This window comes from Xenopus tropicalis, chromosome 5 (genome assembly GCF_000004195.4).
Source record: "Xenopus tropicalis strain Nigerian chromosome 5, UCB_Xtro_10.0, whole genome shotgun sequence".
Taxonomy (NCBI): Eukaryota; Metazoa; Chordata; class Amphibia; order Anura; family Pipidae; genus Xenopus; species Xenopus tropicalis.
In genome coordinates this window covers 49233413-49348954 of record NC_030681.2, presented here as the reverse complement: position 1 = coordinate 49348954, position 115542 = coordinate 49233413, and the positions used below count along the sequence as shown (strand labels likewise).

The 115542-nt window shown below is 37.1% G+C and overlaps 1 protein-coding gene across 1 annotated transcript; it reads left to right on the top strand.

Moving 5' to 3' along the window:
- Positions 1 to 4680: 4680 nt before the first annotated feature.
- On the top strand, positions 4681 to 106245 carry adgb (androglobin). The gene is made up of 35 exons (XM_002936374.5): positions 4681 to 4850; positions 13248 to 13410; positions 14418 to 14510; positions 17572 to 17643; positions 18446 to 18649; positions 20958 to 21097; positions 23569 to 23655; positions 25203 to 25396; positions 29056 to 29169; positions 37512 to 37606; positions 39207 to 39381; positions 44463 to 44553; positions 44822 to 44960; positions 47337 to 47382; positions 48069 to 48228; positions 49914 to 49977; positions 56691 to 56793; positions 56902 to 57037; positions 59318 to 59432; positions 60418 to 60591; positions 63465 to 63588; positions 64946 to 65077; positions 65483 to 65576; positions 67499 to 67630; positions 68722 to 68875; positions 77690 to 77877; positions 80667 to 80851; positions 83072 to 83244; positions 87302 to 87413; positions 96540 to 96712; positions 102600 to 102764; positions 102845 to 102956; positions 104291 to 104384; positions 104471 to 104654; positions 105982 to 106245. Exons 1-35 carry the CDS (start codon positions 4777 to 4779, stop codon positions 106171 to 106173), a joined length of 4653 nt encoding a protein of 1550 aa, XP_002936420.4. The 5' UTR covers positions 4681 to 4776; the 3' UTR covers positions 106174 to 106245.
- Positions 106246 to 115542: the final 9297 nt, after the last annotated feature.

Sequence of the window (115542 nt, the reverse complement as noted above, 5' to 3'; positions counted from 1 at the left end):
GGACATTTCTTATTCTTTCTATAGTGGATGGTACGTGGATTCTCTGGCAAGAGAAGGGACTTCAAGTGCCAGAAACTGTTTACAGTGGGAGGGTTTGGATGACTGTGAGATTGTGTCTTTGCTGCACACTGCCTTCCTATTTGTATATGTATTTTAATAATATTTAAGTGAATGTTAACATTAGAATGCACCAATGATCTTTGCACATTAACCATTCTATTGTTTGTGTGCATTGTGGGACAGGATACTGCAGCTGCTGTGAGGAGGTAAGAGATCTCACAGAGATAGCACTAGCTGTGACCTTGGGTGCTTTAATACCTTATATGTTTGAAATGTCTTGTCACTTATCTGCTAACTGTAATTATGCTGCTGAAGTTTGTATGCATCATATTGCTTTCCTGGTGTTTGATTAGCGATGTTTCCTAGTTTTTTCTATTCATCATTTGCTTTTTATCATTTGCTTCTAGCTATGGCTGGTGTTCTTCTGCTCCTTCACCTCCTCTCTCTCAGTAAAGGCTTGGCACCCTGCTAGTATAAAAAGCTGATTTCCTTGATAACCTCATTAGTGACAATGTTACTGAAGCCTGCAACCGCTTTAATATTTTCTTTTATTCTACAGTATGTCAAACCACTGTCTACTCTCAAAGCATATATCAACTTTTAATTGCCATCACATATCTCCTGTAAGTAGAGTCACTGTGAGGTTCTCTGTTTCTATGTCTCCAACCCGGGGGGGGGGGGGGGGGGTTGGGACCCACAAACTGAGAACCTCACAGTGAGTCTTCTTGCTGGAGATTTGTGATGGAGCAGAAGGACACCAGCCACAGCTAGAAGCAAATGATGAATAGAAGCATTGGAAACATTGCTCATCAAACACCAGGAAAGCAATATGATGTATACAAACTTCAGCAGCATGATAATGTTAATATATAGAACAGCAAAAGTGTGTGTGTGGGACACACACATACTTTTGCTGTACTAAATATTCCTAGAACTATACTAGGGTAGAGTGTTCTCTCTGTAAAACATAGAATTATACAAAACATCCTTGGGAGTCTGCAGCAAATTTTCCAGGGGGTCTAAATGAGCAACCAAAAGCAACATTTCAGAGATGCCAATTTTCTAATAATAATGGTCACCGCCAAAAAGGTGGGCACGGCCTATATGGTATGGGGCATGGCCTATTTGGAGGGGCCTTCTCATGTCATTGAATGCTTACTGTTCATGCACACATCTTACTCAAAGGGGGTAATTGTAAAAACCAGGGTAATGGGATATAATGTCAGAAGTGAGGTGGTGGGGCCCTAAACTGGGTAACTCCAGACAGCTAGAGCTGAGTTTCTATAGGAACCAGCAATGCCATCTCTTCACTGGCTGCTAGACTGGAGGGCATGTTTAGTAATCTGAGCTTAGAACCACTGAGCATGCCCACAAGCCAACAGCCAAAGCAAATTCCTGAGAAAAGGGGCTGTGTGGGTTACAGGAGAAGGAAATCTAAGTGATTAAGGAGATGTTTCAGCCTTACCTTACTATTAACCTCTGAACAACCAGAGTGGCAGGTACTGAAAGATTTCAAAGAGGCTGTTCACTAATTTTTGTGTGTGGGGTTTACATGTCCTTTAAAGTTACATTAAAATAGTCAATATCTTCATCTGCCCTTTTATTTTTTATGGGTTTTGTGTCCTATGGACATTGAATTATGGGAGTCCAAATAAAAGGGGAAGTCAAACCTGTCATTAATTTTTAGTGTTTATGAAGCTGTTTAATCATAACAACTTATCATGGTAAGATCTCTTTACCTTCACCTAGATGTCCATAGAATCTATATTGGTCCTCTTCTTTCTTTGCATTTAAAGGAGAACTACACCCCCAGCTATAAAAGCCCCCTTAACTGGCCTGCCTTGACCCCCCTCACTTCTCCCTTATCGCATACTCTGTACTGCCCCTATTGCAAACCACAACCTAAAAGAGCAGTGCAGCAGCACACCTGGGCGCCATCTTCCGTTCAAACATAGAAGCTTTAGGTCTCACCACCGACACAGACACTGAGCATGCACAGATTCCTGATAGCCCCAACTGCTCATGCGCAAGCAGGGTCCTTGTCGGTGGTGAGACCCAAAGTTTCTACGATTGAACAATACATGGCGCCCAGGTGCACTGCTCTGCTCTTTTAGGTTGATAAGGGAGAGGTCAGGGGGGGTCGAGCCAGGAGACAATGATGAACTGAATTTCTGTATATATGTTCTGTTTATACTTCAGGTATCGGACCTCTTATCCGGAAACCCATTATCCAGAAATTTCTGAATTACGGAAAGGCCATCTCCCATAGACTCCATTGTAATCAAGTAATTCACGTTTTTAGTAATGATTTCCTTTTTCTCTGTAATAATAAAACAGTAAATTGTACTTGATCCCAACTAAGATATAATTAATCCTTTTTGGACGCAAAACAATCTTATTGGGTTTAATTACTGTTTAAATAATTTTTTAAGTAGACTTAAGGTAGGAGATCCGAATTACAGAAAGACCCCTTATCCGGAGAACCCCAGGTCCCAAGCATTCTGGTCCCATACCTGTATAGATTTATTCTAGTAGTCTTCATCTCAGAGGGGAGGCACACACTTCCAATAAAATATTTCTATAAAGGGATTGTTTAACAGCACAACATAAAGGCAACATCATTGTGGTAAATGTGTTTTACATGGCAGGTGAATTATTTTATATTATTAATAATTAGCAAGCATTACAATTTTATGCAGCACTGTAGTACAGAAAGGTGTATACAGCAAACATGTAGAGTACAAACACTGACTGAACCAGAAGGGGAAGCGGGCCCTAATCACAAAAACTTACAATCTAAAAAAAGGAGAGGTCATGAGACACAGAGTATGGGGTTAGACCCAGGGTCGGACTGGGCCGCCGGGACACCGGGAAAAAACCCGGTGGGCCCCAGCAACCCAGATCTGTTGCCACTCCCCGGCCGCCCCAGACGCTTTTCACTTATGCGCGCTCAGGGTAGGACATCAGGAGGGGGCCCCTCTGGGGGGTGCATCAGGGGACGTGGCCGGCGGGGCCCTGCACCCCCCAGTCCAACCTTGGTTAGGCCAGATTAGGAGTCAGTAAGGTGAGATATATGGCACTGAGTATTTCATTGAGCACTTGGCAGGGTCACTGAATGTATTTTCAGATTTGTCCAGCTGGAAGGAGCTGCATTGGGAGTGCCCAGAATGATCAAGCCAAGGAATCATGGATTAATACATGGTTTAGTGCAATACAGAACCCTTAATAAAAGGATGACCTACCTGTGGCCCTCCAAGCCTTGATAAGATAACATCTTTTGACGCATGACATTTTTACGCAGCAAAATTTAACAGAAGTTTCGCAAAACAATTCACCAATGGTGAAATGCAGAATTCGCTGCTAATCCATGCCAGAAAATCAGTGTTAAAAGCTGTGTAAAGTAAATCGTGAATTTATCAAGATGTGTGTGTTTTATTTGATGCCATTATTTTACACCACTTCAGACTTCACGCAATCCATTAAAATGAAAGGGAAAAATTTAAAGTGATACTAACACGAAAAAACAACTTTTTAAAATATGAATCTACATAAAAAGTTATCTATAGGTCATGTTGACCATACTTGAAGTTCCTAAACCTGTTTTGCCAACCTAAGTGTCCCTTTTCAGCCTGTCAGTTACAGCTTCTAATTCTAACGGACTCCTGCTGCACAAATATGGCCGCGCCCTCATAGAGGAACATGGGGGATCCGATAGGTAATGTAAAAGCATTGGACAAATACTTATAAGGCAAAATTATAAATAGCATTGAAAGACATTGTTATGATAGATGTAAAAAAGGTTTCATTTCTGGTGTCAGTATCTCTTTAAGCACCAAGTAAGTTGGTAGAAAAAAAAACATGAAAAAAGCTACAATGGATAAATGACATATTTACCCATAGCATTTTCAGATTGCTGCTTCCATTTACACCAGGTTTTTACACAGAGGAACACCATCACTGAAAATCATTGCACAGCTTTTGTCACAGTGTTGCCTGGTAATGCACGGATTTTCACTGGTTAAAAGCACGATTGGAAAAGATTCGGAGTAACCATAATTTCTGATGTGCGAAAAAAATTTTCACGGTCATACGAAAATATCGTGGTTACAATCAGAAAGTCACAAAATTTTCTGGCATTGAAACTTCAATGCATGATTTTGGAAGCCTCCCATAGGACTCAATAGCATTCTACAGACCCAGCCTGGCCAAAAAGATAGTCATGATACCAAAGCTTGAATAAATGGGAAAAATATGTGAACGCAAACCGCAAAAAAGTTGCGTAATTTTAACAATATTATCATGGTCATTACTAAAAGTTCTATAAACTAGAAAAAAAATCGTGCTTTCACGAAAGGGGCCCATGGTGTATTTTTGCACCTTTTTTAACAGGAAGAAAAATAGGCCCCTAAAGTGTTTACATGCTGCTACAATTTCTATACTTTGCTATACCCTATCTCACACCTGTGTGTCAGGTGCCATGCCTGGGGCAGATAGGCAGTGTTGCCTTAAGTGTAAAGCAATGTAATATAATTGTTCCAGTTACGACTTTGCTGCACTTCACTGATGCCTAAACCATTCTATAGCCAATGGCGCGCCCTGAACTGTGACCATTCCTCGTCTCTTAGCAACCGACAGACGCGCCGCTGGCCTCTCAGCACGGACGCTGTGCCTAAACAGAGCCAAGAGAGCCTGCTCGGGATCTCCTACACCGCCACCATGTCCTCCAAACTTAGTAAAAAGAGAGAATCTGGCCACCGACTGTCATCGGCTCTGGGACAAACCCCCCGCGAGTGAGTGCGACTTTAGCGATGGTTACGGGACAAGTTGTATACAAGTGGGGGGGGAAAGCTGAGGAGAGGTTCCATTCATTTCCGGGTGGTTCTGTACTGCGGGGAAGCCTATTGCTGTATTTGTAATAGGAAATAATTACTTTCATTTGATCCGTTCTTTCTGGCTTTCTGTTCCTCGCTGAGATCCAATAACCGCATTAGTGTGTTTGTGAGCGCCTCTAACTTTTAACCATCAGTAACCCTTAGTGCTGTTACAGCTCCTGCTACATAGTAACATTGCACAGGACTTCAACATATCCAGGTCCAGCCCTAGTTTTCTCTTTTGCTTATTGTGCCCAACACAAACATTTGCAAAAAGCATTGCAGTACAATGAAGTTGAAGTCAATCCTTTTTTTTTACAGCGCAAAAATACATAAAATTCATTGGGCCCTGTTGCACTTAACCAATTCATTATTTAACATGGAATTTAATAACAAATTTTAATAAGTGTATATGGCCCATAAAGACCTGTACAGCTGACCATGCTTATGGATGGCCACACAGGGCCGCTGCTGGCCAAATGAGTGCCCTAAGCAGAAATTTACTTTTGTGCCCCCTCCCCCAAATATTATGGAAGTAAAAATAAAATAATAAAAAAAACACCTACTATAGGGGCCCCACACACAGTGCCCCCAATTGCCCCCATAGACAATGCCCCACTAGTAAGTGCCCCCAATAGCCCCCATAGACAATGCCCCCATAGTAAGTGCCCCCAATAGCCCCCATAGACAATGCCCCCATAGTAAGTGTCCCCAATTGCCCCCATAGATTGATTGAACTATCCGGGACAGCGGGATGCGCTATAACAACCAGCGAGACAGTGTTGGGGGGTATGTTATAATATATAAAAATGGGGTTTTTTTGGAGCAGCTGGGATGGTGCCCCCCTGGGAGTTGGTGCCCTATGCAGACTGAGTACTCTGCTTATAGGGAGCGGCGGCCCTGTGGCCACAGTCTGCTGTTCCATATATTTGGGCCCATATGATTGGAAAACTAAGAAGTTTAAGTAAAAAGTAAAATAATTGAAGCTCCTGTACACCTGTTGTGTGGATGTAATCTGCCTTAAATAGTTCATCAGAAGGTGAACATTTTGACAGATTAATTGTGATCTGACAGGATTAAAGGAGAAGGAAAGGTAAAAACTAAGTAAGCTTTATCAGAAAGGTCTATGTAAATACAACCATAAGCACTTACAGAAATGCTGCATTGAGTCCTCTGTCAAAAGAAACACAGGATTTCTTGTCTCTTTTTTTTGTAAACATGATGTTCCAGTGTCTGACTTTCTCTCTCAGAAACATCCTTATTCCTGTGGCCAGAGTCTGCGCAGTTCTCTCCTTTCTCCCCTCTCCTGCTCCCCCTCCCATTAGATTGCTAAGAACTTCCTTCCCCCCTCTGAGCTATAACAGCTTGACTGCAGGCAGGAAGCTACTTAAAATGGCAGCTGCTATATGAAAAGGAGAAAGGAAGGTAAAAACTAAGTAAGCTTTATCAGAAAGGGCTATGTAAATACAGCCATAAGCACTCACAGAAATGCTGCACTGACGTCTCTGTCAAAAGATTTCTTGTGTCTGTAACTCATGTGCCAGAGACACACAGCTGTCTCCTCTCTCCTGCTCCCCCTCCCTCAAGAATGCTAAGAACTCACTCCCCTCCTTAGGAATGTGGATCTGAGCCAATCAGCAGGAAGCTGACTCATAGGGGCACATTTACTAATCCTCGAATCCAAATCCCGAATGGGAAAAAAACGGATTGGAAACGAAAATTTTGCGATTTTTTTCGTCGCGTCGCGATTGTTTTGTATTTGTCATGACTTTTTCGGCGCCGTCACGACTTTATCGTATTTTGCGCGATTATTTAGTCGCTGTCGCGATTTTTTCGTATTGCGATATTGTAAACGGCGGAAAAACCAATCCAAATTTTTCGTGACGCCGACGAAAAAGTCGCGGAAAATATACGATAAAGTCGTAATGGCAACGAAAAAGTTGCGCAAAATACAAAACAATCGCGATCATTACGGAAAAAAACGCATTCGGACGCTTTCGGACGTTCGTGGATTAGTAAATGTGCCCCATAGTCTAACTAACTGAGTGCAGCGTTTCTGTGAGTGCTTATGGCTGTATTTACATAGACCTTTCTGATAAAGCTTACTTAGTGTTTACCTTTCTTTCTCCTTTAAAGCGGACCTGTCACCCAGACATGAAAATCTGTATAATAAAAGTCCTGTTCAAATTAAGCATGAAACCCAAATTCATTTTTATATTAACACATCCAAACCCATTATAAAGGCATTTAAGAATCACAGCTGTCAATCATATATTGCTTGCCCCGCCTCTATGCCTTAGGCATAGAGGCGGGGCAGACAATAACTTTAGCTTCCCATTCAGCACTTCCTAGATGTCACTGCACATCTCACTTTTCCCCTCCCTCCTCACCATCTAATTGTGTAGCCAGTGCATGGGCCTGGGCAGGTCCCCCATTCTATCACATAAACAAGATTTTGGCATGATACAAAGCTTGCCTTAATAACAGTGTCCACAAAATGGTGCCTGCCTGCTTGCTTTGATTGAGTAATTCCAAGACGGAAGGAAACAAGATTTATATTATTTATATAGAGTAAGTAAAGTTTAATTTGCTCAACTAACAATATAGAAAATAATTTGGACTTATTTCTTAGGGTGGCAGGTCCGCTTTAAGCAAACAGAGAAAGCTTCTAAAGCTGTTTACTCAGGTATGGCAATAGTTTCTGCAAAATAAATATAGCATTCAAGGTGGCACTAATGTGGCAAATCTATTGGCAGTAAAATGCCAAAATGACTTTCCTTCTCCTTTAAGCAGTATGGCCATAAATGTGAAAATAGAACTATCTAAATAAGTATAGAATAAAAACATATTCAGTATCAAGTAGAAATGGTATATGCAGGATGAACAGATACAAAATATTTTTAATTTATGGTGTTGGTACTTATTATTGCTTTAATAATGCTCTATCACCTCCATTATTGATTCCATGCTAGCACCACATGATAATATAACAAGTAGCCATCATGTCTGTTTTGCCTTTTCTTATCTATATAAAAAAAGGTTTGTGAAACCATAGGCTGAACTCAAAATGGATTGTAATTATATGTTGGCAATTCTTTGATAGGGGTTGTGAAAGAGTGCATGTACTGCATATAATGTGTGACGAAAAAAACACGTATTAAATAAGATCACAGCCTATAAGAATGAGGAGATAAGTAATAATATTAGCTCAAGACACTTTGCTATTTAAACCACTTGCAATGCCCATAAATGATTTGTCTATGAAGCTTTTCATTCAGGTCATGATAAACATTATTTAGTAGAATTAAGTCTAAAGCAACTGGACATTTTGAGTTTTCTTGAAAATGTTTCACCACTCATCCACCCATAAATGATAATTGGACTCAAATAGGGTTTGAGTCCAATTATCATTTATGGGTGGATGAGTGGTGAAACATTTTCAAGAAAACTCAAAATGTCCAGTTGCTTTAGACTTAATTCTACTAAATAATGTTTATCATGACCTGAATGAAAAGCTTCATAGACAAATCATTTATGGGCATTGCAAGTGGTTTAAATAGCAAAGTGCCTTGAGCTAATATTATTACTTATCTCCTCATTCTTATAGGCTGTGATCTTATTTAATAAGTGTTTTTTTCATCATCCATTTCAACCTTGTACATTATACATCAAACATATTGTTGTTTACTGCAAACACATATTTTTGTCACATGCCTTTGTGCTTTATATAATGTTTATAGTTGTGATAATTCCAGTTGTTATGCCTATGCACTTACACTAGGTACACTGCCCCTTAGTATAGTACTCTTAAGATGTTTCTACAGTTTGCATTCTCATTTGCTAACATATATTGCTTAGGTTACCTATGCTTTGCTCCGCATCTCACTCTGGATTCTTGGATGGGGGAACTCCATCCAAGCACAGCTTTCTGAAAAGTAAACATAATTTCAAGCAACTTTGCAATATAAATCAGTTAAAAATATGTAGCCTTTTCATGATTTTTAATATAATAATATGGGTTGGAACAGTTATGCCTAGCCTCCTGTTCTCCTGCTGATCTGGCTGACTACTTTGAGACTCTAATTCGCCTTCAGTAAATAACCCCTTTAAAAACCAATGGGGAAATGTAATAAACTTACCACTTGTCTAGTAACCAATAGCAACTAATATGTAAGTAGCATTTACTGATCAGCTACTTAAAAGCAAATATGTGTTTGGCTGCTTTGTGCAATTATGCCCTATACATTATGGGTGGATTAATGCAATCGCTGGCCCTGGGCCTTTCACTACCCCATCTTTCTCCTGCTCAACTCCTCTTCCACCCTCTCTCCACTGTGCTGGGCCTCCTGGAAATTATGGTCAACGGCAACTACCTGGGTTGCCCTCATGGTAGCCCCTCACTGAGTTTTTTGCACTGTAAACGCTCCTCTATGTGTGATTTTTTTTTTTTTTTTTACTGTTGACTTTGTCTGTATTGAGAAAAACTTTAACTGAGATTCACATAATTATAATGGTTTAACTTATGGGTACAATTGTCCATAGTTACATCCATACAACTTTATGAACCCATTTTAACTGTATTAGTAAACAATTTTACTAGATAAGCAATGTGAACTCATACTAATTAGCACAAAACTGTTGATGGATGCTTGTAGCCATTAATTAGCAACAGTTACATTGCTAAAAGTTGATTATGGGGAAAATGAAATAAAAGGTACACATTCTGCCGTTCTAGTAAACTATAGTAACTAATAAGCATTTAGCAACTGATGGTCATCTGTTTTAAAGGAACAGTAACACCAAAACATGAAAGCGTTTTAAAGTAATTAAAATATAATGTACTGTTGCCCTGCACTGGTAACACTGATCTACTATAGTTTATATAAATACCCTGCTGTGTAGCCACGGGGGCAGCCATTCAAGCTGGAAAAAAGGAGAAAAGGCACGGGTTACATTTTAGATAACAGATATGTCCTGTTGAATGGTGTTTTATATGTTATCTGCTATGTAATCTGTGCCTTTTCTCCTGTTTTCCAGCTTGAATGGCTGTCCCCATGGCTACACAGCAGGGTATTTATATAAACTATAGTAGGGTTATTTTAAACAAGCATGCAACTTTTACCAGTGCAGGGCAATGGTACATTATATTTAAATTACTTTGATACCTTTTCATTTCTTGCTGTTACTGTTTCTTTAATATAAGAATCTAATTAGCCACTAGACTTGGGCAAATGCTTGCACTGAATTAAAATTACTCTCCATGTTACTTTTCACTTAGTAGCTGTCAGCATTTTGAGATTTAAAAGTAATTGTACTGGTATATCTATTTATTAGCATGCTTCATGCATCCTTTCTGTTCATGAGACCTGGAAATCTATTGGCTTTAATAGCTTGTGGGACTGAAATACCCTGTATTCTGCATGGCATCTAATGGAGCAGGGTTCCCAGTTGATATTAAGTCTTCTGAATATGTATTAAGAACAGAGAATGTAGGCTGAGCGTCCCAAAGGATCAATCTCTGTTGGGTCATGTATTTTTAGCTGCCCTGCCTCTAAGTCCAGTTTAAAAATAATTCCCATGCCTGATTAATACATATTAATATGTCTTTATATCAAGGATAGCCATCAGCTATTTTTTGGTCAAAAATTTACTTTTCAGTGGTCAAATATATTTTAATTGTTTTTAAACAACTTACTTCAGTATGGCTTAGATTCCAACCAAAGTTCAATTACTATTTAATCAGCAAAAAGAATGCATTGTTGCAATAAAGGGTACCAGTCAGTTGTTCCTCTGTGAATCAGTTCCTGCAACAAAAAGCCCTGTACCACTATTACTATAGATTTATGATATCTTAGTTATCATCAATTTAAAGGTATTGTGTCATTATTACAGAGAAAAGGCAAAATAATCCAAAATGTTTCAAAAAATCCCCACTATACTGCAACTATATGTCTAATAAACATATAATACACAATATTGTATGCATACCAGATGAAAAACCATCTCAAAAAACAATTTTAAAAGAAATTGACATGTTTTAGCCAATATTATGACAAATACTGACACCACTGCATCAGTCATTTTACAAATACATGTGTGCTGTGTCTGCAAAATACTCTTCAGCCATATCTCCTCTTTTTAGAATATAAAAAAAAATACTTTAATGTGTGAAAAATTCTGCCATTTTTAACAGGATTTTGATACAGTAGTCCTGGGTCACCAATATTACATATGTTTGGTAAAAGAGAATTTTACACGAAAGCCTACTTGGGGAGGCCGATTCATCAACAGTCTCATTTTCATGGTTTCATTATCAGGTTTTTTTTCTGCCAAAAAAAAGAAAAAGTTATAGTGCAAAAACACAAATTATGAAAAAAAATTTAGTGAAAACTCATTGATGTAACAATAAATATTCAAAAATAGTGACCCACACACAGCAGGCTGAAAGTAATTTTCTTTAGATAATAATAGTATGCACAAAATATCACATATTTAGTTTTTAAGGGTAATATTTGTAAGAGCTTTTTTTTTAAAAACACTGGTTCATTATATACCTCTTGCTTTCGGCCCAGGAGCAAAATAATGCTGTTGGATTTATCTAATGTTGAAATTGTTTTTAGTAGAGTTAAAAAAAAAGTATAATAAAAAAGTATAATCACTAGGGGGTACTGAGCCAGATATCACCACTTCATCCCTATACAGATTGCAAACAATATATATATTTAAGACTGCTTAACCACATTTGCTTAAATACTCATACATTTGCAATTGACTTATGAATGTTGTGCCAAAAATTATCTAACTTGCTATTTTTGACTGATAATGTTTAACCTCCGGAGAACAGTACGAAGTCCACATGCTAATCATTCAAACATTATTTTTCCTGACCTCACTCTTACAACCCTCCAAAGCATTTTGATTTTTCTGCCAATTTAATCTGTATCTCGACGGGGATAAGATTTTAAAAAGGAAGGCAATAAAGGATATAAAGAGAGTGCCGGCTTGACAGACTGCGGTGAAGCTGGTTTCTTTGCAATTCGTCTGCAACAGATGGGTTTACAAAGTTCTCGCAATTGAGATAAAATTAATTTATTTTAGAATTAATCAAAGTCTTCTGCCGAGGCAAACTTAGTTCTGTAGTTCTCCTGGGGTAGATGCTGGATAAAAAAAAATTAGCAATCTGCACTGTCAATTGCATCCATTAAATGATCTCATACTCATCTGCAATATAGAGTATGTAAAGGGAAAACAAAAATAAAAAGTTACATTGCTAAATATGGTAATATTATGTACAAGCAATAAAAGCAAAAAAGTATATATAACTGTAAAATATTATCAATTCAAACTTGTGCATAGGTCTGTAGTTTCATCAAGGCAATGGCCTAGAACTAGGATGAATTATTATAAAGCACTATATGTCTTGCTGGTGCTATTTAATTCAGTAGATTATGATGAAGATTATGATGGTGAATATGTAAGGTCAAATGCATCTTAAATGAAAAAATATTACAAAATGTTATGTACTGTATTGTCAAAAACAAAAAGCTTGGAAAATGGGGTTTTCCAGATAAGCAGACTTTCTGTAATGTAGATCTCCATTCCTTTTGTCCCAATAGGTTTGTTTTTCCACCAGTATATCTTTATGTACCTGTAGTTTAGTTAGGATCAAGTACAAGTTAATTTATTATACAAAGAAAAAGGATCAAGTACAAGTTAATTTATTATACAAAGAAAAAGCTAAGTAAATTGGAGTCTATAGAAAACTAGCAAAATAATCCTTCCACCATCACTCTTTTTTAGACACAACACACACAAGATACTCAGTAACACTTACTGTATAAGCCAGCAATAGAACCTTTGTAAATGGGTCTAGAGGAACACTCAGGGACACAATTATCAAATACTGAATTGGGATACCCAAAAGGATTCCAAGCAGTACAATATTTTCCTATTTGTTAAACATTTTCCAACTGTCAGGAACATATTTTTAAGTAGGGGGTAGGAGACATAGGATTCGCAAAGAAAGGTTTCAGGCAATGCATTTTAAATTAAATTGTTGAATTCAACTCTAAGAAATTAGCCATCACTTGACAAATATCCCCTCCCCCCAATTTCACTTTTTACTATATCACCCTCTAAGGGCATGGCTGCTTTAGGCCTAGTGTGCTTTGAAACACCTGACCAGAAATTGCTACCTGCTGATTCATTATCAGCTATCAGATATTAGAACTGTAGTAAACTTGTGTTTTTTATTTATCGTGTGAACAGTACCTGCCTTTTAATTCTTTCATGGTAATGCCATATTGCTTTATTTAGCATAATGTCACTGGTTGCCAGTTCCTTGACATCATCAATTGAAGTGAAAAAAGGAAAGGTCGCAATATGGCCTGAATGGAATGATTCAGATATAAACTCGGAAAAATGGGACTCTGGAAAAGGCGCCAAAGATAAAGATAAAACAGGAAAAATTCCCGCCCTAGTAAGTAAAAGCCTTGGTTAAATGCATTATGGGCGCATAATGTGCACTCTACAAAATGACTTTTATTGTTATACCAGATGTCTGATATATTCAGTTGGATGGACAGAGCAAGACTGAGGAAAAAGATATATTAATGTATCTTTCAGTAAGTGAGCATGTTCTAACATTCAGTAATAGATGTTCCATGCTTCACTAAGGTCGTGGCCAATCACCTTAGCTAAGAAATTTTTCTTCAACTTTACAGACCGGTCTAGTAATAGAATTATGAGAATTGAAGAATACTTTTTGACTGTAAATCATTGGTGGAAGGGGATAAATGATTGGTAAGGGGTCTTCAGAATATAAGAAAAAAAGCTAATGATGTTATAAAATTCACACAGCTTGGAAAGTGACAGGAATCTTAATTTAACCTTTGTTCAGTCGCCTCCTGGTTCATCTGTGTATTTCTATTTGCTTGTATAAATGAGAGCAATTTAACCTCATAACTACATTATAGTGCAACAAGGTCAAATTGCCATGAGACATAGTAGAATGTTTACGTGGTTATATGTGGATATACATAATCCAAAATTAATCCTTTAAAAATGCAATCAATACTTTATATTAAAGAGATATATGCTGCTTCTTAGTTCTTGGTTGTACTGCTGTACAACAACTAATCTGATGCATATCCCTTCTCCCCCACCATAGCAATGCCCACATTTATCACTCTCTATTTAGTTTGCATTTGTCATATATTTGCTTGACTCTCTCACTACCAAAGTTTAATCCTGTTCCCCCACATTTTATCCTTCAAATCTACCCATAGAATTTAGATTTCATATCTCGTGCTGCTCCTGTGTTCATTATTATTTGACCAGGTCATCCTCATCTTTGTGGTTAATTTTCTGACTCTCCTAGTAGCTAAGCCTTCCTCTCCAGTAATAGTTCATTTTCTGTTCCATCTACAGTCTTAAAAAATACAGTTCATTATTCTTCCCTTTATCTTTTCTTTTTTTTTTTTGCAGCACTTTTTTGATGATCCAGAAGGGAAAATAGAACTACCATCCAATCTAAAGGTTCACTCATGGAAGCGTCCACATGAATTTATAGCAAACATGGTTAGTTTATTAACCAAACATATTGAACCCATATATATTGTAATTGCACTGTAATCATTTCAAAATCCTATCTTAGGCTGTCACTACAGAATTCACCTAGTAGAGTTGTAATCCAGTGTTCCAAGGTGCAAAGCTGGGATTTCTGACCACTTCAGAATGCACCCCAATAGCAGTTTTCCATCAGCTCTTAACATAAAAGTCACAGTGATTAATCTCAGTGTATGGTAGTATAAAAGACTTGCTGTAATACCTGTAATTCTTTAAAAGTAAAGTCTCTGCAAGTGACAAGGTATCACTTTTTCAGTGATATATGATGAAAAATCTGTGTTTTTTTTGGACACTAAAATGTCTTTGCCAAATAGTGGTTAGTTCACTAATTTATATGTAAGGGAAACTGTTTGCAACTCTACAGACTCCACTAGTAAAGAAATCTTTACCTTGATCACAATTGATTAGAGCATAAAGAATAGTAGCAGAAGAAGATAAAATAGAAGATAGGTTAGATGAAATATCTGGATTTTGGTTTTATTACAGTAGGTATCCATTTTAGCAAAATTCATTCACCCAGGTCACAATATACATTATGTAGTGGAGATAATCCTTTTCTTAAATACACTTCACCACTCATCCAAGTAGGATGGATTCTATAGAAGCCACTTGGTTGAGTGTTGAAATGTTTTCAAGAAAACTTAGAAAGCTCATTTGCTTCAGATTTAATTATACAGGTATAGGACCCATTATCCAGAATGTTCGGGACCAAGGGTATTCCAGATAAGGGGTCTTTCCATAATTTGGATCTCCATACCTTAAGTCTACTGAAAAATCAAGTAGATATTAATTAAACCCAATAGGATTGTTTTGCATGCAATACGAATGAATTATATCTTAACTGGGATCAAATAAAAGGTACTGTTTTATTATTGCAGAGAAAAAGGAAATCAATTTTAAAAATCTGAATTATTTGACTAAAATAGAGTCTATGGGAGAAAAGATTTCGGTAATTCGAAGATTTCTGGAAAATGGGTTTCCGGATAATGGATCCTATACCTGTACAAGATTCTGCATATCCAGCATTCCAATGCAATACACAGGATACTTATAGGCTCCGCTCTCTATCAGACACACACACACATATTAGATATATAAATCTTTAAGGACTACCAAAACACAGCGAGATACTTATTATATTGTCACAAAGCTCAGACACCTCACATACACAATAAGATGTCACTTTAGCCCAAAACATGAATGATATGAGCAGAACAACTAGGAGCAGACAGCTATTGCCAATGTAGGAGAATCACGATTGTAGTAACCTTCTCCTTTATGTCTAAATGGTAGGTTAGAAGTCTAATGTAAATATTTTTCTGACTACTAAATGGTAATGTGTTAAACCTGTTTCAAGAACACATATAGACAATTAGTAGATTGTGCAATGTTCATAAAGTGGTTATTAAAAGTGAGATAATACAATCTGTTTTTTTCCCAATTTATGGCATTCCTTTAAATATATTAACATGTTTTTATTATTTTCTGCATCATTGCCCAGAAGGAAAATACAGTAATGATTTCCATCAGATTCCAAAGATTGCATTTGATAATGTAGCTGTGATGAGACCAGCAAGTGTGGGTGGACCCACTCGTTTGCGCTTTGGTTCTATTACTTTTGATAGAAAACAAAAGATATATATTTTTTTTTCAGTACATGAATTTTATATAACTTTTACAGTTGTGGCATTCCTGGAAATCACTTTACCTTTTTGATATAATAAAAATACATGCTGAAATATACAGGAAAAATTCCAACAACATGCATTCGTTTTAACATGACCTCATTGCGTAAAAAGAGAATGGAAAGTGTACAAAAATCTGTAAGAAAGATTAGCAGTGTAATAAAAATTAAAATCCACAAAAGTGAGTGTTTTTAAAGGTCTGAAAGCTGAAAAGCACAATTACACATTATATAGCTATGTTTGATTTAAATAATTGTATACAGATAAAATATTGTATACAGATAAAATAATGGATAGTTAGGGACAGAATGTGAGTTTAGAGCTTAATACATAAAAACTCACCCACATTTTAATAATTCCTATGGAATTTTTAGATGTGTATTTATCTAAAAGCTAGCAGTCACCATTTGAAAAATATGCATCTAAAACTCCCATAGGAATAAAGGGGAGTGGAAGTTAGTTTTTATGTATTAAGCTCTAAACTCACATTTTGATAAATCTGCCCCTAAATATTTGTTTGATGACCTTTACTTTCATATCATTGCTAAGTTGATATATCAAGTGGAAGGTGCTGTTTTATTATTGCAAAGAAATGAATACTACAAAGAAGGAATTAATTTAAAAAATTAGAATCAATCCATATCTATGCACACAATACTTTTAGTTTTTCTTTTTTTTTAAATTCTAAATAATTTTTAGTAGACAATGAATAGTCCTCAACATTAAAAAAAAATTCAGATTCAATCTAATTTACTTAATTTAAGTAACAATTTCCACCAATTTTTACAAACCTAAGTCCCTGCCTCCATGGATCCTTTACAAAAGTGCAAAGGTGAAAGTGCGTACCCCTCAGTGCTAACTTACAGAGCACTTGGATACCAGAGTTGCTGCTCTTTGCACTGATGAAAAATCTGACAGCGTCAAGAGGCGCAGGTAACTTTATCCCTCTCACTGCCCAAACCTTACTAATAATTTTCAATTCATTCCATTATGTGTGTTTACCTTGTATTAGCTTTTTGCTGAATTCTGATTTATATACATTGGCATATTTTGCATAAATTAGTAAAACAGTGTCATGTACAGACTTAAGTAGTGGAGGAGCTGGAAAGAATTTTAAAGTTTACAAAACCAAGAAAAAATGACTGATGATTCCATTTTTTCTAATTTATTTGTACAAGAATTTGACATGTATTAGTTGCTTACTGTGTAATTAAGAATATGCTCACTGAGTGTAAAAATAGACTAAAGCAGTTGTGCTTTGGTTGTTGTGCTTTGTGTACGATTTGACCTTGAGCGTCAACTCTATTTTCTTTTTTTTCTTTTTTAAGCCTCCTGTAGTTGTGAAAGATGAAACTTCATTTGACTTGTTTTCAGCAAATGAACATTTAACTGGAAGCGAGGTAGGTAGAAAGATTTTGCTTTATCCTCTGCTACAGGGTCAAAATAGAAAAAATATAACTTTGAAAGAATTGTTCTATAACTGATTTTATTTCGTCTTATTTAATTTTAATCCCCCAAAAATTCCTATTTCCTTGATTTTTTTGTGTTTAAACCATTTGGGTAACTACATCAAATTTATAAAGAATTCTGAAAGACATCAAAAACCTTATTCTACACCAGACCTGGTAAAAGAACTTTTAGGGGCAGGTTTATGAAAACGTTTGTTTAGAGTTTAATACATAAAAACTCATGTTCTATTCATTATGGGATTTTTAGAAGCATATGTATGAATGGGTGAAAGGAATAACTCACTTTTTTAATAAATACCCTTCTAAAAAAAACTTTTATAAACCATCAAAAAAGTAATTGATATCAAAATGGTAATTGAAAGTAAAGTAATTGATATCAAAATGGCATTAGAATGGAAGCAGCATCCAGATAATGAAATGTTAGTGAAAGTCCAATACCTTGCCATCATTTTTCAATGCACTGGTACATTTCAGTGGGTTTTCACCTATTTTTACAAAATTAATACGTCATAATATTTAATGTGGGTTGAGATAAAATGACCAAATGTATTCTCTTAATAATGAATTTAATATAAATTAGTTTCTGCAAAATAATGTTTTTTTTAAACATATTGGTAAAATTAGATAATTTTTCCTATTTTGACCGCTTATATAAAGGGCCTGCAATTCTTTAACATCTATAATAACGATGCATATATTATATAATAATATATTTATTTATATTTTGTTTTAGCTTATTAGGTGGATAATTAGTGAGATTTGTGCAGTCTGGAAAATATATAATACAACCCTCATAAACAATAAGGCCTCAACGCTGGATCCACCTTCTTTGTTGTGGAAACCATGGGAACACATTTATTCCCTTTGCAAAGCTGTTAAAGGGCATATACCTCTCTATAACAGTTATGGAAAATATATTGTAAAGCTCTTCTGGATGGTAAGTACAAAAAAATGAAATCTTTTTTGTTTGCATGTATGATTTATTGTATTAACATTTATCCAAAATACATAATAAAGAACTGCATAAAGAGATATCAAAGAAACATATTGTGGAATATGTAATAAGTTATCTTATAAGTTATCTTATACTGCTGTGGGATCGGGACCTGGGGTTTTCCATATAAGGGTTTTTTCCCATAATTTGGATCTTCATACATGGGAAGTCCACTAAATAATATTTAAACATTAAATAAACCCATAAGGATGTTTGCCACCTATATGGGTTCATATAGCTTAACTAGGATCAAGTAAAAGGTACTGATTTGTTATTAAAGATAAAAAGGAAATCATTTTTTTAAAAAAATCATTATTTGCTTAAAGTAAACTCTATGGGAAATAGATTTTCTTTAATTTGGAGTTTTCAGGATAACAGGTCTCTGGATTAGGCATCCCATTGTGTTTTAAATAATGGAAAACACACCCTATATGTAAATAAGGTTTATTTCCTTGATTTTTCTTTACCAAAAAAAATAAAATAAATAGGCCTAGGTTACTCTCACTGAGGGCTCACTGAGCATGGACATGATTTTTATTAATTTTCCTTTGTGTCAGTATCACTAGTAAAGGATATAAAATTTGTTTGAGCAGTTACTTCTTATGCTTTAAGCAGTTTCTTCCTGAGCATGCCTAAACATTTATTAGATTAATGCAGGAATGATGAAGTAATATCTGAATTCTGTAGAGTTAAAGATACAACATTCCAGATTTTTAAATTATTGTTTTATTCTTGCATAGCAATGTCATGGTTCAAGGTGAAGCATTATGCCATGATGTACCCATACTGTCTGCCAGCACTGATTCTACTACTGCCCCTCATTATACCCACAGATTACTCCTCTATTGCAGAGAGCACTCACCACTCAATGTATTGGAGAAATGGAAGTTTGCAAAAACACTAACTTTAGGACACAGTTTCACCTGTCATGAAAACTTGAAAGGGTTCTTTAATCGGCCCCTTAGTGTTGTAAAGTCTTTAACTGTGAGAGAACTCTGCCCCACAGCTCTGGTAACACAATTTGCCGTTTCCCTTTCTTATTATATTCAGTTAGAAGTTCTTAAAAGTGTGGCTGTTTGGGCTAACTTGCCTCTTAGGTGATGTGAAAATGTGTGTAGGGGAGTTCTTTTGTATGGTGTGTTACATGTTGTAGCGAAGATAGTTGTAGAAAGGTTCCCCAGTAAAAGAAAAACCTGGCTTGTAAAATTCTTGGTAAATCCCCAGCACCATGAAATAGATGTCAGGAATTAACCTGGCTCATGTTTGCTGTCAGGTACACCTGTGGTCTGATTGTGTTCATTTGTTCAGGCGAGGTGTATACATTCACTTAGGTAGCAACTGGAATGCTTACACAATCTATAAGCAAATTTAAGTCAAGGGAATGATAAGGTGGCATGTAATATTGTTTATGCACAAGCATTTATACTCAGTTACTAATATAAATCCTCCATTTATTATAATTCTAGCCCCTCCTTAAATGAGCCCCAGGATACACTATATTACTTTTTTTTTATTGTAGCTATATGAAATAATGGCTGAGGGTAGTGGGTGGCTGTGACTTGCATGAAGGAATTTATGTAAGAGAAACAGAAGAGGAAAGAAACAAATGTAGAGTCAAGACAAAATTATATATTTGGTGCATTGGAGTGATGGTACAATTATTCTATAAAAGCGTGGAGATGAGATGGAAGTGAAACCTTTGAATGTGTTAGAATTAATTTACTAATGTTTACATTACTGGTGTTAACCTATGAAATGTGGGTAAGAAAATACATAAACTACATTTTTTATTTCATTTTTTGAGTGGGATTTTCATACCTTATTTTTCTTATTTGCCTCTTTTCTTTCAGCTGTATTTGTCTATATTGTGGTTTAATTTGGGAATACACCATTTAATAATATATTTTTGCAGATGTTCTATACGATCTCCAGTGTAACTATGTAGAATAAATGGTATGTTTAGGGATCACATGGCAATGGATATTTATAACTGAAAGGAACAAAGTCAGATGTAAAGTGCATTGGTTACCAAATTAGTACAGAATTTTAGAACCTGTCACACAAAACGCTTCTGCATGCGTTATAAGCTGCAATCTTGGTGACTGCTCTTCATTTAAGTACTCAAAGATTTCATTTGGCCCACAGCAGGAATACAAAGGGAGTATTTTGTGTAGGAGAGATGTAAAGCTTATACTGAATCACTCTCTGTTCTATTGCTAGAACTCAATGACTTTGAATTTTTCTTTCTCAGGGATCCTGGCGCAAAATTGTTGTGGATGACACTTTTCCCTTCAGTGAAGACAACAAGTTGCTTCTACCAACATCTACATGTGAGACTGAGCTGTGGCCTTTGCTATTGTCCAAAGCTATAATTAAGCTGGCGAGCGTTAAGTATGTTACCATTCTTTGTTTCCCTTTCTTGCATAGTTCATGGAATTTTTACATGGAAAACAAAAGGTGTAATATCTCTGGAGGGCAATTCAGTTATACTGATGAAATTAAGTATACAAAGGCTTTGCCTGGTATGGGTGTGTAGTTCTTGTGCTCACTTCCCCTCTAATCAGATGTTTTAAGAATCTGACCTTAACCTGATTTCTGGATTTGTGCATATTCTGCTTCCTCTAATCTCTTAGCCTAGAATATGACTACAATTACTGCTAATAATCAGATGGCAAAATTAGCCACATTTGCCCATTTATTAAGAGTTTCAAATGCAACTAGGGTGGCATACAGTAACCTAACCACCCTTGTACTCATGTAGGTTCTAGGTGGGGTGGAGAGAACTAAATAAGACCAGGGCATTCTTTCTGTTTCACTTCTAACCTGAAATGATTGTTCCATTGCCACCCATTCTCTAACTGTTTTGTGTGCAATGCGGTAAGCATTAATAAGCCAAGAATTCTTACCCATGTATTGTGGTGTTTACACACTGTTGTCCTTGACCTCTTTCTCCTACCCACAATAGGGAGGCATAGAGTAGTTTAAGTAAAATTATGGTAGGGTTGATGACTGATCCTTTAACTTGCACTTGTAAAAGCTGTTAGAATCTCCTCTTTTTTCCCTTTTTCTGCTTCTCTCTGGTGTTTTATACAATTGCTCCTTGAAGGTTTATATTGTAGTTTCTTTTCTTTTAGTTTTAAAACATTTAACTTGCCTTCATGAAGCTTTGTACTTTAAACATGATGTTGTTAATGTGCTGATTGGTAATACAGATAAATACAACAATGTTTATTGCTCATGTGTTTATACAAAGCTCATGTGGAAATCAGGGATTATTCTAATGCTCAATTTTAAATTACAGAAGCTGAACTGAACACATTAAACATAGTTAGAACCTAATTACAGTTTTTATTAATAATAGTGAAAAGGAAAAAAGCCCTAAGAGTATTCCTTTTAATGGTCTTAGTGCCATTATGTTTACCACCTTGTAAAACTGAAACTAGATGCCAGTGTTACGAATAAGGGAAAAATATAGAAAATTTGTATTTGCATTTTTTTGTTATTATTTATCGAGCCTGCTATTAATACACTTATAAATTTGCAAGTAACAAGCACTTGAGGGCAACTGAGGGTTTACTGCTTAATACAGTATGTGGAGAGCATTGGCAAACAGTTAAATACAGTAATAGTGAAGAAACAAATGGTTCTGAGCAGGAACAAATGCTTCTGAAAATGATCATAAAACAAATATTGACAATGAATACACATATTTGTTTATCTTTTAGTGTTTGTATAGTTGTGGAGATAAAAAATCATGTTCTGCATTTAATATAGTTTAATAGTAGTGCAGAGGTAAAATTCCAGTCTTTGCTGGTTCCTTACTCCTTCTTTACAGCAACAAATTACAAACCTGGCGCACAACTTCACTAGGATGAGCACATTCTTATGTATTCTTCTGTCTTCTTTCAATGAACATTAATTCTAAAACTAACATTTAGATTGAAATTGTAGGATTAAAGTCCTACAAGTAACAAATCGGAGGATGTTCTGACCATAATAATTGCCAGACAACAATTGTACGAAAGTGATGTCCCTGAAATGCATTGTAGGCCACCCTAGTATAGCGTCAGATACACAATACATGCACATATAGCAACATTCTGTAATCTGTCAAAAATGTTCTAACCTGTCCAATCGCCTAAAAAACCTCCATGGTACAAAAATTATCAGGATCATTTGGAGCCCACATACAGTCCAAAAATTGTGCGACTACACTTCACATGATTATATTTGGTGTGTGTATGGCCAGCATAAAGCTGCCCCTCTGCTTTCACCACCCACTATGGAAAGCAGGGGGGATGATCCCTGCAAGCAGAGGCAGACCATCATAGTTCCTTTTAATCTGTGAAATCATGCAAGTGTGTATTAAAAATATATATTTTATGATGTTCAGACTTACATAGCTTTTCTACATATCTTTTTCATCTCATGTCCCCCTTTTTCCTTTCTGTCTTTGTCTCCTTCCATGTTTTTCCTCTCTTTTTTTAAATGATTTTAAAAGGTAACGTTCTTAGTTTGTAAAGTCCTACCACTCTGGTAAAGGCAAAGGTGAACATTTCATTTAAATTCTTCCACAGTCATTCCCTTCTATCTCCCCTTAAGACAGACTGCACACTGCATTAATGTGCTCCTGTCATTATGGCTGACTACTCATTGGGAAGCAATTTGAATAACACCTATTTGAATTTCTCTCCATTTAAATAGTCAAGGTCCAGCTTCTTTCTGTGGCTTTAATTTAATAATTATCTCAAATTATAAATAATTATAGCAAGTAATAAATGACAGAGAGCAGTAAGAAATTATGTTTATATATTTTACATCTCAATTACAACATGCAATGTGTTTATATTTCTCTTGTACAGTACTAATGGGTTTGCTAAAAGAGAACTGGGAGAATTTACTGTCCTGCATTCACTGACTGGTTGGTTACCAGAGGTTATACCACTTAAGTAAGTGTAGTTCACTTTTTCTCATAACAACACTGTTTTGCCTTGTTATTTCCATGATAGTAAAATATTGCATCAAAATCTATTTTTTTCTGGGTTTTTTTTTTATTGCTTATTTTTAAGTATTTGCAGTTTGCTTCTCTGGTAATAAATCACTGATTTGCTGGATGTTATTCCAGGCAGCCTCTGGGTCTATTTATGTACTGTATATATATGTGGATTTTTATTAATATAATGCTACTTATTTATGTTGTACAGCAGAACAATAAACTAATACACCAAAAGTGCGATTGTGACCACTTGATATATCGGTAAATATTTTAGGTGTGTGAGAATAAACCTTTAATGATACATAAAATTACAATCCAAAACTTTAGGTAAATCTCACTTCAACATCCCTGAAAGTAACTTTTAAGGAAAAAATTGGGTTCTGGTTCAGAGGTAGGTTGAATAATGGCCCAGCCACAGGATGTTTCTTTATACAGTTTCTGTCAATTATGAAGAATTATGAAGAAAGTTAAAGTAACAGCAAAAAACAAATTCTTTAAGGTGAGGTTACGTATTATACAAATTTTCTGGTACTAAAAATAATATGGCTAGTCAGTTCAGATGCTAGAAGAATGGGGTCACTGTAGACATTAACATATTTTCACCTTAAGCACTTAGAATCTATGTCACTGACATAAAAGTATCAGGATGCCATCACCCCAGATTTCATGGTTCTTATGTCCCTGTAGTGCTGAGCTAAAAGCTTAATTTAATATAATTTTGGGTCTCCACAACCCTTTAGACATAAAGATCTGTGCTTCAAAATACACCCCCAGTTGCTTCCTATATTCTTTGTATTTATAGAATATAAATGTCACAATACAAGGCTGGTTAATAATTCATTCGGATTCTCATTACAAGGTAGCTCTGAGGGACCAATTCACTATATACTGTATAGTAGTGGGCCACCTGAATAGTTCAACATTTAGGGGGCTATTTATCAGTGCTCACATTTTTCTCTTTTTCTGTGATTCAAGTAGTTTTGCATCACAAATCATGAATTTGAATAATGGTTTTTAAAAAAACACAACATTTGATATTTATTAAGCAAAAACAGCACAAGCACAAAAAACTCAAATGTAAAACTTCGGGCATCTAGATGCTTGCAAGGTCATGTAGAAGTCAACAGGAGATGTCCTAGGCAAAATGTAAACTATTTAGTCAATAACAGTTTTCGACATTTTTTTTGAGCTTGTCGACCCTTTAAAAATGATGAGAAAATACAAAAACTCAAGGTATTCCAGTTTTTTTTTTTTTTTTTAATGAATGTATCCAACAGCAGGGTTTTCTTTTTAATTCCTTAATAAAAAAGGTAACATTTCCAGTTTGTTTGTTTTTTAATTCTGAGGTTATTCAAAACACAAATACAATAAGTGACAAAAAAAACCCCCATAAACTTAATAGAAATATTATATTGAAGTATATATATGCTTATAAATGATATGTATTTTAAAACTCTTTATGGCATATTTAATCATATTTTCAATATTTTACTTTTCTAGGAACAGCTATTTAAATAAAGTCTGGGATCTATTAAAAGGAATAGTTCCTGAATACAGGTTACCTGATGAAGAAAATCCCGACACTAAATCTCCTACCGCTGATGACAAATCAAAGGAAATAAAGGCAGCTGAAGTTAAAATAGATGGACCTGTTATCCCAGTCATTATAAAGCCACCCGAGAAGTCCAACAAAGGTTTAATTTATAATCGTATTTCAAGCACCTCTTTTGGCATTACTGAAGTTACTGAGACTAGTAGGAGTCCTGATTATAAAAATGCTAATGAAAAAAGCAACTACTTCTGGCGTGAATTTTATTCCTCTTTGTGCAGTTTTGGTACCTTTTACATAGCAATTTAAGCAGCCCCATTGTGAATAACAGTGTCTGTGTCTGATTGACGTTGAAACTGACTGTTGCGGCTACATGCAATGCTAAAAGGTATTTCCTGCCAGAATAACATAGTGTGTGCAGGATTAGGGTGACCTTAATGGAAAATAAGCACATGATTACTCTGTACAAGAACATTAGAGGGGATTATAGGCAGATAGGGGATGTTCTTTTTTCCCATAAAAACAACCAGCGCACCAAAGGCTACCCCTTTAGATTGTAAGAACAGAACTTTCATTTGAAGCAGCGTAAGTGGTTTTTCACAGTGAGAGCAGTGAGGTTGTGGAATGCCCTTCCTAGAGATGTGGTAATGGCAGATTCTGTTAATGCCTTTAAGAGGGGCCTGGATGAGTTCTTGAACAAGCATTGCATTGTGATACTAAAATCTACAGTTAGTGATATTGGTATACTGTATATGGTTTATGTATGTGAGTGTATAGATAGGTTAGTATAGGTTTGTGTGTGCTGGGTTTACTTGGAAGGGTTGAACTTGATGGACTCTGGTCTTTTTTCAACCCAATGTTACTACAGTATGTAACAGCTGTCTTTTTGTATTTTTGTATTTTTGTATTTTGTTCCATTCATGGAATATCTTTAAAAGATCTTTATAGACTGTCTAGTGTCTAAGTTTCCACCCTCTGTGATGTTCCTACAAATCCCTTCAAGCACTAGTAGATACAAAAAGGATACAATATATGCAGCATAGGTATTGTTTTATACCATTAGTTGCATATACTGCAATTATGGAATATTTAAAAGTTGGTTCCTTTTGCCAGTCTTGTGCATATTTCAGTTGGCTATGCATTGTAGTTATAGTGTAGTAGTATAATAGTAGTATAATATAATATATCACTCCCAACTCACCTGCCACCACTGCTACCAGTGCAGGATTTAGGGTGAAGACAAAGGAGCTAAAGTAGCAGCTACGTGGCTACTAAAATAAACAATGCTGATCATTTACTGATAATTGTTTTTATGTGTGTTTTAGCAGGGGTATTTTATTTAGTTTAGTAGCCGTGAAAAAGTAGCTGCTACTTCTAGCTGCATGTGTCTTCACCCTTAGGGCAGTGGCAGACTGGGAGATTAGAATCCCCACAATGCCATCCCACCAACAAGAATGTAAATCACCGGTGGAATGGCATACGTGATGCTACGATTTGCCGAAGTTACCCGAAATTGCCTTGAGAGGAAACTTCGGGCGACTTCAGCAAATCGTAGTGACGCATATGCCATCCCACCGGCGATTTACATTCTTTCGGTGGCATGGCATTGTGTGGAAATGGATTGGCGCCCACTTTTTCTAACACTGAATATATGGTCTGCCAGTGACTGACTGTGCAAAGTTTGGGAACCCTGACATAAAAAGTGTGAGAAAGGCAGCATTTTAGACTAATTTAAACCAAAACAAGTTCAATAGGTGAAGTCTGATGGGCTGTTGGTGGCTCCACCCACTTTTTAAAACCTAAAAATGCAGTCCCCTAGTGACCCTGGTGTTAATACTGTGAGAATGGAAGCAGGTTGAATTTCCCCATTGAAAATCAATAGGTAAAATCTGATTGGCTGTTGTTGGCCCAGCCCACTTCTAAACTTGGAACGTAGTCATGCAGTGACAAACTTTGTAAAGTTTGGAGACCCTGACATTAAACATGTGAGAATAGCAGCAGTTAAAATTTCCCCACTGAAAACAATGAAAGAAATGTGATTGGCTTTTGGCGACACTGCCCACTCTTTCTAACTTTGAGTACGTAGTCATCCAGTGACTGACTGTGTAAAGTTGGGAACCCGGGGCATCAAACCAATAAAATTCAAGAGATGAAATCTGATTGGCTGTTGGTGGCTCCGCCCACTTTTTCTAACCTTAAAACGCAGTTACCTGGTGCATAACTCTGCAAAGTTTGGGGACCCTGGTGTTATTACTGTGAGAATGGCAGCAGTTTTAATTTCCGCCAAGTCAATAGGTAAAATCTGCTTGGCATTTTTGGGCATCCAACAATCATCATATTTTCATTCAAGCTGACCCTATGACTATGTGATTCAAGTTTGGGGAGTGTAGCCTCAAAACTGTAAGATTGGCAGCAGTTTCAGTTTCCCCATTAAAGTCAATAGATGAAATTGGATTGGCTGTTGGTGGCCCCTTCACACTTTGGGTCATCCAACAAATGTTGCTGTTTAATTCGGGGTGATGCCATTATTATGTTATTCAAATTTGGGGGGTGTAGCTTCAAAGCTGTAAGAGTGGCAGCAGTTTGAAAATCTTCCCTGTCAAAGTCAAAGGGAAAATTGGGGGGTTCGGAGCGGCGCCACAAAAAGACAGGGGGCGGGATCGCTTAGAAAAGCACAAGCAACCTGCTCCACTATAGGACGAAGAAGTGTGGAGAGTTTGAGTGTTGTACCCCTAAAATTGTAGGAGGAGTAGCGTTTACAATTTAACCACAAACAATGTGTTCCCTTTGTTGTCCACACCAAAAGGCGTTATGTAAATTTTAAATGAACACTCACTTATGATGCAGTTTAATGACTGGCTGCAAAATATGTTCCCAGGTGCTCCCCTGGTGGCATATGGAGAGCTTGTGTGAAGCTCCACAAATAACCCAGCAGAAAGTGGCACAACTGCTTGCCATCTGCAAGCAAAATGTAAAACGCGCACCCACATTTACACTACATGCAAAGCAATTCTGTCACATTACCAGCAGGAACACATAATAAAGTAATCATTCTTACGTGCGTTATCCTACATGGTCTGCCTTATTCTGTGTGAAATGCCCAACTACAGGCTATATGTATGTGGGTGAAACGGAACAAAAAGTACACCCCACAGATTCAGCATCAGTTGTGGAAAAGCAGTAGTAGTGACCACAGCATTGACCTTCAAATCACAATACTAATGGGCAGTTTTAAAACACAACAGGAATGAAAGTGAGAATATAAATTAATGCATAAATTCTATACCTGCCTTGGAAAGGACAGCTTTATGTCCAGATATAAATATTGCTAAAGATGATTAAAACATTATTTAATGTTTATATCTGGTTCATTGGCATTCAGTTGGTTAGGCCTTTTGTCACAGAATATGTTTAATTTCAGTATAACCTATTAACAAAATTTGTTAGCAATCCTAAACTAAGGTATAGGAAAGATAAATGATCTTTTTACTTGTTTAAATCTGAGTTTAAAAATGACAGGGTTAAGGCTGGTGGCTAAACCATGTCTGTTCTCCCACCCACTAACTCTACCACCTTCCTAGATTTCTTCTGATTTATCATCTGATAAACACACAGAATTGAACACTATCTTAACTGTACAATATATAACTCAGTAAAAAGCTTAAAAATTACTTCTATTATACTTTTCTACTTATTGTCTTCTCTTGTAAATAGCACAATGGAATTTTCAGATTTTTTTTTGGTTTCACAAATGAGAGACTGGTTTGGCCTACATATAGTGTCTAACTCATTTTTGTTTTCCAGAACAAAGAGATACTGGAAAAAAGAAAGGAGACAAAGAAAAAATTAGATCTGCTTCTCATTCTGCACGCCCATCTTCAGAATTATCTAACCCACTTCTTCAGTCCACCCAAGACTGTAAGTAGATATTTTGTGAGAACATGTTATGTGTTCAAAAAAATGCTGTAACTCATGGAAACAATGCCTAAAAAAATGGGCACTGATCCGTTCATTTGCAAGATATGGTACAAAAAATTTTAACGGAGAAGGAAAGTCATTTTGGCATTTTACTGCCAATAGATTTGCCACATTAGTGCCACCTAGAACAATATATTTATTCTGCAGAAACCATTGCCATACCTGAGTAAACAGCTTTAGAAGCTTTCTCCATTTGCTTAAGCTAGCAGCTGCCATTTTAAGTAGCTTCCTGCCTGCAGTCTAGCCATTATAGCTGAGATCACACAGAGGAAGCACGGGTCTTTACACTCCATTTTAAAACACAAAGACTGTTGTCCATGGTTCCACTTGTGGTTGTCTGCATGTTGTAAATGACCTCTACTGTGTCCTTCCTTCTGCCATTAATTCACCATCACTGCACATATAAAAGTGTTAGAAAAGGACAAAGAGGGTAAGGCTCCACCATCTATCTCATCAAATGAAGAAATCTGTTATTTTAATGAGCACGTTCTTTATAACTGCAAGAGTTACAAGTTTCACTTTCTTGAAGCAGATCTAAAACCATGTGTTTTACTTTTTTCTTCATATGTGAACCTTCTAATTATTTAAATGAAAGGTACCACCTGTTGTGTTGATTCCACACAGTTATGTGCTCAGATGAATCAGTATTACTTGCAGCATTTTGGAGAGAATTAAGTTGCATTGCTAAAAACATAAACACATTTGAAGTGTCCTACTATCAAGCCCAAAGGACATATTCCTTTCAAAGAATACCACACAGCTGTTCTTCATGGAAAAGTTATGTATGTGCGTAAGGAGAAGGACAAATATAACAAAGCAGCTGTGTATTTCTAATTTGTGTGTGCCACCTTCGCTAAAAGTAATAATATAGCTGGATTGACAAATATTCAAACATATGAGTAAGACAGTGTTCTATTTTGATCAAAACTAAGCACAGACAGTTAGATGTCTGAAATTAAGTTGTGTATTTTATAGCTTTTTAAATGGCCTGTATTTCTAGTCCTAATTCATTCGTTCCTGTCTGATGACAGCAAATTCTCATCTCCTTATATTATTTCTGTTGATTAGTTAATGAACCAACAGATAATAAGTAATGAGAATGCTGCATAATGTGTTTGTTTATTTTTAAATGTTACAGTATATTAGTATATCACTATTCATTAGCCAGAATAGTTTGCATGCTATACAGTTTGTGCATGTACTGTGTTTACATTTACAGTAGGTGCTATTTTGACCAATTAATACTATATTAGCAATGCCTGGGAATAATTAATTGGCGTTACATTGAATGGTACTTAATGGATTCGTATTGTACTGTGCTGTCTGCACCTCAAGGGCAACAAATGTCTTTTGTATAAAATACCCCTATAGCTTCTGCCCATATTATAGGGCTCAGCAATGGGGGGGTGTCATCTTTTGACACTAAAGATTCCTGCACTCAATAATGCACCCATATCTCATGGGCATTTGATTAGCCCCCAACATTTATTCCCTCTTAATAAAAGAGATCATTCCTCATGGACTTGGGTGCCCCGTAAGATGCAAAATTTGGTCTGGAGACCCCTTATTTCATACCAAGTATGTTATATAATGTTCGATTACAGGTATAGGACCTATTATCCAGAATGCTCGGGACCAAGGGTATTCCGGATAAGGGGTCTTTCCGTAATTTGGATCTCCATACCTTAAGTCTACTAAAAAATCAATAAAACATTAATTAAACCCAATAGAATTGTTTTGCATCCAATAAGGATTAATTATATCTTAGTTAGGATCAGTTACAAGGTACTGTTTTATTATTACAGAGAAAAAGGTAATCAGTTTTAAAATTCTGAATGATTTGCTTAAAATGGAGTCTATGGGAGATGGGCTTTCCGTAATTCGGAGCTTTCTGGATAATGGGTTTCCGGATAAGGGATCCTATACCTGTACTAGCAACACAGCAATAGGTCTTCATTGTTTATTTTTTATAGTTTTTGAATTATTTTCCTTCCTCTGCTACATCTTCTCAACTTTCAAATGGGGGTAAATAACCACGGCAATCCTAAACTATTACTCTGTGAGGTTGCAATTTTATTGTAACTTTTTGTTACTTATCTTTCTACTCAGTCACTATTCATATTTAAATCTATCATTTAGCTTACTGCCTGGTTGCTAAGAAAAACAAGACCCTAGCAACCAGATAGGTGCTACAATTCCAAACTGGAGAGTTTCGGAACAAAAAGCTAAATGACTGAAAAACCACAACAAATAAAAAATGAAAAACAATTGCAGCTTGTCTCAAAATATCTATGTCATACCTAACAGTTAATTTAAAGATGAACAATCCCTTTAAAGAGCTTCAAGAAGTATTTAGGGTAAGATCCGTTAAAAAATCAGGGATTCTAAAAAAATTGCTTGCACTGATCAAAATCCTGCACTGGTTAAAATGTAATTTAAATGCAATCAATGCAGCTCTGTAACATGCATTTATTATTAGAAGTTTTTCTGAATTTTCAAGTAATCTGAAAATGTAACCTTCATTTAAGAGTGCTTATAAAATTATACCAAAATGCTTTCCCAAATGGCCTTCACACTTGTCTCCACCACCCCATAAATTATGAACTGCTGGTTTGTAGTAGCACCAAAGTCATTCTAGACTACTCTGCACATGAATGACTGATTAATATGTGGGAGAGGTAAACAAAGGATTAGGGCAATGAATCAATCGTAATGCATGGGAACAAGGAAACCCAGGAATTACTAACCAGAACCTGGAGGTTATTCCTAGGGTTCATGTATAAGGGCCATTGCCCACAGGGCGCAACATTTCGGGGGGAGATAATTCTCCAAGATTTAACCACAGGCAACTAATCTCCCCATGGGAGATTAGTGCTCCAGAAAACAAGCTATTAAAACAGAAATGCAAAAAAAAAAATGTGTGCCATAACTTGTGTGTGATTTGTCAAAGCAGATGCAAATTTGCATCCATGTTGGTGCATCACGTGCAATTTGCTTAGTGTGCTCTTGCTGTTGTGCTGAAATTGTAGGAAAAAAACTATAGGGGTCATTTACTACCTGCAGGGCAAATTGCAAAAAATGGGAGCATTCTTGCACTTTGCCCTGCAGTTAGCAAAATGGCAGCATTGTATTCATAAGGGGTAGGCAGAAGGAAGCACATAGCCATACCCTATCCCACCCATTGCCCATCCCCTTATTTGCACATCTTTTGAATGGCAGGCGATAAGGCAGGGCTGCCTTGTGCCTGCCAACATTGAGTGCTGCGCTTGATTGGAATGCTTTCTGAACAAGCACTAGGGGGGCGCTCCATTGCACTCTTTAGTGCAACTTAGTAAATGACACCTTATGCATTATTGTTAAAAAATATGCTGATATGCATCTGAATTTTACTCTTTGCACTGTACTACTGAATTCCCTAATGTGTTTCTAGATGTTTATCCGTATGAGATGATGGCATTATGTTAAACATTAGCAACTGCATATTTGAAGAGAAATAATATGCAAATGTATCCATCTGTAATACAACAAGCTTTTCAAAACAGCACAAACAGTATTGTTAGATGTTTCTTGAGCAACTGGCAAAACACAGATTGTCACAATGCCAGTGGCAGTACACTGTGCCTGTATCAAAGAGACAGGCAGATGGCATGATTGTAACCACAGCAGAAAATGAGTTAGCAAGATGCTATGTGTTGTATATACAGAAAATGTATAAAGAAAAATATCAAGATGGGTATTTACAGATCTCCATTTCTCAAGCACAATATACTTTCTTACCATTATCTATTCTTATAAAAAACAGAATATATAAAACACAACTGAGCAGATGGATTATGTAGCTGTAGAGATTATGGTGTTACTGTATAATGAAGAGACAGATGGGGAGAAAGGGATGGAATTCATCTTATTTTGGGGTGCAATACAGTGGTGACAACGTGGGTAAAATTTGTGGTCTGGAGCATTGACACCCCTGAAGCCACACAAAGCTTGTCAGTGAAGAGTCATTTCATTTCTCACCTACCCCCTACTCCTGTTGAACTGCTCAAGATCGGAGCTGTAATTCTGCCAGCAGCAGTGGGTAGTGTGGAATTAATAAAAGTGCATTATTGTGTACCTGTGTATTGTGAAAAATCCATCTTAGAATGAATTTAGAAGTAACAGTTTGTGCTTTTTTTACTTGCCATCTGCTATTCATCTTCTAGCCTGTCATTCAGAACACTGCCTTGTTACTAGGGTAAATGACGATGCGTATGTCCAGCTTCAGTTGGGCAATTTTTTTTATTTCTACTACTGCATGAATATGCCTCATGCTAGAGGCTTTGGCACACTATTCTAAAAGTCTGTTCCTTCTCAGATTCCTCTCACTTCTACTTAAAGCTACAAGCCTGTTCCTTCTCAGATTCCTCTCACGTGTGCTTAAAGTGATACTGACACAAAAAACTACTTTTCAAAATATGAATCTATGTAAAAAGTTCCCTATAGGACATATTGATGGTTTTTCACTGACAGGGCTGCTTTTGTAAGTGATTGTTACTTGAAGTTCCTAAACCTGACTGTTTTGCCAGCCTGACTGTCCCTTTTCAAACTGTCAGTTATAGCTTCTAATGCTAACGGCCTCCTGCTGCACAAATATGGAAGCCCCCTCATAGAGGAACATGGGGGATCAGATAGGGAATGTAAAAGCATCAGGCAAATACATTTATGGCAAAATTATAAAGCTCATGCAAAGACAGTGTAATGATATATTTAAAAAACAGTTTAATTCCAGGTGTCAGTATCCCTTTAAAGCTACAAGCCTCATTTACATACACAGCCTCAAGTGCAAAGCTCAAATGCATGTACAAAAAATGAATCTTAATTTATTGTGTTATAATTTTTAGTTTAGCAGATTATTAGGGATCTAAAATACACAAATGCTTTGTGCCATTGGCACATTAGTATGGAACATCTTAAATGTAGCACCTACAATGACTGTCAGTATAATCTTTTGTTAGAGACAAGGATTTGAGAACATAGAAAATATTTTATCATGCAAATTGTCAATATTTTTTGCCAAAAAGTAAGTTATATTAATATTAGTAGTTTTAAGAGTTTGAAGAGCTTCAGTTGGATTATTGTAGTGTATAGAGCTGACCTCAAATCCCTGTTAGATTGTGGGTGCCCTTGACATGTAGCCTTTCTTCTTTAACTCTAAGGGGCCCATTTACTTACTCACGAACCGGCCGAATGCGTCCGTTTGCGTTTTTTTCGTAATGATCGTTATTTGCCGATTTTTTCGGAAAATTATCGCGACTTTTTCTTTGCCATCCGAATGTTGCGCAAAATCTGCCGATTTTTTAGTAGCGTTCGGATTCATTCAAGCTTCAGTATGGTGACTTTTCTTGGGCCAGGTTGGAGCTGCAGGGTGCCATTGAGTCCTATGGGAGGCTTCCAAAATCATGCTGTCTGAAAGTTTCGGAAAGTCGCGACAAGAAACTGTTGTGTTTCTTATGTTGCTAAGAAGGCATAATTTTGTCCTGGTATCAAATGTTTCATCCTATATTATTCTTAAATTATACTTGATGAACTAGAACATCACTATGAGACAGATGATCCAAATAATTTTATCCCAGGGTAAAGTGTAAATGTTTCATATTTTAAATGGGAGTGGATCCTGAACAAAAATTGGCAGGCTGGTTAATGTTTTGCATAATGTGATGTATAAATTGTCTTCACTGACATAATGTACCTTGTAAAAGCATTTTCAGCAGTATAATAGTAAAAGCAACACAGAGTGCTGAGTAGAAATGAAAAGAATGCTCCTGTTCTGAGAAGGCACAGTATTATTCATAAATCTAGAAAATATCAATTTGACTAAATACATGAAATAGGCATCATCAATACAATATAAGAAATGTAATTTATTGCCCAGTATATGCCTGTAATCCCATTTGGTTAATAATATGCCTAAGTATTTTAAAAAATTCTGTGCAGAGTTCTTTTTTCTGCCATTTTACCTTGTGTTACCTTCAAAGTAATAGGAAAGCTGCTTTTTGCTGTTGTTTAATGATTGTTTTGAGTCTAAAACGTTATCAGTAATCTACGTTACTCAGTGCCAACATGTTCTACAGTGCTTTAAAGAGATTTTTGTCAGTCCATGCCTCAGTGTTGATTATAATCGAAGGTCCTAATTACATTCACATGCATTATGGTTAATATTATCAAAAGTCAATTAACCCTCCTAGATTTTTTGAGTGGGGGAGGAAACTCCATGTTTGCAGTGCTAACCATTGCCAAGTTGCATCCCATCTGGAATACAGTAAATAGTCATGTGCAGATATATTTTTGCTATAGGGTGTCTTCCTTTTTTCTTACCTCAATGGCTTGACCATAGGTCTTGCAGCAAACAGGTAATGATTCAGAAGAGTACATTACCTAGAGACCTCCGAAACTGCCACCATAAGCTTTTCAAGGGCATTAAGCCCCCACTGGGGCTTGAAAAGGTGACATCTTGAATGCCATCACTAGCCTGTGGCAAGCACAAAGCATTTGGGGACAGTGAGGGAGTGATGCTGTAGGAAGGATTTTCAGCCCTTTCCAACAAAGCAAAATGAGGTGAGACTAAGGGATACAATGAAAAGTGGGGCACACTCCCATAGTGTAGAATCATAACATAAGATTTATTAATTACACATATTGTACTTCCTGTAAGATGTTTTAAAAAAAACCCGGCCAATTGTATACTCCTAAAGAAGTCGCACTGTAAGATGAAATGGGTTGAGATATTGACAGATAAGCTGTTTTTACATCAAAACAATTGTGTAAAGTGCAATGTGCAATGTGTTTTAAATATTATATTATCATTTTACACTATGGGAGCACACTCCTCTTTTCTTTTATATGATCTGCATAGTGTGACCGACTATCTGAAGAGGTTGCACCCATTATCAGATATTTATGGTAATCGTTATATGGACATTTGCCTACAGAGACTATAGGGTAATGTAATAAAAGGCACTAAGCGTGCCCAGGAACAGTAACCCCTAGCAACCAATCAGCAGATAGTATTTACATGTTTACATGTTATTGGTTGCTATGGGTTACTGTGCCTGGCAGACTTAGTGTTTTTATTACATATGGGGGTATAAGTTATTTTTTTAATTTTTAATTCACTTGTCCACTTTTACCGCCTACAGAGACTACACCGCTCCTTACAATTTGTTATTGTTCTAAACCTAAGGCATTCTTCTCATTGCCTAAACAGGTTACCCTCAACTGGTTGTCTGTGCGGCCTTTAAACACCTCAGAGTCTGGTTCTTTGAACCCAAGTGCCCAGAACAAACTTACTACCCCCAGCATCAAGTTGCATACCAGTTTGAAATTAAAATTTAATTAAATTTTCGTTTTTGTAAATAAAAATGTAAAAGACAATCCACCAGTGTTGCTTTACCTAAGGGAGTTATCAGTATTTGCACACAAAAATCATGAATCTGAATAATGGTTTAAAAACAGGATTTTTTGCTTTATTATGCAAAAAGATGATAAAAACGTAAATGTAAAACTTCGGAATCTGAAAGTTTGTGAGGTCATGCAGAAGTCACAGTTTATTCCATAACTTTTTTTTTATTAAGATTTTTTTCGTTAATAAGTAACTTTCACATTTTTTTTTAATTCAGGGTTACTCAAAGTAGAAAAAAAATAAAAAAATTACACCAATTTTTATAAATAACCCCCTTCCAGTCTGCAGAATTCTGCATACCTTTTGATTAATTTTGTTTACTGTTCTGTTTTAGGCCTTAACAGCTTTAAAAATATTAATACTGTTTGCCTTAGGCATTTTTTATAATGAGTTTATAGTAAGTTTGCAGGTTTTCATAATTACAGTTACACATTGTTAAAGGATGAGCCTTCCATTGTTCCTTTAGATCACTTAAATACTTTGTATTAGGGTTTTAAAATCCAATTTTATACGTTGAAGTAAAACTAAGGAATTGCTTTATTAACTTGGCACATCATTCCTCTGAGAATTGACTCTGGGAGCTGGTAATTATCTTTCTCACATATTCCTAAATTACATCGGCCTTAACTATTAAGTCTGTGGGGCATGCAGTTTATTGATCTCCAGAAAATAATGTTGCTCTCATTTGCATGATAAAATTGTGTCGTAATTAAGAAGAAAACTTGAGATAAGCACAATTATATTTTTTTTGCAAGCCTGTCTAGTGTGTAACAGCTCATATTCTTATATTTTTCTTTAAATTGAATATGTATGTCCAGAATAAAGGAATGTAACACTCTTACAGGCAGTATGGTGCAAATGACTCCGCAGATGGTTGTGTATGCTAGCTACTCACCGCTCCAACTGAGTGAACATAAGACTTCTTTGCTGGGGCAGATGGTAAGAACTTTATCCTTTCAACAGCAGCAGACCGTTATATTTCATCTAAAAATTGTCTACGTAATGTATCACCTATTTTTGTCTTTTATCATTAAAGCATAAACTGCTACTGTATGAAAGAGGATTGAGTAGCATTCTCAAATATTTTCATTATCTATATAAAATATTATAAGAATAAGAAGATAACTGGGATTATATGAGCAATGCTCTTAGGAGATGATTGTGACCTCCTTTTGGAAAGCTATTATAGAGTACAGCAAATATTACTCAGAGATAATATAGCTACCAGTGCCTAGGGAGATTGTTTCTACACAGTTAAATATATAACTGAAAAGCTTGCTAGAGCACATATTTGGAGGTTATGTAATAAACAGTGAAAAATGTTCTAATGGTCTTATCACCCATTGGGAATAATAAGCAGGTAGAATTTCCTGGTCAGCTGTTAAATGACAAATATCTAATTTGTTTCTGTGGGGGACTTGGGCAAACTTAGATACTTACTTACAGATGGGGAGTATTGTGCAAAGATTTTGGGTGCATTCTTCATTCTAGTGACAGCATGCAAGCTACTGGAAACTACAAGACAGAAGGTTCAAGTGAGGATAAGCAGGCAAACATGATTATGCCACAGATGCATTTTGATTGAAAACAACATATTTTGAATTTATTAGTTAAACTTTCAAATAACGTTTTCAATATTGCTAAATATTATTTCTTATCCATGCATGGCTGCCTTGTCATTAATTGCAATGTGCTTTCTTGACAAGTGGTATTTACTTCCTTTTCTATTGCCTTTTTTTCTGTTGATAGTCCATTGTATTTTTGCAAACTCACCTATGCTGTAACTATGCCACAGCATGATATTATATTAATAAAAACAAATAAATATCACCTTGTGCTATATTTTATATGAACAATTAGTGCGGACATGGAAACATTGCACAGAAATATTCAAAGTAGAGAAATTCAGCAAAGTCCTTTACTGGGTTTACTTGGAAGGGTTGAACTTGATGGTCCTTTTTCAACTCTATGTAACTATGTAACATAGTATGCTTTTCATACAAGCAACTGGTAACTGTTGACAGTTTTTACCTTTGCCCTCAAGAGTAGTAATTAAGATGCCATAAATCCATGTTGAGGGCAAAACAATCTAACTGGGATTTTTTTTGAATGTTGAAATACATTTTTTCATATGCCCTTTTCAATGTAGTGGCCCACATAACAAAAAAAACTTTTATCTGTAAAATCCAAAGTCACAACAATAATATAGTTTTTTTGTCTTACAATTTATTAAAACACTTTGCGTAGTATTAAACCACTTATTAAGTAAACAGTTTATTTTGACAGTTATGCTGATATTTTATTTCATTAAATATTACTATAGGTTCAAAAGCATCAAAACACAGAACATAAAAAGTTATGGTATTTACATCCCTATGTCTTACAGTGTTTTAATATTTGAGGTTATCTTGGTCATTTAATAAGATAAAAATAAACTTCTTTCTGTTTCTCCAGGGTTCACATTTTACAAAAGTCGGATCTGACATGAATAGGACTAATAGAGTAGTAAAGTTAAACGTGATGTTATTTTTGTTAATAGGCAGACTCTTCAGAAAAGTTGCGGCAGTATGGGCTTTCCCATATTTACAACCATCCAGTGCTTGTATCTAGAACCAGATCCTGCCCTCTGATTGGGCCACCAAAACCTCCACCTGTACCACGGTGGAAACTTATAAGGCCAAAAAAGGAAACTACAGTGACAGATGAAGCAAAAGGTAAAGTATTGTGCTTTTGCAATTCATGAGTGGGCTAAATAAATGAGTTCTACAAATCCTGTGTTTTTATATAATTCTTTCATGTTTGCTATGGAAGTCAAAGAAAGATCACTACTTTATTGATAGCTCTAGCGTTGCTGCTCCGCTAGAAGTATCATTCATTATTCATTCCTCATGACCTTTAATGTCCAAGAGACAGGCTGATATTCTTGTTATCATTCCATCCCACAAAATATAGTATTGAGGGTTTAGACATGTCAAAAGAGTGCCTTTAAAGTTTTCCTATTAAAATGCCAATAGTTTTAGTTTTTTGAAAGACATATATATTTACAACATTACGTGCTGACAATATTAAACAAGTCAGATGACCAAAGCTTTAGGGAGATTCTTACTTAATGTTATATTAAGTACATTTATTATATTTATTCTTTTTTTACATATGTATATAAGCATTCATGGTTTTAGGGATTGAAGAATAAACTAGAGTTCAATCAAAAATATACATTTATATATTCATTTATTCAGCAACACACTATGTTATGTAATAAATGTAAATAAATCTAAAGCGCACCCTTTGGGATTTAGAGCACAACTAGTGTAGCCACTGATCAGATCCTACCTAATATGTGTATGTTAAACTAGAGAACTGGTTTCAGAGAGGTCTGATATGTTCTCCTTTCTGAACCTGTTTGAAGAAGTCTCTGTGCTTAAAGTAACAGGTGGATTGGGCTTCCACAAATTTGTATTAATTATGCGTGTCCATAATTGCGTGGGTTGTGCTGGTTAATATATATAGATGTATAGGATTGTGGAGTTACTGGTCAAGTGTAAAATAAAGTGTTTTATATTGAGTCAGTTATAAATATTTGGTAAAATGTCAACCTTGTAAAGTAGTATCTTGCATGTTTTGTATTAGCATAACTATAGGGGAAAAGCATCAGCTTGAGGAAGAGATCCCTAGGGGGTCCAGTCCACAATCTTGTTTATAAGAATATCAAAGAATTTTACTGGCTGTTGGCTGGCATAAGTCCCTGCCCAAGGGGGGCAGTATAGTCGTATAATTACCATCTAATATAAATAATGAATGGATATATAATTTAATGTATGAGGTTTTTCCCTTGCTGTACTTTCACCTGCACTCAATGCTTATTTGCCATTATAATATATGGTAATACAAATACGTATCAATATTGTGTAATATTCATCCAGCATTGATTCATTTCTCTAATATCAGTTTTGACCCTTTTTACTGGGTGGCACAGTAAATATTGAATACTGCATATCATAATTCAAAAGCAGTTCAGTCCAGGTGATGATCCTATTAGAGGATTTAAAGTATATAATATTTAATCATTATCGTTTTCAACATGTTTTGGCAGCACTACCATTAATTCAGTTCTTCACTACATCTCTAAGGACAAGTCATTGATCATAATAACAGACTACAAAAAGTTTATTCTTGTGAGCATTCATTTGTCATATTATACTCGGAATGTCAAGGAAATGTCCTTCTGCCACCCCACACTGTTTCAAGCAAGTCATCATACAAACTTCATCTGCAAAGCCATAGTTACATAGTTACATAGTTACATAGTTACATAGGGTTGAAAAAAGACCATTGTCCATCAAGTTCAACCCATCCGAGTAAACCCAGCACACAACCTATACTAACCAATCTATACACTCACATACATAAACTATATATATACAACCAGTAATACTAACTGTAGATATTAGTATCACAATAGCCTTGGATATTCTGATTGTTCAAAAACTCATCCAGGCCCCTCTTAAAGGCATTAACAGAGTCTGCCATTACCACATCACTAGGAAGGGCATTCCACAGCCTCACTGCCCTCACCGTGAAAAACCACCTACGCTGCTTCAAATGGAAGCTCTGTTCCTCTAATCTATAGGGGTGACCTCTGGTGCGCTGATTGTTTTTATGGGAAAAAAGAACATCCCCCAACTGCCTATAATCCCCTCTAATGTACTTGTACAGAGTAATCATGTCCCCTCGCAAGCGCCTCTTTTCCAGAGAAAACAACCCCAACCTCGACAGTCTAACCTCATAGCTTAAATCTTCCATCCCCTTTACCAGTTTAGTTGCACGTCTCTGCACTCTCTCCAGCTCATTAATATCCTTCTTAAGGACTGGAGCCCAAAACTGCACTGCATACTCAAGGTGAGGCCTTACCAGGGACCTATAAAGCGGCAAAAATATGTCCTCATCCCTTGAGTCAATGCCCTTTTTTATACAAGACAGCACTTTATTTGCTGTAGTAGCCACAGAATGACACTGCCTGGAATTAGACAACTTGTGATCTACAAAAACCCCTAGATCCTTCTCCATTAAGGATGCCCCCAACACACTACCATTCAGTAGATAGTTTGCGTTTATATTATTCCTACCAAAGTGCATAACTTTGCACTTGTCAACATTGAACCTCATTTTCCAGTTTGCTGCCCAGTTTTCCAATTTTGTCAAATCGCTCTGCAAAGCGGCAGCATCCTGCATGGAACTTATAGTTTTGCACAATTTAGTGTCATCAGCAAAAATAGAAACAGTACTCTCTATGCCCACCTCCAGGTCATTAATAAACAAGTTAAAAAGCAAAGGCCCAAGGACTGACCCCTGCGGTACTCCACTAACCACACTGGCCCAATTAGAAAATGTTCCATTTACCACCACTCTTTGTACTCTATCCTTCAGCCAGTTTTCTATCCAATTACAAATATTATGTTCTAGGCCAATATTCCTCAATTTGATCATTAACCTTCTGTGAGGTACTGTATCAAACGCTTTAGCAAAATCTAAGTAGATGACATCAACTGCCATTCCAGCATCAAGGTTCCTGCTCACCTCCTCATAAAAGGCAACTAAATTAGTCTGGCAAGATCTGTTACCCATAAAACCATGCTGGCACAAACTAATAGTATTGTGAACTGCAATGTATTCAACTATCCTATCCCTTATTACCCCTTCCAGAAGCTTTCCTACTACTGATGTCAGACTAACAGGCCTATAGTTTTCAGGCTGAGAACGAGATCCCTTTTTAAATAACGGCACCACATTAGCAATCCGCCAGTCTCTCGGCACCATGCCAAACCTCAACGAATCCTGAAAAATTATGTGAAGAGGCTTGGCAATCACAGCGCTCAGCTCATTTAATACCCTGGGATGAATCCCATCCGGTCCTGGACCTTTGTTTACCTTTACATGTTCAAGTCTCTTTTGAATTTCCTTTCAATAAATCATTTTTTTCCATAAAGATATAACTATAAATATTCAGGTAGTGCTGCACTGGCTAAAGATTTGTGTTCTTCTGACTTTGACACTAGTCATATATAATGTCTGCCTAATGTCTTTATTATGAAGTTCTAAACAGTATCTGCAGACTTTAATAACCTAGCCCGAGATTCTGTCATTACCTGCAAAATATCATTTTTCACAGCAGGTTCAGGTAGAAAGATGCAAAGAAAAGTCAATAGAATTTTTAATTAATTACACTGATCAATTACCATTAAGGTCATATTCAGATTTCTTTTGTTGAAGCTTTATATAAAAGTTCTTTATGTGAATCAAAAAATGGTACAGGTATAGGACCCATTATCCAGAATGCTCGGAACCAAGGGTATTCCTAATAAGGGTTCTTTCCGTAATTTGGATCTCCATATCTTAACTCTACTAAAAAATCAATAAAACATTCATTGGACACAATAGGATTGTTTTGCATCCAATACGGATTAATTATATCTTAGTTGGGATCAATTACAAGGTACTGTTTTATTATTACAGAGAAAAAGGAAATCAGTTTTAAAATTCTAAATTATTTGAATAAAATGAAGTCTGAGGAAGTGACTGGATGCCACTGAGGGGCCGATTCACTGAAGTCCGAAAAACGAGTGATATTTATAGCATGCGTTAAAAATATTATCACTTCTTATATTTTGAGAATTAACGATCGATTCACTAAAAGTACACTTGTCTGAATTAAGAAGCAATGTTATTGTCATTATTTATCTGGCGATGACATATTTTTAAGCGTTATTTTAAACCATGCAATATATTTATGCGTTATTTTGTAGCACGTGATATTAGCGCACACTATTACGCACGTAACCGTTACTTTCTGAAAACTACTGTTCTGAAAATTACCATTTCCCTGAAAACTGGAGTATGCATCACTCTAGGGCAATCGCATTCTTGAAAAAATCCGACTGCAAACTCCATTTTGTCACCACAGACAACCACCAGCTGCAATTTTGTTTATTAACACCTACTCCTGGGAGGCGTTAAGTTTCACAGTAATTATCGCCTAATTTTATGCTTTTAACGCTTTAAATATGTGAATTATGGGTTAGTATTATTTCTATTCGTTATTCGATAATTACCTCAATGCGATGGAAATAACGCTTTGCGATAATCAGGATTTTTGCGTGTAGTAATGCATGCGAAATGACTTTGATGAATCGGTACCTAATTATCGAATACTTTTAACGCATAAAACTATGCGTTAAGCGTTAACGACCTTTAGTAAATTGGCCCCTAAATGTTTAAAGCATGTGGTCCTTTGATATAGTTTGTATGGATACTCCGTGCTTTCAATATGGCTAATAAAAGGATGACAGAAGCTTGATACCCTGTAACAAACACTCTTTCCCTGTTGAAGAATGTATGTTTGGGGAAATTTTACACATTGCAGCACAAAGAATTATAGGCTGATCAGTTTGTGCCAATGATTACAAGGGTTTCAATCAGTAGCAAAATACCTTCAGCTCTAGGCATGCATCTGAAGGCAATTTTATTTGTATACCCTAGATTACTTGCTAAATACTTGTATTGAACCTGACTTTCAGTCTGTTGTGTTCCTAAAGATTCAGAGTTTTCATCCCAAATTTCACATTATTTATTAATAAGCAGAGTTATTAGCCTAGTCCTTGGTATGTTTAAGACACACACAAAATAATTATTTGCATCATATTTAGTAAAAAATGTTCTACATTGTATATTGGCTGATTATGCCATTGCTGATATTCACATCGATTTATGTTTCTTTGTTTCTGTTTCTTTCCTGCAGAACCCATAGAGAAACAACCTGAACAGTTTGTTGAAATTACTACCCCTTTTCTCAACTTCCGGCTGAATCCACTCAATGTACCATCGGAAGTGTAAGTATTAAACTTATTACTAACAGGGGTGATTCTAGCTACTCAGCCGCCATGAAGTGGTTCTTGCAATGAAGAGCAAAATTTCCAGTTTAATCATTGGAAACTTTGCTCTCAAAGTTACCAAGAGAGGCTTTTTGCCACTTCTGATAACTTGGGGGAGGGGTGCTGCCGTATGAGGGAAGGTTCACACCAGTAATGAACCACAGAGAAGGCAAGTGCAGAACTTGTTGCAATAAAATAAACCTTATGTTTGTATTTTTTTTCTCAGAAGCAAGATCCAGACTTCTCCAAGTAGAGGCTCCTTGGTGGCATTTAGTCTTTCTTCTCTCAGTGAAACAGAGGAAAATGTTGAAAACAATAATAACGATATCAAAAGTCTTCAGTTATGTGCTGAAGATAAAACTGAGGTAATAAAAGATGGATTTTTACTGAAAGGTTCAAAGACCCCTGTGGAGAAACTGAGAATTTGGGTTAATTTCCTTCCTGTAAAAAAATGACCTAGTTTCCTTCCTGTACAAAAATGACCTAGTTGCTATGTTTTAAAGGACTAGTAACATCATAAAGAGAAAATAAATGTTTTTATATTTAATGCTTGTGTCTCTTTATCCAGCTCCTACAAATAGGCTATTATTTGGAGATAAATATCCTATTATATATGAGAAATGATTTTATCCTATAGTCCGGTAGTGAGACATCAATGGCATTTGGCCCCTGTTTATCTTTCTGAGTTATTACTAAAACCATTTTTATTCTCCTAAGTTTATTTGTAATATGCTGTGTAAACATGTGCCCTTTTGCTGCCCCCGGTCTACACAGCAGCTGATTTATAATAATAACTTCAGTAGGGATAGTTCTTTTGAGCACACGGTCTTAGCAATGCAGGGTAAAGCTGGCCATACACAGAAAGATCCGCTCGTATGGCGAGGCCACCAAACCAGTGGATCTTTCCCTGATTTCCAGGGATATCAGATTGATCAGATCATTCAGCCCTCGGAACAAGCAAGGGGCACATCAACAAGCAGATAAGCATCTGGACGATTTTTGGCCAGATTTCGGTGGGGCAGCCCAATAAGCTACCCATGTATGGCCACCTTTACAGCACATTATATTTAAATGCATGAAAAACATTGTCAGTTTTTGGTCTTAACACATCTCCCCTAGAATGTCAGCATTATACCTACTGTATTTTCATCAGTCTGTGGGTCTTTAAAGGGTAGTTCACACTGTAAATGTAAATACCCTTTTGTGTGATTATATGTTTTGTAGTTTTGAATTATTTTGAATTATTTAGCTTGTTATTCAGCAGCTCTTGAGTTTGGAATCTCAGTCACTATTTGGTAGCTAGGGTTTAATTTACCCTAGCAACCAGGTAGTGGTTTGAATAAGAGACTGAAAAATAAAATAGCAGAGCCTAAATAGAAAGATAATTAATACAATACAGTTTTTAGCCTCACAAAGTTTTTTCTCCCCCATTTCAAAACTGGAAAGATGAAAAAAAAAAGGCAAATAACTAAAAAAACTATAAAAAGTGAAGACCAGGTGTAAAAATTGAAAAGGCAATTCTATAACATTTCAAAAGTTACTAAAAGATGTTACTAAAAGGATGTTTTTATGTCCCCTATTTTGTGGTGATGATGGGTCTTAATTATCTTGTCACTCCATATATTTTTTGCAATTTGATGAAGGTATATTCAGCCCAAACCCTGTTAGGCTGATGTCAAACATAGTGTATGGCGTATAGTTTCGGCAAGCAGAAAAATGCTTGCTGAAAATATCGCCATACGCTCCTACCTGTGCCTGCACCAGAATGACTGAAATACACTCGGGTACAGGCACATGTAGCCGATATCCGCCGAAGACACAAAGTCTTGTGGTCAGGCCCGGATTTGTGGAGAGGGCACAAAGGCCCAGGCCTAGGGCGGCAAAAGTTTAGGGGCGGCATGCCGCCCCGCCGCAATTAAATTTTTAAATTTTGGGGAGCAGCGGGGACCTCTCCCCACTGCTCCATATGGGAGATAAAATGTATGCGCACGTGCAGCTGACACGGAGGGAGGGTTCGCGCATGCGCTCACTGTGTGGGGGGCGGGGTTGGCGATTCAAGCATGCGCGGAGGGGGCGGCCTTGGGGCGCCCGTGTCACAAATCCGGCGCTGCTTGTGGTTTTTGACAGATACAGCTACATGTGCCTGCACCTGAGTGTATTTAATTCATTTGGGTGCAGGCACAAGGTAGGGTAAATCTAGCATAGCGGGGCGTATTCTCTGCAAGCGTTTTTCGGCTTGCCGAGAATACGCCCGTGTGGCATCAGCCTTAATTGTCAAACACTTACCTGAGGGGGTGCTAGTTCCAGGGCTCTATTTGTATGTTGCATCTACACATGCAGTTGACTTGCACATAATGAATCTCATGCTAATGGTGTTTTCAGCTTTATGATCCATGCCACAATTCAAATTACATAAATCACACCCTCACTGACAGCAATAAGTGATATGAGTTATAAATTGCATCCTTTTTGGTAAATCATGCACGTTATGGCACATGCTATTGAGCATGCACCTACAAAAGTGCTGTGAAATAATGCCACATCAAGGGTGAAAAACATTGCAGTTTGCACCCGAAATGTTATTTTTTTTGCACATTTAAGGGGTTATGTAATAAATGGCACTAAGTTTGCCCAGGAGCAATAACCCAGTATGTTATAGTTAATTTTGCACATTGCACAATGAGGCACATATTACTACTATAGTGTTCATTTGCATATATGTTTTTCCTCTACATTTATAGGCAAGTTCCATCATTAAAGATTCTGCTGGACTGAATAAAGGAACAGGTAAATTTAGCAGGCATTGTATTAAGGTAATTCATAATAGAACAGATACCAGGTAACAGCTTAAAAAACTGAGAAAGGCTTGGGAGTTGGAAGCCCACTGCAAAATTTAGAAAGGGGCTCATTTAGAAAACTGTTGTCTACTTGGCTTAAACTCACCAAGGAAGGGATGCTGTAGGTAGCAGATATTCACCACAAGTTTAGAGAACAAGCAGACACGCATGATAAATAAATGCAGGAAATATACATTCATATATCACCTGTTCTAGTGTGCCTGCCTGGAAACAAGGGGTTCAGCTGGACATATTTGAAAGTCAGCTGTAAAATGCATCAAGCAAATTTTCTATTGAATAAAATGATTGTTCCTACTTGACCATTAAATAAGTACCCTTTGTTCTGTAAGGCTATAAATGTGTAATAGGTATGTTAGAATGTTTTCAAATGTATTCACATTTGGTTCAGCATGCACTTCAGCTATATTCTTCATTTATTTTCACCATATATTGTATAAATAACACTCTTTACATTGTAAGGTATATAGACAAATATGTTCACCAAAATTATTGGTACACAGAATATACTAGGGAAATTTTGACATTGAAAATGCTATGAACCAGTGTCACCAGAAGATATTTTATAGCAGTGGTATATAAATGTAACTTTGTTATGTTTATTTTACATGGAATAAGATGGTGTCACCGAAAATGCACCTCCAGATATGTACACATCTGATAGGTCTAATCAACCAACTCCTGGTATAGACAAAACACCAGAAGATAAAGTAATGGAGAGGAAAGTGCCCCCCACAGAAACATGGATGGATTTTTCAGACTTCTGCAAGTGTTTTCAGTAAGTCCCTTTATAAAAAGTTAAATCAGCATAAAAATGTATATGCAATAATATTGTGTGTTTGCAGTATCCCACCATGCATGCCCAGCATCATATGTAGGACTGCCTTTGGGTAAATGAAAAATGGCACATATGGAAGCAGCATGCAGTGTTGATAAAATGTAGTATCTTTCCCCTTCAGTGAAATGAACAGCGCATTTCCCTATCATGTGGTAGAGACCTGCAGTGAGTCAGATACCTGTGAGTACCCACAGAATGCCCGCAAAGCAGTCAGCTTTCGTGTAGAAATTCCCTGATTAATCAACCAAGTGGGCGTTCTACGAGTTCTCTGCCTGGGTATTTGGGTAAACTTTGGCTCAGCCCACGCATCTGGCCAACTGGACCCATGCAGGTTTATTAAAATTCACATTTGTGATTTTCAAGTTTTCCTTTAATTTGAATAAAAAAATACTTTCCTTTTAAGGTGCAGGAATCCACATAGCTTCTAATGTCCAAGCTTAGTACAGGGCAATACTTTAATAGCAAGATTGTGTTAACCCCACTGGTGCCTGTGATAATAATACATTTGTTTTAAAATTCCAACAAAATGCCATATGGAGAATTGATCTGTAAATTGCAGGCCTTATACTGTTATAAAATGGCAAACTGTAAAAAGGCTAGAGACTAGATAAAAAGTTAATAGGAGGGATGGCAAATACAGTCCTTCACAAAACTGTAGGCAATCCATAAACTGAATTTGCATGTAATGACAAACAAAATTCCTTAATCTGTCAACAAAAAACTGACCTATTAAGGTGTCCAGAACATTAAAGTCACATATCTAGAAGATTTCAGACTTGGCCCATTTGTCCCTAAATCCCTTGATTCAGTGCATTGCTTATGAATATGCAGTTTTTCTTTATACAAATTTGAAGTGTGAATGTTATTTAACTGGGCTTACTTACAGTATTTTAGTATGAGGGCTGTTTTAAAATATCTCTAGTTGAGTTATACCTTGCCTTTAAAAAACACTTTCAAAATTATTTAAATGCCAGATATTATAGTTATTTGTGATTTACCAGCATGACAGTTCCTGTTTTGTCCTTACAGAGTATTTTTTTATTAAAAATGTAATTAAAGGATTGTTCTGCAATAGGATGAGATGCAGGAGTTCCCAATTTATCTCTGTATTAAACTGGCTAATTGCTTTTAAAATACACTTGAGAACTTATTTGTTATGATTATGAATTTTAAACGAACTGTGAAGAACTGAGTAACAGATAATTTGCCAGCACTACAAACTATCTATACATGCTATTTAGACATGTATAAATGGACCAATACAGGTACTTATAGCATATTTCATATTATAAAGTTTCAAACCATCTGAGTGATTTGCCCATAGGAGTTATGGACTGTAGCTTGGCTGTCCTCTGCTCATTCTTATTAGCAAAGGGTTTTCATGCCCAGAAAGTCTATTACTAAAGATCACTTTTCTCTTCTCTCATTGTGGGCTATTGCTTTTTTTCTTTAGGTTTTTCTATGGGAAGCCAAAGTGTATTGATCTGCTACTAGAAAGATATAATAATAATAAAGTAGCTTTTAGGGTTCAAACTCTTCTAAAACATAATGCTTTTTATGTTTTTCTATATCATGATCATTCAGTATAAAAGAAAATAAATTGAGATTTTATTGTGCATTTACAGGACTTTATATGTTTTTCACAAACCAAATACCTATCCGTACACATGCCAGAAATCAGACTTCAAGGTAAAGAATTTTTTTATTTCTTTTCAAAGGGCGTTCAATGTCACTTTCCTCTCAATTCAGTTTTATTCATTTCTGCTTTTATGCTCTACTCTGACAAGCCTGAATGCTGACACCTAGACAGGAAAGTATTTTTAATAAAGACTGTAAAGTTTCTTGCAAGACAGGAAGAAGACAGATACAGTAGCACCCCTATTTTACATCTTTTTTTTAATGGTTGACACTACATGTACTGTTTCTTTCTAATATTACTTTTTCCATACTGATAAATCATTCACCAAAGGTTAGAAATACAAAATCATAAAGAAATGAGATATCATTGTTTTCAACCTAAATCCTAAACTTTGCAAGAAAATGTTTTTGTTTAGCAGTGGTATAATAAAACACTACTGCTTAATGCAAAAAGTTTACTTGCCATATTACCACAAAATGCAGTAAATGATGCACTGGGAATCTTATTGAAGAAATCAGCTAAAGCCTTTTTTCACAAGTTGGTTTTTAGGTGGTACACTTTTCATGTTTGTCAAAAAGTCTTTCCTGCCTAGGGCCCCATCAGCTCTAGGTCTTTACACATTTGCAGGCCAGTGTTCTCTCAAAGCCAAGTGCTTATATGCACACACACATTTTGTGGCTAGTACACAACTTTTGGCACGTAAAAAAGAATTTTATTTAAAAATGTATAGTTTGATACTTATTTGTATACACTGCCTCTCTGACCCAGTCAGAAGCAACATATTGGATCATATATGTGGAAGAAAGGGCACCCATGTCATTTTACTGCCTAGGGCCTCATTTTTATTCATGTGTTCTCGTATGTGATACGTGATGAACATTTTTGGTATTATATTTCTCTTGGAAAATGTTGTAATACACAGTGTTTAGCACTGTTAACTTGCAGTGCTGGGGTCCTGGGTTTTATTCCAGCCAGGGCACTATTTGCAAGGAGTTTGTGTATTCTCCCCATATCTGCATGGGTTTCTTCCTAGTCTTTTGGTTTCCCCCAACAATCTAATAAAAACATAATGTTTGAGACTGATGATGGTGCTACTTCCATGTTGTACACTATAGAAAATTAGGATATACTTCTTTTATATCATGAGTCATCTAAATAGCAAGTTGGTTGTTTATAGTTATCCCGTTATATTTAGATATATAAAGCTGAAATAGGCACAATTTTTGGAAGCTAAAATTATGTGACCAGAATGAGCTATTACAATGACAGTGATAATGTATTGTATCAGTCAGTACATTGATCTTACTCATAAGCTTGATCTCATTTTTTTTTTACTTACTTAAATAAGTAGTTTGATACACCTATATTCACATGGTTATATTTTATTGAATAAAGTAAGTGATTAAAATGTCCCATTTGACTATAGCCCTAAAATTCCTGTGCCCTCCATTCTGCCATTGGAAGTTAGAATATTGAGGGTGTGGATTACCAAATCCACAGATTAAATAGGAATGCATTAGATATTGTTGTGATGATATTTTAATGGCAGGACTGGGGTTTAAAAAAATGACATGTGGCAACTTAGTCCTAACAATGTGCACTGAAACAATACTGTCAGAAAATAGCACTGCATTCTGTCCATAGCATTGTATGCAGCCATTCTAGTAGGCAATACATATTATATTTATACTATACTACTTTGCCATTAAAGAGGATGTACACCCAAACATGAAACTCAAATGCTAAGGTACTTTACGGTATGTATTAAAGTTTTTCAGTGATTTTAGAGTTATTTGTATCAGAAATCAACCATTCTCCAGTCAAGGCTCCAGTTCCCACAATGCTTTTCACACTTCTGTTGGCCTCCCTTTTAGCAGGCTTTTTAATCACAGAAAGCATTGTGGATGGAGTAGATCTGGCTACTGATACAATGGTTCCATGATAGTAGTTGGGGAAGAAAAGAGGTGTAGGAGACAGACAGGAACTGCCTTCAGTTGCAAATGCATTTACAAATAACTCACTGGAAATTTTCTACAAATGTTCCTTAGAATGAGATCTTGTTTAATTGTGAAAAAAGTTTTACATAATTACCTTTTAACAAGTATCAACATTCTTTTATTTCAGTTAAATACATATTGAGAAGCCCCTTTTCCAATGTGATTTATTTAGGGCAATGGAAATCTAAGGATACAATTATCTAGTATAAATTATTGATGCAAGGTGAGAAAGGACAAGTTGAGAGACCAAGATAAGGAAAACAGTTTTGCTCTTGAGACTTTGTTGAATTTTTTGACCTTAGTGATTTTGGTCTCTTATAACAACAGAGTCTATTCATGGAATTAATTATTTACTGCAGCACAGAAATGTCTGTAGACTTCTGTAATACCTATGCGATTTGTAATTATACATCCACATTGATTACATATAATATAAACTTTAGTGCAGACACACTGGGGCACATACATTCTATTTCAGTCAGCATTCTTAAATGGAAACAAAATAAGATTTAAGGAATAGTGCACATGGAAATATCACATGGATTCAGAGAAAATTTAGCAGATAGTGTTTAGACACCGTATATAAGATCATCTTACAAAATGACGGATTCAAATGCAGTAAGCATTTTTGTAAGACCATCAGTAAATTTAGCCATATTAGTCTGAGGTTACTTGTCTAATTACTGTTTAGTAACTTGAATAACAGACTCAATATTTATTTATTTTATAATATAGTAGTCATGTTTAGTTTGATGATGCCCAGGGCACCTCTACTGGAGTAATTCAAATGGCAGAGAGTATCATTTCCCTGAACAAAACATATTGGAAGTAATGCAAAAGCTTTAGGAAATAAAAGACTTAAAAACAATACAGGGCTGCACTAACAGAAGACATTCTAAGGTATACCAGGCATGAAAGTAAATAGACTCTTATTAAAAAAAAAAAAGCAGTAGCAATAAACTGGCAAGCTAAAGGCAAAATTCAAAACATATTGCTCAAGAGGCTGTGAGACTGAAAATATATCCATTGAGAATCCACTTCAGAAGATGAGAAGCATGTTGAAATATAGAAAACACAGGAGACTGGGGGAAATAAAAAAGACACTGTTAACAGTAGTTACAAATTGCACAAATAGAGATATTTGAGCCATAGAGGGCAGTGTCCTTGTCTTGCAATATGCACTTATTCTGGAAGAATGCCATATTGCAGTGTTCTTACAGCATATTTTTATAATAATTTATACACTACCATACCTCAGAGAGAAAACTTTTATATAAACAAACACCTCCCTTCCTACAGCTATAACCTGTTAGGTTGTGAAATAAGCAACAACTTATTATACAGAAGGCTTTTTATGAAATTTGAAATATGACATTTCTTCTACAATAGAAAAGGAGAAGAAAAGGAATTTTGGCATTTTATTGTCAATAGATTAGTCACAAAAGGGCATGCTAGAATGCTTTACCATTCCTGAGTAAACAGCCATAGAAGCTCCCTTTGCTTGCTTAAGATAGCAGTTGCACACTGCTCCTGGAACAGCTCTAAACTCAGATTACACAACAGATAGGGGAGGGGGAGAGGGAGGAGGAGAAAGGAGGGGGAGAGAGGAGCAAACTGAGGAGACTCTGATGGATTTTTCTGAGAGCAGGAAGTCTGACACATAAGATCATGTATACAGAATAAAAGGAAAGAAATGTGGTGTTTTTTTCACTGAGAACTCAGAGCAGCAATTCTGCAAGTGCTTATGGCTGTATTTACGTAGACCTTTCTGATAAAGCTTACTTAGTTTTTACCTTTCGTTTTCCTTTAATTTGGATTCATGGGAAAAGGGTTAATATGAAATAGGCAAGACATAAATAGAGTTTCTTGTTTTTTCATGAATATGCTCTTTCTTATTTAAAAAAGTAAAATGCAACAAATGTGTTAACGCCTATTAAAAGAAATGTAGTATGCTATAAATCTGTGAAAGTCTTCACTTTTTAGTGGTGTTGAAATGTCTCTGTAGGGAATGCAATGTGATAACTAATCACTCTCCTTACCAATTATATGATACATGTTTAATCAGGTTACTGTACTAAATTTGTAACTTAGCATTTACCAAAGTGTCCATCCTACATATGCCATGCATAGCCTTACTTTATTTTCCCAGCTAATTTAGCAGTAAAGCTTATCTTAAGTTATTTATTGTTATAAACGTGCATAATTTATTTTGTACACATTTGCTTGTTGCAGTAAATTCATACTCTGTAAACAGTAACAGAATCCCAAACTACTTAAGAGCACTGGATAGGTATGATCTACTAGTGTTTGTGATGAAGACATCAGGAGTAATTCACAAAGTTCCTGGACAGAAGTGCAAGAGTGCACCTTGCAGCAAAAGTAAGGCAGCTTTGTCCTTACTGCCTGACATAAGGCATGTTGTAACTACAGGGCCCTGAGGCAGCTTGTGTCTGATGTCTCTTTCTAACTTGCACATCAGAGTAAGATGCAAGTTATGGGGCAGGAAGGGGGGCACCTATGTGCCACCCCCTGCCCACCCCTCATAAATTCAGCACTGTATTTATGGGGTGGCCACAAGTCTCTCTACCCCAAAACAGAGAGCAGAGACCTGTGGTAATTTATTTATTGTGGAAGGCAGGGTGCAAAGTTCAAAAACATGGCGGATTGCAAATGTTTTTTTTACACAGCTTTCCATGTCATACTGAACACTGAATCCCAATATATATATTGTAATAAAATAGGCCTTCAGTATGTTAATTTACGGCAGGTCTGGTAAGGTGAAGGGAAATAGTGGGGGCTTCAAGTCAAAATAACGTATCAGTATAACAATAAAGTCAAGAGATATTGAGCACCATGGCCTACTAGTCAAAGATAAAGGCTGGAGGAACCTTAACGTGGAGATCTAGATACCTTATTCCTAGCACACTTTGGCAACATCCTTAATATCCTGGCCAGGCCAGAATTTCCTATGGAAGTTAAAAAAAAAAAAAGTATCAACTTTTTGTTCCCAAGAAACTGTTATAAATAAAAAAGAGAATCATTGCAAAGGTTCAGCATATCCTTATGAAGCAGATCCTGGGCCTTATGAGCTGGAAAAGTTGTCTTTTTAATTTTGTTGTATAGATAGAGGATAATTGCTGAAAAACAAAATGGCTCTTATCCAGGATGGGAATGTCAGTCTTTAGGAAAATAAGTTACAACCCTGATGCCTAGAAAAAAAAATCAGCCTTCCCATTCTTAGATCCAGGTCAGAATGTCATGACAAAGTTAAATCTAGAGTGAAAAAAAGAGCCCACCTAATGCTATTAGGAAATGGTGCTCTTGAGATGATTGGTCCTGTCTAGAAAATGCTGCCACTCCACAAACGCTATCTTGATGGACAGAATCTCTTTATTACCAATACCATAATTCCTTTTTGTCTGTATAAGTGAGGAAGACACAAAACTGAGGAGACCATTTCCTTGCCTTGAAGAGGACAGCTCCAAGTCAGGCTGAACAGGCAAACAGAGAAGCAACACAGAAGGAGAAGCTAGAGAACAGTCAGACTAGATAGGTCATACACAACAGGGGAAGAGGGGAAGGTGTGAGATATTACGATAGAAGCAGATATCTTGTTATACACAGGAGATCAGATATGCATGGCATCTATTTATTACTAGAGTCAGAACCTAAAGACAAGTGGAGTCATACACAGGGAGCAAAGATCAAAGTGATACAGAAGGAATAAGATTTAAAAAGATTGGAATAGCATCAATCAAAAACATTACTCCGATACCTGGATGAATGGGCTATCTGGGAATTTCAAGGTTTAACAAACTCTCATCATCTGAGGCTGCAAGGGACAATGAGGGAACAGCCTAAGCACATCCAGGAACCCCATAGCAAGACTTTAGCTTCACTCTTGTTGCAGCCCATCTCATTCTGATAACCTTTTCTCCGCTTTCTTTCTCTCAGTTTCTTTTTCCTCACTTATCATCCTGATTAAAACTGGTACAGTCTCTTTCCCTCTCCATCCCTTTTTTCTCCTGTTCAACTACTTAACCTCCTTCATTTGCCGTTCTCCCCCTGCCACTCTTCATTTTTAACTAATTAAAGCTTTCTAATTTTCCCTAAGACACACAGAGCCACTAATAGCAGCTACTTGTCATTTCTACAAAAATAGCTTATCTTTTACTGATAATTGTCTCTACATGTGTTTTAGCAGAGGCAGTTCTCAATATTGTCTGTGGCAGGGTATTTTCTGGCATTTAGTATCTGTGACAAGTAGCTGCTACTAAGTAGCTCTGTGTGTCTTCACCCTTACAGTAAAGACAACCTTTCCCTTCTACACATGGATTAACTAGACAGATCACTAAACACTCTCACAACACTCATAACACTTATGGAACCTATTTGTTCAGGCAAAAGGGAAAAGGGTGCAGTTACCAGCTACAAATGCTGTAATCAAATCCTGACAATAAATTACCTTCATCATCTAACAGATGCAATATGTTGGCTCTAAGTGATTTTAAATGCAGACAAGACATGCTATTGTAGGCACACTACGCTGGTTACAGTTCTAGACAATATATGGTAACAACATTTAAATATCTATATAAAAGTAAAAAGGTGTGCAGATATCATGCATATTTATTAAGATGACATTTTTATCTCAGTGCAATAAGATTTTTCACAGTTCTTCTATTAAGACTCAGTTACATTATTCCAAAACTATAAGAGGATTCAATCCCAAAATAAATAATGCATATATTTTGTTTTTATTGCAGACAACAGATGAGCGAGGATCTTATTACTTACATGTAGACAACTTGAAGCCTACAGAAATTTTAGTTAGTTTTTCAGCGCTAGCACACTGGGGAGATTCTCCGTGTAAGTTGAAACCAGGAAATATACCTTCTGGTTCTTTGTGGTATATTTATTTTGCAATAGTCTTCTGCACTAACATTTGCTTTTCATTGTTATTAAATGGATTTACAGTCACAGAAGAACCTGGTTTGGAAAAAAGCCTTTTAACTGTAGAGCAGTTTTCCTGGAAAAATCTATGCACTGGACCAGTTGTTTTAAAAATACATACATATGTAACCAAATCCACTATGATTAGTCTTCCTCCTGGGTAAGTTATGTCAATCATTTGTTAATAAATACAATTTATTATTTCAATAAACAGTATTATCATTAATGAAAATAGTTAAATGCTATTCTCCTTTATGCAGCTCTGCATACAGTTTGGCAGGAAATTGTTGGAACATGGGTATCGCCTGGCACATTTGTAGCATGCATATTATTTATAACATGCAAGCCAAAAGTGCGAGGTGTGAAGCGTTAACCCACACACACACACAGAAGGCTTTAGTGACTATAATACTTACTGTCTTGCTGTAGAGGGTGCCCTCTAATGTCAGCAGTGTTGCATAGCATTGAACATTAACAAAACAACAAATATTTCATAAGAGGACTGCTGTTAAACACTACATCAGGCGAACAAGGCACTAAGGAGATCTGCCATAATTACTTTGGGCAGGCATTTAGTACACTTGTCACTAATGTCACTATACTTGGTGCTTTGCACCTTATTTTCCATCTGGTGCAGAATGCAGACTATGAGCAGGGACACAATTGTCAGGTTTATGGATTTGAAGAAGCACAGGTGTCTATACAGTCCATGCTGCTTATAGAGATATAACCAGGCAAAATAAGTTAAAGTAGGTACTGTAATATAAAACTATCATACCTGAAAGATCCATTGAACAAAATATTTTCTTGTTTTAATCAGCTGAAATTGTTCTACAGCATTTCTGTTACTGGAAGAGAACAAAGACCTTGTAGTATATTAAAGTGTAGTCCAAATAAAGTTTCTTTTATCAAATAAAAATGTTGCAGGTACAGTATAAAGTTTTACTTCCTATTTGTTTTGTCCATTGTTTGACAAAATTATAGCAAAGTTTCTGTCAAAAATTAAATGAATTACCATGTGAGACAAGAAAGACATAACAAATATGAATGGTTGTTTAATGCATTTAAATATGTTGTACTTTTACTCTTCACTGATAGGTTTGCCTGTATGCTTCAGAAACTTAAATGTAGTTTATAAAATGTGGCTGCTCTGTAGTCATGAGGCAGCCATCAGGTAGAATAGGGCAATAGGTAACATTAACAATATCAGATAAGTTGTATATAAAAGAGTGTATTACTAATGCAGATTTAAAAAGGAGTCAAATGTAATTCATGGATTTCCACAAAACACCCTTTTGGCAAAACTGTACATTTTTAATATCTCTTTTTTTTTCTCTAGGTCTTACTGGTTTTTTAATGGTAAATCACACAGACACCCTCTGCCAATAAAGTGCAAAACTTTGCTGCCTCAGTATTACAACAGTAGATATGGAATCAATGTTGCCAGAGCAGCCAGTCTTGAGCCTTATAATACAAAACCTTATTTATTTCTCTGTGTTAAATTACAGAATTAAAATCATACTTGTGATTTTATCCTTAGAAATATACTTACACTAATGATTTTATTGGTGTGTAAAAACTAGATAAATTACTGTGTATTAATAACATTACCTAAAGGCTCAGGTTTATTATAAGAAATTACAAATTTGAAAGAATATTCCAAGAATTTTGTAGCAAGTCTGTCCTTGCTAATTTTCAAAAAAAGAAAAAACATAAAATTGGGTGCTGTCACCCACACATAAAAATATGTATAATAGAGGTAATTGTTACGTTAAACATATAGATATTTAATACTTTTTATATTGCCTAACCTGCTCAGACATAGAGGCAGGGCAGGCAATTACCTTCACTTTCCATTTAGCACTTCCTAGATTTCACTTCACACATACCCCCTCCCTCCTCACTGTCTATAATTGTGTAGTCGTGCATGGGGATGGGCATCAAGTCCCCTTTTCTGGACCATGCAAAAGATTTTGGGGGTGTTACAAAGCTTGTCTTAATAACTGTCCACAAAATGATGCCTGCCTTCTTGCTGTTTGTGAATTCCAAGACTGAAGGAAACAAGATTATGTAGTTTATATATAATAAGTAAAGTTTATTTTGCTTAACAAACACAATAGAAAGAAATTTGGAAATATTTCTTAGGGTTACAGGCAGGCCCAGACTGGCTATTTGAGGATTCTGCCAAATGCCAAAGGGGCTGCTGTAAGATGTCATACACTATTTAGTGGGCCTGTGGGGGTCTGTTTGGACCTCTGTGTACTTGAAATGCCAGGGCCTATTTTGAATCCCGATCTGGACATGGTTACAGGTCCCCTTTAAAGAAAATTATATTAAAGGCTCAAGAAAGTGTAATATTCATGGATGTTTTTGTAGTATTTTTTAAAATACATTTGCTGTCATTTTACATTTTATTTGTTTTACTTTCCTTTTTTTTCAGACGTCATGTTTTACGTTTCACAGCAAGTTCCCCCTTAGGACACCACATTCACCTCTGCAGTACAGTGCCATTTGTCTTTGGTGATGAAGAAACGGTTATGCCATATCTAGAAAAGGTTTGTATTTCCATCGAACCTGAAGTTTAAAAAAAGGACTCTGCTGTGCACAGTTTAATGAAAAACTAAAGGCTACATTAAACAATGCTCTAAAAAGCAGCAATCACGCTTGTTTGTTAATACTGAGCACATCCCATGTTGACATGTATATGTCAGTGTACAATTGGAACCCTAACCCATCAATAATTTGGAAAATTTAAATAAAGCTTGACTGCATCCTAAATGTAAACATTATTATCTGAAACCGGCACAATATAATGCACTTAATCTGACATTTTAAAAAATTAAAAATAAAAATTCCTCTAGGAAGAAGCTACAGGTATACAGTAGCTTTATTTATTTTTACAAAATTCATCAGTTAATAGTGCTCTTCCAGCAGAATCCTGCAGTGACATCAATTTTTCAAAACAGCAACTGATATGTTATATTTATTTTTGAAATTTGACGTGGGGCTAGTCATTTTCTTAGCACCCAATAGTTAAACACTCAAGTCCTGCCGTGACTCCTCAGCAGGAGAAACTACTGTATTAGTGATGAGTGAATCTGTCTTGCTTCGCCAAAATATCTGCAAAACTGGCGAAAAAGTTGCAAAATGCAATTTGTCAATTGGCAACAAATTTTACGTGGGCAACGTTTTTTTACGTGCAACTTTTTTTTCACTCCTAATGCATTAAATTAGTGCCCATTGTTTTGTATCAGTGACATTTTTGTCTCTGTGATTTTTTTTCGTGGTGAATTTTTGCCGCAGTTTCGCAAAAAAAAAATTTGCATATGGTGAAATGCAAAATTTCACTGTGAATCCATGCCTCATGTGCCCATGTGCTCATAACTAGAACCAATAGCTTAATATATTAGCTAAAATACTATACCATAATATTCATGACAGAATCCCTTTAAGCACAAGATCTTTTTTTTTAGAACTAATTAGGTATTAAAATAATACTGCATCCCAAATCTTCATTTTTTATTATCTTCTATTGTTCAGGAAAGCTGTCGCTTTATGGATCAAGTAAAACATATTCTCAAAGCAGTTTGGAAAGTATTTCATTCATTTGGCAATGAAAATGAACTTTCTCAAGCCCTAATGGAGCTGGAATTAGCAGTTTGTCCACAAAAAGAGAAAACAAGCTATATAAAATTGGCCAAAGAGCATTTCCAGGTAAAGATATGTATCTAATTAACAAAGAACTGTTGTTCCTGCAAACATATATGGATATTGTAGTGGATGTCTAATAATTCTTTTCACAAACAGGTTTTGTTATTTTCCACAGTTTCTGCAATATAAATGGTTTCATAGTCTGCTTCCTCAACCCAACAGCTCAACTATCCTGTTTGTCAGTTATGAATTGCAAATAGCAGACTCATGCTGAAATCAGCCTGCAAGACCAGGTGAAATCTGTCAGCAATTCACAGCATGAATATATTGGTTTCAGCTTTAAAAAAATTTGATGAACTTATAAATATTTAAATACCCAAATAAATATATGCAAAAAATGAATTCAATATTTGGGAATATATTTTTAAACATACTTTTTTTTTTAATACTAGTGACAGTTACTTTTTTTTTAAATGAACATGTTTTGACACATACAATATTGCGGCTTTATTTATAGAAGTTTAACTAACCTGGGTAAATAGATGTATAGTAAAAAGAAGAAACAATGAATTCTAATGTGTGCAGCTCAACCTACCAAACTTTGCTTGTAAGTTTAAATGCACATTAATCGGAGTGCTGGTAATCTAAGCACTTGGTACATGTCACGCACAGTCATGCACTGCACTTCTGTCTGTATGCTAAAACCTTTTCACTGTAACCTTAATTAATTACCCGAGTATTTGTTTAGTGCTAGAAGGTACTGAAATGATTGGTCAGCATTCCAATAACATATCCCAATAATGGTTCCAGTCTGGTGCTGGCATTTTATGTGCTAATGAAAAATTCTTAATGGGCAGAGTTGGACTGGGCCAGCAGGGCACCAGGAAAAAATCCTGGTGGGCCCCGTGGCCCCTGCCAATTCAGTTCGCTGCCTTTGGCAACTGCAGGCACGGTGCATATTCCCCCCATCACGGCAGCAAGGAGGAATTTCAGTACTTGGTGGGGGGAGGGGGTTGACATAGCGATTGAGGTGGGGGGCCCCGCAGGCTGCAGCCGGAGTACTGAAACTTTGTATGTTCCACTTAGTTACATTAGGGAGGAGTGAACTTTTTTGCCTTGTACCAGCTGAAGGCAAAATTCTTATTTTTGCTCTAGGCAAACTTTTTCGTGAATCTGCCAAGAATTTCTCCATGCAGTCTTTTTTTATCAGAAAAAAAATACTACCAACAGATGTCATCTCCACCATTTGCCTTTCACATCTGCTGCCTCTTTGCACTCTGGGGAGACAGTTGTATTGACTAGAGTTCATTATTAATGGAAAATTGAAAGAAGGGTTTGGTTAACCTGATTTTGAGAATTTCTGGCATGAGCAACTTAGAATAGGATATCTAGATGGTATAATTATTTTTTTATGAGAAACAGTTGTAGCATAGTGGAAAGGAGCTTTATTAACAATGTAGGGCAATGTATATGTTATTGTAGAGCTAAAATAAGAATAGCAATATATTACATGGTTTCCATTATTTTAATCCTGAGCAAAAAAGTGATAGGTTTAGTATTTAGTACTGTACCATTTGTTATGAAAATATGCCCATGTACGGTCGTTGTTAACATTGGACTTTTTGTAAATGTTAATTCAAAAGAACAATTAGAAAAATTTCACACCTCCTCAAACAAGCACAATATTTTGGCATCCTGAAAAATGTTTTGCAGTGTGGTCATAAAACACACTGTAGTAATTTTTTTTGTAATTGTATTTTGCATTTCTGTCATACTGAGAGAAAATATTGAATTCTTAGGAAAAACAACATTAAGTTAATATCTTGTACATCTTGCAGCTAAGCCATATACTGAGATGTGTTTGGTTGAGTTTGAATATGTTTTCAATTGATAAAATCATTGGGCCAAAATCTTACCTAATGTTCATAGGTGCCACATAGGTATTCCGTCAGACTGAGAAGTTCATATTTGATGAAACTAGCTTGTCTGAAATGATTTAGACAGTTGCCATGTTTGGCAGTATGTAGTATGACATTATTAGAGCCACTGCCAGCAAAGGAAAATGAATGATAATAAACAATGTTGAATGGGTGGTGTAGTCAAGCATAATTATGCTAAAGAAATATATGGTTGTGTCCTTTTTCTTAGCTGTGTGTTTATTTCACCATTTAATTATCTTGTTCTTCTAACTTAGCATATAATTCCCTTCTTATTTTACTGCATAATTGCACTGAGTGTTGTGTAATACCTGAGGTATATCTTATGTATTTCCCTGCAGTTACCTAATAATAGCTTAACATCTCAATTAAAAAAATAGAACTTGAAAACAAGATTGCTGTTTCCCAAGATTATAAGTTGCAGTTTATTGTACAGATGATTTCTAGATACAGTTCAGCAAATTGTATTTTGAACAGTCCACTCACTGACCTCAAACTCTCACAGGATATGTGCAGAGATGCGGATATTGTCAAACGATCTTACCAACAGCTGATCTTTACCAACATAAGATATGATTGCAAGTCAGTCAATGGAATGAATCATAAGTGGTAGCAAATATATATCTGATTTAATATGAATCAATTGGGGTCTCAGCTCTGTATGAGAAATAGGCAGTTTGCAAACAGTGCTTGCAAAATATTTTCAGTTATTTTGGGGAAAAAACTGTTGTTTTGTTTGTAGAGGAAGATTGTGTTTTGTTCATTTTATACTAATATATGTTCTAGTACTACAAAAGAAGCTTTTGTTTTCTAAAAAGGCTAAATGCTGTCTAGTGCCGACATAATAAATATTAAACTATATAAACTATAGCTCAGTGCTTTAATAAGTTTCTTCTCTTGTGTTATCTACAATTTCATTTGAATGATAATATAAGATAAATGGTCCATTGCCACAAATGCAAAACTCTTAACCTACTATTCTTTTATGTTGGAAACTAGATATTCAAAATGGCCTTGTGGCAGGTTTTGGTTGAAGCCATGGGTAGTAAAGTTACACAAGACTTGATATTTGCATTCAGAGCTCTCACCTTGGACTTCAACCTCGTTTTGACAAAACCTTCAGGTAATGTGTATAATTCTACATTATAAGTATTATTGTAAGTATTTTTAAATTACAAAGTACCATTATGGATATATCAGAAGTAATATTAAGCACTTTTAGTTTTACAAATAATTAATGTAATAAATGTACTTAAGTTGGCTAATTGCCTAGTAACCCATCGCAACTAATAAGCAGCCAGAATTTACTGCTCAGCTCTTTGAAAGCAAATGTCTATGGGTTACTTACTAGATGTGGGAAAACTTGAGAATTATTATTACATTACCATCTCTGTATCCTAAGACAACTATGTTGAACCCTTTACTAAATAGATGTCCTTTCACTGAGCCACTGCCTGGTATGTATTAGAAAGGGCACGCTCCTTCTGATGTTTGAATAGCCTCTATCGTACATCTCAAGCACTGTGTATTTGCATCCAGTGACTGATGATGTACAGCAGATAGTTTTAGTTTATCAATAAAGTCCTTGTTTAAAGTTAACTTTAGCAAGACTGCTTGCCAGTCATTGAGTCCTCAAGATCGTATGAAAACTGTATGCAAGATTGGGTTTACATATGCAGTTTGTCATAGTTAATATCAAGAATGCTAACAGTCTAAACCTCTTACAGATATTCATGCCTTGGTATATACACAGTGGAGTATTGGAGTTTGTTCACTAAAATTTGACATGTCAGAGAAAGATTACCAAATATGCCTAACATTCAATTGACTGCTAGAATAAAGTTATAAAGTTGACAACACTTCAAGAGAGTATTTTAACACTAATATGGTAAACTAAATTAAACATTTTTTCAAAAGTGTAATTGAAACTGTTTTTTTTCTGATGATACCGATTCTTATTGTATCTCAACCAGGGTCTGTTTCAAGATAAAAATTATTAAAATATCCTCAAATTTGTGAATTTTATAGGTTTTTTTAACATTTGAATAAACTTGAAGGTTTATTCATTCTCATTTATTAAAAAATTCAAATCTAAAAACCATAACCATAAAAAAAACTAGAATGGATTGAATTTATATTCTGCTCTAAAAAAGAAGGATAGGAAAATGATTACATTTTGCCTAGGAAGTCGTATTGACTTGAATTGTACAACAAAAATTTAGATCAAGCGGTAATAAATCAACCCCATAATGTTTTGTTCATTCATACATAAATGATACTGTATGTGATATAGAGATACTTATAATGAAGCAGACTAGAATATTCAGGCACATAAACCAAAGTTACATTTATATTACAGCTGTACTTTCATAATTGCCAGGTTTACAGGGGTTGCATTAAAGTTTGATGTATGATTTTGTTAATACTGGACCAACTAACAGAAAAAAAAGTTAATTTATGGATTATTTGTTTATTTTAAGATAATAAATATGAAATTCCACCATCATGGCAAAACAGGAATGCTACTAGTCAAGAAGAAGCAGCTGCCATTAAATTACAGGTTTGCTGGAGAGGAATATACATTAGAAAATGTTGGCAGTCTAGAAAAGCAGGTAAAACATTTTATGTAGTTTTTTTGTAAATTTGTTTCAAATAATTTGTTAACTTTGACTTTTGTTGTGTAGAAAAAACTCTACGCTCCTTATAGATTTCATCCTTATAGTCGAAGCAACCCTACTCAGTTACGGTTAAACCTTGCTACAGCTATAGCCTAGGATATTAGGAATAAATCATGGCCTGACCTAATGGCACTAATTGTAAACATTGAAGCAACACCTGAAAGATATGACATCTGTGCATGCATGGATTAAGGATTCAGACAAGTTTTGTTTTAGTGTGTAACAGATTGTTAAATATGAATTGCTCATTAAATATGTGCTTAAATAGATTAGACCTGTTGTGTTTTTTATGTATACATAAATTTGTTTGGAATGCTAGGTTTTTCATTATATTCATAGGAACCAGAGAAATGAGCCGTGTTAAAGAAACCTTAGAAAAAGTGAAAAATGCTCTTGAATCAAATGCTGAACAACATGGTGTTTCTCTTTTGAGGTAAGTTCCAAAATATGTGTTAATGTACAAAGCTGGATCTAAAATGCTTTGTAATATGTATGGAAGGTAATTTCCCTAAACAACATTGACTTATTACAACCTTAAATTAAGGGCACACATGGGCGTTAATTCCCGCTGCGAGCAATATATTACGCCGCTTGCTATATTAGCACACAATTTAACACACGTAACCATTACATTCGTAAAACTACTTTTCTGCAAACGACCGTTTCCCTGAAAACTGGAGGAAGCATCAATCTAGGGCCAACACATCAATCTAGGGCCAACCCACTGCAAAATCCATGTTGTGTTGCCAAAAGCTCACAAACCACAATTTCTATAATTACCGGCTGCCCCAAGTAGATGTTAATTTTCGCACAGACTAATGCGATATTTCGCGCGTCTAACGCTTCTTATGTGTTTGTGAATCATGCGTTAGTATCATTTCTATGCGAGAATTAATGCAATTTGTTAAAATGAACGCATTGCGGTAGCACGCTATTTAACGCAGACGATATGCGACTCAACGCATGTGACAATAAAGCGAATTGCGCGTTTTTTGTATTTTAATGTAATAAATACAATAGAAATACAATAAAATCAACATTTTGAAAGTTTGTTACCTGGAGGCCAAGGTCCTGAAACTGGGCTAGTCCCCTGGAAATGGGGACATGGTAACCTTACACTTTCTTAATAGAGAATTCCACTACAATTTATTTTTTTTTATGTTTGCTTGTGTTTCAGTGCCTGCCAATATAAATGTAGGCCAAATTGAAGATATAAATGGGGCACCAACACTTAAACAACAACAAACATTTGTAAAGCGCTTTTCTCCCGTAGGGCCCAAAGCGCATACAAAAAATTAGTGCATGTGGGTGGTGCAGTGTTTTGATCTTCTTTCTTTCTTCCTTAAATGCCAATATAAATGTATCAGATACAATAGACTTTAATTTTACACATCCCAGTAAACATTTGTAAAATGCAAAATCTGAATTGTTAAATTGAGATTTGACTTTGCATTCTACTTTATTGTTGTGGCCTTAGTACAAATGGAATTTTCAAAGTGCAACAATAAAACATGTACTCTACCTATACATATTTCTAGAGCAAGCTGATTAACATTAATAGGAATCATTGCAGGTTAAAGTATGTTGCTAACAAACAATCTGGGGTGTAACTTATTATAATCTTTATTCTTACATTTTTCAATGGGTTACAATTGCAAAATTCTTGTCTCAGATGTTGCTTTCAATATAGCATTATAGAGGGTTCTACTTTCCCTTTATAGCTTGCATTTAAACTACATTATTATGCTCAACCAATGAAATTGTTTTAACTATAGACAGTAACGCGTACACATAGGGGTAGATTTATCAAAATGTGACTTTAGAGCTTAATACATAAAAACTCACCTATGTTCTATTCATTCATATGGAATTTTAAGAAGTGTATTTATCAATGGAAAGTTAGAACTAACTTTTTGATAAATATGCTTCTAAAAACCCCATAGGAATGAATAGAACGTGGGTGAGTTTTTATGTATTAAGCTCTGAACTTATATTTTGATAAATCTACCCCTTATTTTAATTTGTTGAATTTCTCAAACTCCAGACTTGTAACTGTATTAGAATATGGTGCTATTATTATTACTTAGTTCTATAAAGTATGTCTGCCAGGCGAGACATTTACATTGCTCTGTAAATTTAAAAACTGTTAATTAAAAAATCATGATAAATAAATTGTTAATGAATCTCTCCAGGGAAGTAGATTTTGTTAGTTTAACCTCTATCTTATTCTCGATATCTCAATTTATAATAAACACTTTTTTATATAAAAAAACTTTATTTTAATGTTGTCTAATTTCTTTTCTAACATTCAATTCATTTAACTGATTTATCAAATGTTTTTAATGCAATTTTTAGATACATGTTCAAACACAGTTCTTGTTCTTGTGAATACTCCTGCTATGAAGATGAACAGTATAGGATATCATTCAGTGATTATACTATATCTTACAATGAACAGCCTGCTAATTCCTGGTTTGTTTTATTCAGGTAATGATCTTTTCTCATTTAAATGCTGGGCTATGCATTTTTATGATCTATATACAGAGAAACCTGATGTGACCTTCCTTTATACATTTCTGTTTGAACATAAAAAAAAATTAAGTCCAAACATAAAATTGTTCTTTCTTGATTTGCTAAAGAAGTAAACAATGACTGCACAGTTCGTTAATACAAATACAAAGGGAAAAGGTCTCCTTAAAGCTACTCATAGCTCCACAAGCTGTCACATTCTTGATACATTCCCAAGAATTAGGGCATATTTATTGTAAAGGAATCCAAAAATCTGCCTTTACAGTTTCCTCTTGTGGAGGCAATTTGTCTGAATGGCACCAAGAAATCATTTGACTTGCTGCATCCCTGTATTCTAAATGCCTCTGTCACTTGTAACTTAGTCATAAGGCTGATAATGTGCCTGGGGATGCTGCTTTCTTGGGCACTAAAGCAGTTTTCTCAAAATTTAAGGCTGACTTGCCGTTATGATAAGATGCAAGTTGACTTAATGCTCCCTATTCTTCTAAAGCACCATTTCCTTTTACTGTACTGATGTAACTTTCTAACTTAGAATGGTGCTTGCAATAGATTACCTGTGCTGGTATTTAAAGCCACCTCTAGCAGAAGCCACCTTTAGCAAAAACATCATGAACCTTACTTTTTCAAACTGCGTAAAATTATCTAAGCAGAAAAATGGTGTAAAAAGTGATGTAAAAGAAATAGATTCCTTTGCATTTCTCCTTTTCCATGATTCTGATTCTGTCTATTGCAAAGTCATACATAAAAAGAAAACTGGGCACACTATTTATAAAGGTGTCTATTTCATTTTTTTTGCTGCCCATAGCTGGATTTTATTCAGTTTTATTCCAACTCAGACCTTGTATGAGAAAAATGTAGGCTGCAAGAAAATGTCAGTTGGTGTGTAAAAAATGTGTACAAAGTGTGTATGCAATGGATTTCTGTATTTGTAGCCAGGATTAGCATAGCTTTCCAATCAGCTTTACCCCAGTAATGGATCAATAAAATGACAAGAAGTATAAAAATACAAAAGTGATTTAATATTATTAAAGTATTTTTCTTTCCTGTAGAGAAGTATTTAATGTATGTGAAGACATGCTTATAGTACCTAAGATATATACCTCCATCCCAGCCTGTGTTCTTCACGTCATAGATAATGATACATTGGAGGAAATGCCATGGGTTTTTAACAAAGTAGCACCTCATGTTTATACAAGGAACAAGGTAAGCATTTGGGATTTCTTTTTTACAGACTGTATTATAAATAATGAGTGTATAGTACACTGATGCATGTGTATATGGGTTTAATATATGCAGCTATAAAAGGTGCTCTGAAATACAATGATCCCTATATGGAATTTAAAGGGTTGCTCACTATTAAATTAACTTGTGGTATGTTGTAGAGTGTACTATTCTGAAGCAATTTGCAATTGGTCTTCATGTTTTATTATTTGGTTTTTTTTATTTCTCGAATGAGAAACTAGAATAGGAAAAGAGCTGGAAAGAGTCACAAGAGGAAAGCAAATCATTAAAAAACAGTAAAAAATAAAGACCAATTGAAAAGTTGCTAAGAACTGGCCATTCTATAACATATTAAAAGTTAACTTAAAGATGAATCACCCCTTTAAACAGCACCCTTTGTAGCAAAGATTTCCTCTGTTCTTCGCTGAACATTAGAAGAACAGTAACACCAAAAAATGAAAGTGCCTTAAAGTATTTATAACATAAGGTACTGTTGTCCTGCACTGGTAAAAAGTTGTATGTTTGCTTCAGAAAGACTAATAGTCTATAATATATATATATAATAGTTTATATAACCAAAGATGCTGTGTAGCCATGGAAGCAGCCATTTAAGCTGGAAAAAGGAGAAAATACACAGGTACATAGCAGATAGCAGGTACATAGCAGATAGCAGGTACATAGCAGATAACAGATAAGCTCTACCGCCATGGCTACACAACATTAATAATCTTTAAAGGGTGCCTGTCACCCTAAGTAGTAATTGCAGATCATATTTCATCATGTTTGTTGAGAAAAATAAGCTTTATTTATGCTATATAAATTATTTACATGTTGTTGCCTTTAATCTTTTGGAATGCACAATTAGAAAATACAGGCTGGTACCATTTTGTAGAGCCTGTTATGAAGGCGAGCTTTGTATCATTCCAAAATGTAATTTATGTGCCAGAAATGAGGACTTGATGCACATGCCCATGAACAGGCTTTATAGTTATAGACAGAGTAGGAATGTGAGGAGTAAAGAAATGAAACTGTACCTTAGGCATAGAGAGGGGGAATGCGATATATGATTGACATCTAAGATTTTAAAATTCATTTATAAAAGATACGGATGTTCCAATAAAAAAAGAAATGTGGTTTTAAGTTTAATTTGAGAAGCACTGGGTGTCCCCTTTAATGCGAGGGAAATGCTGAAATCATTGCTCAGTGTACATGTTCCATTCGCAGTGATGGCCTACATACTTCTATCATTTAAGAATTAATTATAAAACAGGCAAAAGATATTTGTGGCATGCTTACCCAACACAAGCTGTAGTTTACCTTATTGTCAGCATGTTGATGTCCTTTGAGCAGTACAATGTCACTTTTGCTTAACATCATTTTTAACTGTGACATGATGAATCACTTTTGCTTTTGTGACTTTATTCAGGAAGAAGGGCATGTTTAGCTCAACAGCTTCCCAACAATAAGGCATGCTATAAAATATTTTTTCTGTAAAATTTGTGTTTTAGATATCATACAATAACTTCATCTCTGCTTTTCTGTGGACTTTTCATGTTGTTTATTGTCACGGTTATTCTGTATTAATTTGGATTTAATGAAATGTTAACATAAACAAGATGTTGATATTATAAGAGATGACATGGAGGCAAAGGAATAGGCCATAGGGAGCAAGACCTGACAGCTGATATGACCTCAGAACCTAAGCATTGACAATCCCTGGTGAATTAATAAGTATTGCAATGCCCTTGTGAAGGAGAAGACAAAAATTCATTTAAGGCGGTGAGAGCGGTCTAGGGTAATTAGTTTATAGAAATTAATTATTTAAAGAAATATATCCGATTATAGAGTCAAATGTGTATACTTAAAGGAGACATATTGGATAAATGGGAAAAACGCTAATTTTGTAGGCAATTATGAATAATATATGGTGCTGGTTTCACTTTTTGCTAAAAATTAATCCTATCTGTAAAAATGGCCCCTTTATTGGAGCTCCCTATAGATCCTCTCACTTCTCTGTCCGAGTTTGAAATGAAGAGTGGGCGTGTCCTAACGGTCCCTGCCAGAAGCACAGTAGGAGGGAGAGAGCCAATCACAGCCCTGCACTCACACAAGCACAGATAGGCTTCAGTTCCCTATCAGGTCAGCCTAGCTGCTGATTGGTTCCTATCTTACAGTGCAGTGTATGGAGGGCCGCCGGCTCCCCTGCACATCCAGAGAATTCAGCCAGCAGGAAGTGGCACAGATGGGCGGGACTAGTGGGGTTTTGGTGGAATTTCTCAATAAATCAGTCTTAAATACAACTTTTTAAAGCACAATCCTTCTATATCTAGAGGAGTATAATTCACTGGTACATTCATAATTTTTATAGGATATGTCTCCTTTAACATTTTGTGAAGATTTTTAATCATCCCTGCTAAAGGGCTGTGGTTGCCTTGTGATGGTCCAGAATAACAAAACTTAGGGGCTGATTTACTAACCCACGAATCCGACCCGAATTGGAAAAGTTCCGACTTGAAAATGAATATTTTGCGACTTTTTCGTATGTTTTGCGATTTTTTCGGATTCTGTACGAATTTTTCGGATCCAATACGATTTTTGCATAAAAACGCGAGTTTTTCGTATCCATTACGAAAGTTGCGTAAAAAGTTGCGCATTTTGCGTAGCGTTAAAACTTACGCGAAAAGTTGCGCATTTTTCGTAGCGTTAAAACTTAACGCTACGAAAAATGCGCAACTTTTCGCGTAAGTTTTAACGCTACGCAAAATGCGCAACTTTTTACGCAACTTTCATAATGGATAGGAAAACTCGCGTTTTTACGCAAAAATCGTATTGGATCCGAAAAATTCGTAAAGAATCCGAAAAAATCGCAAAACATACGAAAAAATCGCAAAGTACCGATCATTACGAAAAAAACGCAATCGGACTCCATTCGACCCGTTCGTGGGTAAGTAAATCAGCCCCATAATGTACAACGTTTCTTTGTTGAGCTTGAATTCTTCTTTAAAGATATCTATGCCCTTGAGCAGACTGGGAGCCATAAAAATCTCTCAGAGGGCAACATCTAACCTGCAGCCCTTCTGCTGGAAAGACCTGAGAGATGATTTCGAACACAAGTGCAGTGCGCAATGTGTAGTTTCACACAAATTACGTTTTTACTCAGAATGCAGCATTTTCCTTTCAATTCCAGCATAATTGCAACCACAAGTAGTTGTTGTGTCCGATGCTATTGCACTCAATGTGTCAAAATGTCCACAATTGCACAAAGCCCACAGTGGGAACCCTGAAGTCATGGGAACCCCCTTAAGCCACTGATTGGTTACTGACTGCTAACAGCTTAGAGAGCTATAAAGGAGGAAGTAATGGCCTTTGTGTTAGAAATCTCCTCACTCCAGCCTTTATAGCTTATATTTTTGGCTGGCTAACTATGTTGAAAACATTTTTTATTTTGCGTAGTCTATCTATTTTACCCAGTTTAATTTTTACACTGAGCTGCTCCTTTAAGATGCTGGTAGCTCTATGGTTATCCTGCATCAATAGACACCCTTGTGCAGAATTCAGAATGTAAAATGAACCCCCTGGTCTATTTGAACTGCTTGCTTAAAGTACAAAGCAGCTCATCCTTTGCTCATCCTTCCACCTCACATGTCAAAGTTTCCTCACATCAAGCAGTAGATATGTTCTGTGACCCAGCTTCTTTTAACAACCAGCCCACTAACCAAAGCATTCCTCCAATGGCACTACATTTAAAAATGATCCATTGAAGAGTAAGAGCCAGCTCAGCTGTTCTTTCCATTCATTTGTATACATTTGTATAAATTATTTTTTGGATTTATCTTTTTAATCTTTTATCTTATAACACCTGAATGTTTCTCTTGTAGAGGAACACAATTTTTGTTTTTAAACTCTGAGAACCATCACCATGCTTTCATTGTGTAGTTCTACAAATAACAAGCCAGCTTCTTTTTATGACCAGTTCAGTAGCAGATGCTTTGTGCTTATCTCCCATGAAAAGTAGTGCCATTTAAAATCTGTTTAAAACCCGTGACAGCTACCTTTTGTGCCAATAATTGCCAAGGGCAGGCTCGTCAATTGTCTTCATCCAACGAATATGCATATGCTACAGCTGCTTGTATGTTTTTGCCAGAAAAATCTCAAAGTAACATGTTGTAATGTTTTTGTCATTTATGAAGGCAGTAGCAAAGACAACAAATTACAAGTGAGTGTTTATAGTTGCAGAATTACTTTTTCCTAATTGCATTTCTTTTTACTGACTTTTTCAGTACTATTCTAAGTACTGAATTGAATATCAGACTGGGACTCTGATGCTAAGGCCCTGCTGCTATCCACCTTGTATTGGCACCTGTACTATTGAACTGGTTCCAAAACACCTATTAAAGGCTGTTGTCATGCATATAGCTGTCCTCTCAGACCTGAGGTCCTGCTAAAGCCGTTCTCCTGGTATTTGACTTTCTTTGTAGAACTTCTCCCTGTTTCTTTCAGTTTTGATCTCTTGCCTGCCCTGACTTCTATCACACAAAAGCCATCTGTTTGCCCTGACCTTCAATCTGTTTTTTACTTTTCAAATAATTAAATGCTCAATAAAGGATAATGGGTGTAGGATAATGTCCTCGGAACAACAGGTTTTATGAAGTCAGTCTAAACAATGTCCCACATCTCCAAAATCTATTTAAAATACTGAAATTATTTATATCAACATATTAAAAGCATACAAACATTCATGGGGTTTGTATGGTTTTCATCTGTTACATAGTTACATAGGGTTAAAAAAAGTCCATCAAGTTCAACCCTTCCAAGTAAACCCAGCACACACAAACCTATACTGACCTATCTATACACTCTCATACATAAACTATATATACAAACATTAATGCTAACTGTAGATAATAGTATCACAACAGCTTTGCATGCACTCTCCAGCTCATTAATATCCTTTTTAAGGACTGGAGCCCAAAACTGCACTGCATACTCAAGGTGAGGCCTTACCAGGGACCTATAAAGAGGCAAAATTATGTTTTCATCCCTTGAGTCAATGCCCTTTTTTATACAAGACAGCACTTTATTTGCTTTAGTAGCCAACTTGTTATCTACAAAAATCCCCAGATCCTTCTCCATTAAGGATCCCCCAACAAACTACCATTCAGTAGATAGCTTGGGTTTATATTATAAAGCTTTCCTACTACTGATGTCAGACTAACAGGCCTATAGTTTTCTGGCTGAGAATGGGATCCCTTTTTTAATTACGGCACCACAATAGCAATTCGCCATTCTCTCGGCACTATGCCAGACCTCAGTGAATCCTGACAAATTAAGTGAAGGGGTTTGGCAATAACAGCGCTAAGCTCGTTTAATATCCAGGACCTTTGTTTACCATTACATGTTCAAGTCTCTTTTGAATTTCCTCCCGAGTGACCCATGCATCAGTAGCTGTATTATTAGAACTAGGTATATTAAAAGGGAAGCCTTCATTAGCTGGCTCCACAGATGTATAGACAGATGAAAAATAACAGTTCAAAATTTCTGCTTTTTCCCTGTCCTCATCAACCAACTGACCACCCCATGATAATAAGGTTCCCACCCCTTCTTGATGCATTTTTTTACTATTCGCGTAATTAAAAAATAGTTTTGGATTATTTTTACTCCTAGCTAGTTACATTTGTTGATAAATATGTTGATGCATTTAGCATTTTAAATTGATTACAGACATTTAGGATATTTATTGAAGTGTTTTTTGTCATTTGCTTTACCCTTTTTCTTGCTCTGCTATCTTGGCTGCTATTGTTGCCAATAGCTTGCTATTGACTTGCGTGTTTGGATTGGCTCTGAATTTCTGCGAAAAGTCCGGTGTTGTAAATATTCAGTTAGTCACACTTATTTGCATTTACATTTTGTACTCTTTCATATATAGAAGTTTCCTAGTGAAAAATGTACCTAGGAAAAATATTTTTTTCCTCTTACTCCAATAGGTAAGAGACTTACACCATCCTTTGTAACCTCTTACACCTCTTTTTGTAAAGAGAACAATAGTCTTCTCATGGTATTGGCCACACAAACAAACCCTTAGGGGCACATTTACTAAGACACGAATTCGAATCCGAATTGGGAAAATTCCGATTGGAAAACGAACATTTTGCGACTTTTTCGTATTTTTTGCGAATTTTCGGCGCCTTTATGACTTTGCGGAAATTGTCGCGACTTTTTCGTTACCAATACGATTTGCGCGAAAAAACGCGAGTTTTTCGTAGCCATTACGATGCGCTCGTATCTTGTCGCGACTTTTTCGTATTGAGCGTCGTAAGCGGCGGGCGAAACTTTCAGACTTAGCATGATTTTGGAAGCCTCCCATAGGACTCAATGGCACCCTACAGCTCCAACCTGGCCCAAGAAAAGTCACCATACTGAAGCTTGAATGAATCCGAATCTTTCGTACTCGGCGCAAAAGCTGCGAAAAAGTCGCGACTTTTCGCGCAAGTATTAACGCTACGAAAAAATCGCCACATTCCGCAACATTCGGAATGGCAACGAAAAAGTCGCGACTATTATCAGAAAAGTCGCAAAATAGCGATCATTACGAAAAAAACGCAATCGGACGTATTCGGCCCATTCGTGAGTAAGTAAATGGGCCCCTTAGTATTATAACATAGATTTTAGAAGCTTTGTCAAAGCCCAGGTAACTGGCAAAATACACATCAGGCTCAATAGTATGACACATTTTTCTGGGGGTCTGTCAGGAGCTACAAAATGGTTTGTAGCAGTTAATTCCACAACAGATTTTCTTAAAGGAGAATGCAAGTCAAAATTTAAAAAGCATACTGCCCAATAGTCCTCCTATTGTTTAGTAAAAACGCCACACTTTTGGCTCACCTAATCAAATATTTACTCAGTCACACTTACTTCACATTTTCTAGAACAGGCAGCCATCTCTAAAAAGGTATTCTCCCTTCCTTTCCCTCCTTGCTTCGTACTGCACATGTGTTTCATTCCCTTCCCCCCCTCCCCTCTGCCAGATCCGATCTGATTGGCTGGTGGGCATGTGTAGCTCAGAACAGGAGACAGGATCAAGTTACACACATGCTCAGAGAATAGGAAGGCTGCCGCTGGCAGCCTACAGGAAGGACAGAGAGATATCAGTGATGTCACTGTAGTCTTCACACTGCTGTAGGCTGCCAGCACCATATCTCAGAGAAGCAAGCAGGGATCTGGGAATTTAGATATGCAGTAAGTACTTAAAAAGAATGCCTTTAGACTTACTCTTAATTTATATTAACCTTTCATTGTCCTTTAACATCCTTTTTTCCCCACACACTGCTCCACTTTTCCACGAATCCCACTGTCTGGATTCAAACCAATGTATATCTAATATTCAGTGGCAGGAGCACAGGCCAAGGCAGTCTCTGCTGCAAAGACGACACACAACATGTTTTGAGTCACACAAGGAAACTTTCTCAATTGTAAAGGTGAGCAGCTATTTACACACCTTATAAACCCTCCCACAACCAGGAGTGTACCGACCCCACAAATACTTTCCAAAAAACTTTTTAATGACCCACGCATGATCCAAATAAATAGTCCATAAATATAGTCCATATTTCTCACGTTTCAATGTGTACAGTCTTTAGTATTCATCCAAACACGTGGAAAGAAAGTCCATAACGAATATCCAAATCTAAATGGAAATATAAGGAACATATACAAAAGGAAACCAAATATAAAATATTTAAAACACTTAAGACCTTGTCAACCAATACATGTCTTAAATTATAACCCAGGTACTACCTCCAAGGTCTGCCATGATTCATTGATAAAGGGCGCAATAAATGCTAGAATGCCTGTTTATTTGTTATTATCTAACCTACAGGTTAGTCAAAAAAATTATTACAAAACTTACCATACCTGTGTCGCTACTTTTCCACTGCAATTATTTTAAATAGGGAAATAAAATTATTTTTTATATACAGGTATGGCATTTCAATATATGGAAACACGTTATCCAGAATTTCCTTTTTTCTGTAATAATAAAACAGTACATTATACATGAACGTAACTATCTGCATGAATCCACATTGGTGGCAAAACAATTCCTTCAGGGTTTAGGGAGTGATGAACCAAATTACAGAAAGGTCTCTTTTTTGCAGGCCCCTTTACCTGTATGTGTGTATATATATACCTTTGGTAATTTTTTGGTTTTTTTTCAAATGTCAAATTTTTTGCCCTACTTATATGACTAAGATGTCATATAATTGTGAAATAATTATTTTTCAATACCTTGGGAAGGCAGCAATGAGACTATTATTCTCTTTGGTACTAAGGGTGGTGTGTGTATCTTACCTACAAGAGAATAGTGATGAGCTAATCTGTCCTGTTTCAGTTCGCTGAAAAATTAGTTGAAACAGCGTAAAATTTGCAAAACCCTAAAAATTAATTGTTGCACAAATATTTTTTTATATTTTTTGTGAAACACAGAAATTCACAGCAAATTCATGCCAGCTGAAAAATTTCGCTCATCGCCATTGTTGCAAGAACTATAGACAGGACTGTAAGACATACACAATTTAAAATATTAAAAAAATCTAGAGATAGAAACAAAACCAGTCTGCAGAACTTGTAGACCAATAATATTGAAGTAACTTTATTGAGAGAATATTGGTTTCTTGAATAAAAGCATCTTAATTAGATTATTCAGTTTCTAAAAAATGGGAAACAAAAAATCACAACTATACTGCTTAAATGCAACAAATGGTAATTTTCCAAGTGTTCAATGCTGTCCTTACTTTCCAGAAAGGCTACACATTTGTGGCAGAAGCTCATTCTGGTGACTTCAGCATATCACCTGGGAAGTGCAGACTGAGACTGATTGGGGCCTGCAAACCACTACCTTCTCTTTCTCGTGAGGCTGTAAGCAACAATTTCTCTGTTAGAGAAGTCAGAGACTATTACATCCCCAATGACAAGGACATCATTTTCAGGTACTTCAGATATACCGTAACAAAAGCCATAACAAGCATTTATTGTTATGTGTATACAGAGAGAGAGAGATTCTATAAAATTCTATAGAATAGAAGTTCTATAAAATGTCTGATTATTTATGATTTCCATTAAGAAATAATATATAATGTATACATTTTTAGCAACATAATTCATACTGTCCCAGAGCATACAGCATGATGAATATATAGATATGCCATGTATAATTTCCCTTAGACACAGCAATGTGCAGAAAGTTGTTCCTTATCATGTTTCAGGCAGTTTCATACACATAGGGGGTGATTTATAAATGTTCCAGTTTGTTTTTATTTTTTTTAGTTTTTTGTGGTAAAACTCGAGTTTATGTAGAAGCCAATGGGAGTTGCCCTAGGCAAAGTTAAGCTATATTTTCAATAAGAGATTTTCGAGTTTTGCTATTTTTTTTTTAGTTTGTAAACTCCCAAATTTGAGATATTAAAGTGTTTTATTTAAATTATTTTTCCATATTAATAAATAAGCATACAGATCAAAAAGACAAAGACTACTTCATGTTTAACATCTGAAAAGACACAGCAAGAGAATGTTAATATCTGATTATTGTGTAATCTTCTAGAACCCACATCATGTTTAAAGGAGAAAGAAAGTCTAAATCCCTGGGGGTGCCAAATGTTAGGCCCCTTCCCCCTTTCCAGTGATTGTAATTACCTGGTATCATGGGCCAGTGGCATTTTCTGATCATGTGCCATCCTAACGATCATAACAAAAAATTGGGATCTGGTTAGATGTTACGTTTCCTTACCATTTTGCACAATCAAGGGACTTACCATGTGATAAGGAGTAGAAACTTAGATGAGTGGCTTGTAGTTAAGCATTTATAAAAAAAAAAAAGAAGGCTTGGATGAGCATATAAATAGGAATATACCTTACCTTCAGGTGCTGAAGAGTATTATATAACATAATGGCAGTGCTTTTACATAGTCATAACAGGTAATTTACTCTGTATTCATAAGGTGTATGGGAAGGGCAGTGCAACCCCCTCCTCACCCCTATTATACAGACATGCAAGTCAGTGAAGCCCTGTACTTACTGCCTGCCATATGGCATGTAGTATAGGGCTGCACTGCTCCCACCTACACTGCGATCTCTACCTTGCTTTGCATACTTTATCTAGAATGATGTGCAGAGTGTTGCCAGACCCCAGATGCAAGTGCCTTCTAAATAAGCATTAAGGGGCATCGACTTAGGGGTCAGGACACAAGTAAATGACCACTGAATTTATAAAGTAAGAATGCATAAATATTTAATTTCTTTAATATGAAGTATGTCTTTATGTAGTGACCTAAGAATCTATAAATAGTTTGTCATTAGAATGCACAGTTTTGTAGGTTACACTGGTCACTGATGTAATTGATTATGACATTACATAAGTGAGAAAAAACTGTTTTCCCCTCCAAAATAAGGGATCTGTTAAGCTTTGTACAATATGCTTTATTAGTTTTGAGTACTGCCTAGACAACATCATAGGGAAAGACTGTTAGGCACAGTAAGTATGTCAGTCTATACTTATCTATTAACATTTTGTTTGTGGTTATATGCTTTGGGGTTATTTATATACTGTCACTTATGTGTTTGTCGCCTTAAGTATGATAAAGCTGTCCTGAAGAAATGTATGTATATGGAGAAACTAAATGGCACTGACTCCATGGCAAGCATCTATAGACTCTTGAATGGCCATCGGAGTTGGACTGTCAAGTTCTGATTATTCTTCGTACCAGTAAACAGTGCATTAAAATGTCTTAAATGTCTTAAATGTTACCATCATTTTAAATGTTACTATCATTTTACATTCTCCCAAAATAACAACTGAACATTTTTAATATTTTTATTATCAAGAACTTGTAGAGAATTGTAATTTAGTGTTGCACTACAAACAAATAACATTGTGTGGATCCTATAAATTGATACTCTAAACATATACATATTTTTTGTTTTAATTATTCATAGAGCTTTCTTCAAAACATTCCTTACTGTGGTTAATGCTATTGTGCAATCTATACAATTTCCTATACACCCCCAACAAAAGGCAAATATCTCTTATTTGAAAACCCTTGCATAGGCTTCGTGTTAATCAAATAATTTACTTATTAAAAAATGTATTTCTTTTTCTCTGTATTAATAAAATAGTACCTTTTACTTGATCTCAACTAAGACATAATTAATCCTTATTGGATGCAAAACAATCCTATTTGGTTTATTTAATGTTTAAAAGATTTTTAGCAAACTTAAGGTATGGTGATCCAAATTACAGAAAGACCCCTTATTTGGGAATCCCCAGGTCCTGAGCATTCTGGATAACAGATCCCATATTATACCTTTCTGCTTCTAAGACATTTTCTCTAATACTCTAAATAGAAACTATAAAATCAGCTGCTTTTGAAGGCATCTTCAACTCTGGAGACCTTGAGAGGCTCTTAAAAGCTGCTTTGAAACTTGTTACAGCAGCTAGTTCTAAAATAGCGAAGACTAAAAAACCATCCAGTTCAAGGTTGTCTAAACCATATTTACATCAGGAAAAAACAAATGGAAAATATTAGAGTGAGCTCTTACTTCTGGTATGTTTGGCATAAGGAGCTCTATTTTGTGTTAGGAGAGAGTCTCAATCCATTTATGAAATAAGTAGAATATTTCTACTTGTAGCTAATAATTTTAGCATTAACACCTTAACATTTGTCTACATTTTGGCATTGAATTTTAGTCCATGTAACCTTTTTTTAATATTATTCCTATGAAGATATGCAGTGAAAACCTCAGTAGAGCACATGGCAACAATACAAGTTCAGACAGGGAAACCAGATGCATATTTCAAGATACAGATTTTGGATAATGGTGAAGAGCTTGTCAGTGCAACTGGAAAAGGTCAAGCAGTCATTCCTGCAGTATGTTTTCTGCCCGATGAAAGACCTATGAGTGCTTTTTGTAAGTACTGCATTATTGTATGTGTATTTTACATCTTGTGGTTTACACAAACTAGATACAATTAATAAAAGGGCTCATTCATGCCCGCAAGTGCAGTCAGCAAAGTGCAATTTTTGAGTGCAATCGCCATGTTCTTCTCCAACAATGCAGTGTTTTTTTCCAGAATTCCAGTGTCATCGTGGATGCAAGGGGGAAGCACCTACCACAGTCCATGAGGCATCATTTTTGGTGTTCAGTGTGCAAGTTACATCTGTGCCTGAATGTTTAGGCACCGGTGTTCTGCTCCTATTGATGCTGGGCAAGAAGTGAACTCTTTCCCCTGCATCAATAGGTTCAACAGCCCATCAGGAAGGAATTGGCAGTGCTTGGAAGTGCAAGGAGTGTTAAATAAAAGCGGTCAAATGGTGTACCCATTTTTACATCAGAGCAGATAAACTATATTAACAGACAGTAAAGACATTTCTAACTTCACAGAATAAATATTTTTTGAAAGAATGATTAAGGAATATTTTATTATTAGTTTAACTTAAGAAAAATACCATTAAGTTCAGCGTGTATGTGCCTTTGGAGAATGCAAAATAAAAGCAGTATTTGTTTTTTCATTAAAAGTCTGTAGTCCTTCTTTTCTACAGCACTGTGAAATGTGTTGACACAAATTCCTAATAATAAGAAGAATATTTGACTGTACAGTTAGATATCCAATCTCCTTTTTAAAGGACAACTCAATCCCCCTGGCTCAACTGGCCTCCATTGGCCCCATATCCCTGCAGAGTCTATTACGCTCAAAAGTGTTGTGCAGCACAAGCACCATATTCTCCCTGCTTGGATACTCTTGTAAGTTCACCAACATAGAGCCTGCAGGAGAATATGCAGTTGAAGCAAGGTTGGGGATCAGCTTCAACTGGGCATGCTCCTGCAATGTCTTCGATGTAACTGAAGAGGATCCACAATGGCTGCAAAACTCTCTGTTCCTATAGCAGGTTCAAAAATAGGGACATTTTTGAGTGTAATAGATTCTGCAAGGAGAGAAAGGCAAGGGGGGCGGGTGATGGAGACCAGTTGAGGGGGGCTGGGATTTTGGAGCGGGTTGAGGTCATCTTTAAGGCATTATTAGAATCTCCCCCAAATTACCGGTAATATAAAAAAGGAAGTCTTCAACTACAATTGGTGAGTTTCATTTTTCCTAGATAGATAACTGCTTTTATCAGAGTTGAATCTGCGTCGTTTGCCATTAAGCCCTAATTTATTCCAGTCACACTGAAAAGTGCAATGTCATGCATTTATTTTCTCATATCATTTTCAAACACAGAGACAACACTAAGGGGCTGATTTACTTACCCACGAACGGGTCGAATGGAGTCCGATTGCGTTTTTTTCGTAATGATCGGTACTTTGCGATTTTTTCGTATGTTTTGCGATTTTTTCGGATTCTTTACGAAATTTTAAAACTTAACGCTACGAAAAATGCGCAAGTTTTCGCGTAAGTTTTAACGCTACGCAAAATGCGCAACTTTTTACGCAACTTTCGTAATGGATACGAAAAACTCGCGTTTTTACGCAAAAATCGTATTGGATCCGAAAAATTCGTACAGAATCCGAAAAAATCGCAAAACATATGAAAAAGTCGCAAAATATTCGTTTTCAAGTCGGAACTTTTCCAATTCGGGTCGGATTCGTGGGTTAGTAAATCAGCCCCTTAAACTCCAAACTTCAAGGTCATGTTAGAATTATTTATAAAGGGCTGTTTGCATATACTAATTAAGTTTATAACATTCTATATGTTATTTTATTAAAAATAAGGGTGAAGCCAGTTTAGCAAAAACATGAATAACTGCAATACCTTCTCATACACAACTAAAAAAGAGAAATAATAATAAGGGGCTTTTTAAAATAAATCCTTAAAAATGCTAATACTGTAATAATAATAGGTGGATCAGCCATCATTAATCCTCCTATACACCATTTATTTATTAGTGACAAGGAATGTGGCTATGTATGCCAGATGCCTTGATTTCTACCTAAGCCAAATGCCAGTAAGTGATAAAAAAAATCTTCTATGTAGGAAGAAGATTTTACATGAATGTAATTTTTGGCCATTAGAAAAGCATATAAGATGTAAACTGATATATATGTAAATACTCTATAAAAGGATTACAATTTTATTTTGCTTAAACATATTTTCTTATAAATGAATAAAAGCACAAACCTATTATTCAACAGCAAGCAAAAGTCAGACTTTATTGAATGGAACAAAGAAAGGAAGAATTACTTCAGGAGGCAGTACTAAAAACAGCAAGACTAGAACAGAAGTCATATTAGAAGCTCATCATGAGGAAGGACATAACATATCAGAAAATGAAAACCCTGAGGAAAAAACAACAACACCGCTTGTGGTAAGCAATAATCTGCAATTTAGCAAATATATTCCTGTATCTAACATAAAGAACATTTTAGTTATGTTTGTTTCTGTTGTTTTGTTATCATATCTGTTTTTCAGCACTCATCCTCACAGCATGAAACTTGCCTCCAACCTGCATAATAAACTTTTGTAAATTGTTGGATACAAATTTGGTACAGGGATGGGATCCCATTATCCAGAAAGCTCAGAATTATGGAAAGGTCATCTCTCTTAGACTCCATTATAAACAAATAATTTAACAAAAATCAGAAATTATTATTATTACAGAAAAAAAATATTTTTTCTGTAAGAAAAGTACTGTATACCGTAGACTTACGGAATAGTGATCCAAATTACAGAAACACCCAGGTCCTGAGCATTTTTTCTAATAGGTCACATACCTGTATTTGGTTAATTGTTCTTCTTTAGTGTGTGTTTACAAGCAGAATTTTCTGTAAAGTTACTGTTAAAATGTCAGACACCAGATCACATATAATAATATCTGCTATGTTGGAACAAGAATTATCCTAGTTTAGAAAACTGATATATTTTGATCACAAAGCTCTGCACAGGAATTTTTGATCATGTAGTGCAGAACTGCAGCTATCTGTCTCTGTTTGAACCAAGTTCTACTTAATGAAAAATGGCTGCACTGTGGTTAAAACAGCAGTCCATATATGAGCAGCCGCACTTAAATCTGGACTGGTTGATCAGCTGTGGGTGCAGGGTCAAAATAGCATACAAAAATTTTCAAAAGGACCCGCACTAGGACCTTTATCAAGGTGGTAAAAGCTCTGTGTTTAGACTTCCTCCATTTATTTTTTTCATTAAGCAGAACTGGGTGCAAATACAGACATAAATATGTATATATATGTGTGTGAGTGCACAATAAAAAGGTAAAGTACACACAGCCCCTGAAAATTAGATTATCTAATAGCCACAATATTTAAATTTGATTACTTCATAAAGCATACTGTTGTCCTCCATTGATAATATACATGTTCTTATATAAATTAACAATAATTATCCAAAATATATGTGTTTATTCTTTAAGGAAAACATAAGGGAGAAAATTTGAGATTAAAAATCTACTTGATACATAAGTAGCCACAAAACAGCATTTGAATAATTGATCACCATTTAGAGCAAAATCAAATTCATTAGACAGAACATGTTCCAGTGATAACAAATGCTTAGTTATCAATATGTAACACCGTATATACTCGAGCGCTCTCGCCGGAACGTACGGCGGGGGGGCGGGGTGCAAGCTAGAGTGCAGGAGTGTACGCCCACGTGGGGGGCGGGGGCCAGGGTGCGCGCGAGCCCACGGGGGGTGTGAACAAGCACAGGAACATCAGATAGGTGCATAGAATTGTCTGACTATTTAAACTAACGTATATACGCAAGTATAAGCCGAGGGCCACTTTTTCAGCACATTTTTTGTGCTGAAAAACTCGGCTTATACTCGAGTATTTCCGGTATATTCTAACAACCTCAGAAGTTATCCCGGGAGTAAAAAAACTAAAGGTGGCCATACACGTTACAACAGGGGTCCCCAGCCTTTCTTACTTGTGAGCAACAGTCAAATGTAAAAAGGCTTGGAGAGCAACACAAGCATCATAAAAGTTCATGGAGGTGCCAAATAGTGGCTAAGATTGGCTATTAAGAAGCTTCTATGCACACAGCTTACAGGAGATCTTGCTTAGTAGTACATCTTGTTTCTATGCAACCAAAACTTGCCACCAAGTCAGGAATTCAAAAATAACCACCTGCTTTGGGGACACTGGGAGCAACATCCAAGGGGTTGGTGAGCAACATGTTGCTCATGAGCCACTGATTGGGGATCACTGCGTTACAATAATGACCTTTCACTTGACCATTGGTTGCAGGAAAGATTGTTCGTCCACTCCACTAGCAGTAAGAGCTGAATCGTCAGATATGCAGGTAGAAACAATAGATTCTACCCCTATCTGACTATTCAACATTAACCTACTGCCAATGTTCGAATTTCCACCCTGGCTGATAGAGAAGACAACCTACAGCATATCCAAGGCTTTTGTCAATGTTGCCCACCCACCATACACGCACCGAATTTCGAACATGCCAAGTCTGTTGTATGTTAAAGCAAGGCCCTTGCTGTACCTGATTGCTAGATTATTTTCTCAAAATTTTCCCCAGTACTCCTCCTGTGCCCTGTGATATGTTGGCCTATTTATCCTCAGTCGCAGCCACCATTTTACTGCATGTGATTTCATCAAGATGGCCAAACAGAATGCACCAATATTAAACCTCCCCTCCCTCCCTGCCATGGTAGAAGGCAGCCAAAAGGATGAAGGAGGCAGGGGGAAACACATATTGATTGGCTCAGAGTACTAATAACTAATAAGTGCTAGGCAATGTTTGTGTTTATCTTCCTGATTGGCTTATACATCACCATAACGACTGTGTTGGTAGTTTGCTATTGGTGCAGACTTAGTGGTGGGGGGGCTTTATCAGGTAAGTGTTTGTGAGCACTCCTTGTCACATCTTACAAAGCGTGCTCACGAATACTTTTAAATGTGCATGTACTGCCTTCTGATTCTAACAACTGCACTTGTTCCCGGGTCTTGGTCTTCATGAAGGAGCGGTGGATTATGGGTATTTCTATTAGGTATCTCAGCATTTTTTTTCAAAAGTGAGGCTTATGATAAAAAAAAAGCGCTTGAAATAAGGGGGCGTATATTCACAGATGACACCACTGGAGGTATGCCTGTGGAAAGAAGATTAACTCTGTATTAGACTTTCCTTGTCGTTTAGAGCATGTATAACAGAATTCTGACCAACTGACATTATATATATATGTGCAGGTACTGAATCCTCATCAGACACACAAAGATGGATCATGATGATGCTGAAACTTGTCAATGATCTGACGCCGTATTTAGGTCACACATGCAAACAGACCTCAATCATTTACTGGCTGCTGTTGCAAGCACTATAATAGCCATGATTGCTTTCGTATACTTCTGCATATCAACTGTCGGTTTAAATGCTGGTTTCTAGATACCCTAAATAAAGCATAAAATGTGGGATATAAGACAATTGTAGGAAATTTACCTTTTTGTTATTAAGTCCTGTTGTTATCTTGCACCGTAACTGCCCCCTAACTTGCGCATCATATAGGAGTACAAGATACGGAGAGGTAGCATGTACAGACCACAACAGGGCCCTACATCCAGCACTGTAGCAGACTTTAAAGGAGAAGGAAAGGTAAAAACTAAGTAAGCTTTATCAGAAAGGTCTATGTAAATACAACCATAAGCACTCACAGAAACGCTGCACTGAGTCCTCTGTCAAAAGAAACAGGATTTGTTGTCTCTTTGTTTCCAGTGCCAGAGACACACAGTTCTCTCCTCTCCCCTTTTCTGGTCCCCCCTCCATTAAGAATGCTAAGAACTCCCTCCCCCCCCCTTAGGAATGTGTGATCTGAGCCAATCAGCAGGAATCTTCCTCATAGTCTTACAAACTGCCCATGTACACAGGTCTTGGTCTTAGTGCAGGAGTGTGGCCTTATGGGAACTTTTTTTACAGAGCTCAGCGTTTTTTTTCCTATGAGGCTTCTGATCATCTGAACAGGAGAAATATGGGGAGACTTAAGGGCACTATTGAGAGAACTGAAGGTATGCCTGCAGCTTGAGATTAACTCTTTATTAGCCTTTCCATCTCCTTTAAGGACAGATCTGGCCTGTGCCCTGTACCACACACAAGATTATTTATCTGGTGCAAGATGCAGAGCACAGCCAGACCCCAGACAGTGCTTTCATTAAGAGCCCTCCACATAGTGCTTTGCACTTCTGTGTGGGGTCTGGCTTTATAAATGTGCAAAAAAAGGCTTATGTCACAATGTTTTGTGACACAGGGACCTTCTTCTAGCACCTAGTTATTGACTTTTAATATGGTGTGCACCCTTGGAATATATATATCTATATTTATATATAGCTAGATATATACACATATATACTTAGCATGTATTGCTTTTTTGCATAATAGACCATTTCATTGTATTTTTTCAGCTACACAAGTACATTGTACAAGCTACTGTGCTATATAAAAGCTGGCCCCTTACAGACAGCCAGTCAGCATTCATTGAAAGCCTAAGGGATCAGGAGAAACTGGAGACCAAAGGTAGGTGTTATAGTAGCTCTAATTACGTACGTATTGTAGTTTTATTACTTTTTTATTATGTCGAAAAACGCAAGTTTAATTTTCAGTTTCTGATAAAAAAATCATATAAAGCATGAAGGACACAATTTCACATAAATAATGAATTCATAGAACAATAAGACCCAGATCTTACTTAACAAAATACAAATATCAACAGTTAGTACTAGTGGTTATATTTATAGTTTATGTATGTGAGTGTATAGATTGGTAGGTGTGGGTTAGGTGTGCTGGGTTTACTTGGATGGGTTGAACTTGATGGACACTGGTCTTTTTTCAACCCTATGTAACTATGTAACTATGTAAGTAACACAGATTAAATTTGAATGAAAGACAAAAATGAAAATATGCTATTTATACAGTATTGCAACACTTGTATATAATTTGCATGTATAATTTAACCCCATCAAACCAGGGTTTTGTGAGTACACTGGACATCATTAAATCAAAACGTGGCACCCTACAGAGTTGCAAATTGCACCCTGCACTGAATGTTTAGTAGTTTCACTAGAGTGTTTCTGGGCAGAAGGACCTGTGTGTAATGAGCTGTACTGTAGGTTCAGAAAGGACTGAGAAGAAACGTCATGGGCACTTTCCTTCCAAAGTCTAAGTGAAATATATACAGTTTCAGTGCCATGCTATAACAAATACCTGAGACCTGAGCAGTAAAAAGTGTAATTTGTAGTCAGTTAATATAGCTGGGTTTTAAAGATTCAGGTGAAGATCTTGATATTGATTTGGAAGTATTGGCTTGGTATTGATTTCTACCATAATGGATGGAACCATTCTCTGGTCATAAATCAAACAGTGTTTGAAAAAAAATATTGTCTTTTTTTCTTTTATTGTCTTTTATTTGTTTTATGTCTTGTTCTTTACTGTGTAGTCCAGTAATTTGTAATGCTCTTGTTACTTTGGCTTACTGTATATGTACTCTAAATCTAGCACACAAGAGTTGTTCTTCAGGTGTTATAGATATAACTGCATAAGTTGTAGGATTTATAATTTCCAAAGTTGACATGTAGATTGCAATTACTGACCCTCTGACAAGCGGGGCCATTTCCAAAGTGTGCTGCAGGGAGCAGTCACAAAAAAACATTTTTACCTACAAAATAAATAAATTTGAACCCACCAACTACCTCATTATCCTCACTGCTGAAGTGTTCCCCTGAAATGCAAAACTGCACAGCAGGGTTGGGAGCCATTATGGTAATGCCACGTCCTATCTGAGTTTCCTGTTTGATGATGTGACCTGTCCAAACATTGTGACCACAAACCCTTCTGTGCAGTTCTACATTTTGTTTGGATTATGCATTTTGGTAGGCAGCAGAGGGGCCTGTGGTTGAAAACCCCTTGAGGTTTGTTTCCCTTTTAGAAGTTATGTCTTTCCACATGACTTATTTATTGGTCATGTACAATCATGAACTACATAATTAAAACATACTATGCCTTCTTCATATATTTTCTTAACCATTTGTAAAATGCAGTTCATGTCATCGTCACAAGACTTTGTCCTAATCTTCCCCATTACTAATTATTCTGCATGGAGGTTCCTATAAAACTGAACCTTTTAATTATATGATCTGCTTGATAACAAGATGGGAGTTAAGCATTCTCTTTTCTGTTTTCATTTGTTTTGCACTAAAAATACAAAATCTGTTTTCAGTGATTTATTTTTATACAGGTTGATATTATTTTATCATACAAGACTGTTAATCCCTGGGGTTTGTCATACATTTCATCAATTTGTTTATCTATAAGCAGAATTCCATGAAGTGGGTTAAAGATTGGAAAATTGCCCTGATGTACTGTATTATACTTGCTTCAGAGGAAAGCTAGGACTAGGGATAGTTTTGGGGTAGGTTCCTATTGGCATTTTAATGGTGTGACATTGCTAGGTGTTTGCCGTAACTGGTTGGTGCCATTTAAATATACTTCCCTTGGTGTCAGGCCATGCTCCATTTGCACATCCCCTCTTTTTTGCAAGAACATTGTAAATGTAATTACAATTAAACTCAATATATGTCTGTGCAAGAGTCGGAAACAGAGAACAGAAAGGAATAACAACAACAATTACTACTAGTACCTATAGATTCCTTTTTGTTATCCAAACTAATTAAACTGCAGTTCAGCTTTGGTGAATTGTAATAATACATGACCACCAAATCAGTTAGTATTGCATATGAAGCAGACATTCAGTGCCAATTGCGTGGTAAAACTGTGTGGCAGGGACACAGCATCTTTGCTTGGTAAAAAAATGATTTAGTACTGTACATCATATCTAGTAGCGGTTCCGAAATGTATATTGTAATGCAGTTTTGCTAATTAGTATAATTCTTCATGTCCACAAACCTGTATGAACACGAGAAAGTCCACAATACATTTTTTTTAAGTAAAAATGATGACAGCAAGTGATAATGAGATAAAAATGTGCAATGTACTTCCCGTTTAATTAGAAGTACAAATGGGATATTTTAAGCAGCACATAATGAAGCTAATAAAGTATTTAGCTTGACGTTTTTCTCTAGAGATATACTATTCGGCTATTTACTTATTCCCATAACACAACTGTATCAAATATACTCTGTATAATATTATGTATGGGATTTGTGAAAAATATATCCACTGTTTCATGCTACCTATGAACACGTACAGTGAGGAACATAGGTATTTGAACACTTAGAAATCATGGAGGGGGGAATTCTGGCTCTCAAAGACCTGTTACTCTGCCTTTAAAAAGTCCACCTCTACTCCACTCATTAATCTAAATTAGTAGCACCTGTCTGAGCTCTTTCAAGACACCTGTCCACCCCACAGACAGTCAGACTCCAACTACTACCATGGGCAAGACCAAAGAGCTGTCAGAAGACACCAGAGACAAAATTGTGGACCTCCACAAGACTGGAAAGGGCTACGGGGCAATTGCCAAGCAGCTTGGTGAAAACAGATCAACTGATTAACAGATCAACTGTTCATTTTTTGTTAGAAAATGGAATAGGCTAAAGACGACTGTCAGTCTCCCTAGGACTGGGGCTCCATGCAAGATCTCACCTCGTGGGGTATTCTGGAGGAATCAGCCCAGAACTACAAGGGAGGAGCTGGTCAATGACATGAAGAGAGCTGGGACCACAGTTTCAAAGGTCACTGTCGGCATGGTTTCAAATCATGCATTGCACGGAAGGTTCCCCTGCTCAAGTCATCACATGTCCAGTCCTGTGTGAAGTTTGCAAATGACCATCTGGATGATCCAGAGGGAGGCATGGGAGAAAGTCATGTGGTCAGATGAGACCAAAGTAGAACTTTTTGGTCTAAACTTCACTCACCGTGTTTGGAGGAAAAATAAGGATGAGTTGCATCCCAAGAACACCATCCCTACTGTGAAGCATGGGGGTGGTAACATCATGCTTTGGGGGTGCTTTTCTGCGAAGGGGACAGGACGACTGCACTGTATTAAGTAGATGAATGGGGCCATGTATTGTGAGATTTTGAGCAACAACCTCCTTCCCTCAGTCAGAGCACTGAAGATGGGTCCTGGCTGGGTCTTCCAACCTGACAATGACCCGAAACACACAGCCAGGATAACCAAGGAGTTGCTCCGTAAGAGGCATATGAAGGTTCTGGAGTGGCCTAGCAAGTCTCCAGACCTAAATCCAATAGAAAATCTTTGGATGGAGCTGAAACTCCGTGTTGCTCAGCGACAGCACCGAAACCTGACAGATCTAGAGGAGATCTGTGTGGAGGAGTGGGCTAGAATCTACAGAACTACAGGAAATGTTTGACCTCTGTTATTGCAAACAAAGGCTTCTGTACCAAATATTAATGCTGATTTTCTCAGGTGTTCAAATACGTATATGCAGCAGTGCAATACAAATATATTCTTTAAAAATCATACAATGTGATTTCCTGAATTTTTTTTTAAATGCTGTCTCTCACAGTGGGAATGCACTTGCAAAATCACAGGGAGTTCATACTTATGTTCCTCACTGTATAGGAACCCTTATCCGGAAAACCTTTATTCAGAAAGCTCCTATTTATGGGAAGGCAATATCACATAGACCCCATTTTAAACAAATAATTTTAATTTTTAAAAATGATTTTCTTTTTCTCTGTAGTAATAGAACAATACCTTGTACTTGATCCCATCTAAATTGCATGAATCCATACTGGTGACAAAACAATCCTATTGGGTTTATTTAATTTTTGAATAATTTTTAGTAGGCTTAAGGGCGAGGTTAGACGAAGCGTCTATCCTGTTTTCTCAGCCCTCTGCTTTTCTGCCAGCAGATCCACTTCTGTATGCTCCTCTATGTGCCTGCCTTAATGGCTATGGCTACTGCCGGTGTGGGCACACAGAAGAAAACGTGAAAGAGAACATTACCCACAATCTGCTCCGCTCTGTGTGCCCACGCTCGGATGTATGCTTTGTCTGCCCTTAGGCATGCGATCCAAACTACGGTAAGATACATTATCCCAAGGTCCCAAGCATTCTAGAAAACAAGTCCCATAATTGTAGTACATAAGCAATCTCAGGCTCAAAAATCCAGTATTGCCCTTTTGTAGAAATATTGTTTTCCATCTTTATTTTGCATAGAATTTTTTTTATCTAGTTTAAAAAAAACTCAAAAATCTCAAATTTCCACTTATTCAAGAAAAAACGCGAAGCTCATAAACCTGAAAAAAAATGCTGAAAAGCAGTGAAATAGCATTCTACCCTTTATTAAGTGTGGGGAGTGACCAGCTCATGTTTGACTGCAGGTATCCTTTACGTCTTACTGCCACTCACAGGGAGAGTCCATGAACATGTTAAAATGGATATAGAGGCCATAAATTTTTCAAAGGAGAAGGAAAGTCATTTTGGCATTTTACTGCCAATAGATTTACCACATTAGTGCCAGCTAGAACAATATTTCTATTCTAAAGAAACCATTAACATATCCGAGTAAACAGCTTTAGAAGCTTTCTCCCTTTGCTTAAGATAGCAGCTGCCATTTTAAAGGACATTTAAATTTAATCAGTGAACAGCCTCTTTGAAATGTGTCAATGCCTGCCACACTGGTTGTCCAGAGGTTAATAGGAAGGCTGCAGCATCCGCTTAATCACTTTTTGCTTTGATTCCTGGCATGCCAGACATGCTCAGTGGTTCTAAGCTCAGATTACTAAACTCGCCCCCCAGTCTAGCAGCCAGTGAAGAGATGGCATTGCTGGTTCCCATAGAAACTCAGCTCTAGCCGTCTGCTTCAAACCATTACAGTGCTCAAACAAAGCAGAACGTTTATCAGAGACAGTTGTGCCTGTGTGAGCCTGTGTTCTTGATGAAATGTATGTTGAATAAGGGTCTGTGTGTGTAGGCTGTTTGCAGATTTAAATGTAACTGATTATGTATCAGAGGAAAAATGGCCACTGGGTGAAAGCTGCTATTTGTTTTAGGAAAATGTGATGGTGCTGTAAAATGGAGGGGATATATGCAGTACAAATGATGCCATTTGGGTGGGGGAGACATGCTCAACCAGGGCCGGATTTGTAATCCCGCCGCCCCAAGGCCGCCCCAAGGCCGCCCCAGTCCGTCTTGCTCCGCGCATGCGCAAACGCACCATCGGCACCCCCACGCATGCGCAAACGCACGATCGGCATTCCCCGCACGCATGCGCGATCGATACAGCGTGTAAGCATTCGCATACGGAGCAGTTGGGGAGAGGTCCCCACTGCTCCGTATGGGCGAAAAAGCTTTAGATGGCGGGGCGGCATGCCGCCCCCAAATTTGTGCCGCCCTAGGCCCGGGCCTTTGCGGCCTCTCCGCAAATCCGGGCCTGTGCTCAACTGATATACATTGTAGGCAAATGTAGGCTTTACATACATACATATACATAAACAATGCAGAAGAACAGCACTCACAGGATTTACTGAATCAGTCTTCCAAAGGTTTATTTTGCTCAATGTTTTGTCAGAACAGGCAAACAGTCAAACAGCGCATATATTATATATGTGTCTGGAGCCATGTTTACACAAATCTGGTAGGAATCTCATTGGAAGATTAATAATAATAATAAATTCTCTACAAAGCTCCTGTAACACATAGCAATTTGTACTAATCATGTTAAGAGATGTTGGAATATGGGTAGTTCAGAGTTTATGCCCAGAACTTACCATATACATTTATGATTACAGCATGCCTAAAGAAGGTACCTGAGTAGTCCTAAAAGCTTATATTTTATTATCCAATAAATTTGCCCTTGCTAATTCTACATTTCCTATTTTGATCAATGGCTAACTAGGTACAATGCCCTGCTACTATGCTCATGGCGTGGCATCCACATGTACAGATGCACTGCACCTTTAACAGAGGGAAACATGTGCATGGGTATATTTGGTATATTTTGGACCGTGTGTGGGCTCCAAATCATCATCCTGATAGTTTTCATACCATGGCGATCAGTCATTTAGTCAGTCGGCCAGGTTAGAACATTTTGGTCAGATAACACTAAAATCTATGTGTATCTGTATTGTGTATCGGACGATATCCTTGGGGGACCTACAATGGATGTCACTTTTGAACAATTGGTGTCTGCCAACTATTTCATGTTCAGAACATCCTCAGATTTGTTATTTTAATGACTTTATCCTACAATTTCAATTAGAATGTTAATTTTAGAGTGTTGCATTTAAACATACAACCTGTATCTGAATATTCGTGGGATGAAGACTAAAATCTGAACGAGTGTGGCCTCCTTAATTATGGTCTTGTTTATGTGAAACCTTCATTGAACTATTTGGTGAACATATACTTTCATTTACCAGTCTTAAGTGCTAACATTGGCTTCATTAGAAAGTCACCACTGCCATCTAGAGGATTTTTGATTAAATAGCATAAAATAAATATCCCCCAAGTTAAAACAATCTTAATTAAATGCTAGATTTCCCATCGTAAGATAAATAGGTAATTATACATGATTGATGCAGATTAACTTGTTTTTTTTTACTTAAATAAGCTTTATCAGACAACCTTTTCAAATGAATGTATAAATTGCTTAGCAAGTACTAATCCTGTGGATTACCTAGCAGCATTAAAAAAACAGTAAAATTATAACCGTATTACGCAGGTAAGAATATATTTTTGACCTCTGTCGAAATGAAACTTCAAACTTCTATAAGAGCAAAGCCCATGAGGGTTTAAAGAGCAGAATAGCAGGTCAGTGGACCCAGCCCATGTGCCCAACTGAGTACAGCTGCTGGCAACTAAGGACCTGCAGAGCCACATGCAGCATAATAAAACTGTGCAGCACTTATAGAGGTTTATGTCAAGCTATTTTTGCAGCTCTAGCATGATATGTAGAGTAAGTTTATATGATCTCCCATGCTGTAATATATTCCATCCTGCCAGTTCAGATATAGTACATTTTTATGAAGTGGATGCTGGAAATCTTATTGCAACATCAATTGTTTGTGTGTCTTCAATAATTTACTTAGTATGCGGTATTATTTTTTTCACTATGTTGATGTCAAAATAATGACTGCCTTTCCAGATTGACCATAGAAGTCCAGATCACTGCAGTTTATTTACAATTGCACTTACAAAATGATTGGGGATGTCCAGGGGGGTCATGTCCCTCACTTCAATTTCCCATTCCCCTGGGATGCTGACATCCTAGGGACCCCATAGCCTCTTTGTGCAGGGTCAGGCCTGTTGACCTGGGTTGGGGACTGGGCAAATGCAAGGTTGGACAGACTTAGTAAATAATGAATAGGGTGCAAGTAACCCCCAATGCCAATTCTGGGGATGGTGGAGAATGACTCTACCTTAGAAAAAAAATACCTCCTATACTTTGACTTCTTATCCTATTTGCTAGTAAGGTAATGAGTCAGAAGTATCACCTTTAGCACTGTTTATTTTCTTAACTAGAATCAGATACAGTAAAAAAAACAAGTCCTTAAGACGCCCACATACTACCCCCCCCCCGCATCTACCCCTAATAAATACATCACTGCCAAACATAATAATTCTGTACTAAAGGGATTGTTCACCTTAAAATTAACTTTTAGTATGTTCTACAGAGTGCTAATCTAAGACAAATAATCTTCATTTTTAATTATTTGTGGTTTTTGAATTATTTAGCTTTTTGTTCAGCAGCTCTCCAGTTTGGAATTTCAGCAGCTATCAGGTTGCTAGGGTCAAATTTACCTAGCAACCAGGCAGTGCTTTGAAAGATAGACAGGAATATAAATAGTGGAGAGCCTATATAGAAAGATAAGTATTTAAAGGAACTAACTATAAAACTGTAACCTCACAGAGCAATAGTCTTTTTCCTGCTGGGGTCAGTGGTCCCCATTTGAAAGCTGAAAAGAATCAAAGGAGGACGGCAAATATTTCAAAAACTATAAAAATAAACGAAGAAATAAACGAATGAAAACTTGCTAAGAATAGTCCATTCTAAAAGTTTACCTGAAGGTGGAACAACCCTTTTATGTTAAAGGTGCAACAGTAAGGGGCTGATTTACTAACCCACGAATCCGACCCGAATTGGAAAAGTTCCGACTTGAAAACGAATATTTTGCGACTTTTTCGTATGTTTTGCGATTTTTTCGGATTCTGTACGAATTTTTCGGATCCAATACGATTTTTGCGTAAAAACGCGAGTTTTTCGTATCCATTATGAAAGTTGCGTAAAAAGTTGCGCATTTTGCGTAGCGTTAAAACTTACGCGAAAAATGCGCAACTTTTCGCGTAAGTTTTAACGCTACGAAAAATGCGCAACTTTTTACGCAACTTTCATAATGGATACGAAAAACTCGCGTTTTTACGCAAAAATCGTATTGGATCCGAAAAATTCGTACAGAATCCGAAAAAATCGCAAAACATACGAAAAAATCGCAAAGTACCGATCATTACGAAAAAAACGCAATCGGACTCCATTCGACCCGTTCGTGGGTAAGTAAATCAGCCCCTAAGGGTGCAACCCTTGGGGACTTAGCTCTTAGGACAGAAAATTATATCTTGCCTATTATAGCTATTTTAATAAACCTTAACTGTTATTTATATCCATTTCTTTTGTGGAGTTTTTGCTAACTCACTGCGTTTTATTTTTGCACATAATATAGATAAGCATGAGGATATGGCAGATTTTTTCAGCAGCAATGAGAGCCAAAAATCTATTGGAACACCAAAAACAGCCAAGAAAGGAAAAGAAAAGTCAGGTGAAAAGCCAGAGAAGTCTGCTAAAGAACGAGAAAGACTTCAGTCAGCCAATACGTCTAGACCAGAATCCCGAGTAGTACGTATGGCATAATTATTTGTTTCATTGTGTAATACATATTTTCTTGTGAATATTTCTATAAACATGCGCACAGTCCATTAAGCATTCCTATGTCACTAGCCACCACTGTATTTCTGCCACCATTGCTTCCCCTGTCTGTGTTTAAGGCTACATTGCTTGATGACCCTCACATTGTTAAGAACTGATAATGGAGGATTAGACTTTGCAAAATGGGATTGTATTATTAAAGTTTTACCTTATTATAGTGCCAGTGACAGCAGAACATTCACTGGGACTAGAGGGAGGTAGGATACAATATTAGCATGATGGGTGGAGATTAATGGCAGTTGTAATTGTATGTATGTAGTTGAAGCTTTTTTTTGCAGTTTAATAGGCAACTGGCCTTCCCCGGGAGCACTGCTGCCATAAGAAGAGTTAAAAAAAAACGGCCTCAGGCTGCACTCTCCCACAATTTTCCCAGGGCGGCAGTAAGCTAAGTTTGGCATTTCTGAGCTCTCTGCGCTAGTAATGTGGCTCCTCTCAACCCACTCTAGCACTAAAATACCCATAGCAGCCAATAATGTTTGCTTTTAAACAGGTTTGCAGTAAATGATACCGGCTGATTTCTCGCTATGGGTTATGCACCGGGGAAAAGTATCTTTTATTAACTAACTCCATTTATATTTATGTTGGGTTAAAAAACCCACCATACTGTTCTTCGACTTCAGCTAATTCTTCTGCTTTTTCTTCTTTTCTTCCACTTCTTATTCTGAGCTCCCCCCATTTTCTAAACGCTACTCCTCCTACAGTTTTAGGGGTACAACACCCAAACTCTCCACACTTCTTCACCCTATAGCAGAGCAGGTTGCTTGTGCTTTTCTAAGTGATCCCCCCCCCATCTTTTTGTGGGGCTGCTCCGAACACCCCAATTTTTCCATTGACTTTGACAGGGAAGATTTTCAAACTGCTGCCACTCTTACAGCTTTGAAGCTACACCCCCCAAACTTGAATAACATAATAATGGGGTCACCCTGAATGAAACAGTGACATTTGTTGGATGACCCCAAAGTGGGAGGGGTCAACAACAGCCAATCAAATTTCACCCCTTGACTTTTATGGGAAAATTGGGGGTCGGACCATACCATATTTTTGGAGGGGGGGGTTGGACCATAACATTTCTTGGGGGGCGGACCGTACCATTTTGTCAAAGAGGGGGTTGGACCGTACCATTTTTTTTGGAAGGGGGGGTTTGGACCATGCCATTTTGTTGGAGAGGGGTGTTGGACCATACCATTTTGTTGGAGGGGGGGGGTCGGACCATACTATTTGTTTGGAGGGGGGGCCGGACCATACAATTTTATTGGAGGGGGTTTCGGACCATACCATTTTTTTTGAGGGGGGTTGCACATTACAATTTTGTAGCTTCAAAGCTGTAAGAGTGGCAGCAGTTTGAAAATCTTCCCTGTCAAAGTCAATGGGAAAATTGGGGGGTTCGGAGCAGCGCCACAAAAAGACGGGGGGCGGGATCACCATTTTGTTGGGAGGGGGGGTCAGACCATCCCATTTTTTTGGAAGGGGGATTGGACCATACCATTTTTTGGAGGGGGGGGGGTCGGACCATTACATTTCTTGGGGGGTGGACCGTACCATTTTGACAGAGGGGGGGGGTTGGACCATACCATTTTTTGGAAGAGGGGGTTGGACCATACCATTTTGTTGGAGAGGGGTGTTGGACCATACCATTTTGTTGGAGAGGGGTGTTGGACCATACCATTTTGTTGGGGGGGGGTCGGACCATACCATATTTTTGAAGGGGGGGTCGGACCATAACATTTCTTTGGGGGGGGGGGCGGACTGTACCATTTTGTCGGAGGGGGGTGGACCGTACCATTTTGACAGGGGGGGTTGGACCGTACCATTTTTTGGAAGGGGGGGGGGTTGGACCATACCATTTTGTTGGAGAGGGGTGTTGGACCATACCATTTTGTTGGGGGGGTCGGACCATACCATATTTTTGGAGGGGGGGTTGGAACATAACATTTCTTGGGGGGGGCGGACCGTACCATTTTGTCGGAGGGGGGGGTGGACCGTACCATTTTGTTGGGGGGGTCGGACCATACCATTTTTTGGAAGGGGGGGGTCGGACCATACCATTTTGTTGGAGGGGGGTCGAACCATACTAATTTTTTGGAGGTGGCGTACTGTACCATTTTATTGGAGGGGGTGTCGGACCATACCATTTTTTTGAGGGGGGGTTGCACATTACAATTTTTTTAAGGGGGGGCGCACTGTACCATTTTGTCAGAGGGGGGGTTGGACCATACCATTTTGTTGGGGGGGTCGGACCATACCATATTTTTGGAGGGGGGGTTGGACCATAACATTTCTTGGGGGGCGGACCGTACCATTTTGTCAAAGAGGGGGTTGGACCGTACCAATTTTTTTGGAAGGGGGGTTTGGACCATGCCATTTTGTTGGAGAGGGGTGTTGGACCATACCATTTTGTTGGAGGGGGGGGGTCGGACCATACTATTTGTTTGGAGGGGGGGCCGGACCATACAATTTTATTGGAGGGGGTTTCGGACCATACCATTTTTTTGAGGGGGGTTGCACATTACAATTTTGTAGCTTCAAAGCTGTAAGAGTGGCAGCAGTTTGAAAATCTTCCCTGTCAAAGTCAATGGGAAAATTGGGGGGTTCGGAGCAGCGCCACAAAAAGACGGGGGGCGGGATCACTTAGAAAAGCACAAGCAACTGCTCCGCTATAGGGCGAAGAAGTGTGGGGAGTTTGGGTGTTGTACCCATAAAACTGTAGGAGGAGTAGCGTTTAGAAAATGGGGGGCGTTAAGAATTAGAAGAAGCAGAAAAATAAGTTGAAGTCGTAGAACAGTAGGTTGGGTTTGTCAAGTTGGTTGATACAGTTTCATGAAAACCCCTGTAACTAAAGATTGGACATACCATTTTGTTGGATGGGGGGGGGATCAGGCCGTACCATTTTATTGGAGGGGGGGTTGGACTGTACCATTTTATTGGAGAGGGGGGGTCGGAGCGTACCATATTTTGGAGGGGGGGGTCGGACTGTACCATTTTATGGTTGTTGGCTCCACCCACTTTTTAAAAATGCAGTCCCCTAGTGACCCTGGTGTTAATACTGTGAGCATGGCAGCAGGTTGAATTTCCTCATTAAAAGTCAAAAGGTAAAATCTGATTGGCTGTTGGTGGCTCCACCCACTTTTTCTAACTCTGAACCGCAGTTACCTGGTGACTAGCTCTGCAAAGTTTGGAGACCTTAGTATTAATTTTTAAAGAATGGCAGCAGTTTAAATTTAAACATATGAAGTCTATAGGTGAAATCTGATTGGCTGTTGTTGGTTCCACCCACTTTTTCTTACCTTGAATTGCAGTTACCTGGTGCCTTACTCTGCAAAGTTTGGGGACCCCGGCGTTATTACTGTGAGAAGGGCAGCAGGTTGCATTTCCACCGAGTCAATAGGTAAAATCTGATTGGCTGTTCACAGCTCTGCCCACTTTTGGGCATTCAACAATCATCATATCTTCATTCAGGCTAACCCCATGACTATCTGATTCAAGTTTGGGGAGTGAAGCCTCAAAGCTGTTGTTGGCCCCTCCCACTTTGCTGTTTTTTAAAAAAAAAACTTGAATGTGTTGTCACCCAGTGACTGACTGTGCAAAGTTTGGGAGCTCTGGCATCAAACCAATAAAAATCAATAGGTGAAATTTGATTGGCTGTTGGTGGCTTGGGCATCCAGCAACCATCATATTTTCATTCAGGCTGAGCCCATGACTATGTGATTCAAGTTTGGGGAGCGTAGCCTCAAAGCTGTAAGATTGGCAGCAGTTTCAATTTCCCCATTAAAGTCAATGGGTGAAATTTGATTGGCTGTTGTTGGCCCCTCCCACTTTGGGGTCATCCAACAAATGTCGCTGTTTCATTTGGGGTGACCCCATTATTATGTTATTCAAGTTTGGGGGGTGTAGCTTCATAGCTGTAAGAGTGGCAGCAGTTTGAAAATCTTCCCTGTCAAAGTCAATGGAAAAATTGGGGGGTTCAGAGCGGCGCCACAAAAAGACAGGGGGGCGGGATCACTTAGAAAAGCACAAACAACCTGCTCCGCTATAGGGCGAAGAAGTGTGGGGAGTTTGGGTGTTGTACCCCTAAAACTGTAGGAGGAGTAGCGTTTAGAAAATGGGGGGCGCTAAGAATAAGAAGCAGAAGAATAAGCTAAAGTCAAAGAACAGTATGTTGGGGTTTTCAACCCAACATAATAAACACCCCTTAGGATCTGTTATGTCTAAAGCTAGGATACATTAAGCCCTAAGTTCAACACATCAGTTAAACATAAGGCTGCAAAGGAAGGAGAACCTCCATTATATAATTTTATCATTTCCTGTGAAACTGATATTGAGACATACGTAGGTCCCTTAACTCTGGCCTGCAGGAAGGTTGTCTCTAGAGAGTCTCCAAGAGAGGGATGCGCAGCCTTGGTGGTGCCAGCGAGGGATAAAATATACATCACTGCACAGAGACAGTCAAGTCAGTAACTTGTGTTTGACAAGTTTGACAAGTTGTTCTTTTAGACATGTTGCTTTGGGTGCAGTGTATTTGTATGCCTCTAAATAGGGTAATGTTTTAATGTACAGGTGATGTTGCCCATAGCACATAGTCAGCTATTAGATTTGAATGGTCACCTACATGTTAGAAAACAAAACCAAAGATCTGATTGGTTGCTGTGGGCAACATCACTGGTAATGTTTGTGTCCAATTTTAATAAATATATCTCTAAGTCTGTCCTCATCTCTGTACGTGTTCTCTCTCCTATTTCTATCCAGAAAACATTGCTCAGTGTTTGCTGTTGCATGTCTTTCTGTTATTCTTATCTGCTCTAGTCTGCATTTCTCTAAAAGTTCCACAAAAAGTCTGAATGCTGAGTTCAGTAATGAAATCAGTGAAATAGAAAATGTGAATGTCAGACACCATATTGCACACACCTATTCAAACAGTACCCTGCAAATAATGGCTTTTATAAACAGTTTTCTATTCTTTTCAAAAGCTTTATTTTGTAATATTATACTAAAAATGTTTTCTTCCCAGTTAGTTATTTTTTGTTTTTTAACATTCTTCTGAAATTTAGATTTTAAACATAATTTTGATTAATTTTCTCCATATATAAATCAGTAATCTAGATTATTACATTTCTACGGTCTCATTTACAAGTGAAACTGAGCGCTCGTGTAGTGTCACATGTAGTGTACAAAATTCAGTTTTGAGCACAAGTTGCCATGTTTTTTTACCCAGCATCATTGTGGCGTCAAGGAAGGGGAGGGGGGATGTGTGTGATGCAATTGTGGTTTATGTGCTAAAACTCACACTCACAATATCCACAGATATTGGATAGAATTGTGCTAAAAATCTTCAATGTTTGTATGTCCCCATTTTGGAAGCTTGTAGTCAAAACAACATCTGTGCCTGATATTTAGGCACAAGTTTGTCCATTGATGCAGGCCACTATGGGAATTCTGGACCTATCGCCAACTTTTTATGGTGTTTTTTTTTGCACTCTCGCACCCTGGCCTGCACCCTGTGCAGAGTAGCCCAGCACAATACTTTTATAAAAACAAAATTAAGCTAAAGCATACACTGGTAGGGAATGTTAGCACATGGGTATGCTACTCCATTGAAGGGAAAACCTTCAACCTGCCAATTTTGTTAATGGAAACATATTTATAAGACAAACATTAACAGCATGTTTTATATAGAAAGAGAAAAATCTGGATGCTCCGCTGCAATAAAGATTTGATAGTTTTGTACAAACAAAGTCATTTCTTTTTGAATAAAAAAATAGAGTGGGTTTTCCTTCAGTTTTTCCTTTCTTTTTTGCTGTAGGCTCAACCGCAGTCAGAGTCACATAAGCCATGGTCGGTTTTGCGACTGGTCAGCGAGGGAAGTGAAGCAGACACTGTAGAAGTAAAGAAAGATACTGAGCGAATTGATGAGATCAGAGCCATGAAACAGGCTTGGGAACTGGCAGAACCAGGAAGAGCCATCAAGGTAACTGGAACTGTAGTTTGTTTTATTGGTTGTTTAACTCTCATATTGACAGTGCTAACCTTTGTCAACATATGTTATAGGCTCTTCAGTCACGTCTGAGATACATCAATAATTATATGCAAAAAGTGCCAAATGGACAGACAGAAGAAGATAAAAGTTCACAAGATCCCCAGATACTGTCTGGAGATGACAGTAAGTGTTACCTATTGTTTTACTGCTAGGGGTTCATGTTAAAAACTGTTACGAATTTTTAAATATGGCATTTCTGCTACTGCAGTGCACACTGACCTTAGAGTGCTCTACAGTGACAAGAATGCCTGCTCTCTTCCCATTGGCTGACATCTTTATGAAGAGGCATTGTTAATTAAAATAAAGAGGGTTCTCCACACTTTATAACTGGTGTCTGCAGATTTCAAACAGCAAGGGAAAGGGTTCCTTCTACTTGCATACAGTTAATGAAAGAATTCACAGGAGACTTTCACATTGTCCTTCTTGGTTCTCCCCACCACATCCACAACACGGTTCATAATTCCCCCACATACAGTAAATTAGTACATACTGCACTGGCCAGTACTGGGGGCCAATTCATCTTTTCATGGTCAAACTGACCACTCATTAGGCCATATATCATCTCCTTTCCTAGTCTATGTCTTATTGGGCTCATTCAGGTAAGTGATGGGGACAGGCAGAAAATCTTGAATCACTAAGGTTTGTACATGTTGCTCATGGCCAATCCAACATTTGTTTTTTAACCTTGCACTAAATGTTTTTACCTAATAAAACTGTTATTGTGCATTTAAAATGCACCTAAATTCAGTTAAAGGATCTATTTTCTACTAAACGATATATCCTGTAGTGGTTCTCTTTTAAAAGTCATATAGAGACTCTATTAGCTAAGACTGCCTAAAATGCAATGAAGATGTGATTGACGTCAGCCAGGAAGAAACATATTTTCACGGTTTAACCTAGTTTGATGGACGAAGAAGCGTGTCTTAGCCTAGCAGCTTTGAAGCCAGTAAAGAAATTAATTGGATTCATCACAGGGCAGTGGGCCTTACAGCCCATGAGCAATGAATCAGAGCTTGGATTAAACAGGAGAAATGAACTATATTGAGTGGAGCTATTATATTTAATAAAAATAAACAAACATTTACATGCATGTTTAACCACGCAGCATCTATGCCCTTTACTTGAGAACACTAAAACAAAACTTTCAATATAATTATCATGGGTTAAAAACATACACTCTTACTGCTTACTGAACTCGTATTTCCAGCATTTTTCTTATAGTGACCTCTTGGTTCAATGTATTAAATCACTAACATTTTTAAAGGTGCTGATACTCCTTGGAGCACGTGCCTATGGAAAAAAACCCATCAAAGGGCGTACCTAACATATGTCATCCGCAGTGATTTGGGCTTTCCTTGTCTACTTGTGTTGATGCATAGAGACGCAGATACTACATTTGGCACCTGCATTTATGATTGCCTTCATTTCTAATTTAAGTATACATTATTGTCTTGCAGCCATAGCCTCTAACCTGGTACAGGAGACTGCTGACTGTACAGTACCTACTACAAGCAGTGAATTGCAACCTTTGGCCCTAACTTCTTTTATGAGGTAATTAAAATAAAAACATATTATAACGCAGATACATTTGTAGTTGAAAATATTATTAATTGCCCTCTTTTTTATTTTTTACTTAGGAAAACCAGATCTGAGCCAGAATTAAGGGATGAATTTATTATTCATCAACAGGCAATGAAAAAAGCAGAGGAAATTCAAACTTTTAGGCAATTACGGGAAGAAGTCTTAGTGCAAAGAGAAGAGGAACAAAATGCCCGGAATTTGCTTAAGAAAAAAGTTATACAAGTTTATGAAGATTTACAGGTATCTGAATAAAAATAGTATTTGTGTAAATGTCTGCAGTAGTCATCTGCATATCCAGCATTTTGTTCATCTGTATTTGATGAGCTGTTTTTATTAGAGTGAGCATTGAGCATTGCTTTCATCCAAATGGATTGAGCAAAAATAAAAACATCATTCTGTAATTATAGTTCTATTCTGTAGTTAACAAAATAAAAATGAGGGTTGGGTTTGGGGTATAAATCTATTTTGGATTATTATTTTTGCACCTAAGATGCCAGGGGGTCTCTAAAGACTTGTTTATATGTATAAATATATTTTTTTAGTAGAACCTGGGGATACTACAGTGGGACTATAAGTTGCAGGAGGTACAATTTCATTTATTTGGCCAAACAGATGAACCCTAGAGTCCATGAAATAATGCCCCTTTTTGTCTAAATAAGTCATCAGATACACCCCAATTCACCTGATGGGCTGTGAAGCCCAACATTTGCTTCTTAAAATACCTGACTGGGCATGACGCAGTAATTGAGCTTTTTTCTTATGTGGAACACAACAGCGGGTGCATGATTTTTTTATAATTTGCAGATTATAGTCATGTGACATAAATTATATCACTAAGCACAAGGATATAATTTGCAGGATATTCCTGGCTCCTGTGTATTGTATATGTACATTTTTATTCATAGTTTTAAAAGTGTATGTAATGCTGTATATTAATCAGTGGATCAGGTGGATATATAAATAAAATACACAAATGCTATGAATAGCCTGTAAATTATATCTTTATCATGGAGCTCAGTGATGTCATCAGTTACAATTATTAATTTGTGTCACATGACTCAGAGCTGTATATTATGAAAAATAGTATATCACTATTTTAAAATATAAGGTTATTGGACGTTTACCTGGAGTTCCATAGCCTGTATAAAAGCACTCAGCTTCACTGGCTTCTAATATATTTATTTTTACAATAGGGGCTATATTATTCCCTGTATATGTATGAACTGTAATTACTTTTCAGTGCATAAAACACATACAGGACTAGCAAATATTTTTTTTTGATGACTGTATCATTTTATTCCGTTGCATAAAAATGAAAAAGGGGATATTGGCTGCCCAAATCCAGAGGGGGTAAATGCAAATATATTTTAGCACACTGACCCCCTGGTAGGATCCGTTGTAAATAAAATGACCCTTAGTCCAATTTCTTTTATCTCCAGCACAGCATCAGGGCAGCCTGGTAGATGAAGGTGCTAAGAAAAGCTGAAAGTGCTCCTTTGTTCTATTACAGCCTAGATTGTTATTTAAACATAATGTTTTGTGGATTGTTTATTTTTTTTTTTTGTAGATCTCCTTAGATAATGCTCGGGAGCAAATCCTAAGTGCCCGGGAGTCATACAGAAATAAGTTGTTGGAGGCTGAGCTGAAAAAACATGAAGAAATAAGTGCTCAAGAGGCAGCCCCTCAGGCTGAACCAGAAAAGAGCCCATCGGCACAAAAAAGGAAGAAAAGTGGGAGAAATTCAGCAAAAAAGAAGTAACGTACCTACCAAAAATGTACTGTAAGATTTTTACATATAAAGGAAATAAAGTAATTTACTTTGACTGCTGTATTTACTGTTATATCCATGGCTGAACTTAAATGCGCATTGATACCAGTATGCCTTGTCAGCCATTCATACATGACACTAAGGCCCCTGTTGGGACAAAGATTAAATATATTAAATATATTACTCAGTAGATCGAAAGACTGTGCATAATTCACAATACTGATGGGCTGTAACATTTTTTTAAGCATGCTTGTCATTCACTTATACATAGTTAGTACATTTCTGAAGCTTAGCTTATTAGTCATTTGCATTTGTGCATAATTGCTTAACTTGGTAAAGTAATATAAAGCAGAGTGCCATCGTCTATTTGTTTGTGCCTTGTCTTCATCTATACTAGTGCCACTTTGCTGGTTGCCCACCTATGGCAGTACAAAAGTGCAACAGGAACATGGCATTTCGCCTTTTTTTGTACCTTGCCAATTTTGTAAATGAAGCCCCTAACATTCTTCTTTCCCAGTTATCAATTGTTTTAAAAATGATAAGCAGTATAGGCTGTGTCCAGTAGATGGCAGCAAAATGAAGGGCTAAAGCAAGCCAGTGGACCAGATAAGAAAGATGGCTGTAACTATGGAGAGATGCCTGCAGAAAGAAAGGCTAGATTTTTGTTATTAACAGAGTAAGAACTTTTCCTTATATTCAGGTCGTCTCCTATTTGGCCTCCAGTCTACCAGTCTACCATTCAGTTCACTGCCTGGTTGTTAGGATAAGTGGGGCCCTAGTAACCAGATGACAGAAAAAAACTCAATTCAAAAACAATGAATTTAAAAATATTCCATCAGCAAACTGCTTTGGAATGTTTCACAAAGCTAAAGCTGTCATGCTTGAGAACTCGTATACGGGGCTAAGATTGCATTTTGCAAGCAAATATCCTCATGGTCTGCTATCACAAAATGTTAAATGTGATGTTTCCCTTGTCCAAAGAATTTATCACTGCTCAAAGTTCACCTACAAACAAGCAAATAACTAGAGCACATTGCAGTACATAATGTGCTTGTCATGTTTAGCAGATGTGAAAGGATAGCGCTCTGGCTGTGCTGGTGCAGTCAGCGGGGACTACACTGTGACTTCCTGATGTAGCATTGATTGCTACAGAAGCACAAGGGAACCATAGTTAAATCCTTTGTTTCCTTCCTTTTTGAATGCTATTATTCTGCTAAGGCTTTTTATGTAAGTAACGGTTTCTTGCCTTGCCCAGAGCTTGCCTTTACTCTACTCATAACTGAACCGTCGCGGTTCTTTCACTTCCCCTTCTGAATTGTTAGATGCTCAGTTATTCTGCATCGTTGGGAAAGATCTTGCCAAGGTTTCAGAACAATTTCACATCTTACTTAACTTCTGCTGATGTGGCTTTGTCTCATCCTGACCCATTCTTACATTCCTGCCTTTTCAGCCATTTGGCCACTTTTGCAATTCAAGGTGAATTTGACTCTCACATCTGACACTTTTCTGACACCCTAGTAATGGTGACTTTTTCACTGTAAAGAATGAATAAACCCTGCTGATACAGCAACTTCTCAGATTGACCAGAACACCACTTTTTTTGCTTTAGCTTCATTACTATTATCTTAATCATTTTAAAGTACGTCTGCAAAGTAAAAGTGTCCTTTTGATCATAATACACGAAAACAATAAATAACCTGTACCTAATATACACTTAGATATCACCATATCACAGGTCTGGGTGCAAGATTCAGTTGCACCCCCCCGGCACCCCCCCCCCCCCCCCAGTTCTGGCAATGAATACTTCGCAGTGAAATAGCTTTAGGGGGCCCGGACCTAAATACAGCGCTGCTAATATGTAGGTCCATACTAATAGACTAAAGCATAATAATGCCATGCAGCCTATTGCTCCTGCCTTTATATAATATAGGCGCTATACAGCATTTCATATTATTTTATTCACAAACATATAACACTGCTTTTTGCATCTATAAATACATCACATCTTAAAGCCTGTGTATGCTTTCTGGTGTTGATTTCCTCTTAAAAGTTACACTTAACTTTTCCCTGATGAAAGTTCCTGTTGGAGCTGAAACGTCGGACTAATAAAGAACCTCACTTTTCTACAAACCATTTGATGCTTTTGGTGTGAAATATCCTGAGAGTGCCGGTCTATCTCGTTTATATATATATATAATATGTAGAGTAGACTGGTAGACTGTAGAGGTAAGTGGGGTAGGGGTAGAGGGGTTTGCTCACCTGAAGCTTTATTTTTTATTTTTACAGTAAAACACACAATGAGGGAAAGATGGGAGAAGGAGAGAGTGTTTAGTTCTATTCTTCCTCAAGGCTGTTTCAGATACTGTAGTCACAGAGCAGGCTGTGAATTATCCTGCAGCAGTCTTGGATAGTCATCCTTTCCCTCCTTACAATGAGGCGATTCCTAAAGAACCACAAAATGTCCTCAACACACGCTTTGAGGATTGCCCCTTCCATATGGGTGCACTGAAACAGCTGGTGAAGCACTGCATGGTGTGTACAAAAGTTCCTGGGCACACAGAGTCCATGTTCCAGGGCATGAAGCAGGATCTGTGCAAATTGACAATGCAAAAAAGTGTGCAATGCTGTTTCTTCATGGATGGGAATTGGGCAATGACATCTCCTGCACAGGTTACGGGCATGCATGAAGGTTCTAAGGGGAAGTCCACCTTGGATAGCCATCCATCCATGTCCTTCTTCTGATTGGTCATTCTTTCTATAGAAATATTTTTACAGAAAGACTTTGCTGTGCCAGATGGCAGCCCTGGAGTAGACTCCCATTGTAGATTACATTTTCTTTAGTTGGGCTTGACTCCCTCCATTTGGTGTTCCCTCACAAACTTTGTAACATCCAGGTAGAACCAAGGAGAGTTCTAGGTGTAAGGGTAGGAGCTGTCCCACCTCAGTGTGCACCAGAGTGGGAGTAGAAAGAAGCATGACATGGATTTCTGAAAAATCTCAGTTTTCTGTAAAACTTAGTATAAAGGTTTTGGGGGCTATTTAGGGTCAGTATGAAGTAAGCATGCTTTGATATTTATATATCTGTCAATTCAGATATCCAGTGATTTCATGACGTATTATCTCCAGATAAATGATTACCGGTATTTGTAAAATATTTTCATCTGAAATAATATTATTTGATTTATCAAGCACAAACAAGGAAAATATTACAAATAATTGGATTTATTAACCATACAGCAGTAAGTAGTTGGGAACATCACATGCGTGACTAGTGAGTGCACCCGTGCTTGCAGGTAATTGCCGTACAAGTGAATGGAAGGTGATTTGGAGTATTTTGTCCCCGTCAATTGGCCTATTTATTGCCCAGGTCACTGAATGCTCAGTATTAATCTTTAAACCATTGCTCTAAAGCTCTGTGTATTGTTGGTATCAGGTGTTTCTCTTCTCTCCCTGCTTTTCTAGTTGTGTGGGCTGTTGGCCAAAGAGACTGGAATAATAGAAAGGTGGCAGAAACCTTTGGACCATAGTAAGATTTATTAATACTAATGTTAATGACACCAGGGGGCTGATTTACTAAGACACGATTTCGAATCCGAATTGGAAAAATTCCGATTGGAAACGAACATTTTGCGACTTTTTCGTATTTTTTGCGTTTTTTTCGGCGTCTTTAAGATTTTTGCGTAAAAACTCGAGTTTTTCGTAGCCATTCCGAAAGTTGCGCAAAGTCGCGATTTTTTCGTAGCGTTAACACTTGCGCGCAAAGTCGCGCCTTTTTCGTAGCGTTAAAACTTAAAAGGCGCGACGTTTCACGCAAGTTTTAACGCTACGAAAAAATCGCGACTTTGCGCAACTTTCGTAATGGCTACGAAAAACTCGCGTTTTTACGCAAAAATCGTAAAGACGCCGAAAAACTTGCGTTTTTACGCAAAAATCGTAAAGACGCCGAAAAAAATCGCAAAATTACCGATCATTACGAAAAAAACGCAATCGGACGCATTCGGTCCGTTCGTGGGTTAGTAAATGTGCCCCCTTCAATGTGGTGCACCCCTAGGCCACTCATACTCCCCCCTCACCTACTAAGGTTTCCACCTTTTAAGACAAAGATTATACTGGCATGGGTGGGTGTGGGTACACAAGGGAGTGGGTGGGGGTGGGTACACAAGGGAGTGGGCCTCTAAGTAAATGGGAGGGGCAGACTCATGACATCAAGAAGGAGCAGTCAGCAATCTATCATTGATTTGGAACAAGGATTTTGTGAGTGTGGGTGCTAAGAAGGGAAAAAAGAGATGGATTGGGTGGATTAGAGGTGGGCTGGGGGTGGATTGATTCATTATTACAAATTAACCAGCAAGTACATTGTGAGTAAATTTTTAATACTAGCCCCTGTCTTGGTAAAATACCAGCCAGGTGGCAACCCTATAATCTACCCTGCCACCTGTATGCCCCCCCCCCCCCTCACTACCCAAGTGCATCACAACCCAGTCCACTAGGGACTGGGAGGCCTGGAAAATTCAAACAGATGTCAAAATCTCCCAACCAATTCCCAGTTCAGATGTGGCCAGTAGGTTGCTCACCACCCCTGAATTCTTTAGGACCTTTGTTGCCTTCCCATATATCTGGGCCTGCATGAGACAACGCAAGGCATCTTGATACTGCTGTCTGACAACAACTGACATTTTAAGACTCAGCAGCATAACTACTATACAGTAACCCCTAGGGGGAATAGGGACAGTCTGGACAGCAGAATGAGCTGTATGGTAGTGCCTCTCTCCAGCCCCTTTTGTGATTTAATTCTCAGCAATTTAACACATGATCAGTTAGAAGACACTGCCTTTAAATTGGGAGGCACAATAGCAAAATGAATGAATAAACATATAAAGTAATAATGCTAAATAAAAACTTAAATTCTTTAGATGCTGCTGCATGTCACTGCTCATGAGGGAAGGAAATGTGGTGACACTTTGGATAGGATGTGGGCTGAGCTGTACACACCAACTCTTTCTGTTATCAGCACAGCACACTGGTTCCCCGTGAGGAAGGGGGGTACCCCGGAAAGCCCATGCGTGATTCAATAGATATTGCTGGGGGTTGTTATACTCACCTTCAGTTCTATTGCTGTGTACCCAGATTTGCTTTTCTCCTGGAGTCTGTGGAGATATTGCACTGAAACAACAGGGTTAAATGACAGCTGACATGTGTACTCCTAACACTCAATATCCAAGTCTGGCTTGGGACTCCTCCAGTTACATGGAAGTAGGAGAAACAATAGGTTACCTGAAAGCAATGTGTAGCAATGGCTCCTTCTGAAAGCTCAGACTCAGGCACAGTGCACTGAGATGGCTGCCTACACACCAATATTACAACTAAAAAAATTACATTTGTTGGTTCAAGAAAAAAATGTAAATGGTAGAGTGAATTACTGCTATGCAAACAGTGTAATTTAGAAATAAAAAGTACACCATACATATCATGACAGTATCACTTTAAAGTTCCTGGCAGCCATATATAAATCTTGCCCCCTATCTGCACATTAAGCATTCATTTTGAAATAATGGCTTGAACCAATGAATAGGAAGGGAGAGTCTCAGTATAATAGCAAGGCACTCCATTCACAATGCATAAGCACTATATAGAGACATTACTGGCATTTAAACATTAATAGTGATTTTACATAAGGAGGTATGACTGGGAATAGCCCTATAGCCCTGGGTCAGATATGCTGCAACTGAGAAGTGCTAACCTGATAATATAGTCACATGCTACAATCCTAGGCAACAGGATTATTTTCCAAACTACCATTTATTGTATAAAATCACATTTAACATTGACTGTTATTTAAGAACTGTTTTTTTTCATGAATTAATAAACATAATTACACAGATTATAAAACAGGGCTAAGACTAATTTGGCCACTAGAGGGCAATCCATTCTCATTCATTATGAATTCCTTTTTCACTTGACTCTAGCTTTTATCTTCTCCTCCCTGTATGTAAATACCTTACACTACCTGCATATAAATGAACCCTTGGTGTGTCTGCTAATCACTGAACCAATTTATAGTTTGAAAACACTATTTAAACATGATTGGACCTTAATTTTTAATCAGCAAAAGAAACACACTGCTAATGTGCCAGTCGGATATGTAAGCAAGGCGAGACACAATGAGCTATTCCCCATAACAACCTGCTAGGCTTTTAGATTTGGGTAGTGGGAAAATTAAAGAGTCCCCTCTTGTCATCTTTGGAAGGAATGAAGGCTAATGAAGGCAAGTGAATTCTTACTGATAAGGACATAGTCTATAGAGCATTTCCACATGCAAGGAACACTCCTTATCTCCCTTTAGGACTCCTGTTGTTTCCACCGGATATTGTTTAGAGAAGAAGGCGGCCTTTAGAAATCACAACAGACACTGACAACTCTTTCTACAGACAAAGCCGTATGTAATTACAGCGCCACGTAAATACCACAAGTGTAGTGTTTACAGAACACAACAATAGCCCTTCGTAAGTCTTTGTGGAAATATAAATATTTGAAAAAATGTGATTTCGAATTTCCCAGGGAATGTATTGGATTTCTTAAAATGAAATGTATTTAGAAAATTGCAATTTAATGGATAACAGATGGCCAATGTCCCTCAAGCCCCCCAGGTGGAGGACAGAAACTGAATACGGTATACCTCCAGAAATGCAACTGTGTCCCAGAGTTCTGTGCCAATCTGTATCTGTGCTATGTATGTTATAGAACAGCCAGTTCTAGGCGACTTTTCAATTGGTCTTCAATATTTGTTTTTGTTAAGTTTTTAAATGATTTGCCTTCTTCTAATATCTTGCAGCTTTCATATGGGGGTCACTGACCCTAGCAGCCAAAAATCTATTGCTCTGTGAGGCTACAGTTTTATTGTTACTTTTTATAACTTATTTTTCTATTTAGGCACCTCCTCTATTCATATTTCTGTCTCTCATTTAAACCACTCCCTGGTTTCTAAGGTAATTTGGACCCTAGCAACTAAATAGCTGCTGAAAGTCCAAACTGGAGCTGCTGTTCAAAAATTTCAATTGCAAATTGTCCCAGAATAGCACTTTCTACATCATACTAAATATTAATTTGAAGGTGAACAACCACTTTAAAACTAGACTAGTGTAACCTGAGGAATGATATCTACACTGTCTAGCTATTATACATACAAGGAACCCTTTCCTGGGGCTGTTGCTAAGGCCAAGGTGACAACCCTACATACACAGAGCTGTCAATCTGCGAGATGTGTTGAACGGGGAATGCAAATTTTCGTTGAAGACCAGAAGTGACATCATACACAAGCGCACGCCCCTGGAAGTGACATCAAGCGCATGTGCAGATGTACCGCTGAAGCTGAAACATTGCTACTCACACATGCACATTTGCTTAAGATGATGTCACTGCGCAGGCACACCCAGAATTTGTGCAGAATTAGGGAGTTTTAAGAAAAATTGTGAGAATGCAATGGGGTGGCGGGGTCCAGCAGAGAAGTGCCAATATCAGGTAACTCCTGATAAACAGCTCTGCATACACCCCACTCCTGATTCATCTTGTATCATACCACCCTATATAGGCAGGACAGTCCTGATTGGGAGACAGAAAAAGGAACTGGTAGTTGCTGGAAAATTTTCATTTGCTGATCCTTTTCTCCACTGCCTAAACCCTGCCTTTTAAACATCCCAATTCCTCCCACAGCCAGGCCGGGACTGGCAATCTGTGGACTGTGACAAATGCCAGAGGGGCTCCTGTAAGATGCTATAGACAGTGAGTATTTACTGGGCTGGTTGGGCCTCTGTGTACTTGAAATGCTAGGGCCTATTTAAAATCCAATGCAGGCCTGCCGATAGCTCTTGTTCCCTGATGTGTCCCTAATCTGGGAGTCACAGATCTGTCTCCATGATGTCACCGATTGGTAACTCCCCCCTGCAGGCCGCTAAAAAAGTATACAAGGGTGGCAACCCTACTCCCAAAGGGCAGGACAAAATCACATTTTGAAGGCTCTGATGTTGTCTAGTAAGTTGAGTAAACGAAGTCCTGGAAGCAAGTAAATTCCTTATGCAGTACCATGCTGTATATAAAAGGCCACAAGGAAGCCCTGTCAGGAGCATGATCTATGTTTGTGGGGTTGATGTGGGTACCCTAGTGTGCCAACAGTACAAAGTGAGTAACTTGATATACACACAGGCACACGTACAGCAGAGCTGTCAACCTCTAGCGAAATGAATCCGGGGGGGACACCAACATTTTTTCCTAGTATCTGGAAGTGACGTCATGCGTATACACACTCTTCTGGAAGTGATGTCATGAGTATACATGCTCTTCTGGAAGTGATGTCATGAGTATACATGCTCTTCTGGAAGTGATGTCATGCGTATACACACTCTTCTGGAAGTGATGTCATGAGTATACATGCTCTTCTGGAAGTGACGTCATGCGTATACACGCTCTTCTGGAAGTGATGTCATGCGTATACACACTCTTCTGGAAGTGATGTCATGAGTATACATGCTCTTCTGGAAGTGACGTCATGCGTATACACGCTCTTCTGGAAGTGATGCCATGCGTATACACGCTCTTCTGGAAGTGATGTCATGCGTATACACGCTCTTCTGGAAGTGATGTCATGCGTATACACGCTCTTCTGGAAGTGATATCATGCATATACACGCTCTTCTGGAATTGATGTCATGCATATACACGCTCTTCTGGAAGTGATGTCATGCATATACACGCTCTTCTGGAAGTGATGTCATGCATATACACGCTCTTCTGGAAGTGATGTCATGCATATACACGCTCTTCTGGAAGTGATGTCATGCATATACACGCTCTTCTGGAAGTGATGTCATGCGTATACACGCTCTTCTGGAAGTGATGTCATGCGTATACACGCTCTTCTGGAAGTGATGTCATGCATATACACGCTCTTCTGGAAGTGATGTCATGCATATACACGCTCTTCTGGAAGTGATGTCATGCATATACACGCTCTTCTGGAAGTGATGTCATGCATATACACGCTCTTCTGGAAGTGATGTCATGCATATACACGCTCTTCTGGAAGTGATGTCACACAAATGCTGTCACTGATTGCTTACTGCGCACTTGCACATGAAATTTGACGCAAACTTTGGGGAATAACCAAAGAATCGTGAGACTGCCACTGGGTAATGGAAGATGAGGGGAGAAAAGGCAAAATTTTGTAACTGGGGGGTTGCCAGCTCTGGTACAGAGCCTACAGAGGCTTATGAGGAGGGATGTTTTTCTCTGGCTTGCCATCCATGCCCACATTTGGGAAGCTATTTTTAGCTGCAATTCTATGAAATCACCTGGCAGACTTCCTAT

Excerpts from the sequence above, each read along its gene's own strand:
- adgb (XM_002936374.5), top strand. The coding sequence starts at position 4,777 with ATGTCCTCCAAACTTAGTAAAAAGAGAGAATCTGGCCACCGACTGTCA. Across the intron at positions 80,852-83,071 it reads AAGACCTATGAGTGCTTTTT|CAAGCAAAAGTCAGACTTTA; the intron begins GTAAGTACTGCA and ends ATTATTCAACAG. Across the intron at positions 102,765-102,844 it reads AACCAGGAAGAGCCATCAAG|GCTCTTCAGTCACGTCTGAG; the intron begins GTAACTGGAACT and ends CATATGTTATAG.